General features: G+C 31.1%; 7 protein-coding genes across 7 annotated transcripts in view; 4 read left to right on the forward strand and 3 right to left on the reverse strand.

Moving 5' to 3' along the window:
- The first annotated feature begins 1705 nt into the window (after positions 1-1705).
- Positions 1706-18114, forward strand: Vha100-2 (V-type ATPase subunit a family protein Vha100-2). The gene is made up of 14 exons (XM_088227988.1): positions 1706-1862; positions 4751-4930; positions 6000-6163; positions 6575-6755; positions 7466-7642; positions 8917-9129; positions 9405-9555; positions 10292-10665; positions 11267-11376; positions 11467-11591; positions 11849-12081; positions 13691-13919; positions 14544-14715; positions 17898-18114. The coding sequence occupies exons 1-14, from the start codon at positions 1746-1748 to the stop codon at positions 17995-17997; spliced, it is 2526 nt and encodes an 841-aa protein (XP_088084114.1). The 5' UTR covers positions 1706-1745; the 3' UTR covers positions 17998-18114.
- A 4742-nt stretch (positions 18115-22856) lies between these two features.
- Positions 22857-28157, forward strand: LOC148280682 (uncharacterized). The gene is made up of 2 exons (XM_088227990.1): positions 22857-23042; positions 23230-28157. The coding sequence occupies exons 1-2, from the start codon at positions 22857-22859 to the stop codon at positions 24640-24642; spliced, it is 1599 nt and encodes a 532-aa protein (XP_088084116.1). The 3' UTR covers positions 24643-28157.
- LOC148280683 (uncharacterized) lies at positions 23571-27877 on the reverse strand. The gene is made up of 3 exons (XM_088227991.1): positions 27747-27877; positions 27225-27421; positions 23571-26964 (listed from the first exon to the last, which is right to left on the reverse strand). Exons 1-3 carry the CDS (start codon positions 27875-27877, stop codon positions 26003-26005), a joined length of 1290 nt encoding a protein of 429 aa, XP_088084117.1. The 3' UTR covers positions 23571-26002.
- A 5980-nt stretch (positions 28158-34137) lies between the features above and the next one.
- Positions 34138-78565, forward strand: LOC148280684 (aminopeptidase N-like). Its single transcript, XM_088227993.1, is given in 7 exon segments — positions 34138-34164; positions 34751-35085; positions 70662-71359; positions 75421-75579; positions 76520-76813; positions 78371-78516; positions 78519-78565. Coding segments are annotated over 5 exon segments (1338 nt in total). The 5' UTR covers positions 34138-34164; positions 34751-35085; positions 70662-70667.
- A 1773-nt stretch (positions 78566-80338) lies between these two features.
- Positions 80339-102974, forward strand: LOC148280685 (aminopeptidase N-like). The gene is made up of 9 exons (XM_088227989.1): positions 80339-80495; positions 80574-80839; positions 82065-82284; positions 83460-83737; positions 83956-84155; positions 89221-89388; positions 94322-94465; positions 99457-99538; positions 102433-102974. Exons 1-9 carry the CDS (start codon positions 80360-80362, stop codon positions 102577-102579), a joined length of 1641 nt encoding a protein of 546 aa, XP_088084115.1. The 5' UTR covers positions 80339-80359; the 3' UTR covers positions 102580-102974.
- A 4237-nt stretch (positions 102975-107211) lies between these two features.
- Positions 107212-115764, reverse strand: LOC148280686 (membrane alanyl aminopeptidase-like). Its single transcript, XM_088227992.1, has 5 exons — positions 115586-115764; positions 113605-113772; positions 111159-111308; positions 108920-108989; positions 107212-107829 (listed from the first exon to the last, which is right to left on the reverse strand). The coding sequence occupies exons 1-5, from the start codon at positions 115750-115752 to the stop codon at positions 107635-107637; spliced, it is 750 nt and encodes a 249-aa protein (XP_088084118.1). The 5' UTR covers positions 115753-115764; the 3' UTR covers positions 107212-107634.
- A 1327-nt stretch (positions 115765-117091) lies between these two features.
- LOC148280687 (membrane alanyl aminopeptidase-like) overlaps positions 117092-144179 on the reverse strand; it is a 58989-nt gene continuing 31901 nt past the window's right edge. The window contains exons 14-24 of the mRNA XM_088227994.1: positions 143896-143962; positions 140837-141059; positions 134974-135481; positions 133716-133874; positions 133194-133511; positions 132350-132533; positions 129421-129659; positions 127167-127356; positions 126558-126747; positions 118844-118944; positions 117092-117280 (exon numbers count right to left, since the gene is read on the reverse strand). Coding sequence (XP_088084120.1) covers positions 117092-117280; positions 118844-118944; positions 126558-126747; positions 127167-127356; positions 129421-129659; positions 132350-132533; positions 133194-133511; positions 133716-133874; positions 134974-135481; positions 140837-141059; positions 143896-143962 — 2368 coding nt within the window. The remainder of the gene's footprint in view (positions 117281-118843; positions 118945-126557; positions 126748-127166; positions 127357-129420; positions 129660-132349; positions 132534-133193; positions 133512-133715; positions 133875-134973; positions 135482-140836; positions 141060-143895; positions 143963-144179) is intronic.

A 144179-nucleotide genomic window follows, 5' to 3' on the forward strand; every position in this document is an offset into this window, starting at 1 on the left:
ACATTATTCTTTGTTGGATAATTCCATTAGTGAGTCGTTTAATCATTGTTTGTGAGAAGTAAGACACTACCCGGTCCGTTTAATTTCGGCAAGGCCGAAGGCTTTTTGGGTCAAGGATCGTTTGCAGACTTCGAAGCCAGTTTAGCGCGTCATAACTCCCGCGTTTCTGTTCAAATTACGATACTTAACACCTCGCGATACATTATGATTGGATAATAAATAGTGCGATGTCTAATAACGAAAAAGTATTTAATAATGTTGGCAGCCACCCACTTAAAAAAGTGTTTTAAAAATATTTCTGGTAGTTTACGGACTTATTTATATTTTATAGGATTAATATGCCTCTGGATTCGCAAAAAATCATAGATATTATTATCATATTGGTTTAATAGCTATTCTTATCATAATGATCTAAACAAAAAAATATTAAAATTTTTATCGAAAAATAACAAAATAAATTGCTTAATGTATTTCTCTGGCAATTGATTTTTTGATAATCAATTAACTTTTAATAAACTTAACATTCTGGTTACACAAATCAAGAATGTTTATTATATTTTAATAGTCAATTTGAGTCAAATTATCCTTTATATTTTTCTACAAAATTAAAAGAATCTATGATATATATATTTTTGAGTTTTGCATCTCTTAATTAAAATGCCATAAAATATGTTTCTTTATATTTTTTCCCCATCCTATTGACACATTTTTGATAAGTGTCTGAAAGATTATATATTATAATTTACAAAAAGTCTTTACTAATATTTTTTATTTAGGTATTTATCGATGCTTATGTATTTTTTTGGCAAAGCATTAATGTTTAATTTTTTAATCATTGCATGCAAATAAAGTAAATAAAACTCACACATTTCAATAAAACTCTGTTTAATTAATTTATTCATAATGTACAATATTATCATTATACTATACGAGACTGATTTAAGAATCCTAATTATTAGAATATCCTGTCCTGAGGACGACTGTACCGTGTTCGATTATAGTTACATTTAGGTTTCTTTATTAAAAACTTATTTTATTATCAAAATATCAACTTAATTAGGGAATACGTATTAAACATTTTCGCAAGAAAACACATGAACACATGAATTGGTATGTTAAAAATGTCATTTTAATTTATTTGTTAAAATTAAATAGTCCTGTTGTTGATTATTTTAATTTTAATAATGTGAACTCGTAAATTGACTATCTAAATCACTTAATATTGTTCTGCTTGCAACATCAGCAAGGCTTAGCTTATTATACTTCAACATAATATACTACAGCTTCAATAAACCTTTTAACTTGCATCATTGCCCACATGGGCGCATTACACTGCAATGAACTTTTATTAAGGCAATAAAATATTAAAATTATTGTGCGCATATAATATCCGATGTACAATATTAATATGACATGTTCTTACATATTTTCGTGCCGTTTGTCCCATGATGTACGAAACGTCTCATTTTTAGGTAATTCAAAATGCGTATGTTTTAAACCGCTGTATAATCTTTATCAAATGTCATACGGAAAAAAAAAAATTTTGATAATAAAAAGTAATTTTTTGCTCATTAAAAAAAACACGAAAAGACCCTATTGACCATACTATCATTTACTGCTTTAATTTATTTCCCGTCATTAAATGGGTAATATGTTGTAATCATTATTGTTATTATACTAATAAAGGTTAATCAATTATTTTTTTGTCGCAGGTTTGTAATATCGGAGAATAACAGACTCCAACCATGGGAGGGATGTTTCGCAGTGAGGAGATGGCCCTGTGCCAACTTTTCATCCAACCAGAGGCTGCCTATACCTCCGTCTCTGAACTCGGAGAGAATGGGACTGTGCAGTTCCGAGATGTAAGTCATACGACGTGCAAACTTAACAAACATAGTCTTAATTTATTGTTCATCACAAAGTCCTAAAACTGGACGTAGCATATTTACTACATGTCATAAAATCCTGATACGGAACATAGCATATTTACTGCATATCACAAAATCCTTTAACTAAACTCATTATATTTATTACATACTGCAAAATCCTGAATCTGAAATAGTTGGTAATAAAATATAAGAGGTTCCAGATTCCTGCTTTGTAACTCATTATGAAATTCAAAAATATTTTTTCAACGTTGTACCTTTGTCCCTCTTGTATTTAAAATTATAACAATATTTGGAAAGCTGCTAATTTAAAATATGTATAAAATATTATATAAATCATGGTCTGTGGGCATCACTTGAAAACTGCTTTATTATTAATTTTATGATTAGATCAATAAAACAATTCAATCTTTTGGTGGTATCATTAATTTTAAAGTCGTAATCTATAAGTAATTACAATAATAATAATAATTTATTATGCTCTATAAGTAATGCTCACTCTGCATCATCCACTTAAAAAAAGTTTTAAATAGTAAGTATTTGCATAAATGGGACATCGCTTATATTTTATTAATACATATTTCTGAATATGTGGCTCTATTTTTGTGTTCTTTTTTCACTGATTTCATCCATTTTAGCCCAGCTTTAGCCCAGCTGAAAATCTCTAGACTCTTATTTATTAAACAAATTGTTTCAAAACAACTGTATACTTTTCCGCTAAACACGCTGGCTTGGTGGTTATTTTTACAGATGTAGTATGTCTTTGTAATGATAATTTTGGGAGCTCATTACGAAGTCTTCCTATTAGTTTGTAACCACTTGTCGATACTCAATTAGCATCATAGTATTATTGTAATTTCCTCTCCACGACAGATACTAAATGCCTTAGAAAATTTACTCTCAATAATAATGAATCAAAGTCCAGAAAATACATTTTATTTTATTTTAATCTCGAGTCTAGTATTCTACCTTCATTTTCACTTATCTAACATTGCAACGATTTCATGTATTTGATTGATTGTTATTGAAAAATACTACAAATTAGACTCGTTTACCCAATTCATTATAACATATTAAGCCAATATTTACAGCTTATCCTTATTTAGAAAATAATGATATACAAATTGGCTTATTATCTGTAAAATTAAGTGTTAACACAATCCGCTAAGCCTCATTATCAACATCATATGTCATCTGTAACATTAAATAATTAATTTTGTATTACTTATTTGATTCGAAAATAAAAAGATAATAAAACATATTTTATTTTTTAATTATTTAAATGAACCTAATTACATTTTTATTTTCTCTATTAATTTGTCTTCTTTATTTTAGTTGCCATATCGAAAGAGATAAATTTACGCGTGAAATAATTGATACATTTTGCGTTTTTCTTAACATTTAGTTCAAATTATTATAAAAACAGGATTAAAAAAATACCTAAAGTATGTAATAAAAAAATATCAAATGACATTTTTAAAAATAATTAAAAATTGACTAAAAGAGTAATTAATATACAAAATTATCTTGGCTAAATGTATAAAAAATTGATGAAAGAAAGTTGTTCTAACCTTAGAGTAATAACACGCCTCTGGTTAGTAGAGTCGCCCATACGGAGAAAAACCATTATGTGATTATTAAACACGAAGTTATCTACACATTACAGCAATACAACTGGCCGTAGGTATTCGGGTCGAGAATTACAAGCGCAAACCGAAACCGTCTGTTACACGTTTGTTGTTAAACTAAATAACAAACCAAAAATTTGGAACGCCTGTGTTCTATGCAATAGAGGTAAAAGGCTTCCCTAGTGGATTATTGCTCTGAGATTTAAACAGTCTAACCTCTTTCTACCTGCAAGGATTATTTTTGTCAAAAAATGCATGCTAATTCAATTTTTTTAGTCTCGTTTTATCAGAAATAGGAATAAATGCCCACTTTTACATTGTGTACATATCTTTTATTTACCTTTCAATTATATGGTGTTTTTTTATGTCCACTAGACATTATTATGTAAACACATGTGAAAAATGAAAAAATTGTCTTAAGACACCTCACACATTCACTTTACTCAAATATTATGTGCATAGGTTTCTGTGCAATAAAATTCAACACCATTTATGGATAGATGAGCACATCGGATTTAATTTATCTGACTCACTGTTTGTCACTATATAAGTAAATATATTTTCAAATTAATTATAGCAGACTATTAATCACGATTTCCCCCAAATCCAGAAGCTATTTTTTAATGAATAATTTGAACTTCTGTTTATTTGTATATAATTTTAAATCAAGAGGTATAGTGTTGTAAATTTTGGAAGCAAGGCACGAATAGTTGTCTCTTATTTGATCTTGTTTCATAGATTGTATTATATTTACTCCCACTATTTTTATGTGTATGAACGAGAAGTGCCCTAGCGTACAGTTGCCTGACGTTCAGAACACCTACTTGTTCAAACACCACCGTTGTAGGTGTTCTGATAGGAACCCCGAGTAGAGCCTTGAGTACATACTTTTGCGCTATTTCCAAAGTATGCATAGCACTTTTGCTGGCTCCACCCCATGCAATTATTCGATATTCTATAATGGTTTGAAACACATTATTGAGTATTATACTTGATTTAAAGTTTTTTTTATCAAGAATTATGCAGTATGTTTGTAAAATTTCACTTTAATTAATTATTCGTCTTGAAATTTTAGTTTTTAGTATGTATCACAGGCAAAAGGTACAATACACTCGGACATAAATTATACAATTCAATTGTCACAAGAAAATACAAATCAACTTTTGTTTAAAAATATCTGAAAGGTGCTCTTGGAATTATTACCAAATATATCAAATCATTTCTTTTGTTTTACAGTTGAATCCCGAAGTGAACGCATTCCAACGCAAATTCGTCAATGAAGTGCGCCGTTGTGATGAAATGGAAAGAAAGCTTCGGTACATCGAAGCTGAAGTATTGAAGGATGGAGTTGTCATTCCAGAAGTTAGGGGAGAAACTCCACGTGCTCCTAATCCAAGAGAAATCATCGACTTAGAGGTGAATTTTATTTCTTATACATTAAACAGTAGTCTATATAAATGTAAAATGATCAATTGTAGTTGGACCTCCTGGCCAGTTACAGTGCAAAAATAAAATGTATATATCATTGCCGTTCAGGCAAAAGTCACACAAAAAACGTTATTATGAGAAATTGCAATTTGAAAGTTTGAAGACCAAGGAAAAATCTGATTTTTGTGTGTTCGGAGGTTTTATGTATTAAAATATAATAATTTTTTTAATAAATCCCAGTGGTAATTTTTTTTTTCTGATACATTAAAAATATCTAGAAGGGTTTTAATGAGTCAAGTTGGCTAAAGTCTGGTTATGTGACTTTTACTTGTTTATAATCTGGACAATGCGAGGCATAAGAGTGAAGAAGGAAGGAAATATTCGGAATAATTATTATAATGCTGTGGTTAAAAATCTATTTTTATTTTTTTTACTATGTGAAATAATATTTCAGATTTACGTATTTTTTCGCGCTAAGCCTCTATTTTAAGGAATGTCAGCAGGTGGGGGAGAGGAGATATGGAAGAAGGTTATGAAAAATACACCACAACACCCAGACCAATTGAGAAAAAAATCTTTCCTAATTTTTTTTTCTTGCAACTGGCGGGAATCAAACCCGCGACGCCAGTTTCACAGTTGGCCGTCTAACCAACTGCGCCACGGTGACTTTCTTAGTTCCAACTTAGTTATCTTAATGACATTTGCCTCTTAAAGAACATAATTTTACGCATCAAATGGCATATTTAACTCAAAACGGGTTGATCTTTTGCCCAAACGGCGACGATATATTTTATATAATATGATTATTCTTTTTTGTAAAACATTTGTAATTCGGTCTGTAAGTTTATTATGGTTTAAGTCATTATGTTAATTAGATGTTTAATACCAATTGTCATTTTCATGACTCACCCTGCTCTTAAATATATTAAGTTTTTTTAACCTTTCTGTTAGTACCTTTTTGAGTACATTTATTTCTGTTATTTAAATTCCTGAATTTGAGTGTCGAAAGAATTATTCAATATCAAATATTGAATATAAGATTGGTTTTTATCTCTAGGCTCATTTGGAGAAAACAGAAAATGAAATCTTAGAGTTATCGCACAATGCTGTAAACTTGAAGTCTAACTTTCTGGAGCTGACTGAGTTGAAGCATGTTTTGGAGAAGACTCAGGTGTTTTTCACTGAGCAAGAAGAGGCCAACGGAATGGATTCGTTGACAAGGTTTGTGTTAAACACTATCTGCATAAGGCGCATTCAAAATATTGATTTATTCATTTATTGAATGCTCCTAATTTTAATAAGATGTTAATTATGTAATCAGCCGCCTCTCCTGTGTCAAGGCAGAAATTTTGCAATTGTTATTAACCAGTATGTTTTGTGTTGTTGATTATCAGTTTTGTAGTCCACTCACTCGACAACTTATATATTTTTGTCCAGGATAATAATATTATCTTTTTTATTTAGCTAGCTCATTTGCATGAGTCTCGCTCGCTTTTCCTTACAAAACTTGGGGTTAGCTTAGTTTTCTTAGAATTTAGTTCTTTTATTTAAGCAGTTTTTACTTGGTGAACAGGATGATACGTATGTTTAAACAAATTATAATTCTTTGCCCTATTTCAATTTCAATTTTAGAGCTCTTATTCCCGAAGATGGACAACAGAGTGGTGCTATTCGTGGTCGCTTGGGTTTTGTAGCTGGAGTCATCCAGAGGGAAAGGGTACCCGGGTTCGAGAGAATGTTGTGGCGTATATCTAGAGGAAACGTGTTTCTGCGTCAGGCTGAGCTGGATAAACCACTCGAAGATCCTAATACTGTGAGTTATCACTACAATACATGATAGTAGTTTTATTCTTATTGTAATGGTAATTTATTACGTTAAATGCTGACTTACTATGCTCTTAAAAACTATGCTCTAAATCACATGTAATACTAACAGCAATAATAGGGAAATATTACATACTACGAATACTGATAAAAATATATGAAATGGATTTATAATAATTAATTGTATTTTTAAAATCAATATGAAATATTGTGGAGAAAAGTTTTCATACATAAATGTAAAAAATAAATTTAAGAAAAATATGTTTGTAGAAAAACGCAGCGTGTTTGGCCTTGGTTGTTGTGACGTCAAGATTCGTGATATTGTTCTACACAAATTTCAATGACATGGAACAAATAAACATGAATCGTGACATATTGGGCTGTGGCCAACGGAATCACCGTTTTTGCAGGAATTCAAAATTACAAATTTAAAATGATTTTTTATGAAACTAATAATTAACAAAAAAATGTTGTTTTTACTGGACAGTATTTCATAGACCTTTATTACTTTAAAGATGTAAAAACAAAAAACGTGATATTTCCCTATTCTCAAATCTGTGTCTAATTTGTGGAGTAAGGAGGATATCTCCAAACAAGATGGTCATACAATTTGTACTCCGACGCCTACTATTTTACGCTGTTTATTGATGTCGTATTAATTGAACACTTGATTCTTATATAATAAATCGTCTTCATTAGGGAAACGAGATCTACAAGACAGTATTTGTCGCCTTCTTCCAAGGAGAGCAACTGAAGTCTCGCATCAAGAAAGTGTGCACCGGATTCCACGCCTCGCTGTATCCCTGTCCCAACTCTCACAATGAGCGCCAGGATATGGTTAAGGGAGTCCGCACGAGGTTGGAAGATCTCAATATGGTTTGTGATATTTATTTTACTGTATTGTCGCATCAATATTATGATACTTTGCATATTTAACCCATTAAGATGGTATTTAAAAAAAAAAATATTCATGACTTAAAGGTGCGGCATTGATTTTTTTACCAAAAGGAGTAATGAAAACAAATTTCTCTATTTTTTTCTTAGTATTTATTAGAGATAGAAAAAACTTTTAGTATTTTTGAAACATAGAACAATATAAATATAAAAAAATATATAACAATATAAATATAAAAAAATATATAAATCATATATTTGAATTTTTAACAAATTAATAAAGCCGCTACAAGTGTGACACTACAAGTCAGACTCATTATTCTGTCGCAATGGTTTAAGATATATTTCTTAGATTTTTGCAGTCATTTTCAGATTCAAATTGAGTATTTCCGGGTTATTGTGGTGTGTGTTGCTAGCTCACTTTGGCTAGTTTAAGATATTTCATTTGTAATTTGGGAATAACTTATATTTTCATATATCTTATAAATTCGAATACTCGGTACCCTTCCACTTATTTATTTAATCAATTAGTGCTTTCACACTCTAAGGGGGATCTTCAGACTGGTAAACATTATACGGAATAATGAAAATATGCAAAGGAATCCCATCAAGAATTGTCAATAAATAACATAAATCAAGCATTCCTTTGTGTTTATTAAGTCTACGAATGTCATGACTGGGGCCCCTTAAAACTCAGACTATTGTGTGTGTTTTCTACCTTGTAATGTAATTCCATTAATAACAGTTAGTAGGCTTTGGCACGAAAACTGTTCACCAAAATTGATTTGAACTGCTTTTTATTGTCATTTTTATTTTATCTTTATCTTTATCTTACAAAAGCCCATTAGAATACCCATAGAAGAGGTTTTTGTGAGGTTCAATTTACTATTAATATAAAATATCATCAAACTATATAGAACTCATATGTCGTACAATTACCCATTTAAAAATCTATATGTCTTCTAATATAGAAGTTTGTTAACACTTAGTGCTTACCTTTTATACCTTAAAACCAGGTGTAAGAGATAAATTTTCACAATTATAAACCTCGAATGTTTATTCTGGATTTGAAATGGAAATTCAGCGGAATTTTTTTATTCATCATTAATCTGTTCCTGGAACGCAAAATTTTTTTCAGTTAGATAATGATGATATCTAAGTATTTTTTTATTTTTTTATTTACTTTAAAGAGCTTGCATTCTTCATTTGTTTGATCCAAACAACCATGTAATTCTAGAATGTGTTTGTTCGTGCAGGTTTTGAACCAGACCCAAGACCACCGTCAACGTGTGCTGTCCAGTGTCGCCAAGCAGTTGGCGAGTTGGTCCATCATGGTGCGCAAGATGAAGGCCATCTACCACACCTTGAACCTTTTCAACATGGACGTCACTAAGAAGTGCCTCATCGGGGAGTGCTGGGTACCGGTGGCTGATCTCACCAACGTGCAGAAGGCATTGGCTGATGGCTCCGTATGTAGCATTTATATATATCATCAAACCGATGAGAAAAATTTTCTTACACGGATATTTATGGGGAAAGCTATGGTTTCCCAAGAGAGCGGTGCTTTCATCTAGCGGCCGTCATGTGGCGGTGAATGATGTCATTAAAATGTCTGGGAAACCAAATGGCCCTGGTTTCCTAGAAAGCATTGATTTTGAGCAGAATGTCAAACATTGGTGCCAATTTGAAATGAAAATGAAACTATGAAGTTAGTGTGTTAAGTAATTATTTTTTTTCATTTCAGAATGCATGTGGCAGCTCTATTCCATCATTCCTGAATTGTATTGAAACATCAGAACCGCCCCCGACATTCAACCGTACCAACAAGTTTACAAAAGGTTTCCAGGCTTTGATTGATGCTTATGCCGTGGGCAGTTACCGTGAGGCTAATCCAGGTAAGATTTACCTTATTTTACATTTTATCATTTTAGGTGAAGTTAGCTAAGCTTGAGATATGTTAGCTTTCAGAGGACATAAGATTTATGAGACAATTGACTCGCTGGACTGACTTCTAAAACAATATGAAAGAGGTTCCAGGAATTAACTGACTTGAAGAGTTCCCTTGTGAGAAACTAGCTCAGGTTAGGTTAAAAAAAAAAATTAAAGGGAAAAGAGAAATACCTGAGTTCTTATTATTTACTCAAATATTTCATTTTTCAGACCATTTCCTAAAAGTCAAAAATAACTTGTGCTGGAAAAATGGAAATCGAATTGTGGTAGAGTTGGATTTAAACTTCGGACCTTTGGTCTATGAGTTCACAGTACACCCACGGGACCACAACCCAATATTAAAATAAAATACTCCAGATATTTTGTCATTTACTAAATTTTGCATAAAAAAATATAATATGTATTGTACAAATATCTTAACAAATTACAAAATATACGTAATATTATGTATTATCTTTTTATAAAATATAAAACACGAAGATAGTTTCTGAAGTCCTAAATATAATTGCAATCACATTTTATTACATGCCCGAGCTCCTAGTTATAATCCTCTTATTCTTCTTTCTGTGCATCTTTTTATGATAATTTACCCGTACATAAGTAGTATCTGAATGTTCTAAAATACTTGTTTTTCTTGTCCACTTGATTTCAAAACCAATTTTTTTATTTCTATCTTTTCAGCTCTATACACCATTATTACATTCCCCTTCCTGTTCAGCGTCATGTTTGGCGACACTGGGCACGGCATCATAATGACAGCATTCGCAGCGTACATGTGCATATGTGAAAAGAGCCTCGGTGCTAAGAAAATCTCAAGCGAGATTTGGAACATCTTCTTTGGTGGACGCTATATTATATTACTCATGGGAATCTTCTCAATGTACACCGGCTTTATTTACAACGATTTCTTCTCCAAATCTCTCAATATCTTCGGATCCAGTTGGAAACCTTCCTATAACGAATCCACCGTTATGAGTAACCCTACAATGCAGCTGAATCCTAGGGATGATTACACCCTGGTACCGTATGCTATGGGTTTAGATCCAGCGTGGCAAGTGAGTATTATTCAAACAATTAAATAAAGAAAGCAGAAATTTTAGTTTAATGTTAAGAAAATAAAGCAAACTGGGCGAATTGTGAATATTACGCAATTGTATTAATTGTTAATTCTAACTTGTAAAATGCTTATTTTTTTTATTTCACTATAAAAAAAGTCACTACAATAACCATACGAAAAATTCATGAAATGCATTATCTCAATTATTTAGGTTTATGAACATACTATGTAGACATTACACAAAATATATTTTAATGAGTTAGTTTAACTCTTGTGTGGCTCTGTGTGGAATACAAGACTATTATGTATAGAGATATATCATCTCTCTTATCAAAAGAAATAATGATGTCCTATTATTAAACAATTCATATAATGTTACATTTTTGTACATACCCGTATTTTGCTTCTTGATTACGGTAACATGATGTAACAGCACCATTTGCCCTTGTTGAGAAAATAGCCGGTTAGTTTGTAATTTTTTTGATTTAATAACAATAACAACGCTGCTAGGAAAACAGTTAATATGTAATTAACTTTAAATGAAAAGGGTAATTTAACAATTAATATAGCAATTACTATGATATGTTTTTTAATTTCAGCTTTCTGAGAACAAGATTATCTTCTCTAATTCCTACAAAATGAAACTGTCAATCATCTTCGGTGTTATTCACATGTTGTTTGGAGTTTCCATGAGCGTTGTCAATTTTAAGTAGGTATTTGATTGTTTCAATGTACATGTATTCAAATTTCTGTTGTACTTATTTCTTAATAATTTATTATTACATATATGTATTTGTAGCTTCTTCAAGAGACGATCCTCAATTTTACTTGAGTTTCTGCCGCAGTTCGTTTTCCTGTTTTTACTCTTCTTCTACATGGTGTTCATGATCGTATTGAAATGGTTCCTCTACAGCGCGGAATACGGTAAGTTCACACCTGGAGTTTGAAAATACATACCTACTTAAATATTAGAATTAAAAATTCATCTTTTATTGTTAATGATAATATTTTTCCCATCTTTTGTAAAGGTTGTCCGAGTCTTTTGTTTAGTTTTGTCTAATGACTAATAACTTCTGTCCTAATCCTAACTGTATTCCTTTCTCAAAAAAATCTTTTTGTCGAAATATCCATCAAGTTTTATATATTTTACATACCAATTTAAAAGTAAATAAAATTTCCAGATGGTATAAACGTCAAGCTGGCTCCCGCGTGCGCCCCCTCTGTCCTAATCCTGTTTATCAACATGATGTTACTCTCCGAGACTAAGTCAGTACCTCCCTGTGACGGGTACATGTTCGAGGGACAAGGGGACATGCAGTTTTACTTTGTCATTGTGGCCCTTCTCTGCATTCCCGTCATGTTGCTCGGAAAGCCGATGTTCATCAAGTATACGAGGAAAGCCCCCAAGCACACAGTAAATAATTCATATATTCCTTCTCTGTTGCATGGCAGCCAGTATATTGTATTAAAATACATGGTCCGTATCGTACCTCTATCTCCACCCGGTGGTGTATAAGGCACTGCATTGGTACACCGAATGCAGCGCATCTCTTGTCATCTGAACCCTACAAAAAATGCACATAGGTTAATTCAATAGTAATACAGTAAAACCTCATTTTAACGCCAAAATACATAGAAAATTACTAGTAATATCGTCACGTAATACCAAAAACACAAACATAAGATTTTATGATCTAATTCAAATTTATTTTTAAACGGTACCTAGATGTTAAGGTGGTATTACTATTACTGGTATTATAATAATTATAAACTGGTACTACTGTATATACCTCGCTACAACTTCATTCAGTAGGTACATTCCTAAAGTCTGTTCATTATCACTAAAATGTCCAAATAAACAAACCAGCTGCGTGATACCCGACGGAGAATAGCCTATTTCACACATATCATCTTAATCTAAACGGCACGCTAAAATTATAGTGGACTGACATTTATTAGATTCGTTAGTACCTATTTGAATTTGATAATATTTATATTTTTGGTTTTTTAAATATTTAAAACTCCATAGTTAATGATTTTAATAAAGTCTTCAATAAAAACGCCTCGATTAATATATATGTATATACATTTTTTTTTTATTAAAAAAATAAATATTAGTATTCTTAAAATTTACCCAAATATTTCAATTTTGGTGACCATTTTCAACGAGTTGTAAATAACTCACTAGTAGAAAATGGAAAGTTCGAACTTCTTATTCGTGAGTCCGCAACAATAGCCACGGGACCGCGACCCGATTTAAATAGTCCAGTAAAACTTTATAAAAATCATTATTCAAATTTAGCGAGTACTCTTGGGTAAAAATCCTGCAATAGAAAATCGACTGGAGATTAGTCAGTCTCATGGTGTACTGGTTATTGCGTTAATAGGTAAATAGTTGTAAAACAATAAATATCGATCTGCCGCATTGTATTTTATCATGCTGTGTAGATTTTCGCCGCGGTGTGATATCATGAATCATGCGATATCACGCAGTGGGCTAGCATCCTGAAGCTAACTTTGCATGACACGATTTTAGTTACTAAAGCACCCGCTAGGTACCATAATGTGTATTCCGCACACTGAAGCTAACTTCACACAGTAAAATTTTTGTTATTTAAACACCTGTTAGGTAGCGCTGAACATTACACTTTTGTAGTGCACAATTTTGCACCACAAATGAGGTGCATGGTGATGCGTGGCGTGTGGCGTGCACATAAATTGTGTGATTTACCTTGATAATTTATTGCATAGACGATTCGCCCCTGGAATCAGATTCACGTGCTGGCAAAAGGATTGCGCCAATATGTGTTTGCGGTTTAAATACTACTTGCTAGAATATACAGGACCTACGTAATTGGTTAAAAACTCATTAAAAATACTGAAACCGATTTTTCCATAATTTTGTTTTAAAGCCTTTTTCCTGAACACGGTTGATGTAGATTATTTTTGAGCTGTATAGGATTTGTTTTTTCTTTACCATTTTTCAATAATTTCACATTAAATGACATTCTCAATGTTTTTAGAACACAACAAATGGTGACATTAACCAGGGCCTGGAGATGACTCCCGAGGTTCTGGAGACTCCCACAGCATCGGGGCACGAGGGTGGTGGAGGGCATGGGGGGCACGAAGATGAGCCTTTTTCGGAGATCATGATCCACCAGGCCATCCACACCATCGAGTATGTGCTGAGTACCATCTCCCACACAGCCTCCTATCTGAGATTGTGGGCACTGTCTCTTGCCCATGCGCGTAAGTCTAATTATTTTTAAAGCAAACAGTCTATTAATTTTTTTTTAATGTTTAAAAAGGCTATATATCATTTTTATTTGGCTAAATCAGTTTTGAGATTTTTCTACTACATTGGTAAAACATTTTTGGTACGTGTGTTTTATATTGTTTTTCTAATATATAATTCTACAAAATCCAAAAACTTGATGCAACTGTGACCTGAGGTCGAGTACTTGGTGGAGAGCTGTCGGTGCCTAATTACTATTCTTCTTTAATAATAAGTTGCGTTATAAATAATATTAATCTCGTGTGTGGTATATATATGTAAAGTATTTCATTTATAATATATTTAAAATGTCATTCCACAAAGTGAAGTACGCCAATTGCAGCATATCTTGATCATATTTTTTTGTTACATAAAGATAAGATGATCAGTCTTACGCTTCAGGCACCAGTCCAGGGACTATGAAATATTCTGGTGTGAAAACATCCTTTTGAATAAATATTTCATATCAACCATGTTGGGAATCCAACCCGAGACCTCTTGTCTTGGTAGGCAAAATACGCTGACCATTACACCACGAGGCTGACAGAATCCACCGCATTTTGTAAATATATTTTATGGCGGTATTTATTTTTTTACAGAATTGTCAGAGGTACTATGGCAGATGGTTTTGAAGATAGGGTTCGGTTCTAAGACCTATGTGGGTGCAATAATGCTGTACGTGGTGTTTATAATTTGGGCCGTCCTCACCATATCCATCTTGGTGCTCATGGAAGGCCTCTCTGCATTCCTTCACACTCTTCGCCTTCATTGGTAAGTAGCCACTGTACAGATAAAACACGATTTAAAACATAATTTAACCTCCTTACTTGAAAGAATCATTAAAAATAATTAATTAATTAATTGTTTCGCCTTTATTTATTTATTTAATAAACGTCCAGAGGTCTTGTACAGTATACAGTTAAAAAGTAGTATCATAGAAAATAACATAAAATAAAATCATGATTATTGCATTTAATATGTAATAAATTCTAAAAAAAGAAACACAGAATAAAGTGAATAGAAACAAAAAAAGACATTAAAAAGAGGAGAATTGAGGGGATGGCCATTCAATGGATAGGATATCTGATTTAATTTCAGCAGGAGTGGTGTGGAGCAAGTCGAATAGAATAAAAAATATGTTATCTTGTGCGCGGTTAAAGTTAGAACATATTATTGTCACGTAAAGTTTCTTAAAAAATTTATGAAGTAAATAATAAAAATAAAATACTTTGAACGACGTCACTGGTTCATACAAATTAACCAATGATAAGAGAACTGTGAAAGATATCTGGTTTGCTTACCGTAAACGGACTGATCGGCAGAACTGACAGAATAAGCGAAAGAGAACCTTTGATGTCACACGGGGAGTTATTTCAGAAACACAAAACTTTGAAAAAAATCATAGCCCTGATAATACAAAAAAAAAAAAAAAATTATAATTTGGCTTAGTTTGATAGTCTATTAACAAATGAAAAAATACATAAACCACCGAACTTCCTTATTATTAACAGTTCGGTGGATGCGTGCTAGGGGAGAATGGTGGGTGATGTATTCACATGGAACATGTGTCTGAGTCTGGTGGTCCTTGTGGGTACACGAAATTTTATCAGGGGCAGTAATTTTGGGCAATCTGTTAAGGCGCATATCACTTTGTGCATTAGAGTGAGGTCAGCAATTGTCCTTCTGGTGGAGAGCAATGGTAACAACTCAGACATCAAAGTTTAGTAGCAAATGTCATCTACAGGTTTGCCCTTTTTGAACTGTATGTCGCGTAAAAACTTCCGCTGAACTCTTTCCAAGGTAACAGAGTTGCAGCTGTACAAAGGGCACCAGACTGACGATATGCATATTCCAGCTGTGATTGGACCAGAGAACTGTACAGAAATTTTGTTGAATCTATGCCACTAAAATGTGTTATATTCCTTATAATGAAATCCTGCGTCTGCATAACCTTATTAGCAATTGTTTGCAAACCTTTGTCATAATACTAATCATTTATTGAATTTACTAATTGCTCGCATTCAACTGATAACAAATCAGCACAGTGATGATCTAGATTATTAATCATAATTGCTTATATAATTTCAACTGGTGAACTTATTTAATTAGGTACTCATATTTTAGTATTTGCATAGCATTTATTTGTATGTGCATATTATATTTTATTTGTTTTTTATTTTATTTATTTAAGTTTATTGTTGTGCACCCAGAAATATATTAATATAATGTAGTGATATTATTATTAAAAAAACATAAACCTAACACAGCACCAATTACGTACACAACACAATATATAATACAATTTCTGATCAGGACAGCAAAATGTGTATGTGTAATATTATGTGTAAATATTTATGTAAAAGAACTATGGGCGTTAATAAAAAATAAAAAAGGAATTTTGAATGTACTTAAATGTTAGCTGTCAATATTTGTAAATAACCTCTTTACCAACTTTTTTAATCTCCAACCAATAATCAAATAACTTTTCAATATAGTCCATTATACAATGTTCCATAGTAATGGTAATCATACCTTGTAAATTCATACTACCTTCCTCTCCTTTCCCTTTTTTCAACTATTGCTCTAACAAGATCAAACATTTAAATAATTTAGCAATGAGCAGATAAAAAAATATTACAGTACGAAAAATGATAGAATGTTTTTGAGTTTTTTAAGCAATAATACAATATCTATTGATCCATAAGCAAAAACTCAGTGTAGATATGACACACACAGGTTTTATGCTTTAAAAACAATTGACATGCTGTGTTTTTACTTATGATTATTTACAGTGTTTTTTAAACATGCATAAAGTAAAATAAATATTTAAAAGTGTCATATCTCAAAATCTGACTTTTGCAAGTAACTGCCTTTTTGCTTAAGACTGCAGCATGGTGCCCTGGCAAAGAGATGGGCATGTCTCGAAATTGGTAGACAAAGAAAAGTCGATTATGGGCTATATACAAACATTTAGTAACATTTATTTAAAAAATTCAGCACATAGTTAAAGCTTGGATTTTTTTTTAAATGTTTCAAATAAATTAGTAACATATATGTACCTAATTATTTTGTGTAAAATCACTTAATTAAAATTTGTCTATCCGGTTTCGAAACATGACTTTTTTGTCAAGTCCTCAAGGTTAAATTATTTATATACAAATTGAAGAATATTTCTGTTATAAGTGATTTTACATGTTTCGACTAACTCAATATTATCAATATAATAATATAATCAATATTACCCTACAATGCCCAATGTTGACGATCTGCTACATTTATTTATTAAGGAAATCATACAGTCTTTATATAAATACAAGGTACAAAAGAACAATTTAAAAAAGTAAGACCAATTACAGATAATCGGTGTATAAAAGTGATTTCAAACATGTTTATTACTCGGCGACTGGTTTATTATATTGTAAACATACAAGCCATTATAATTTATTTTAAAAAGTCTCCACCGGGGTAAAATGATAAAATTTGAAACAAAATGTCAGTTGCACGTATTCTGTCTAAAGTGTAATTTAGCTTAAGTTCAAAAGGAGATTCCTTCGTTTTTTTTAAGATTTAAAGTTATAATTATTTCCGCAACTTTCATTATTTAATAAAAAAATGTTATTCCTTGTTTTCCTTACATTCTTGTATTTTTATGTAGCATATTGTCCACATAAACTAAAATATGAAATTAAAACTGAAAAAAAAAACTTTTTTTAAAAAAAATTCATAAAACTATGTTTTTAGTTCGAATTCGAAAAATTGGGCATTGGTGGGTTAATCATTTATCCAGTTGATTTTTGATAATACATTTAATTAATATTTGAAAATTGTTTTATTTATTGAGTAAAGATTCTCTGAAAATATTACCGCTTGAAATATTACCACTTTAATTCAATTTGAAACTTTGTACTACTCAATGTAATTTTTTGTTAATTAAAAATTTCTTGTATCCGCAGGGTGGAGTTTATGAGTAAGTTCTACACAGGTCAGGGTTACGGGTTCCAGCCTTTCTGTTTCAAGACTATTTTGGAGACAGAAGAAACGCCTGAAGAATAAACTTCGATCATGTTACCAAACAATTGAATAGTGATTTTTCAAACAACTTTTAGTCTTAATACTATCTATTTTCTTTTACACATTTTCAAATTCACCCAGTTATGTCAAAATAATAAATTGCCTTTCTTATGTATAAATAATAATTGCATAATTTCAATTGGCCGTGCTCATGTATCTAGAAATCCAAAAAAAAAAAAAAATATTATAATGCAGTTAAGCAATTTTCCCAAAGGCATGTTAATTATGTTTATCTGATATATATTTTTTTTGGCAATTAGAGATTCAAGAATTTCTTTTTTCTGCTGTTTGAAAAAACACTTTTCAATTCGATATATTAGTTTATTTTTCTGATCAAATAATAACACTGTTTGTTAGTTTTAGTTTTAAATGGAGTCTAGTATTATGGAGCATAATAAAAAAAAAATACAATGTGCGAAAATCATATATGACGAAGCTTTAAACTCGGTGTCTTAGTAAAATATGTACATAATATACAAAACTTACAAATCAAAACTTTACTTATGAAAAATGGTGGCCTTAAATACAGAACTGATGTTACATACAAAATATTATAATATATATTGCTGAAAACATATTTTATTTACAACTTACCTGCGCAAATATACGCTGATGTTGTCTTTTGACAGGGAATACATAAGTGGAGAATTTTATAGAAGGGAATATGGAAGTACAGGCATTTACAGGGCCATTTATGATCTGCCAATGGCCGGTTTGAGTGGGCACTTTACACACTGTGTAACATTAATCATTCTGCCTATATTTAAACATCCATATATTTATTTTTTCAAAATCAACAGACGGAGAGGGCGACTTCCATATTCCCTTCTCTAAAATGTTTTCCATGTCTGTTGTGAAATGATCATCTTAATAACTCCCTAGGGGGTGAAATTCAGTCCTTGTCTACAAATGTGTGGACAAACTCATAATATTGTTGATTACATAAGTATTTATCAATGTTATGTTATAATTATCATTGTATTTGTGTCTAATATAAAAATAAATGGACCAAAATAATATATTGAGAATTATATTGTAAAGCCGAGAAATATCTCCAAATAAAACTGATGCATATTTTTTTATTTATCAGATCTGCAAGTTCAATTATACATACATAGTAAAAAAATAATACACCCAGAATGAAATATGTTCTTGTTCAAAAACATTTAAGTTTGTAAGTGGAAATTCTTGATGGAAGTTCATTGTAATTTATTATATAAATAAAACACGAATGATACTTTAATCCACAAATTTGGAATATCCAGTGACCTATCTATCCTAACCTCTGTTTTGTATAAATACATTTAACTTTTTAATAAAGATACCAGTCTCGAAGATGTCGCGAAAGCGATGAAACCGGTCACTGGATATTCCAAATTTGTGGATTAAAGTATCACTCGTGTTTTATTTATATAATAAATGTTCTTGTTTGTTTAAATTTCATCTTTTGTTCTTCTTTCAATTGGTTTTCTCATAATTATTGACAAATTATTCATTCCATAACTTGTGATTTTTTCATTATTGTACCTACATAATACATAATGTACGTTTGTAAATTACGCTTTGTCCATTTTGTTATATTTTGCTTACCAATGCTGAGGAAATTAGTTTCTCTAATTGTTTTATGTTCAAACAACAATAAAGTATTTGTTAATAAATGATATTGTGCTTATTTCGCTGCAACATACATATTTTTATTTATTTATAACGAAGACACAGACTATAACTTACGATGCATTTAGAATCAAATTTTTTACAAAATATTGATTATAATAACATTTTTATTGTAATTTTTTAAAAAGGTTTGCGGGTATGCTGGCCATAATCGCCAAAATTGTGTCTCTCATTTAGGAAATGACGGCTACAGCCATCACTCCGTAAGACATGGTAGTGAATAGACGGCAATAGCCTACGTGAAACTGATGTAATATGGTAGGTGAAAATATTGTGTTCTTATAAAAAACAGTCAGGGACAATACGTCGCATTGGGGAAACTAGTATCTATCTGAAAAAATGTTTTTTACATTTAATTTTTATTATATTTATATTTAAATATCGGTTCTATCTGCATCAAAATTTTAAGGAAAAGGATTATCTTTAATTATTATTTAGTTTATTAAGACAATATAAAATAATATTATATAAAATAATGTCTTCATTTCAAACTTTCATGTCTCAAAAAAAATGTGAATCCACATAGAACCTTGTTTCTCCAACGTGAAGAATAGTGTTCTAGTATGTTAGTTCAATCATCAAATTCAAATCATCAACATTAAAATCGTCAGCAACGATCCAATCGGAAGTAAAATATTCCAAAAAATAAGAAAGTCATGATATGTGTCTATATAAGTCATAGGTGGTCAAAGCGTTGACCGCATATCTGTTCCTAGTCGCTCGCCTGTCTTTTTTATAGAAATTTACTTTGTGAAGAAAAACATCCATGTTTGTGGAAATGTGAGGCGTATTTAACTTTTCTCTTAAAATCTACATTTCCTACAATTAATGCAATCAAAACAACACATCATTCCTATTTGACAGATGACCATTTGGCAGCATATTTACGAATAGCTATAAGTAGCTTTGAACCAAATTATGATAAACTTAGTGAAAACATGCAATGTCATGTTTCCAGCGTGCCCTAATAATTACAAATTGTAAAGATAATAATAAGCATATTGCTTGCATTATTAAAACAGGAATAAAAGATTATCTTGTTTTATTTACGTACTATTTGTATGTTTGTGTGAAGCCATTATGAATTGCAGTTATTAAAACAATTTGATCTTGAATTGATATTGGTATTATTTATGTTTATTTACAATTTAAACAAATTTTTGGCTTTAAATGACTACTTTTACTGTTAGCAGACTGCCACCAAAAATTTCAAAAGCAGGTCGCCCATAGTGGTTGAAACTTTGACCACACAAGTGAATTATATGAGAAAAAAGTGTCCACGAACATGTTCAAACATTTTTTACTCATTTATGATAATTTCAATAATGCATCTTTCAAACTATGCTTAAAATTTATTGAATTTCATCACCATTTTGATTAAATGTTACCATTATTAATTATATATAAAATAAATAAGTGTTGACAATATGTATTTGCATATCGTTTATGAGCATACTAATTCTAAAAGTCATATATTTATATAGTTATGCGTACACAAGTTTTAAGTCTTTTTATTCAATGTTATTCAAAATGTCATAATCATTATTTATTGCTTACAGAAATAAATTACTATTCGCTTTGTTATTTTTTCTCCTTTTTTTATTCCCTATAAAAAAAACTTATAATGAGATATCTTCCTTAAAAATAAATAACGATGATTTTATGCTAATTGTATTTATTTTTTAATTAAAATGAGCTATTTTCACCATTTCTCTATCTGTACCCAGTAATGCATAGGGAGGGTACTACAGCGTATCTAAATCATCTGGGCTGGTATTCCAAACGAAATTATAGCGCGGTATAGCGCGTTTTTACATACTAAATACGCATTATAGCGTACTGTAAACGCGTTCGGAATACAAGCCCTGTTACACGAAGATAATATGATTAATCTTACGTTCAGTTGCCAGTCTTAGGGAGCGATTACAATCGGAAGGTACGGAAGCCACGTCTGCGCTTTGACAGTATAGCTGACAATAAATTCTCCAGAGCGATTATGAAGTTACACTATCGACCCTGCATCTACAAGTTTTGAGGTAAGTACATCGATACGATCGAGGGCATCAATTACCCCATGGTACACATGTCATATCTACGCATTGGAAGTGACAAAAATCATGTTCCACTGAGCGTATTTCTGCTTTAATTGCGATTTATTCTTGTTTTCAATAGTTTTGAGCTAAGGCTACATTTGTCTAGAGAAGTAAGGCGTAAGGCAGTTTTAATTTAAAATTGGGCGCGGAGTAAAGTTTGAGAGTCAAGACAGCAGTGACAGCACTGAAAAAATTTGGGGTAGTTACAGCTCATATACATATCATTTGGCATTTGAAATGACATAATAAGCATGCATCATAAGGTGCAATGGCAAGACTTCGGAAGAAATGTTGCCACTGAGAAAATTAAATATTGCCTTTTAATAATTGTTCTTCAGTGATTAATAATATTATTTTTATTTATTTATTCCACAGTTTTAAAATGCATGGAGGTTCTTTGTTTCAGGTCCTGACTGGCTAGGAAATGCCTGTGTTTAGGCAGGACCTTCTTTTTTATGTGCTTTTTTTTATTGAATGATGCTTCAAATATTCAAATAATAATAATATCAAAAAATGGAAAATAAATATAAATTAGAAAATATACTGACAATTTAAAATTGAAGTAAAAATATAAATTGGAAAGTGTATTATTAATAATTAGAAAATGAGACATAAACGTAAATTAGAAAATACCCATTAATAATCAAAAAATTAAACATAAAAAATATATAAATTAAAAAAATAAAGAGATATTTGACAATTAAAGACAACACAATTTTTAGTCATAGAAATAATTTACTATCATGATTATTTTATCAATGGGCTCCATGCAGATTTTTTTTTTTTTATCTCAAAAAAAAGAGGGGAAAAAAAGAGAAACACGAGTGCGCTTTTTTTTTTTTTTTTTTTACTTTTAAGCAAAGTACTACGGTTTTAAATTTAAAAAATTTGATTTCGCGCTAAAACGGCAACTTTTGCCGATTTTTGTTGTGTGACGTCATTTATCGCGTGTACGAATCTGTATCTGTCAAAACAGAACTAATTGCTTGCGAGTTGTTGAGTTTAGTCGAGTTGTTTTTATTTTAATTGCCGTGATATTAACATTAAAGCTTATTGTGTTGCAATTATCGAACGATGGCTGGGTACAAATACTGTTCAGTTCCTAGATGTGTTAATACGACACATACAACACCGGGAAAGAAGTTTGTCACTATTCCACGAGATGCTAAACTGAGAAAAAAATGGTTTGTGGCGATGAAGAGACAGTTTGACAAAATCAGCTGTAAATCCGGAATTTACTGTTGCGAGGATCATTTCAACGTAAGTTCAAATTTATATTTTACACATTCTATACTTCTATTTATTGATTGATAATACATTATATGTACATATTAAATATTATTTGTCAAATAAATACAATATATTGTAATAAAAGCATAAACTTATTTTGATGGTTAGCCATTTCGTGATGTAAGTATTCTAATTATGTTAAATGTTATTTTCACAGCTTGAAGAAGATGCTGATAATTTTACCAGATTCAAGCTTATGGGAGGAAGGGTGTCCTTAAAAAAAAATGTTGTTCCACACATTTTCGAGTGTCAAAAGAAAAACATCAAATTTTTACGACAAACGGGACACAGAAGAAGCCATTTAGGAACTCTTGAAAGAACAATGACGTCTGAAGTTCCGGAGGAAGAACAACCCTGTACATCTTCATCTATAAATGTTGCAACGGAGGCAGTTGAACTCGAATTCGCTTCTTCATCCCCCACAGTTGAAAAAGCTAGTAAAATGACTCAAGCAAGTTTAAGGTCAAATAAAGTCATTGTTCGCAGCAAGGGAACATCAACTGACGCCACGTTTCTAACGGTGACAAGAGCTACATCTCCTATTATTTTTCCTACACCTAAAGATCTTACCATAAGCTATGATTCAGTTATGCCAGATAATGATGATGAAATACTAGAATGGAAAAGTACTTCCGATGACCAGGACTTTGTACCTCATGACGATACTTCTGACGATAATGCTGATGCTTTTGAAATTCAAAAATATAATGTTATTTTACGACAGGCTACTGTAATGGGTATTGAAAGAAATTATCGACTTTGTCTTGGCATACCAGATGATATGGCATATATTTTAACACTTCTGTGCAAAAAAGTATGTGACTCGCGCCTGAATATTTTAATAACATTTAAAAAAATCAGATTGGATGAATCAAATGCAATTCTTGGAATGCAATTTGGATTGTCAGAACCAACTGTAAGCAGGATCTTCAGGAAGACGGTAAAGCTAGTAGCGATCTGTCTGCAGGAGCTAATATTTTGGCCAGACCAATATACCGTTCGGCTTCATTTGCCTTTGCCCTTTATTGCAAGATACAGTAAAGTCCAAGCTATCATTGATTGTTTGGAAATACAAATCGATAAGCCTTCAAACCCCATTAGACAAGCCACGACATGGTCAGATTACAAAAAATGCAATACCATCAAATACCTTGTCTCTTGTACACCGTGCGGACACATCAATTTTATTTCAAAAGGATATGGTGGACGAACCAGTGACACAAAGATTTTCGAGGTTTGCAGATTTTTAGATAATTTGAAACCTGGTATGGATGTGATGGCAGACCGAGGTTTTAAAAACATTGCTCATTTACTCGAGTTAAAACAATGCAAGTTAATTCGTCCACCAAGTGTGAGCGCGGACATTCCTCTATCTTGTGACAAGGTCAAGGAGGCTAAAAGGGTGGCTGCGTTACGAATCAACGTTGAACGTGCAATCAGTCGGATAAGGGAATTTAAAATGTTGGCAATGCACGCATGCATCGATATTAATTATGTTGGCCTCTTAGATTATATTATTAATATTGCTTGTGGGTTAATAAACCTTCAGGAGCCACTGGTTAAAATTTAATAACTATGAAAATAACAATAATTACTTAATACTGACTTAAGCATTTTTTTATTTACAATTTTTTCGTTTACATTTAGTACATTTTTTATTACATAATATATTTGTAACTTTACAGCTTTACATGAAAACTAAAAAATCCCACATAGGCACAATAAGTGTAGAGGCACAATAAGTGTAGATGCATAATATGTAAATATATTTAAAAGAAAATAAAACATGAGTAATAATTTTATGTTACATTCAAGTTGTTTTTTTTAATTTTTAATTTGAGTAAGAGTAGAGAATCTGAAAACAAGAAATAGAACAAAAAAATATTAAATGAAAGTTGATAATTAAATTAGGAAAAAATACAAGAGAAAATTAAAAGTTTATCGGGAAAAGAAAACATTGACATTTATATTTTTGACCTAATTTATAAAGGAATCATTAGTAGAAGAGAGGCTTAAATTACCATTTTCTCTTGTGTCTAAAAAGTATGATTTATACAGTTTAAGGGCAAGGACATTTGCACGACTCTGTCCTAGTGTTGATTTACAAAACGGTATCTCCAGCACTTGATTCCTTCTGCATTCTCAGTAATCTTTTTAAAAATCATCAATGACTATGCTAAACCGGTTTCTATTTCTTTATTTTTTTTGGCCATCACTATTTTACAATATAAATGTAAAGATTATTTGAACATTAAAAGTTTTGTTAACCTAATATTACCCTCAACTTGTAAATAAATGCTTAACAAAACAAACAAATGTTTTTTATATCTCAACAGAGTTAAAGAAGCATGGAATGGAGTATTTATAGAAGGAAATGTGTGTTCGTGTGCACTTGACGTATTACAACGTGCAAGTGCTGTAAATAAAAACAATATGGCCATTTGTGTGTACAATATATATATTTTTTATTTATTCATAATTATAATACAGTAATGTATTATATTCCCAGGAGTTACAAACAACTCAATTTGGGACTTGAATAATATATAACATTTTTTTGGATAAAAAATATTTACAACCAAGAAACAAAGCAAGTTTAAACTTATAACTAAATATATCAAAACAAAATCTATCACTAAACATATCAACACATAATTGTAACTAAAATATCAACGTGCAATTATTATACTAAATATATCAACAATTATATTTTTTTAAAATCCAAGTAGAAAAAAAAAACAAAGTACTATACAGAATAAAACAAATAAATAAAAAAAACCCTTTCAAGAATAGAGGAAATGGTGAATCTAAGACTAAAGAGGTAAATTAGGTTCGTTAACAAGGCTACGAAGGTAATGCAACTATCAAAATCAACAATATGTATTTATAAAGTATAAAACAGAATAAGTAAGTAATAAAAAAACATGAATTTATTTGAGTTTATTATAAATTGCTAAATTCCAAAACACTGTACACTTTTCAATTAAATCTAAGCAATACTCCTTATTTATATTTATAAACAAATGTGTAACATTCTTAGATTCCTCGAAATCAGGATGTGCTACACAGTACAGAGCTTTTATTTTGTTAGAAAAAAACATTTCTAGCTGGACCTGAGCCATATACTTTTCAGAGGGATTTCCGTCTGTAAAATATGTTTGAAAAGTGGCATCAGATACAGGGCATTTCACCTCAACAATATACTCTTCGTACAGCGCATCTGGAGATGCTCCAAATATGGGGTATTCAGGAGACAAAAAAATGCCACACTTTCTAAACTTTACATTTAGTTTTCTTTGCATTTCTTTTAAAACTAAGGACTCTAAGGACCTGCCGCGTAATAACGCCGCAGTTGCTTTCAACTTGGCTCCCAACAATTTCTCACAGAGAGAACCATCACTTGTCTGGCACCTTGACACAGCATAAGCGTTGGAAGCAGTGATTCGAGCAAAACGCAGTCTATGCCACAAAGGTATATCGTTTTGCTCAACAGTTAAGCGTTCAGCAGCTCTGCAGATAGGCATCTTCATTTGACCCTGACAATATTTTAAAAAATCTTTTGGGAGAAAATTACTTTGTTCTTTTTGAAATTGACACATTAAAACATGCAAAGATAACCTATCTACATCAGTATGTTGGGTAAAAAGACGCATTCGTCTTGAAGTACCATCACCCAACTGGTTGCTGGCATCGACTACAGCTGCCAAAAACGAGCCATCTCCTGATGGCAAATCCTCGTGGTTTCCAAATTCCTTGGCCATAACGAAAGGAATCGTGGTGCCGATACCTGCCATTATCGGACGCTTCCAATAACAGGCTACTGAAGTAGGGCTGGGCTCAATGCTGCGTCGATATAGCCAATATATAAATGCTACTGAGTGTTTGCATCCTCCTGTAATATAAATGTTATTTTACAGTTATTTATAAACATGACATCGTCCTATCTAGCACTTGCTCAATACACACTAATAATTTGACAGATTAAAAAAATATGTGCGACGCGATTAATTTAACAATAAAATTTTTCTTCCTTCTGCAAATTTATACAAAAAGAACATGCAATGCAGTACGTTTTTTTCTTTTTTTTAAATAAATAAGACGCTTCCGATGTCAACTATTCATCGACAATAATGCGTCTACTACCATGCTTACCTTGAGAAGCCGCACAGTCTTCACATTGGCACGATATTATTTTATTATTTGCCTCATCAATGACGCTGATAACTGAGTATGCCTTCTTCCGAATTTTATGCTCTGGTGTAACCCGGCATTTTACAGTGCACACATTTTTATTTCTTTTGATCTGGACATATCCAATAGCGTTGTCCGCATATTCAGCTCTCGAAGACCTGCAAATAAATAGTGTATTTACAATTTTGTCCCTTCTGTGCTTGGTTACAGTTTTTAAGACAATAATTAATCAGACATAAAACAGTCAGTATTTTAATTCTAAAGTGTTTATTAAGAACTAATTAAGTCCATTAAAATACTCATGACAGAACAAAGGAGGTTATGTATGGAAAAAATAGTATCCAAGTATATTTACACCATTTCTGGCGATAAGTTGTATCACTGCTGAATATAAAATACGTCTTTAACATATTAAAAACTCAATATCAAAGAAAGGTGACAGTTTTAAGTAATATATTATAGTTAAACATTTTTGAAACTCACCTGTCAACTTTCACTCCCCTCATTTCGGCGCTGCAAAAGTTTGTATTTTCGGAAAAAAACAACATTAACATGGATTCATTTACATGAGGAATGTTATCCGATTGTCCTTTAATAAAATTATCTTCCGTCATTTCGTTAAAATTGCGAATAAAGCGTTAAACAAACCGTCGCCACCAAAAACACCAGCGGAAATGAATGACAGCGTTGTCGAACAAGATAAATGACGTCACAAACACGACAACCAATCACGATGCGTTCGAAATCCATTCGCCAGAAATCAATATTTAAAACGAAAATTTTAATTAAAAACGGCTAAAAAATAAAATTAGACTTGAAAATAAATAAATAGTTTTTAATTTTCTTCCAGGATCATCAATTACTTTCATCTTTTCTAACATATGCATGGAGCCCATTCTTGCACTGGAATTTTTACATATTTTTGTTGTTTTTCTTAATAGCTTTTTATAATTAGTATTAAAGTTTAAAGCTTTTTTTCTGAACAAACGAGTATTGGAAGATATTTTCAAGTTCTTGTGTGATTATACCTAATGCGTTATTTAACCCTTTCACCCAGGTGTTCATTCAAATAAACACGAAATTGAAGATTTCTTTACTCACATACTTACCGAAATTAAAAATAGCTGTTTATTTTTTTATTACCGGTATCCTTAAGTGCGTCTCTATTTTTCTGTTCGTTTGAATGATGATAAAACATGTTTCATGAACCTTATCAATTTATTATCAGTTTAAGATCCATTGTGGATGAAAAATTAACGTTCATTTTTCTTTAAAGTAGGTTTAAAAGATTTTGAAAAGTTGAATACCAAAAAAATCTCTAATTCCATTAGTTCCTAAATGTAGAATACCAAATATTTTTTCATTTATATTGGAATGAATTCAGGGTTAAAATCAAGGTCGTACGCACGGCCTGCGTTCACTACATTATAATATCTGTGTTGATAATATCCCCGCCACACTATGCTCCTTGCGCTGCTCCTCACTTTGCTCCTCGCGCTGCCGCCCTCTCGCCCGATGTTGCCCTCTCCGCCCACACACTGCTCTACTCGCGCAATTAATCGCACTTGTCATTTGTCTTGCTATACAATGGACAATGAAACTGTGACAGCGTGCGCGCCATGCATTTTTAATATAGCTAATTATATCAATGTCATACAAAGAAATATACATCATTCAAAAATGACGCGTGCGTCTTGTGTGAGCGCTCGATGCGTACTGAGACTGCGCGATTATGTGGCCAGCCACTCGCGCTCATATTGCCGGTCCTTTGACTCGCGCTCAAAAATCGACAAAATAGGGAGCGGCGGGCACGACAAGGAGCATGACGAGTAATGTTGCCACACTAAATCTCTGCCTCCTTCCCTCGCTACTTCCTATGCCACTCGTCGAGTGTGTGGCAGGCCCATAAGGTGAAGGGAGATAAGTCAACGAATATAATATATTATCCCATAGTGTTGATGTCGGTGGGTTAAAAAAATAACAAACCTAAAAATATTTTCAGGCGTTGCCTAGTATAGGAATAATAAGACTCGGAGACCAAGTTTCGAAATCTCTCGAAACTTCGATACTAAAGATTATTCGTATGAAAAAATAGTGCGGGTCCCAATGTGAGAATGTATTAGTAACTGCAGAGTTCTGAAAATATATTATGTTAAAATTATGTGCAGTAAACATAGTGTTGCATAAAAAATAAAGAGCGTTCACGGAGACTGCACCGCTGTGCACGTGGAAACCACGAGCCCACTGCGTGATATCGCATGATTGGCCCATTTCACATCACGGAAAAAATCTACACGGCATGTTAAAATACGCTACGATAGATTGATATTTATGATTTTACAATTATGTACTTATTTAATACCAGGCAAACGCAATAACCAGTACACCATGAAACTGATTAATCTCCAGTCGATTTCCTTTTGCAGGATTTTTACCCGAAATTAGGTACTTGCTAAATTTAAATAATGATTTTAATAAAACTATCATTAAAATCTCTTTTGATATGTTTTACTATATTATTTGAATCGGGTTGTGGTCCTGTGGCGGACTCACGGATCAGAGGTCCAAGATTCAACCCCACTCTAGCATTTTCACTCTGATTTCCATTTTCTTTTAGTGAGTTATTTATAACTTGTTGAAAACGGTAACCAAAATTAAAATATTTGGGTAAATTATAAGAACGCTAATATATATTTTTAATAACAAAAACATAAATATAAATATACGTATATACATACATTAAAAAAAATCATTAAGTATGGAGTTTTATCAATAAAAATAAGAAATATATAAATATTATAAATTTAAATAGGTACCTACAAACGAATATTTTTACTGTTGTTAAACGATTTTTTATATAACTTGAACTAGCCAGGCATTAGAAAGATTACATTCAACATTGCATTTATGTAGATTTACTTTAAAAAGTTATAATATAAGCAAAGGTAAGCGTCCGCGGAACAGAACCTAAATACGAGAAGTATCAAAATGAGATTATCCAGCAATCACCATTTCTTGCCCAATGATAGACTCAACTTAGTGCGATTTTGAACGTTTTTAAGGAAGTAGAAAAAGCGCTGCTAATCAAGCCAAGTAATTTACCTACTAATTACTTGCTAGTAATGCGTTTTCTACCACCTAGACAGCGTTCAGAGTTGCACTGCTGGTCTCGTTATTTCAATACTAGAATAATCTTAATCTTAATCTAGAATCTTATGCGGATTGCGAAGGTTTAAGATCTAGGCATCACTTTTGTGAGTTCCCTAAAATTTCATGATCAGATCGAAACAGTTTGTAGTAGTTCGTTGAAGATGGTAGGTTTTTTGCTTGAATTGGGATTTATTGGAGTTTATGATCGCCTTGAAGTAGGCACTTTTTATCACAGAAGCCCATTTAAAATATAAATGAGAACTATTTAAAATGTTAATGAAGTAAGGAACGCGGACGAAATTTTTGCGGTCATTCATTGGTTGGACTCGATCATATAACGTCGAGATGACAAGTTAGTAGAACATACCGAGGTATACAGAGATAGTACAGAAGTTAAGTATACCGTCTCTATATGTAAAAATAAAGATAGCGTTCATAATCAAGGCCCAAAAGCAGATTTTAAAAAAAGACAAGCTCAGAATAATAAGGCGCTACAGCTGTAGAGCTGTCCATGCGGACATAAATCATTCTAGTATTATCAATCACGAAGTTAGCTAAAGTTTACAGCAAAACAGTGGGCCGTAGGTAATCAGATCTAGAATCGCAAGCCAAAACCGAAACCGTCCATTACACGTTTGTTGTTAAACCAAAAATTTGCAACACTTGTGTTCTATGAAATAGAGCGAAATATTGTTTCTACAGCTGCCGCCTTATTACTCTGAGAAACAAGGCTTATTTATGGAAGCGAATACAAAAAATATACCAAAAAAATGTTCATAACTGTCAAAATTATTAAAATAATGGTTTTAATGTTTATTTTTTACACTCAACAAACACCGATTACACCCTTGTCGAAAGTTTTTAATTTTTTTTAAAAATAAATGTTTGCGTTCTTATGATTTACCCCAATATTTAATTTCGAGCACAACCCGATTCATTTCTTATTACGTAGGGGTGATCAGTTCGTACAATGCGTGTAGTCGATAAGTAGTAACTACCATAGTAAAGTAGATAGATATGTATCTACACACAGGCAGTAGATATACAACTGCTAGAGTTTCCTAGCCCAAGGGGACACCCATTATGCAATTGCTAGAACACTCACGTAATAGTCGAACATAGGATTACATACAGTTTATGAATGTTGAGTAGAAGTTACTCATTGAAGATCTCCTTTGCTTATAAAGTATCGCATTGACACCGAGGGACAATATTTTCGAAGTGCACCTTCAAATTACCTACAAATTACAATTTGCATTTTAAAAAAACTCTTCTTATTAATGTTCGAATGATAAATGTTTTGAAACTAGTTGTAATTATATATATGTAACAAATACAATTTAAAGAAAATGTGCAATACTTAAATTATATATAAAAATTCTCTGGGCGTATATAATAAAAAATTAAAAAATATGTTGTCCGTCCCTTAATAACACACTTGTGATCTTTTTATCTCCCAACCTTCTAAGAAAAAGCATAAAAGTTGAAAATGTAAGCAATTTACCAGTCCTGAAGATGCCTATTTAAGCAAAAGCGCTCGCTAGTCGAATTAAATAAGGAGTATTTTTTGAAAGTTTTATCAAAATATTATATCATGGTGGTAGAGCGTTGAAACTGGGTATGCCTATTCAAATATCAACCTGTCATTACTAATTATGCATTTTACATCATCATTCCCTCTTCCAAACTTATTGGCGCATAGGGTACTGAATTGGTTAACCAAATAAAGCGCATTTTAATCATCTGTCACATGAAGGTAAGGTGATCAGTCCTAAACGTCAGATGCCATTCCATGAACGACAGCATATTGGAGTTAAAACAACCTTTGAAATCAATATCTTACATTCGCCATGCCAGGTATCGGACCCTGGACCTCAAGAATGGTAGGCGAACGCCCCAACCACGACGCAGCGAGGCGGATTTATCTTCACTCAAATTCCTTATTCAGAATTTTTGCCTGGGAGCAGCCACCGTGTCCAAAACACTCGCTCATGATTCTGGTTTTATTTTACACACAAAACTGTATTCTTCATTAGCCTAGATATAGATATATATAAATAAATATATATATATGTTTATATTTATATATATATATATATATGTATATATTTATATATATATATATATGTATATATACTACATAGATATAGAAATAAATGTATAACGAACTCCCTCTACGAGTTTTAACTTTATTAATTATGAATGTACAAACCATTTGTAATATTATACTTATTTTGTCAATAAATAAATAAAAAAATGGAAATCTTCAACATATAGTACAAAAAATCTTTACCCTTTAAAAAAAAAAAAACAGTTTTATAGGTACTTACGTTATTAATTTGGGATGATAAAAAAATGTTCCTAACGCTGAATGAAAAAAAAAACAAAATACGTTTATCGATAAAATTTAAGTTACAGTATAAATACTAATTATTTACACACTAGGAAAATTTGAATATCATATACTGTAGAAGTAATACATATCATAAAGAAAAGGAATTCAGGGGAAATTTGATTATGTACATATTTGTAACGATATCTCCTTACAATATGTATAATTTATGTATTTTATGTTTGTTTTCACCAATGAAAATGATATTAAAGCCTTTTACTGCGTAAAAAGCACGTTTCTATAAAGTGTCTCATCCATTCCTCTGACAGTGTCAGTTCAAGACATTCTACGTCGAAAGGGTGATACCAGATTCGAACGAAATTCCCCACAAATGGGGAAACATTAAACAATTATATAGAAAATTATGGTTTAAGGAATGCAGTGGGAACCATTATTTTTTATAATAACAAATTTTAAAAGTTCAGTTATTTTTTTTTGTAATTACTGGATGTTTTTATGTGATATATTGTTTAAAAGATATATAATAAAAAAACTAAGCCAAAAAATATATTTTGACGTATAGATATAGACGAATTTATGGATAACATTGCAATGCAAATAAAGAGGGTAAATATTATAATTTAAAATTAAAAGTATGTTTCAAATATAAGTTAGGCATTTAAATCGTATTATTTAAAACTTGAATTAGGTAGGCATTTTTTAATATGCTTTAAGACAGTGTGATTTGTAATAAAGGGGTTACGATTTCCCAATAGGCTTTTTGGATTTTCGAAAAATACCGACTTCGGTTTCAACGAGTTGTAGAAAAAAAAAAAATGACAAAGCAAAATTTCTTTTTGTGTGAGTTGCATTAAAAAATATTTAGAATGTTACAATAATTTGAAGGTCAGACGGTAGAGGAGGAATCAGCTTACCATCCACCCGCAGCTGTTAAGAGCTTTGGTGAACTCTGTCAGCTGCGCATAGAGGAAAGTAAAAAAAATATTCCTAAATAATATAAACTCTATGCAGATTAATAAGTGGGGAGAAGGATGTATGGACGTGGGGAGAAGGATGTATTCAAATAAAAAACTGATAGAAAACAAGTAAAGACAAATAATGACTGAAGACAATAAAAAATTAAATGTACAGAAAACAAAAATTAGCATTATATCATATGTACATAAATACTGAGAAAAACTTTCAAAAATATGTTTAAATGATCGGTCGGTAGAATAGTAAGTGTTGATGTTAGATATGATGTAAATATTAGAAGGAAATTTTCGTTCGCGAGATTCTCGTATATCGGGAAAAGTCGACAATGTTCGTGACGCATGGTATCACCGCGCGACAGGACGCTTTTGGCGCGCTTTAGTCCAGTCTGTTCTCAGTACCTAGTCAAGTAACGGCGGGAACGGGGTTAGCAGTTAGGACCATTACTCTATTGTTATTTAGTACTCGCTTCAGTACACTACTAGCACGGGCGGGAAATAGTGCCGAGCAGAACCCAAATCGAACCTGCGATAAAATCCCACTCGGAAATTAGTCCGGAAAGTTGTTAAAATCGTTACACACGTTCTTGTATGATAAATTAGTGAAAATACGGTACCTACACGCAGCCAATTTTCTAACCATTAATGAATACTTCCTTTGGCAAAGCGCGGGAAAGTTGTTCGAACTCAAATCGAACGCAAATAAAAAATGACACCTAACAATATGTGATTATTGAAAAACTTATATTTTTACATTATTTGCCAATTTATTTGTAAAATATTCCGTTTTGAAAATAAATAGGTCAATGTAGTTTTAAATGTTAAGCTCACGATATATAACACTATTGTAAATTTTTGGGTGTGTTGTAAAATAAATTAGAACGCATTTGCTACAATATGTTTTCACAGTAATCCAGCTGTTTTTGTACGAAAATGCCAAATACTTACATATTTTAGATTTTTGTCAGTTAAAGAATAATTATTCAACTTAATAGCTATTTTTATGTTTTCAGTGCGTAATATTACATGTCAAAATAAAGTAACTCGTGCAGATGTCTAGAATCTTTCATCTCTCGGATAAATCTCAAAGATAAATTGCAGTGTTTTAAAACCATAGTTAGGAATGTCTGTAAACAAATCCGAGTACGAAATTTGTGTGATTTATAGCTTTCGTTAAGAAAATCTTTTGCTTTTTGCCGTGCGTAAACAATCTTTGATGTAAGGGATTATTTTTGTTTACACCAAATCTGTGCAAAGTGTGGCGTTATTTACAAACTGATTTATTTTTCGTTTGCTAAATTTCTCAAAGTGATAGATTGAATTGTGTACACCTCATGACGCCTCATTGGTAAGAACAGATTGATGAATTATTTATTAACTTTGTATAAAATGTACACTGGTTATGCTCTTTCGGTCTAGTATTTGTGAATTATTGCCAATAAAATATATTTGTCAGAACCCGAGAAACTAAGATACGAGAAAATACACATTTTAAAGGAATTATTCAGTATAAATTGTTATAAATAAATGTTTATTAATAATTAATAAATTATTGAATAAACTGCTCCACAAATGTAAGGTTTATGATATGTTTTGTTCTTTTATTGTGCATTTTATTTTTAATATTTTTTTTAATACATTAAACGCCCATAGGGCTTTTATAATACAAATTTGCTTATAAAATACATAATTAAGTTTATAAACAATAATAGGTAGCAGTTATACAAAAGTTTAAAAAGTAAGGTCATAAAATAAATAAAAACAACTTTGTTTTTAACCACCACTTTTTTTTCCACCGACCGGTTTAAAAGCAAACAAGCTTCTTCGTCAAGGTTTACGTAACAAAACTAACTAAACCTTGACAAAGAAGCTTGTTTGCTTTGAAACCGGTCGGTGGAAAAAATAAATAAATTAGTTGTTAAGAACGAAGTTGTTTTATTTATTTTGTTATAATGAATAACCATAAAGTTAGTGTTTCAAATATAAAATGCATAATATAAACTTGTTTAAAAAGATACATTAGAAGTTATTTAAAAGTACGCAATTTACGAATTTTATAATATAAATACTATAAGTGTCCATAAATTAAATATAAGCTTATATACTTAGTGTTTCAAACAGTCTAAATATGTTGTTAATTATCTCTGAATATTAAGTCTTCTTTGTTTATTCTCACATGCAAAAATATTAAAAAAAAAAAAGTAAATTGTTAAGTGTCCTCGGCACGGGTAACCCCAGTGAGGTCAAATTTTTATTATTACTAATCTTTGTTTATCAACAATATTTTGAGTTTATCCAAATTTTTGTAGACAAGGACTGGATTCAACTCCCTGGGAGCTGTTTATATTAACATATTACAACAGAGATGAATACATTATAGAGAAGGTAATATTGAAGTCAAGGCATCTACAGGGCTTATGACCTGTCAATGGCTGGTTTAAGTGGCCACTTTACGCACTGTGTAACATTGTTTATGATGAAAAAAAAGAAAAAAGAAAAAATAAAAAAAAAAACCAATAGCAAGAGTATGGAAAACAATTTTGAGAAAAAAATAGGAAGCATTTACAGAACTTATGACCGGTCATTGGCTAGTTTAACCAATTACTTCACACACTGTGTAGCATTTGCCATTCTGCCTATGTTTAAACATACTGATCATAAGCCCTGTAAATGGTTGGACTTCCATATTTCATCTCAAAAATGTTATTTCTCTCTCTTGTAATGAGCAGTGGGTGGAATCCAACCTCGTGTACACACATTTGAACGTTCAAAATATTATTGTTAAATTATGTTTGAAAATGTAACGAAGATGAACGATCTAAGAAAGAAGTTAAATAATTGATGAGCGTATTCTAAATTTTACATGTATTACATGAATATTTATTCTCATTTAAATTTGACACATTTTCAATTGAGAATATTGTATTATTCAATTGCTTTCACAAGAGACATTGTTTGCGCCGATTCGCCGATATTATTTACAATACTTGTCGTGTATATGCCTTGTCGCAAACACTCCTAAAACCAGATCACCTGTAACCGCTTACATTATTATTATTTATGGTAACATATTAATAATAAAAAAGTACCTAATTATGCGTATTTTATTATTGCAAATTAAAAAGTTAATGTTAACCTTTTTTGTTGCCCGAAGCCCCTATCAGAAAAGTTTCGTAAAAATACAATATTATTATGGTCAATCCGAAATTAAAATCACAGAATATCATTTGAATATTTATCGAATCTATTTATTTAAAAGAATAAAAGTTTTTTAGAACAGACTGATTGAAAAAAATCAAAATATTCCTAGGCTATAGAATAGTAGATTTTTTTGTATATTATGTTATACCAAGTACAAATAAAAGTAAAAACAACAAAAATATTTATGTATTGTGAATTTTAGTTACAATATAATTGAAAGGTATCAAAAAAGAATTTAACTGGATTTAATTTCACATTTATTCATTGATCAAACGTATGTTTAGTCTTGTATTAAAAAATACCAGTTTGACTTGGTAAATTTAAAATGTAGAATGCCGTGAAATTGATTAATTATGTTTATTTATTTATTGTACCGTACTTACAGTTTATTACACATTTTTCGAGACATAAGTCCCAACTCTATGGGACCAAAAGTCTTGTTTTGAATCAGGACGGATAATTAGTTAATACAAACATATATCATAATAAAATCATAAAAATTACAATTAACAAAAATTAATAAATATGGCACATCAATATGATAAAAAGCAAACTCAAAAATTTGGTGAAATTTTTTTTTAAAAGAGAAAAGAAAAAAAGGAGGTCATATATTCGAAAATTTATCAAGGAGTTTACCACTCACATCCCTCCCGTTAAGGATAATCCAGTCCTTAACTCCTCACTTAAAAATGGTTTTTGTCCTTGAGAGCGTAATATATATATATATATATATATATATAATTAAAATATTGAGCACTCTCGGAGCGATAAAGGAAATGTGTCTCTAAGGAAGATCGTACGGGTTTTGCTTAACATTTTGCTGAGATTTATCCTTATTGTTCAACCAGGCTCTAAGAGACTTTAAGATGGATGCCGCCCAGCTACCCCAGCCAACTATTTCATTGGTTGCAGTGCATTGAAACATAGCAAAGTACACACTTCTGAGAGTGCCAATGTTATGTGCCGATGTAGTAGCACACAGAGAAGGATCAATCGACGTCCACTAGATCAATTGACAAGACACGAAGATGTTGTATTATTTAAAAACATAACAATCAGCTATTATACTATTATACTTGAAAGCTATCGTATTTATTTAAACTAAGTACTACGTCATAGTGACGTAGTAACAACGTGAGGCTACATATCTAATTGCCTCACAAAGGACTGCGTAAGGATTTACATAACGCAAGTTTTGGTCCTATGGAGGGGTAGGTTAATACAAAAAATAGTTACATTTATTTTTCCCACGCGGCATCCCGAGATTCACGCGAAATCATATTTCTCACGCACTTGAAGCATATGGTTTTTAGGTGAATACAATAAGCAACCCTTTTTAAAATAACAGTTTTTTTTACCACCTCTTCAAAAAATTGGATAGTTAATTTATTGTTATATATAAAGAAAAATATTCACTGAAATATAATTTTAGTTAACTAAAGCAAAACCAAGGTAAAAAACAGTAAGAAATGAATATTTCGAAAACGGTTAACATTTTGATTAACCTAAAGAAGACAAGTCTAATGAAGTTCTATAACCACATTTTCCTTTGTGTTTGGGCATCCTGAATATCTTACCTTATTAAAGTGATCAAATTAATAATTTATAATTTTAAGAATTAATCAACAAAACATAATTAAAATTTATTCAAATAATTCATATTCATTTTCACAGTAAACATACAATAAAAAACTTATTTCTTTATTGAAATCTATTTAACGCGTAGTACCAAAACGTTTTTTTCCTCTCCTGACTAATTTGTTATTTGTCCTTTACTGCATTAAAGTTTCCGTTGACGTTTGAAGGGTAATATAACACTTAATGTGAATCTTTTTATACTGTGACACTTTGTTAAAAACGTTAATATAAAATACTCCCCTATGCATTATTATGTGACAGATTTGTGGTATCATTGTCACAATGAGACCCCCCTGGGGTTGAATAACCCGTTTCAATTTAACCGTAAAAGAACCCCTAAATAACAAAAAATCACTATATTGAAAGTAAAAGCAAATTTATAACTCTATAAATAAAAAGTTTGACGCCTATTCGTATTTTTTTGGTGAATTTAATTTATGGATTTTCACATTTTAATGAGGAAATTCAGTGTTTTTTTTTTATTTGTTAATATTCGTATTATCAGCGCAATGATTTTTTACGAATTTTGCATTTTTAAAATTTAATCGCGTGTGTCGTTTTAAATTCTCTTCCCCTTCTTCTTGATGAGTTCTGCTGATTTGTCAGTTGCCTTACCGTAAACCGGAAATATATTTCAAATCTCTAATCATTGGTTGATTCGGAAGAACTAGTGACGTCGTGCAAAGTAGTTCGTTGTTTTAAAAATATTTTTTATTATTTTTATCACAAACTCGTATTTTCAAGAAACTTCTCGGTACAATAAGTTAATGCTCTAATTTTTACCGCGCGTCAGGACACATTTTTTTATATCCAATTTCCCGCAGGATTTAACTTTTTCATTATTTTAAGTGTTAGGCGCATTTCACACCATGGTAAAAAACCACACGACACGGTTAAGAAATATAGGGTGGATTGATATTTATAGTATCATAATTGTTTTTCATTTTTTTAATGGCAGGCAAACACACTAAAATCACGAGGCTACTAATTTCTTTTCAATTTTCTTTACGGAATTTTTACCCGAGAATAGCTGAATAAATTTCAAATAAATACAAATAAATTTATTAAATAACTCTCCACCCTAATTTTACCGTGTCGTTTGAATTCGGACGATACGTATGAAATGGAAAAGATATTATGAAATGCATTTAAATATTTTACGCATAGCATTACATATAAAGTTTCTCTGTACGCTCTGACATTTGAACCGTTAGCGTTTTGCTCCGAAAACCATTTGGTATGTTATTTAAATTACTGATTATAAATAAGCAATAAAGCTACAAATTGATTGTTTCTAATATTAATGATATGATTTAAGATTGTTCACATTTTTTTATTAAATTTATTAATAGATTTTTCTCGTGGATTAATTATTGTTTAGATATAAAATTAAATTTTTTTCTAGCAGATTATTTTTTTAAGGATTTTTTTATGATTGATGAAAAACGAAAATTCAAGTCATTCACATATTTAAACTATGTTGCATATATTATTACCATATAGATATCTTAACATTTCACAACAGAGATGAAGAACATTTAAGAGAAGGTAATATAGCAGTCTAGGCATCTACAGGGCTTATGACCTGTCAATGGCTGGTTTAAGTGGCCACTTTACACACTGTGTAACATTCACCATTCTGCCTATATTTGAACATCTATATTCCTTCAATTCTTCCATCTGTTGATGTTTGTGAAGTTAAAGAGCTGAAGCCTTTATTTATACTGAGATTCATCTAATTGAATTATTTCTCTGTTGTAATATGTTAATATAAACACCTCCCCAGGTAGTTGAATCCAGTCCTTGTCTACAAAAATTTGGACAAACTCAAAATATTGGTGATAGTTTTTGATACAGTTTCTTTAAAACACTGTGTTTTGCCAAATAAAATATGTTTTATTACTGTTTCGGATTGTATTGATTGGTATTCTGTAGTCTTAAAATATAGTTTTTTTTCATGTACTTACCGTCCAAAATAAGTTCATTTTTTAATCCAGGAAGTTTAATATCATCGTTGTTCAGGCAACAGTCACTAACCCTAATAATGACATTTTCGAGTTAAATATGCCTTTCGAATCGTAACATTATGTATGTTATTTAAGAGGAAAAAGTCACCAAAGTAACTTAGTTTTGAAAAAGTTACGCAATTCGGAATAACTGGTTTTTTACTATGCGACTTTCCATTATTATATATTAAAACATTTTTTTAAACATATTAAATTTATAAAAATAAAAAATCTCCAACCACAACATTAAATTTTTTTTTCTACTATTTCCTTCCTTTCACTTACTCTTTTGGCTTGTTATGTTCAGATTATAAATAAGCAAAAGTTATTTAACCAAATTTTAGCCACCTTGCCTCATTAAAAACCTTCCAGATATTTTTAAATGTAAGAAATAAAAAGATACCGATGGAATGTATTACATATATATCAATGAATTATTTTGTGAACATAAAACCTCTAAAACACAAAAATGTGATTTTTCCTCGGTCTCCAAACTATCACATTGCGATTTCACAAAATGAGGTTTTTTGATTTTGTGACTTTTGTCTAAACGGCGACGATATGTTACTATGGGTATATTGTTATACATTATGCTTTATATGTTAATATACAGGGTGTTCAATAAGCCCTGTCACATCAGAAACCACGACGATCAGTATGAGCAAGAAGACATATTGGCACATTAAAATAATTTTTTGGAACGAATAAAATTTAAAAAAATAAAGGATCAAAAAAAGCAAATGGTTGCTTACTTCTGCAGGGAAGAAACGAGTGGAGGAAGGGGGAGTCTGATACGCCGACAACGTACGGCCGCGCTTCCCTCACTTTTCCTCTGCAGAAGTAAGCAACCATTTGTTTTTTTTATATTTCATTAAAAAAAAAATCTTTCTTCTAAATATTTTTTTTAAATATGTCAATATGTCTTCTTGTCCATACTGATCATCGTGGTTTCGGATGTGACAGGGTTTAAAGAACACCCTGTATACATAAATAAAATAAAATATACTAATTTATTAACAATAAATCACAATTCTGGTCTTGAATAGCTAGGAAATTTATGAATTCAAACCATTTTTACATTAGATTCATATTATACATATTTGGATTATAAGATTATGTTTTTTGATGAGATTACAAGTATATACGAAACGTTGCTCGATTCAGAGACAAATATTTGATCGAAAAAATCTTTAAAACATAAGAGTATTTCAAGGCAACTTTGGTAAATGGTAAACCCAATTCTTGACTAATTTAAATATGCATGATAATAGGAACAGATGCTTTATTTACAAAAAATGATTTTATTACATATTTTTTTATTATCAAAGAGAGCTTATTCGCTATTACAAGCATATTAATTGAGTATTCTATTGTGATCTGAACATGTCGACAGCAATAGATATTAAATTAACATAGATAATTTAATAATGTAGTATAAAAGATTCGGTACTTTTTCCATGTAGGGTAAAATGAATAATGATGACCCGCTTTTGTAACTTTAAGGGGATAGTTTGTGGAGTCACTTGGAATTAAACGTGCTCTTTTATGTCAATGCCCTGCCAGGGAGAATAACGGAATTATAAAGATGTATGACAATATCCGAGTATGTTATCTATTTATTATGACGGCTTACGCCTTTTACAAAGTATAAAATAATATTGAAAAACAAATTTATATTTGAAACAAAACACCTTTACACAATTATAGAATATAAATATACATAAAATAAAACCAGCAGAAAATAAAGAAATAATACAGGAAAAATAAATAAGAAATTACAACATAGCAGTGGGAGCGGTGAGTTTTTAGATTGGTAAGCTGCAAATATTCTGATAAAATGTCCATAGCGGTAGTTTGGCACATAAAAAGGTCTATTTAATATTTAATAAATAATATATAACAAACGGCACTAGCGGCTAATAGTTTCAGAACAAATATTTTTAATTTAACACAAACATTTATTTAACTAAAACACGAATTTAAAAAAAAACATGGACAAAAAACTGGACTATTTTAAAATTGATAAATAATCTATAACAAACGGCACTAGCGACTAATAGTTTAAGTTAAAATATTTTTTTAATTTAACACATACATTTAACAAACAAAAAAATTAATTAAAAAAAAAAACATAATTGTAAAAAAATGGTACCCCGCGAGGACTCGGACCCCAACCTTAATCGTTAGATAGCAACGACATATCCGCACGGCTATTTCATATACAAGATCATTTGTCGAAAAAGTGATTTATAAAATAGTATTATTCATAAACGTACCGATAGACTACCTTTACTTGTCTTGAAGTAAAACACTATTTCTTAGTAAATAATGATAAAATCTAAATTATTTATAAGTATTCCTTACCGAAAACGATAGTTCATTAATAATTGCCTTTTTAGAATCATTCTTCCATCGATTTTTATATCACTTTAATATTCACAAAACAGTGGAAGTTATACATTTTACTATTCTTTATGCATAATTTACTCTTGACACTATTCAATTTTAATTTACTAGTAACGTTTTTATCATAACTCAAATATTATTTTTAAAGTTTAAATGGATTACGAAAAATAACCTTTAACTGTCATTGTCCGTTTAAAACCTTATATATTTCATGTTTATTTTATTCTTGTTTACAAAATCTTTGTTTTTGAAAACTCACTAAAGTATTCATACTGATACTAAGGATTAAAATGTAAATTCGTAATATTATGTATTTTACAACAAATAAACTAATAAACCACAGAACAGGACTTAAGTATTATCCTAATCTAACTTCTATTTTATAATATACTCGTACACATATTCGTTATCTTCTTTCACGTTATAAGGGTGCGTATAATACTATCTTAAGTCAAGCAGTTTATTTTAAAGAATAATTGCTCTTATAAACGAGTGTTGAAATACTAAATTGCATATAGGAAAGCTGCAAGATTTTACTGTAATCGTAAGTAAAATTTTTCTAAGGTAAATCTGCAATTTAGAGACGTAATAATATCAATGTTTTATCTTTGGCTACGCAAGCTTCTATAATCCGGTAGTAATAATTTTGTCCGATAGAGGTGTAGCTTGCTCGCTGCATGAAATATGACGTAAACTGATTAATCCAAGAAATGCAATGTATTATTATGATAACTATATTTGTGATATATATTTTTTCCTTATAAAAATGTCATATAAAACATTACTTTCGATGTCAAAAAAATATGGTGAGCTGCAAATAATCGGTTGTTAAGAGAGCTCGCCTCTGCAACATAGGTATGCAGCAAATTAACAAAATAAAAAGTATTGAAGTAACAGAGGCGATGTATCATAGTATAAACAGTAAAACAAGTATAACACCTAGTACATTTTTATAATTTAGAAAATGAGTTATTAAAAAGTAATGATTTTAATTTGAATAAAGATAAATTAAATAAATTTTAGTTCGCATGTTTGTTTGCTAACATGTGGAGCTGTGGAAAAGGTGATATTTAGCATAGTTTGAACTACGCAAATCAACAGCAGAAGAAGTATTTTCTCTCGTCCCACGCTGTCTCACATAAAAATTTATATAATTTAAAGGTTCGGGACTGTCAAGAACATTATTTAATAACTTAAAAAGCAGCACTTAATTTGAAATTTTCCCTTATTTCCCTAATACACATTAATTTTGACTGCTTCATTAAACATTTATAGTTTAGCTCCTCAATTGGAATGTTTAATTTGAAATTCATGAATCTGAAAAACTTGTGTTGGACCTTCTCTACACTGTTTATATGAGTAACATAATGAGGAGACCAAACTGAGGACCTGTATTCTAACTGACCTCTTACTAGGGTCATGTATAATATTTTTAATACATAAACAGACTTAAACTCTCTTGTTCTTGCCTAGGGTTTTTGTGGCTCTATTAACTATCTTATTCATATGGGTAACAGTATAATAATATAATGTATGATAATAGTATAGTCTGTGTCCAAATGATACAGTTCTGTATGTGAAATGGAACTAGAACCCTGGAAGAGTATTTTTGACTTGATGACTACTTTCGGGTAAAGATCTTGTAAAAGGAAATCGAATGGAGAACAGTTCGCCTTGTAGTGAAGTGATTGGCACGTTCATTAAGAGGAAACACGGTCTTGTTCATACCGACGTATTTCCGTATTTTTTACCTGGATTATGTCGCTAAACTAGAGATTTGTTTAACACTGTAGATATTTACCAACGGCGTGTCTCTATCGTTTTTATTTTTTTATTGTTGTTTCTTTTGGGAGGGGAGCTAGGATCATCCAAAAACCCTTAAAAAAGCCCAATTTTTTCTGCCGTCCTCAGAGGGACGGTGTACAAATATTTGTACACCGCCCCTCATATTATATAATGTATTATAATGTAATATATTATATAATAACCCCACATATTATATAATATATTATTTAGAAAAACATAAAGAATACTGACACAAACATTTTTAACTTGACACTTTTATTTTATTTTTAAAAACAACAAAATCGGTTTAGTTTTGGGAAGCGGAAAACGGGACAGCAAAACGTCGATTTTGTCGATTTTAGTTAGGTATAAACAGTCCGATGTGCAATTGTTTTTTTCACACAGTATCGGGGAGGAATTTGCGAGAGAATGACAGGGAAACAATGTTAAAACACCACCCGCGTATTCTCTTAATACGCAAATTACATGCTAGCAACTCGTTTTCTGCCCCCGCGAGAGCGCTCAGAATACAAGCCCTGGAACAATGAAGCATTGCAGTTTAAGCGACCTTTGAAATCATTATTTCACTTCCACCCTGCAAGGAATCGAACCCAGAACAACGTACCAACCACTGCACAACGAGGCGAAATTATCTTCTCTCGATATGATTCGTCAGGATTTTACCCGAGAGCAAGAGCAGGTCGAAAATACTTATCGAGGGTTCTGGTTCTATTTCACACACATAACCGTATTTTTCGTCCGCCTGGACACATTGAAACATATTTTTTTAAAGATCCAAGTTCGTATACTATGGTGTACCGAATGTAGGCATATGTGAGCATTTTATTTCCCCTAAAATGTAAATCCATATAAAAACAGTAGGTATCTGACTTATGTACAGTAAACGGTCATATTTTTTCAGAAGCTGGATTTCTCCTAGTTAAATAATCAAGTTAGTCTTAAGTTAAATCCTAGATATAATTTTCTTGAGATATTCACTGTATCCGAAAAACTGTCCTAAATTGAAAGCTTTCACGTTTTTGAGGGATGTGACCATCCCGTTCAAACTATTTCCATGAAAGTTTTAGCACTTGTGATAATATTAAAAAAGTTTTTATCAACCTATCCATCTTGAAGTAAAGAGCTATATGTTATGAAGAATAATGCAATGAGTCACCCAAGATAATGAAAACGGTGTTCTTAAAAGATTTGTTTACTGTGACATAAAAAAATTAAATCTATGGTAGCACTCTATTATAACTACAAAAAATAATTTATCGGAGAGCTAAAAAAAGTTTGAAAACATAAACCTTGTGCTCAGTTTTTAAAAATATATTCAAAAAAGTGAATGCACCTTTCATTTTTTTATTTAGTCTTAAAAAAGTACAAACATTATACATGAATGTCCTAATATTAACTTATCTCTAATTATCATTAAAAAATCAACATATCATTAACATTTCTAAATAATATTTTATGTACACTAGAAAGTTATCACGAAAAATATTGCAGAGATCAAAACATTTTAAACAAATTGACCATATTACAAAAAAAATCTACAGGAATAATCCCGAGGAAAAAAATAGATACACAAGGGTAAAGTCGATGCTAAATAAATTAATCAAAGTACTTACTCATTGTAAACAATAAAAACCCCTTCAATACAATGATTTCCTTTCAAAAAATCATTAAATTGAATATAAAAAATATTTTCTTACGTGTGCTAAAACTAGAGCATACAATTAGAAAATTCAGTGTTTTAAAAAAAGACTATTAAACTAAAACTAAATATTTTTTTATATTTTTATGTCTCCTATTATCAGCGCTATAATTTTTATTATGTCTAAGTTTTGTATGTCTGAAATAACTACACTTCATAGCTCTCATATCATTGGTTGGTTCATATGAACCAGTGATGTCGTTCAAAGTAGTGCGTTTTTATTAAAATATTTTTAACGATTTTTTCGTACATTTTCAAGAATCTTTGCCGAACAATTTAACGCTCTAATTTTTACCACGCGTAAGAAAACATTTTTTGTATCCAATTTCCCGTAGGACTGAAGTTCTTCATTGTAAGGCAAAGTTTCTTGAACATGTACAAAAAAAGAACTGTTTTGAACCACGTCATTAGTTCATATGAACTAACCAATGATAAGAGAGTTGTAGCAGATTTCCGGTACACTTATCGTCAACTGACCGAGAAGAAGCGGAAGAGAACTTGAGACGTCACGTAATACAAAACTTCAAAACATCATAGCGCTGATAATACGATACATAAAAATAAGAATTTGGCTTTGTTTAATAGTCCATTTACAAATTTATTTTTTTAAATAACCACTTATCCTCATTGAAGATAACTCTGTTGATTTCCCATTTTAATACAAGCCTTGGTCAGCTTTTTGCAAAATAAGGCAATGCATCGAATATTTTATTTCTCGTAGGCTTATTTGCTAGTCTCGTAAACAAATATTGTGTTGGCTTTCCTAGAACCAAATCTGGAAACTATTAGCCTATATTATGCTAATTGAAGGTATCAACGACGTATAACGAACCACGAAAAGAAAAAAATAATATCATTAATAATAAACAAATAAGGGAATATGGAAGTCAAGGCATTTACAGGGCTTATGACCTGTCATTGGCTGGTTTAAGTGGCCACTTTACACACTGTGTAACATTCACCATTTTGCCTATGTTTGAATATCCATATTTCTTCAATTGTTCCATTTGTTGATTTTAGTGAAGTTAAAGAGCTGAAACCTTTATTGTTGTGAAGAGACTCATCTGACTGAATTATTTCACATACTAGGCAACGCCTGAAAACAAATTTTCAATTTTTACACTTCTTCTTGGACCAGTTGGTTTCATTACAATATTTGAGTTTGTCCAAATGTTCGTAGACAAAAGACTGGATTTCACCCCCTCGGGAGTCATTAAGATTAACAAATTTTGATTTTGATTTAAGATTAACAATTTGTTAATCTTAATGACTCCCGAGGGGGTGAAATCCAGTCTTTTGTCTACGAACATTTGGACAAACTCAAATATTGTAATTAATAATAAATTTATTCAACAATATTTTGAGTATGTTCAAATGTTTGTAGACGGGCTGGATTTCTTCCCTAGGGAGTTCTTTAGATACAATGCAACAGAGAGGGATAACATTTTGAGAATGCAATATGGAAGTACAGGTATTTACATGGCTTATGACCTGTCATTGGCTGGTTTAAGTAGCTACTTTATATTCTGTGTAACGTTCACAATTTTGCCTATGTTTGAACATCCTCATATCCTCAACTCTTCCATCTGTTTACTTTTGTGAAGTGAAAGAGCTGAAACCTTAACATGTGGGTGAGATTCGTCTAAGATTCAGACTTACCTTTATTACAATGTTTTCCCCCTCTGTTGCAACAAATTTAGATGTAAATAATGCCTAAGAAAGGATATTTAGCCTGTCTGCAAATATTTGGACATACTGATTAAACTAACTTCTAAAAGAAGTATAAGAATTGAAAAATGGTTTTAAGGCGTTGTCCAGGTGAATTGGTTCAGCTGTATGAATATCACCCACATGATAAAAGTTTTAGCGCTTTTACTTCACAGAAGTCAACAGATGGAAGAATTTAAGAAAAGTGGATTTTAAAACATAGACAGAATGGTGAATATTACACAATGTGTAAAGCGGCCACTTAAGCCAGCCAATGACAGGTCATAAGCCCTGTACATGTCTGGACTACCATATTATATTCTCAAAATGTTATCCTTCTCTGTTGAAACAAATTTAGATGTAAATAACTCCCTAGGGAGGAAATCCAGCCTGACTAAAAACATTTGGACACACTAAAAACACTGTTGAGCAAATTTATAATTAATGATATTATTCTTCCTCCTCGTGGTTCGTTGTTCGTCGTTGATACTTTAATACTTTGACTAGCGTACTAGGCTAATAGTTTCCAGATTTAGTTCTAGGAAAAAAATATAATTGGAGTAAAGTATCGTTATAACTTCAATTACAATATTTTGAATTAAATCGTTGCTTAAATTTTCTGTTTTAATCACCGTTACGCCCAGAATATGCACCTTACGGTGCATAATGTTGACAAACCAGAGTCTTTATTTTGTCCAGATACAGGAATTTCAAAATAGTATTTTATAATATGGAAAATATGGTATGTGACACGATTGTTGTGTATTTTGATAAGATTATAAAAGTGACCATATATTATTGTGATGACATGTAACTGCATTACAATTGTGAATGATCATATTGGTGATTGATTTTAAATTCACATTACGTTCGAGAGATGAAAAGAAGTCCATATGCAAGGTGGCGCAAAAGTTGTCACCTGGTGTTCTTTGGCTTTGTATTTTTTATTTTTTATATGGGAGTTGCATTATTTTTTACCTTGCTTACAATATACAAGGTTTATATTTCAAAAAAATGATTTTTCTGCTATTATATTACATTTTTTTTATTTGAAAATTTATTTATAAACCCTTACGGATTATAACATTCATTTTACATAAAATAATACATACATTTTTCATTTATACTCTGTTGTTTAAAATAATATTTTTTACATCTTTTGTAAAGTTTGTCTGAGTCTTTTGTTTAGTTTTGTCTGGTAGTTTATTGTATAATTTCAGTCCCTGGTTCATTAGTCTTGATTGTCCTTGTCTTGTTTTAAAAAGTTGTATATGGTATTTGTCTGATATTCTCGTATTATGTCCATGTTGACTACAATTTTTTATTAGTTTTAGTTCTTCGTCTACAATTACATTAGTGGCTAATTTATGGATAAATTTTAATGATTCTAGTTGAAAGAGTTCAGTTATATTTAATTGCTTAGTTTGTTTAAAAAGTTCTCTAGTTGCAGTTAAATAGGGAAGGTCATATACTAACTTTAATATTTTATTTTGTTGTCTTTGTAGTCTGTTTATGTCATTTTGATATCCTGCTCCCCATAATAGTTGCGTATAACATATTTTAGTTTTTACATAGGCTTCATACATTAGAATTTTTTCCGTTTTTGGAACAAAGTTTTTGATTTTAAAAAAAAGACTCGATAATGTCGCCACTTTGCTAATTAAATTGTTGATATGAATTGTCCATGTTAATTGTCTGTCTATTGTTAGTCCTAAGTATTTAACATGTTCAATTTCAGTAAGTCGTTCATTATTTATGTAAGCATCTACTTTATGACATTTTTTTCTAGTTTCAAAATGGATAATATTGCATTTTTTTTCATTAAGTGTAAGTAAGTTTGTGTTTGTCCATTTAGTCAACATAGTTAGGTCTTTGTTTATGTCATTGTTTGTTAATACGTCTGTTTGATTTTTATAGAATAGTCCAATGTCGTCGGCATACATAATAATTTTTCCCTTGAAATTGTACAGTGACAAATCATTAATGTATAAAATATATAATATTGGACCCAAAATGGATCCTTGGGGTACTCCAAAATTTACCGTTTGCAAAAGGCTTTTTTTTTCATTTACATATGTATACTGCTTCCGATTTGCTAAATATGATTTTAATAGTTTACTTTCTTGAAATTTTACTCCTATGTCGTTTAATTTTTTTATCATTGTCTCAACATGAACCGTATCGAAAGCTTTTTTAAAATCTAAGATTACTCCCGTGATTGGGATCCCAGTATCCATGTTGGTTTGAATAAAATTTATTAAATTCACTAGGGCTGTTCCGGTTTTTATTATTTTAGCCAAACTGTTGGAATCAGGAAAGATATTCTAATGTGGTTTAAGTGGGCACTTTACACCCTGTGTAACATTGTTGAAATAATTTTAAATATGAATGACTCCCTAGGGAGGAAATCCAGCCAGTCTGCAAGCATTTGGACATACTCAAACATTGTTGACTTTTATTAAAGTTAATATGTGCAAGCCTTATCTCCCTATTAAAAAACAGCTGTTATTTTGAATAAAATAGATTTTATTTCATCCATGTATTTTTTATATATATATTTTTTTTCAGTACCTATACATTTTTGACCAACTCTTTTTCGTTGGCTGGAAGATATCGCTTTAAAGATTGAAATAAATAAATCAATATTCATCAAAAAAAAATCCGCACCTAATGGTACATTAGGCACTGCATTGATACACTAATTGCAGCGTATCTTGATATTTTTTTGTGACGTGAAGGTAAGATGATCAGTCATACGCTTCATGTACCAGTGAATATGCTAGTGTAAAAACACCCATTTAAATAAATATTTCATATCAACCATGTCAGGAATCGAACTTGATACCTCTCCGAGGCCGACCGAAATAAATATTACTTTTGCAATTAATATTAGTATAATATTTTTAAAAATGCATCATACCTACATTAGTATTCATAAAAAATTAGATATTGCCAAAAAATAAATACATTAGTTTGGTGTGAAATAAATCTTTTAAATTTATTAAATGTATTCTGTTATAATGATGTAATAACTTATATTTACATATAAATTATTAATTTAAAAAATGCTTGGTACACTTCCACTTATTTATTTTGACCAATTAGCGCTTTCATCCTCTAATGGGCATCTTCAGACTGGTGAATATTATACAGTGTAAGGATAATTTATATAAAACTAAATATTATCTTAAGTGTAGGTACATTTAAAAATAAGTTGAAAAAGATACAATACGCAATATTGCAATGGAACAGAGTGAGACAAATTATTGAAACATGTGTTGGCGGTGTACTTTAAGAAAAGAAAAATGTTTATTGTTTTATTACAATGTACAGGGTCTAACTAAGGGGGCTAGTAAGGGTGAGTTTTTTAATTCTATCTGCTGATTTATTAAAATTCTATCGCTATTATTTTTTATAGTATTTATTTCTAAAATTTTAAATGAAATATATTCTGTTATATATGATATTATGCTCATTCGAGTACCAAGATTGGCAAGCATTTCTAAAGACCATTTTTTAAACAATTTTCTTTTTTCATACCGTTTTCCGAATGAGAAATAATGTCGTATTCGTCGAATATAATGTATCGTAGCATAATACACGAGAAGAAGTCCTATAAATGGTTAAATTTGTTTGGGTTCCTTCACATATCTCCCCTTATTTATAAATGTATGTGGTTCAAAAGGAAATAAATAACTTCTCGCAATTTGAAGAATGTAAAATAAACAGAAACTTACGCAGGTGATACTTAAAGTCTATTCATTATTACAAGAATGTTCAAATAAACAAACCAGCTGCGTGATATCCGACAGAGAATAACCTATGTCACATATGTCATCTTTATCTGAGCGGCACGGCAAAATTAGGGTGGATTGACATTTACAAGATTCGTTTGTACCTATTTAAGTTTGATAAAATTTATGGTTTTCGTTTTTTTTTTATTAAACTCCATTGCTAAGGATTTCGATACAAATATCAATAAAATCGCTTTGGTTAATGCATTAAAACAATAAAGTAAAACCAAACAGAAGATATTTTAATTATAATTTTACAAAATCATTATTTCAGTTTAGCGAGTACTCTCTGGTTAAAATCCTGTAAAAGGAAATCGACTGGAGATTAGGCGGTCTCGTCAGTCTTATGGCGTACTGGTTATTGTGTTTGCCAGGAATTGAATTTTTTTTTTTTATAACATTATAAATATCGACCCACCGTATTGTATTATATCAGGCCGTGTAAATTTTTGCCGTGGCGTGAAATAGGCCAATCATTCGATTTCACGCAGTGGGCTCGTGGTTTGCACGTGGGTAGCGATCCAGTCTCCGCGAATGTCCTTTAGATTATTTATGTACATTTTGCAGCCGTATTAAATAGCGCTTTGGTTAAATCTTATAAAATAAGTAGTTTATCAAATTTATATAACAGTTAAAACAAAAGTACATACATGCTGAGTATAACATGGTTTACAAAATAATCAATCAAATTAGTTAATAACTCGTCGCGAGCCCTGTATTTAAAGGGATTTAGGCTCTGTATTTTGAGAAAGAAATAAGTCTAGATAAATGCCTCGAAAAGGTCAAAGTCAAGTCACTTTTGCAAGACCCGAAAAAAAGTAAAATCAAAATTCCATTGGCAAAACCCTTTCTTTTAAAGAGTGCTTATATGTAAGGCTATAAAAGTAGGTATATAATTCAGAGTCACTACAAAAGGTCTTTAGCTCTATTGCATAGAACGAAAGCGTTCCAAGTTTTGGTTTGGTTTTTAGTTTAACAACAAGCATGTAACGGATGGTTTTGGTTTACGCTTGCAATTATCGACATGAGTACCAACGGCCGCGGCTGGTTGTATTGCTGTAATCCGTAGCTAACTTAGCAGTTAATAATCATATTATGATTTTTATAATAACTCTATAACTCTAACCAGTGACGTGTTTTTACTCTAAAGTATGCAATAAGCTACCAAAAACAACAAAAGAAGTACCTAATTAGATCAAAGAGTTCACAATAGTGTCAAGAGTGTTTTTTATTAAAGAAATATTATACTATTAATGAATATTTGGAAGACGTAACTCAGTAATGTAAATGTATTTAAAGTGAATATTGTATAGAGGGGATATAATATAAATAAATATAATATTTTAAAATTTGGTTGACTGTAAGAGATTGCCAGTGGCAACAAGTCAGCTATTTGACCATATATACCCGTATAAATTATTTTGGTAAATTTTTTACTTTTCGTTTTTTTTTAAACCACAACAGTCCAGGAGGCCCAATTACAGTGGTGAATTACAGCACGGGACACCCAGACTTGAGAATGAATTTTTATGTTCTCACTGGGAATTTAATCCGAAACCTTCTGTGCGTAAGTTATGTGTCTTAGTCATTTAACCACGGAGGCCGCCTTGTATCAATATAGATTTTTCTTATTTATTATTATTAGAAAGGTTTTCTAACTCTCTTTAATATTTATCAGTCATAAAACGTTATCTTTTGTTATTCGCAATAAACTTTGTATTCGTAATAAAGTGAGTTCAAAAAAGTAATATTATTATTCATTTATTTAACACTTTGTGTATTTTAATATAAATAATATAGGTATGCATAAATGAAATATAAACATAAATACGTAAAGTTTAAAACTGTCTTAACGTTTTTTTTATTTCTTTATATATTTGGCCCTATTTTTATATTCTAAAATTTGAAAAAAAATAAAAATATTGTTTATTATGTGAAAAAAAAAGAATTAATTAATACATCTAAGGGCAGGCATATTGCCTTAAGGCAATTTCTTCCTACCTACTCAAACCGTTCAGTTTGAGAAAATTACATTACAATATTACCTAATAATTGTCATTGTCAATAACTGAGTCACTTTCCCGACTCGTTTACCCTACGCACGTTGAATTAGCTTTAAGATATAGGATGTTCTCAAAATTGAAATTACATGTTTCAATTTAAAGAGAGTCCTTCTCTTTAGTACCAGAGTAAATTGTTCTCCTAAATAATGAATTCTTAGATTGAATTTCTGTTCTACTGATTGAATCATCTTGCGTGACGAGAATATAGAAACGCTAATATATTTATTTCGTGAAGGAAATTGACAATTTAAAGACAATCGACGGAATTTTAAACTCGGCTCTAGTTTCCCTCATTTTCTGCTTTATCTTATCAACGGCTCAGTTCTATAAAGATATAATTAGAAATTGTTACTTTTGAAAAATAGCTGACTAAAGTGCTGACTCATCTAAATCGATTTGTAACGATTAATTATTTATATTACCTTAACCAAAGTACATATAGATATTTACATTTATGTGAAATATAAACATGTGGTTACTCATTTTAGGAGTAAAGTTGTTTATGCAAATTATGTCGTTTAAATTGGCAAGAGATTGATACGTTTATTTATTTACATATCGTCGTGATCGTACAACGACGAGGAAATTAGATATTGACTTTCTTTTATATTTTTTGATGTTAAAAAGGTTATGCCAATAATAAAAAAATAAAATATATGTAACTAACTCTATACTTAGTATCAAAAAAAAATATTTTGGTGGTACAAATCGTGACATAAGTCTTAAAAAAAAAAAATCCGATCGCTCTCATATAAAATTGAAAAAAATCACATGGGTCGTTGTTCTTTGATCGCGACGATATGAAGGGTACAGGATTTGAAAATGGTTATTTTTGGGGAAAATTTATTTTCTCTGCGGATGCGGGGGCGAAGCCATGCGGCTTCTATAATAATAGCATAAGAGTGAAGTGAACTTTAAAAAAATTGAAAACATATTATACATAATTTCATATAATATTCTTCAGAAGTTTTTGGAGAAACTCATTTGGGGACATGCATATAACAATATTTATTTACGGACGTATTTATATTTAAAACAAAAATATTATTCACAAAAGCAGAATATAAATTAGGATGCATTATAAATTATAATGCATTATAAATTATTATGAAAATAAAACTTTGTTATTCGTGTTACACAATTGTATTATTTTACAAGAACACAACTATAGTTTCGGGAGAGCACTCCTCCCATCGACGGGTGATATAAAACTAATATAGTAAACACGGGTTACACACTATATTAGTTTTATATAACTTGTGTTCTTGTAAAATAATAAAATGATGTTACACGAATCACAAAGTTTTTTTTTCATAATAATTTATAATGAAGTGTTACGAGGTAAATGCAGATTTAAAAAAAAAATTATAATGTATTAAGTTATAATAATAAAAAACTTTTCTTCTATATTCTAAACTATTAAGAGTATGCAAAAGTGCAATGTATATATATAACATATATAATACATGGTAAAAAGCATAAGATATTTAGAATAACAAATATGTAATACAGCTTAAAAGTATGTAATAAAGTATTTTTATTATGTAAATTACATATGACTACATAAGATAAGATAAGATAATATAAGATTCTTCTCATCGTTTCTTTGAATCCCTTAAAATATGAATTTGTTTATTTATGTTTTTCCTTTTTAAAATTGTTATTACTATTTTATTTTATTTTAACATCTGAGCATGTTTTTCATTCTGTATTTTCATTCTTAATCTTTAATTACTTTTACAAATTTTCTTCATTTTGAATATTATTTCCATTTGTAAATACTAACTACAAACTACAAACTACAAACTTTAAAATAACCTTTTTTTACTTAAATTTAAATTTTTAAACAACTTCCATTTAGGTTTTTTTTCTCTTCTTTGTACTTTCATTAATAACCTTATAATTATTTATAATATGGAAACTCCACTGGTCCATTAGAGTTAAGTCTAACTGTGTAAAATATAAAACTTTGTAACTGTACTGTATGTTTCCTAAATAAAGAAAAGAAAATAAAAAAAATAATACAAGTGTGTAAAAGTAATTTTTTTTTTACATACTCGTATAATACAACTGAAAAAGGTAAAGAAAAAAATTCAAAATTATCCATACATAATACCAGTCATTAAAATATTTTTTTAAAAAGGTTTTAAAATTACATGTTTTTACTTATACATGCTAAAAGAGTAAGTGATAAATTCTAAAAAAATATATGCATACACACTTTAATTAAATTTAGTAGCTCAGTAGCGATGCGGTATACGGTGTCATTCGTCGCGTCGTTCACAACATCTTACAAGGAAGATGGATTAGGAAGGGAAGCCACTTACCTGTTCCAGTCGTTTCTCGTTCCTGGGCTGGTATTATAAACGCTCTCGTGGCCGTATTATCTCGTGTATTTACATACAAAATACACGAGAAAAACTGTTTTCTCGTGTCACGTGAGTGGTTCAGAATAGCACTCCTGGAGTGGTTGGGTCCTGACACTTGACACTTGAAGATGTGGCACTGATACGCGTACGCGAAGGGCCTTCTGCCTCGAGCTCCGAGTACCACTCTGGCGCGATTGGATGGACAATACTTTTATAAAAGCGGAGCGGAGATTAATAAATAATCTTGCGGCAGGACAGTAGGTCTAGTTATAGCGGGCAATGAAGGAGTACTGAGGTAGGGTAGGCGAGGTTGTAGGCAGACTTGATGTCAAAATTGTGACAATAACTGAGACTTATGCATACCTAAATAATTCATGTGCAGCCAGATGTCAATTATTTGTGTGTTTCAAACTAATTATGCTATCTGACGGCAGTTCACAGGATCAACATTTATGTTGAATAAAATTTGACATTAAGGCCATACTTTTTAAGATACGAGTACCTGAGCAAGAAAAAGTGCATATTTATTTATATATTTGCCAAATGGGCATTTTTATGGACATATGTATACATAGGAGTATATTATAAAATAAAATAGAAAGACACAATGGTATAAAGTAGACTAAGTGGGAGTGGAAGCGGGGAGAGGTGTTTATAATTTAATTTGATTTAGTGATCGTATGAAAGAAGACCACTGGTTATCCAAGAAATCAAGACTGGTATGTTTGTTGGCAGACCTAAGAATTCTGGGCATACAGAAATGGAAACCATGGTTAGATCAATGGTTATCGGTATGAAAAAGTAAGTTTTGTCTGAGATTTCAAGTTGGGATATTGAATTTAATTGAGCTTAGTAGTTCAAGCGCATCAAAGAGTGAGTTGAGAATTTTACACATGACTAGAAGGTTGATTTTATATCGACGGCCTTAGAGCTATTTTAGCTAGTTTCTAACTTATTATACGTATATGGGGGATAAAGGATGGATGTCAATTAAATACTAAAATATAGATATCATTTTATAGTCATGAAAACCATCTTTGATTATATAAAACAGTAAAGGCTATTTATATTAACAAGGTTCTTTTATATTTACAAGTTTATTAAAATTGTCCAAGAGGTTTGCAAACTTACAAACGTTATATCTCAAAACTTCAATTTTTCCCATATATCATTTATATTCAGCATCCTTCGTATGAAAACATTTGTCTAACCAGAGAAAACCAATGTTTTATTATTTATATAGTTATAATTGAAAAGGAGTGCTTCGTTAATATAATGGATTGCATAACTCAACCCATATTTTTTTGACTTGTTTTATAGAACTGAGTTTTCGTTATAATAAAAGCTACCTAAAAATCCTTAAAAAAGAAATCGAGTAGAGAAAAGTCCACCTCGCAGTAGTAGTTGGCCCGATTGTTTACGATGCTGGAGGTCCGGGGTTCAATTTCTGGGAGGGTCGACATGAAATATTTGTTTACAAGGAGGTTTACTTCTGCAATAACTAGTACCTGTACCTAGACTGGTACCTAAGGCGTCAGATTGGTAACCTTACACCCCTGTAACAGACTATCGAAAAAAAAATCAAAGCAGTTCAAAAATTAGTAGTTCAATAAATGATACATAATGTTTTGACTATACGTTTATTTTTTTTATTAGTTACAAACTCACCAATTATTTTTTCGCGTTGGACGGAATATAAAATACAATTATGGATGTAAAACCAAAACCTGGATTCATTTCATTCATATCACATTCAATTTAAGAAGAAAAACATTGATACATATATACACTAGATGCAGCACTAAGCACCCGTCTTGTGTTCCATTCAACCTAAGTTCCGGAACTTAGCTTGTAGTCAGTAAACGTGAAGCAGCGTAAAAAGGCGCGACATACAGCTTTGAATTCACAGTAAACTAGCATAGACAGTTAATTTTTTTACTCTACTACGCGTTTTGCACAGCAATGTTCATTTTTCGGAATAAAATTTCAATATTTTATTCAAAGAAGCATTATCTCTATTTAATTATACCTCAGTATTTAAAAAATAATGGTTTCAAATATTTTAAGGCATTTTTTTTTCATTTTTAACCCCTGTACAGTAAGTTTTGAGACTAATTTTCTCCTCATTAGTAATTTTATATATTTCAACACAGCAATAGAAATAACTATGATAGATATCTCAATTGAGATTGAGGAATAATTACGAAATATGGATCCATGCATTCACAGAGCTTATGGCTGTTTAAAGTAATCAATTTACACTCTATATAATATTCACCGTTCAGTTTATTGTTTGTGATTTCCACATCTCCACAATTTTTTGAGGTTGTATGTATCTTAGTCAAAGCAGGTGAGCTTTCACATTGTTTGATGCTTACTCATAGGCGACATCAACTGAATTTCGGCAACACATAAAAATACTGTAATTTTTGTTCCTCTTTTTCTTATCCACATTGAACGGTGTTATGTTTGATACTGTCTTTATGTAAAATCCATAATTATTACTGGTCTTATTTGTAATTAATTTGCATGAGTTGTTGTGTTAATCGCGCCTGAGTGATAATAACAGCACAACTAACATATTTACGTATTGGAAGTTTGCAGAAATGTTCATGAAAATATTCAGTTTTTTCTTTTTTTCTTTTTGCGCCACACCGAGTTAAACCCGGACCTTCCGTGCGCGAGTCTGGCGTCTTAACCACTTTGCCAGGGAGATCAATAATTCCCTATCAGCACAATTATTGACGGCATGAATCTTAAAATGATGTAGACTAAAAATTAAAAGAATGTCAATGTTTTATTTTATTTTGTTAATTAAATTAAAGAATGAAAAGAGGCACAGTGTCATTGTTACTTCAGAAAATATTTATGACTGGATGGCACAAGTGAGTACCTAAGTTGATCCTTTGTTTTCGCGAATGAATAGATGAAAAGTTTTTTTGAATTCTGCCACTTTTATTTCCGGGTGCGTTGTGTGAGACGGTATTGGTGCCAATTGAATAAATAAATAATAATTTATACTTGATACCAGCAAAATTTTCGTTCAAATTTTTTTTTCTTTTTATTTTTTTTTAAACTACGAGGATGTTCAGTGTTACGGTAAAATGAAAACAAAAAATATTTTCTTTAAAAGAGTTTAAATCAGAGCATTTAATTGTAAAACAAAGTTTCTCGAAAATGATAAAAATGCACTTCTTTGAACTACGTCACAAGTTCTTCCGAATCAACCAATGATAGATTTTCGGTTCCCGGGAAGCCGACTCGCCACTCAGGACAACTCGTTGACGACAGCTTGTGACGTCACATGCGGAGAAATTTCAAAATTACAAAAAATGAAAACATCATTAATCACGATACATAAAAATATAAAAAGCTTTTTGGATTTGTTTAATAGTTAATTAAAATTTAAAAAAAAACTAAATTTCTGACTGAAATTTGAATGTGCAATTCGCGGATAGTTTTCAAATAATCAGGGATCGTAAATGCGAAACGCCTTAGTAATGTTTGTTTACTTGTTAGACAAATTACTAAGAGATTCGCCTTCTGCTGATATATCTTAAGAGTCATGTCTCAAAATCGGATTTTAACAACAATATTTTCACGGCATCCAAATGTTTGCTGACAAGGACTGGATTTTATGCTCTTGAGCAAGCATGGGCATCTTTCTAGTCTGGTTTGAGATTGCCATTTTTCCTCCGAATTGAGAGCCGGAATGTCAAAATAACCATCACAAAACGTGTGTAGGTTTTAGTAGTCAACGAACACCGTATAAAAATAAATCACAATTATTAAATCAATTTTTTTTAAAAATATGATCGATCTGGATTGAAATAAGTTTTGGTCCAGTAAAATTCTAATCAACGGTATACGAGTACATCCTACTGACGCGCTCTAGATTAAAATTATTTTTTTGTACTTGTGAATTTTATTTTTTCCCTCTAAAACTGGATTTAACGCTTTACATGCTTACGCTTCTTTAGGTTAAAAAACTGATGATTTTTTTTTTACTAGGCTTTAGTTTATTCAAAATGTTATTTCTTTTATAGCCTCTTTATATTTTTTTATCCCAACTACATTGCTAAACATTGTTTTTATTTCTTCATACTGTACTGGAAAAAAATGTTGTTTATTCTCGTGTTTTATGTAACTCTTATGTATGTAAAAGTCTTATGGGTGTGAATATTAAATAAAAAAAATATATTTAGTTAAAAACAAAAATTGTTTTCAGGCGTTGCCTACTATGTGAAATAATTCAGTCAGACGAATCTCTTCACAACAATAAAGGTTTCAGCTTTTTAACTTAACTTAAATCAACAGATGGAAGAATTGAAGAAATATGGATGTTCAAACATAGTCAAAATGGTGAATGTTACACAGTGTGTAAAGTGGCCACTTAAACCAGCCAATGACAGGTCATAAGCCCTGTAAATGCCTAGACTTCCATATTCCCTTATTTAAGGTATTCTCCATCCCTGTTGTAATTTGTTAAAAACACGTACTAAAAAAACTTTATTCGGCGGAATTAAGAGGCGCTGGATTGACATGGGAAGCGAGAGTTCTGGCTGGCGATAGGGTCTCCTGGAGGCAACTAGTGATGTCCACATGCTCCACTTAGAAGCGGATGTGGAAAAGAAGAAGAAGACTAAAGAAAATCTTTTTTTTTTTACTTTTTAAATCATTTTCGTGTTTTGTTTGTGAGTATTCATGTAAATCATTAAAGTTCAACTAGAAAAAATATTTTCAACAAGACACATACTCGTATCTACTAACGCACTCTAGATTGAAAGTATGTAATTGAATACGACACGATATCTTGATGATCATCGGAAAGTATAATTTATTCTTCTTCTTCTTCTTTGAAGAGACCCTAAGATCCGTGTTACAGAAAACTAGTTGTTCTCCTGAGATGATGAGGTCCAACTGCTCGTCTATCCCTCGGGTGGTCCTCCTGGCGGATGTTGTCCAGATGGAGTTTTATTGGCTAATGTGTACACACGTCTATCATTGTTCATGTTCATTCTGCCCACATGGTCCCTCCAGTATCTTCGTTTGGGTCTGCTCCATCGCACAATATTCTTTATTTCACACGTATCTCTAGTTATAGTATTCTGGATTTGGTCACGGAGCGCTTTTCCATGAATATACCTTAAAACCTTCATTTCTGCAGTTTTAAGTAGTCCCTTGGTATGAACAGTGTCAGCTCGCGCTTTCACAGCATACGCCATGATGGGTCTCATACATGTCTTGCATATTCTGACCTTGCTATCGATACGCATATCTATATTTTTCCATATTACATTCCTCAGACACCCCGACACAATTGATGATTCGTTGACCTGTCCTCTGACTTCAGTGTAACAATCCCTAAGACTTGAGATTTCTACTCCCAGGTATTGAAAACTCGTGACCTGTTCCACTGGCTTGTTGTCAATAGTCAGCTTACACCTTCATAGGTTGTTTGGATATTGTAAGACTTTTTGTTTTGTGATATTGACATGTTTAGTCTTTATGATACTAAGTGGAACTTATACAGCATAGATCTGTAGGTAATTCTCAGATTTGGCTATAGTTTATTTATTAAACACTGCATATACTTATCCATTTTATGTAAGGGCGGGCACATTTTCTTAGGGTAATTTCTTCCTACCTTCTCGAACCATTCAGTTTGAGAAAGTAAGAATGTTTATGATTTATTTTATTAATTTATAAAAACAAATAAGTTTGCGGACATATTCTACATATTTATACAGAATCTCATAATTTTATGCAAAATTTGAAACAAAAATGAACTAAAAATCTTTACTTTGTTATGAAGAAAGGAGAGAAGATGGAGGGGAACAAAATGGAGAAAGTGAAAACTCAAATATTTGAATGGCGACATTTCAATCTTGATTTAAATGTAAACAAAAAAAGAGTATCTCTGATACCAGCGGGTAGATTATTCCACAATCCAGCAGCTACTACTGTAAAAAAGGAGGCAAAAAATTAGAGCGTTGAGTGGGTATTTGAAGGGTTATCTCGTCGCAAGAACAAAGAGATAGTCCATGTTGTTATAGAGGTTGCAAGGGAGCTCTCAAATAAACAAGCGAAGTGAGATTATTCAAAATATTGTGAAGAAGTGATATAATGTGTATGTTTCTTCATGATTAATGATTATAGCTGATTACATTTGCGTCATCCGCATAGAATATTAAATTAACTATTTGATTACCCATTTTGTAACCCAGTCCCAAGTTAATTTATGAAGAATCATTTTCTTGAAAAATGACGTCAAGCTCACTGATGATATTATTTATCTTAGCATTATGAAAAAAAAAAACATTCACGTATTCGATGTTTTGAGTTAGTGAAGGAATTTTGGTAGGATCAACACTCAACATTGCCCCCTTGTGGTTTAAAAGATAACTTCATTTACCATTTTAAAAGTTAAAAAAGCTTTGCCTAATAAGTTAATTGAATAAATTACGTTAGTAGCTCAATCACAAATAATTATCGACGCGCTAATGAGCGACGTGATAACAATTTCTCACCATGGTTGTTTTTTCGTATTTGTGATCACAATAGAACACCCGTGAACACCTAATATTAAATGTCAAAATATTTTCGTTTCGCGACGTATAATCCTGCTGCGCAATCACATATTTGAATTTCATCGGTGTAAATATGGAAAATATTCCAAAACTGCTATTTTCATTTAATTATTTATTATTTATCATGATTTTCATTGCATTAGCCGGCGGCAGCGATTGGCAAGCCAAATGTCAAGAAAAGCAGTCGCCATAGTAATTGTAATTTAATTTTCACTTTATTGTATTAGATACTACTTATTATTTTTCAAACGCAATATATTGTATTATTTTTTATAGTTAATGCCGATTTTTCGCCAATAAACTGTATTTATTTACGAAGAAAATAAAAAATAAACCACTCACGCGTTGACTTATGACTGCGATGGCTTAAGAATGTTAATTATTGTTCATTGTGATCGCTCAAATGCTTAGCATGTTTTTAAGCACGTCGATAGTTATTTGTGATTGTGTTACTGATGCATTTTACGTGCATCGATAAAGGTTTGATTCTTGCGACATTTTTTTCCACCAATGATTAACCATTCAAAATCAGTGACAAAGCCATTTTATCTATGATTATGAAAAAGTGCCACTCTCCCCTTAAGGATTACTTATTTAATTTATTACTATAGATTAACACTTCGCCTACTGCAGAAATATGTTAGTGAATACCTCTCAAAACACGAGCAGTTTGTTCACATAGAGAGGTAGTAGCGTGTTAAATTATATGGGAACTTATGTATCGATAATAATTTAGGATTTTTTTGGTATTATTTTGTATTTTATGTTTATTTAAATCAAATAAAAAAAAAAATTAGAATCACCCAAGTAATATAATTTTTTGACTGTATAGTTATTTGGATGGCCAAACAGAGACGAATGCATTCGTTTTAAATAAGGAAATATGGGAGCTGGGTAAATAACAAATTAAACTGAAAGTGCTGCTGGTTTGCAATTTTGGCACTAAAAGTGGGAAAAAGATAAAGTCGTCATTTATCCGAAACAGCTGAAACGGTTTTAAAAAAGCATGATACTGCAAAGAAGAACAATGAAGTTTGGATATTATTAATTCGCAAATGAAACTGCTTCGTGAATTTGGTTCTAAAAAATAACAGTTTACAGCAGCGTGGGTAAAGCCATTTCTTGTTCTTGTTGCTTGAACCAGATTTTTTTCTAACGCTACTTCAAAACAGTTTTATCTGTTAAACGGTAACTGTTACTGATACTGTTTTGAAATAACCTAAACGCTTATCTTTAGGTCACACCGTGAAATACTTAAAAACATTTTTTTTTACACCACAATAGGCCGAATTGAATTCCGGGTGAATTACAGCACCAAACACCCAGGTTTGAGAAATCTTTTTTTTTATTTCAGGAGGAATTGAAACCGGGACCTTTTGCTCTTGTCAAACTTCTTAATAATTGATCATGTAAAAACTTATTTTAACATATCAGTTACTAATCAAAAATACTTTGTAAACTTCCAACTATTTGTACGACCAAGCGCTAATTGGTGGAACAAATAAGTGGAAGTCTACCAATTATTTTTTAATTTATAACTTATTTGTAAATATAAATTATCACATCATTACAATGGAATTCCATCAAGAATTGACAATAAATAATTATAATCAAATTCTTAATAATTTATTGTACCACGGTGGCCGATATTTACATTTACAATTGTCTGTATGCTTGAACACACACGTTGTGAGAATTAAAAAGTATAGTGTGTAAAAACCCCCAAAAAGTTATATATTGTATAATTATTCTCTTTTCTCGCGTACTGGTGCATGGGATACTGTTTTGGTATACAAACCTTAACGTATCTTGTATATTTTTGTTCCATAAAGGTAAGATGATCAGTCTTACGTTTCATGTGCCAGCCCAGGGCCTCGATTATGATGGGAAGATAAAATTTATCTTCAATTTTAATTACAAAGTATAATTAAGTTTTCTGTATGAAAAATATAATATGTTTACAATTTCTTTTTCTAAACATGTTCAATTACCGGTTACCGACGAAGATATTTAGAATTTTTATACAAATATACACACTTTCGTACATAAATATCGATTTTATTTTACACCATCTCAGTATGTACCGATGAAGATAGCCGTTCAAAATCGCAACCAAATATAATGAACAATTTCGGTGCAAAAACACGTTTACAAATAAATAATCCATATCAACCATGGGGTTGAGACCTGAGACCTCTTGGATAGAACACAAACTTGCTGATCATTAATTAAAATAATATTTAAATTTATTTAAATGGGTAGGTATAACGTCGTCATCATCATCATTCTCCTTTCCTCACCCAGTGGTGCATAGGGCAGTGTATGCTAAACCTATTAAGCTTATTTTGATAATCTGCTACATGAAGGTAATGTGATCAGAATTACGCTTTATGCCAGTCTACAAAAAATAAAGTTTTGTAGTTCAAACAGCCTTTAAAATCAATATTTCACGTCCCCCCTACCAGGAATTGAGCCCAGGATGACGAGAATGATAAACAAACGCGCCAACGTGGTTAAGTGTTTACCACACTATATCACAAGGGGGACTTATCTTCACTTGATTTACTCTTTTAGGATTTTAACCTCAGAGCAGCCATAGAGTCAAAAACATCCAGAGTTCTGGTTATAGACTTATTTCACACAGAACTTTATTCATTATTAGCCACAGAGCTTTTTTTTTTTTTTTGACAAAGCAATTATAAAGTTATTAATGTTTTGTACAAACATAGTTAATCAAAACGTTTCTACCTCTCTAATAAAGTGAAAAACTCGTGTTTAAAGAGGGAGTTCGTTTTACATTAATTTTTATATTTATATGTATACATATTTATTTTATTTTCATATTATTTTTACTATATGGAACAGATTACTTAAAATTAGTAATTATATATAAATATACACAATTTCCCACTGTATGGAGTTCAGGATAGGGTGGGTCTCATGTGTTTTTTAAAATTATATTTAAATGTTTTAAAATTTGCCATTGATTAAAAATTTCCGGAATTTTATTAAAGTTTTTTTTCTCAACTCTCTTTTTTATAAAAAATGATTTAAAGCCGCAGTTGTGTTGCATTTGTGTTTATGTTAACGGAGTTTAAATAAATATTTTATAATTTTATTTTAATGGGTATTATGAGGAATAAATATTTATTTAATGGGTTAATAATTGTAATTAAGTGTTAACCTGAATTTCGGAAGCATGAAAATTACTCTGTAATTTTCTACTATCTTCTACTTACTATTACGTACACACCCTTTCATTCACCCTTCCAATCACTCACTCATCCCCCGACTCACAACCTTATCTGAACTGAATTATCGTTTTATCAAAATATTATGTTGAAGTTCAATAAACCTACCACGATAAATGAATAGTCAGACGACAAAACTATTAACCATTTTTATAGTTTTAATTTTAGTTTTAGTTGTGTTTAATAGAGTTTTCGAACTTTTGACTTTTTAATTATGTTATTTATATCTTAAAAACGTTTTTTTTTTTTAAAAGTGTGGTAAAAAATTGTACCGTCAGGGAATTGCAATATAAATATTTTGTATTTTAAAATGATGCTAACTAAAAAAAACCCGCATTATAATCAAACCAATTTTTTTATTTTTTTTTTAAACTTAGTTGCAATCATAATTATAATTTTGGGGTTATAAAAGAGTAGTAATTTTTCACAACCAAACGAGTGACAGCTTTATTACTCCAAAATGGTAAAAACTACTAAAATATGCCAAAATATGTACCAAAAGTGATAAATTGCATAAAATTCATTCTTATATAGGAGATAAATTAGTTATTTTACACCTGGGAAAATTTGTATCGTTATCGTCAGGGAGCCAAAACAATGTGACTAACAAAAACAAATTATATTTTATGTTGAAATTTCAACAGTGACATTGTCCTATGCACCACTGGGTGCGGAAAAAGTAATAATGATGATGATGAATCTGATCCAACCAATATCGTGACGCATAAAGTTTTGTGAAGAGATAAAAAAGTATATTAGTTGTGTAATTTGATACATAATGTTCGCCCTAAATATTACATATAATGTTTGTATGCTGTAGTTAAAAAGCGAAATAAGTTTTTGTTTAAATACTGAAAAAAAGCTCAAAGCTTTCCGGAGTTGCATCCTGAAATTCGATATCCCCCTCTCAAATTACTTGAACACCTGCTAAAGTCCCCGCAGCTTAGAGCCAAGCTTTACTCAAAGCTCTGCTGCAACTTGTTTTCCGTTTTTAGCACGGTTGTTTAAGTAAAAAAATCATAATTTTGCTCGGTAGACAAACGCACTGACCATTACACTACGAAGCCGCCAAAAATATTAGCTGGCTATAACAAAATTTTGAAATATTAAAAAAAAAGTTTAAGATATTTTTGTATCCGTTTTTTATGATTTGTTAAAAATTTTGAAAGATGAATTTTGCCGGGTATGCTAATAGTTCTCTCATAAGCATTCGTATGTGATTTTTAAAATAAATATATTTGTAATAATTTTCACGAATCATTTTGTTGTAAATAAACGCGTTAGAAAATGAGAAACAGGTTGTAACAGAGGGAGGTTCGAACCTCGGACCACTGGAGCCGGAGTCCACGATACTACTACGCGACTACAATTTCAATATATCTTTTACCAAGAGAGCTGAAACCGTCATTGATGCGGGCGAGATTCATTCCACTTAAAAATAAATAAATTATAAACCCTTACGGTAACATTAATTTACCAAATTATTTTTATTGTGGCCTTTATCAACTCTTTGTCTTCACAAAAATCAACAGATATGAGAATTCAAGAAATATTAATTTTCAAGCATAGGCAGAATGGTGAATGTTACACAGTGTGAATTTTTAACTTAAAATAGCCTTTTACACAATTTAAAATTTGTGCCAAAGATAGATTTACACACTTTTAAGACTTATGGTTTTCACATAAGTCGTGTCCTTTTTTTCCGAATTTAAAAATGAGCACCAAAAGTTAACCCAAATTATAAAAGTTACATCCCATTCAAAAGGAAATTTTACGTTCTACAAGATGTTGTATCTGATTTTACATTTTACATATTATTTTATTTGACTACAAGCCTTCAAATCATAATGTCAAACAGTCGGAAGTGAGCATTTTAGACGCCTTTTTCTGTTCGCGTTCAATCGAGGGAATAAAGCTACCAAAGCTGCTCGCGATATTTGCGCAGTGTATGGTGAAGATGCTTTGAATTATTGACTAATTTATTTGAAATATTGTGTTGTGACCTCTTGTTCTCTTTATTTGGAAAAAAGGACACAGCTAACACCCAATACAAAAGACATACTTACTTTTGACAGGCTCAAAAGACTTTAGAACTTTGTCACGCATTTCGCTTGGGTACCAATTTATTAAAGCTCGTAATATATCTCGTAGTTGCAAATTCCATAAAGATGCGAGTTGAATGATTAATGTTGTTATTCTCTTTGTGACAGTCGCTAGAGAAATTAACAAGGATATCCTAATTAGCTTTCTTGAAAGCTTGCGCAGGACATTTCGCATTAAATATTAATGAGCTAACTTAATTTGTTACGTGATGCCCACCTGAAAAAGGGATTCTTCCATTTTGCGTTTAACACCGCAAAGCACATAGAGAAACCAAGAGTCTCTTTCTGCTCCCTAATTCTGTTTTAATATTAATTGACTGCTGAGAACCTTTTGATAATTTCAGTTTACATAATTTAACATTTAACATATGTTTTAAGATAAAATTAACAGAAACGCTGTTAAAGTGTGGCCACAGCGTAAAAAAGGAAGCAGGAATTAAATCAAAAGAAAATAACATTATTTAATCTGATCCTCTACCTACCTCTCTTATCCCTTTTTTGAGAATGTGAAGCCAGGACGAAAACCAGAAAAAATTAAACACATGAACGCATGTGATGTATTTAAGGTATCTCTTTGTAATTTGGTGAGATTAGAAATATTTGCGTTTTAGTTTATGAATTTTTAATCCTTAACAAATGAACATGAGTGATGAACGACTAACTAAAATTGAACATGTTAAATATTTAGGACTAACAAAAGATAAATAATTGACATGGGAAATTCATATCAGCAATTTAATTAGCAAAGTGGCGACATTATCGAACCTTTTTTAAATATCAAAAATTTTGTTCCAAAAACGGAAAAAAATAAAATGTATGAAGCCTATGTAAAAACTAAAATGTGTTATATGCAACTACTATGGGGAACAGGATATCAAAATGACATAAACAGACTACAAAGACAACAAGATAAAATATTTAATTCAGTATATGACCTTTCCTATCTAACAGCAATTAGAGAACTCTTTAAACAAACTAAGCAATTAAATATAACGGAACTCTTTCAACTAGAATCGTTAAAATTTATCCATAAATTAGCCACTAATGTAATTGTAGACGAAGAACTAAAGCTTGTCAAAAATGTAGTAAACATGGACATAATACGAGAATATCAGAAAAATATCATAAACAACTTTCTAAAACAAGACAAGGACAGTCGAGATAAACAAACCGGGGACTGAAATTATGCAATAAACACTAGACAAAACTAAACAAAAAATTCAGACAAACTTTTCAAAAGATGTAAAAAATATTATTTTGAACAACAGAGTATAAATAAAAAAGGTAATTATTATTTTTGAAAAATGAATGTAATAATCCGTAAGAGTTCATCAATAAATTTTCAAATAAAAAAACAGTCATGTTCTGAAACTGTTTTTTGAATTAATTTAAATGATTTTACACAATCTACGATACTTAGTGCTTCAAATTTTAATTTTAAACAATAAATTAGTTATCCTAACTTATAAATCGTATTACAGTTTTTTTTATATTTATAAATTTATTTAAAAAAAACGAAAATTTGCCTTTTTATAATTCACCATAATATTTTATTTTTTTAAAGTTGGAGAAAATTAGAGAAAAGGAATCAAGTTGGGATAACGTGGGGTAGAGTGGGGTTCGAATGATTTGTCCCACTGAAAATTCTTTAGGCTTTGTGGGTAACAAATTGTAAAATGTATTTAAAAAAATCAAATAAACGCTGTACTGCAGCACTGAAACTGAACCGCGGTCCCGAAACTGAACCACGGGACCATAATCCGTTCGAATAAAAAAGATTATCTCTTAACTAAATTTCTCAAAGTGCACAACACCCATTATCAATATGATTTTTAGATTGGAAATATGTGATCAATGACTAAAGAGGCCTTCTCATTGTTTTCAGAGTTATTATTAGATTCTCCCAGTTGAAAAAAAAAAAAAAAAAAACTATTCAGGAAACATACAGTACTATTGTTTTTTTAGTATACAAAATCAGACTTAACTCTAATGGACCAGTGAAGTTAAATAAAGCGTTAAGATGAAAAATTCATTGTTCTTTTGAAACTATTTATTTTTGTTAGGAAACGATCAAATCTGAATTCAATATTTATATCTAACGGTTACTTAATATTTCACTTGGAAAAGTCAAAATATGTAAATTATGCTAGAACATTAATTATTTACTTTTGAAAGTAAATCACAGTTTAAACCAATTAGATTACAACTTTACTGTTATAATTACTAATTTATTTTTCCTATTTCACTTAGCAAAAAACATTAAGTTTCTAATTTCTTAACGTTTTGTTACAGATTGTGATGACACAGGCTCGAGAGCCACTCAACATAATGGACGGTGTCCCTCCATCAATCTCCTTCCCAACAAAGACCAAAAAAGGACACCACGTATCTAAAAGTCTAGCCTTTACTATTATCATAATTTACATAATTTCAATAGTGGCCACAGGGTTTATAGTGTACAACTTCGTGGCTTGTCCACAGATAGACATTAAAAACAAAATACACTTCTTATGTAACAAAACTTCGGATGAAGCCACGACTAGTACAAATCTTCCACAAAAAGACTTGTTCAGAAAAGCTTTCGAGCAAGATAAAAATAAAGTAAATGTGCGGCTCCCGAAATCAATCAATCCAATCAAATACCATATAGAACTGACTCCTTACATCTACGAAGGAAACTTCACGTTTCATGGTGAAGTTAGAATCGTTGTTCAAGTATTAGAAAATACGAAGAACGTAACTTTACACGCAGCTGAACTGGTATTTATTTCTGCTGAAGTAAAGGCTCTAAATGGAAGTAAATCTGATCAAAAAAATGTTGAAGTTGTCAGTGAAACAACAGATACCGATAAAGAATTTTATATTCTTCATCTTAACGACTCTTTGAAGAAAGGATATTTCTACCAAGTTTATCTTACGTACACTGGGATTCTTAATGACGATCTGCACGGGTTCTATAGAAGTTCATATAAAGTTGGAAACAATAGAAGGTAATTAATATTTTATTACTTATAGTAAATATATAATTGCTAAATATTTTATAAATATTATCCTTTTTTTATTTATTTTTATTTATTAATAACAAATAAAAATACATTTTTTTTACATTTGTCAAATATATATTTACATTAACGTTTCTCATTACGTAAAAGAAATAAACAATTCTTGTGTACATTATGGGGAGTGATGTCTTACAATAGTTTATTTTAATTAAATTATAAAAAAGATATAAACGATGTTTTCAATTAGTGTTACATAAAGAAGAATTATAGATGTAATTTTTCAATTCTTTCTTAAATGTATTGTATTCTTTATTATATTTGTTCATTTCATAAAAGAAAAATTTTCCTTTGTAAGTATAATGATGTTGTGCAGTAGTTGTTTTTAATTTAGGAATCAAGATATTACCACCTGTTCTAGGTCGCGTACTTTTGAGACCTAGAAATACTACTATTTATTTTATCTTTATGTATTTGAAGCAGACAATTATTTTTATATCTATAACCATATTTTTTAAAAATAATTGAACAGTGGGAAAAGAAGACGTTTTTTTCAAAATAACTTTCATAGATAATTTTCCTATTTTTCAACCGGTAAAATATTTGTTTTAAAACCACCACCCCATCTGATTATTCCGTACTGTAATACGGATTGGGCGAATGCAAAGTAAATTGATTTTAATTTTTCGATGGTTAATATATTCCTTAATCTATACATATATAAGTTTTCTCATTTCATTTTCTCATTCGTTGTAAATTTATTTCTTAAAAAATAAAAGGTCAAGGGATCCATCACCTCAATACAAGTTAAACGATATTTCGTTGCTACTAATGAAAACAAAATATAATAATGAACAATAAAATATCTTTCTTTAATTTGTTAACCATAATGTTGAAAGAGTGCTTTTTAGTTTACTTTTTAGTATGAACACTTGACACATTATCTGCTCTGCTCAATGTTTATTTTTTGTAAATTTATTCACACGAATTCCACTCGTCCATGCACTTTGTAGCTGCAAGACGATTGGTAATCTTGCTTTAATATGTTAATGTTATTTAAATTTAAATTTTGTAAATGGGGCACATAATTTTAACAGTCCATGCGTTCAGTGCCTGCAAGACTTGTTATAATCTAACTCCCATTTCTAAAAATTAGTTCTTTTTTAAAAAATATTTTAATGTCATTCAAACAATAAACTTCATCGTCAAATTAAAACACAATGTAAATGGGGGTTAGATTACTTACCATGGTTAGGTCCATGCGCTCTGAAGCTGTAAGACGTGCTGTAATCTAGCTCCTAAATGTTGTAATTGAATTAGATCATAACTGGAAACAAGGAGCTAGAATCTCAATCGTCCATGCGCTCTGTAGCTGCAAGACGCGCTGGGATATTTTTTTTATTGCACAGCGACCTTGGGATGTTTTTCAAAAAAATAAAGCTAGTTTAATTATCCAACTATAAAAATACAAAAAGGAAAAATTGAAAAAAGTTCGTGGTTTATTCCATTTATAACCGATTTTTCAGATAAAATACTGTCGTTTTGTATCATTATTAAAATTAACATATTACAACTGAGATGAAAAACATTTTGGATAAGTATGTATATAAATCTAGACGTTTACAGGGCTTACGATCTGTCATTAGCTGATTTAAGAGGATAAACGATGCCAGACAATTTTGATAAATAGATATTTGATCATTGTTTTTCTGTCAATCCGAAAATTCCTCAAAAGACATTAATAGACAAAATCGACGTTTGGTTGTCCCGTTTTCTGCACCACAAAACTAAACCAATTTGGTTATTTTTTTAAAGAAAGACTATCAGAAAGAAAAATTTTCCATTTTTAAAAGTATTTATCATATTATTAAAAACTTATGATAAAAACAATAAAACTAAATAAATAAAACTTGGCGTTTTTTTGGGTTTATAAATGGTCTTAGCTCCCATAAGAAACAATTTATCAAAAAAGGCAAAACAGTAGAGCTATTTCAATAGTACACATTTATTTTTATTTATTTATTTAACTTTTTGTGTCGTCTTGTAATGTTATTTGCACAGTGGCGGGCTTATTGTCAAATGGCAATTTCTTCCAACCAACCAATAAAATAAAAGTTTAATTTTTATAATTCAAGTTACAGAACATATTCAATGGAAGAAAAAAAAGACTTAAAAGTTTAAAATATATAAAAATAGAAATAAACGTATTTGTTAATAAATTACCTTAAATCAAAACTATTACTCAATGAGAAAAAGGAAAAAAGAGGAAAGAGGAAAGAGGAAAAAGGAAAGGAAGAGAGATTAAGGAAGAGAAAGGAGATGTTTCATGGGACGTGATTTAAACAGAGATAATGTAGTAACATCTTTGATGGTGGATGGGAAATGATTCCACAGTCGAGCCGCATGGACACTATATGAGTTGGAGAAGAAAGAGGAATTGTGGATGGGTATTAAGAAAGTGCCTTGAGAATTAGAACGAAGAGGTAAACCATGAACTGATAAGTGTTGAAATTTTTCACGCAGGTATAAAGGAGCCTTAGGACTATGAAGTGCATTGAACAGAAGTGAGAGAGAAACATCCATAGCGTGTAAAAAAACCTATTGCTCTAGTGCCATAATATTGGGAGAAAATACGGGAATACGTTTGTATGAAGAAAAATTAGACCATATTTCCTCTTGAAAGGCCAATTTACACACTTTGTACTAATCACTATTCTACCTAATGGTTCAAATATAGGCAAAATGGCGAATGTTAAACAGTGAGTAAAATGGTCACTTAAACCAGCCATTGACAGGTGATAAAGCGCGTAAATGCCAAAAGTTCCATATATCATTTTTTTTAATGTTCTCCATCACTGTTGTAATAAATTGATCTTAATAAATCCCTAGGGGGTGAAATTTATCATTTGTCTAAAAAAGTTTGGAAAAACTAAAATATTTATCATTGAAATGTACAAAGGTATGCTGTTATCAGATTGTGCCACCAATTGAACGTAGTTATGCAGAAAGCAGCTAGTCCACAATTTTGAAAAAAAAAACAGATATTGGTGTTTTTGGGTGCTGTAAGGTCAATTATATGTTCTGCTTAAAGCAGTCAGGCATAGAAAAAAAAGTAATAATTACCTCATACAAAATCACCTTTTGAAAATATTTTAATATCAAAAAAAACATTTCTCAGTTTTCAGAAAATACCCACAGTATTAGAAAAATTAAAATGCTGATGGGAAGATACTCGTAAATGCCTCCAAAAATCCTTTTCTGTTAAATAAATTACAATGGAAAAATACACATGTGTTTTAATTTAATAAATTCGTGAATTTAAAAGTACCTTTATTTTTTAAAACATTTACTTTGTGGTCAAACATTTAACTAAATGACATGAAATATTTGTAGTTGTATTTGTATAATAAGAAAAGGTCTTTGAGATGGTTTGGTCACGTAGAACGAATGGACGATGAAAGAATGGTAAAACAAGTATTCATGGCGAAATTGAACGGTAACGTGAGACGAAGACGACCAAAGAAGACGTGGCATGATCAGATGAACCAAAATCTTAAGTCCGGTCATGTCAAAAGCAGACAGAACCGAAGGGCATGTATGACAAGATGTATGAATGTGGAAGAAGCTAAGGAATGTATGCCAGGATAGACGTGTGCGGCGGTCCATTCTCTCTGCCTACTCCTACGGGGAAATGGCATGATGGCAGTAGTAGTAGTAGAAGTAATAATTATGTTCGCGATCTGGCAATATTATGCGGCGATTTTGAAAGTGGGGCAAAGTAGGAGGTTTTTTGGACTTAGTCTGATGTACAAATATGATTCTACGTTGCTTCTGTATATCACAATTCTATGTAAAAAAATATTTCAACTTCTGGGTAGAATTAATTGTTTACTTTTCACAAAAGTGCTATTATCTCAGGTTTACTTTTCTATGGCTGGCTGCGTTCTGATGTTATTGTCAATTTTTATGTTCACTAATGTTCGAAGGCCGCAGGTTTTTTGAACGTGCTGATCTCAAGCTTTTTTCTCCAGTAAAAGTGTTTATGTTCTTAGATGGCTAGCGACTACTCAGTTCCAGCCAACAGATGCGCGCAGAGCTTTTCCTTGCTTTGATGAGCCCGCTTTGAAGGCGAAGTTCTCGATATCAATAGCTCACCCTAAAAACATGACGGCTATCTCCAACATGAATAAGATAAACGAGATCAACCATGTGTAAGTATATTACTATTGTTAATATGTCAAAATACGTAGAAAAAAAACAGTTTTATTTGCAGAACCACAGGCCAGGATGCCGAATTGCAGTGGTGAGTTAAAGCATAGATCACCCAGGATAGATCACCCAGGCTTGAAAAACATCAGATGGGTTTTTTATTGTGTTCTCAGAGGCCACCAAAACAATAATAATTTCATCGTTTATTACAACCAGCAATGTATTCAACTCTTGTGTGGCTGTGATGTCACACTAGTCTACATACGATACAAGACTTGATATATTTCTCTTATTTTTTTAAACGATGAAGTTGTATTTTTTGTGATCTTCAAATGGTCATTTTCACACCGGATTTGGAAAGTAAATTTGTAAGCTTTGCTGGATTGTTTATTTATTTAACCTTGCTACCCAAATAATGATGTCCGCAAATACAGCAATACATCTGTATTAGAGAGAGCACGAAGATGTAACACATAACAAGGAAGACAGAGACGCTTTTCTGTAGCCGGTGTTGTGTGAAACAAATTCAGTCGATTGTTGACAGCGATAGGGGACACATGCGTGAATTATGAGCGGCGTATTTATAATATTATTCTGTTGCAATAACATGTGTATATTTTTATAAATTATAAAAACGGAATTATTGAACTGTATATCTGCATGTTTTTTATCCAAATGTCTGAGTTTTAGAATATTCCGTATTTTGCTTGTGGTAACCCGATGTTACATCACCGCGCGCAAAGGGATTATTTAACACAGTCTTTTAAGAGTTAAATCAATTTTGTTAACTTTTAAAAGACTGTGGCTGGATTATGTTGGAGAAAAAAAAACTAAAGCGAAGATTAGTTATCCCAGTTGGAGATTTCTTTTACCTTTTAATGTTTTGACAACAATATTCAGAAAACTGCGTATTTTAAATTAAATTTGAAAGTTTATTTTCAGAAAAGGGTTACCTGACTATATGTGGTCACATTTTGCTGAATCTCTTCCGATGTCTACATATCTCGTCGCGTTCGTCGTGTCAGATTTTGTCAACCAAACTGTAGGAAACTTCTCAGTGTGGACCAGAGAGGCAGCTATTGAAACAGCAAACTACACCTTGGACAAAGGCCCAAAAATACTTAAGTTCTTCGAGGAGTTTTACCGAATAAAATATCCTTTACCGAAGATGGATATGGTTGCCTTGCCAGACTTTAGCGCCGGGGCTATGGAAAACTGGGGTCTTGTGACATTTAGGTAACAATTTTTTTAACTCTTGATATAACTATATCTCTCATTTATTTAAATGATGAAGTTTTATTTTTTGTAATCTCCAAATAGGCATTTTCACACCAGATTTGGAAAGCAAAATTTGAAAAAATTTGAAGAATTTTAATACAAAAAATATTTATCATTGCAATGCAATGAATAAAAATACGAAAAAAAATAATGTAAATGCCACAATTAGACAGGTTTACTGTATAATAAAAAGTACGAGAATAGAATTTATAACAACGAAGACAGAGGCGCTGTTTTATGACCGGTGTATGTATGAAAGAGACAAAAAAAATAAATTCGTTCAATCAGTCGGTAATTGACAATGGACAGGAGTGCACGCTAGTTAAACGACCAGCGTATTTTTGATTGTTAGTTTATTTTGCTGTAACAGGCTAAAATTATGCTACAATTTTTTTAAATTATGGAAACGAAATTTAACTTTTTTTATTTCTGTTTTTTTTCAAATTCAGAATATTTTGTCTTTTGCATGAGGTAACACGACGTAACATCAAGATTAAGGATTTTTTTGGCACAGTCTATTAACAGTCAATTTTTTATATTTTTTATTTGAAACAAAAAAAATATTTTATAAATATACAAGTACAATAAATAATTTAAAAAAAATCTTTCATTGGCACAACCAGTGCGTGGTTATAATGATTTAATTAGTTTTACGTGAGAGCACGATTGAATTATCAAATTTACATATACATACATATACATATATACACAAAACATAGATACACACATTTTAATTGTTTTATTTTTTATTAATAAATTTTCATAAAGAGTGCATGTTTTGTAAAATTCTAAACATATCTACTTTTACGCATCTAGTAAATGTTATCACTGTAACTCTCCAAAAAAGAGACTAACTCTTGTGCTTGGAGAGTGACTTACACTGTTTTAGTTGTTTATTTATAAGAGTTTATATAATTTTAAATACGAGTACATGAAAAGAAAAATAAAAACATTGGACATGTAAAAAAAAAACATTAAACAATTCATACCATTAAAATTTAATGATGTTTTTAAAGGTGTTCAAAAAATTTCTTTGGACTAACTTTAAATTTATTTATTGAAATATTATTTTTAATAGTTTTTAGTTCATCGGGAAGATTATTATAACTTTTTTCACCTTAAAGACAAAGCTATTTTAACCTGACTTGTATGGAATTTAAGAATTTTAATATTATGTTGGTATCTGAGTGACTTATTCATCTTAAATTCTTTTATTTTTTCTTCTTATAAATTTGAATAATATAATTTATTTTAAAAAGAGTGTCTACTGTATGAACCTTATATATTTAAATAGACTTTCCGCATTAAATGTTGACGTTTACGTATACAACAAATAAATATTTAAGTGAAAAAAAGAAAAAATAAATTCTTTACTAACAATTTAGCTTAAGTAACCAAGCACATTTTTTTCCATGACCCACTTTTCGCATGTGTTTTAAAGGTGTGATGACAATAGAAATTGAAAATAATCAATATGATAGTGAATATAATTGTATGTATCTTGTTACATTTTAGAGAAACAGCAATGCTTTATGATGAACAAGTATCGGCAAAGAACAATAAACCAAGAGTGGCCACTGTAGTTGCTCACGAACTTGCTCACCAATGGTTCGGTAACTTAGTCACACCATCATGGTGGTCGGATCTTTGGCTGAATGAAGGATTTGCAGCTATATGGAGTACGTTGGAATAGATGCGGTAGGATTTTAAAAACTAATGATACTTGTATTAAAATAAATCTAAACAACCTTGTTAATAACAAAACATTTAAGTTTGTAAGTGAAATTCTTGATGAAGTTCATTGTAATTTATTACATAAATAAAAGACGAGTGATACTTTAATCCACAAATTTGGAATATCCAGTGACCGGTTTGATCGCTTTCGCGATTTCGAGACTGGTACCTTTATTATAGAGTTCAATGTATTTATACAAAACAGAGGTAAGGATAGATAATTTAAAGTTATGTAAGAGTAAATTAAATAAAGTTATTTTTATCTTAAGGATAATTATCAATTTTTTTCGGGTTAACTAATGAGTTGATATAATGCTATTTTAATGATAATAATTTAAGTATTTTATTTTATTTTTAGTGTCCCATCATTCGTGAGTGTGATTTTTGTAAATTAAGATTAAAGTATCACTTGTCTTTTATTTATATAATCAATTTGTTATTAACCACTATTTTTCTTTTTTCTATCCACCGATTTTAAAGCCACACAAGCTTCTTTATCAAAGTATACTTAACTAATGAATTCTATCGCATTTTATTTTTACAGTAAGTAAATATAACATCGATATATATGGAGCTAATAAGTCTTTTTTTCACGCTGTTCTTTTAAATATGAGAATTGTGACACTTCACTAGATGGATACGATCTTTCCGAATTCGTAAAGCATCTGATAAAAACTAATCATAATTTTAATAAAGACACTGAATTAAAAGTCCTTCAGGTTGAAAAGAAAATAACATTTAACAACTGAGATGTAAAACATTTTGGAGAAGGTAATACAGAAGTCTAGGCATCTACGGGGCTTATGACCTGTCAATGGCTGGTTTAAGTGGCCACTTTACTCACTGTGTAACATTTACCATTTTGTCCATATTTAAACACCTATATTCCTTAAATTCTTTCATCTGTTGATGTTTGTGAAGTTAATGTTAAGTTCAGCTCTTGCAGTTCGTTCTTCACCTCTGTTGTAATATGTTAATATTAACAGCTCCCCAGGGAGTTGAATCCAGTCCTTGTCTACAAAAATTTGGACGAATTCAAAATATTGTTGATAACACAAGTATTTATCAATGTTTGAATCTTACTATGTTATAATTTTCATTGTATTTGTAGATACAATGAATTACAATGAATTAGATAATATAAAGAAATAAAATAAAAAAAACAATTCCTAAGAAGAAAAAAATAATCATAATCGTTCCCTTTCCGCACCTAATGGCACCAGGGCACTGCATTGGTACACTGATCGCAGCGTATCTTGATCATTTTTGTTACATGAAGATAAGATGATCAGTCTTACGCTTCAGGTACCAGTCCAGGGACTGAAATATTCTAGTGTGAAAACACCCTTTCAAATAAATATTTCATTACAACCATGTCGGGAACTGAACCCGAGACCTCTTGCATGGCAGATTAATGCGCTAACCAACACACCACGAGGCCGACTGATGAGAAAATAAAAAAAACCTTTTTTTTTTAGTCCACTCGTTTCTTTTTACAATTAAATCATTATAAAAATAAAATAAGATTTAATTTATTAGTTTAGTTAACCTTGATGAAGAAGCTTGTGTAGCTTTGAAACCGGTCGGTGGAAAAACTAAAAAAATACTTTTTAAAAACAAGTTTTTTTAAATTTATTTTAATATACTGAATAACAACAAAAATAGTCTTTCAAATATATATTTATTACAAGTATTTAATATTTATCAAAGCTACATTTATTTACATTAGAAAATTAATTCTTATTGCAGATTGAAAATTCTTGGAAAGCTATGGATCAATTTGTACTTCACGAAGTACAAAACGTGTTTGGTTTGGATGCCTTGACTTCTTCACATCAAATATCCGTAGAGGTTGGGAATCCTGATGAGATTAATGAAATTTTTGATAGGATATCTTATGGAAAAGGTACAGGTCTAAGAAGAAAATATCGAAATGTTATTTTACTTAGCGGAAAAGATGATGATAAATTTATGATTTTTAAAGGTGCTGCAATAATAAGGATGATGGATCATTTTTTGACAAGCCATGTATTCACCAAAGGAATCACCAATTATCTGAAATCCAAGATCTATCAAAGCGCCGAACAAAATGATCTCTGGGAAGCCTTGACAGAGCAGGCCAGAAAAGACGGTATTTTTGACGGAACAATGTCAGTGAGAGAGATAATGGATACATGGACATTACAGACCGGATTTCCAGTTATCAATGTACTGCGGAATTACGATACTGGGTTTATAGTCTTACAGCAGGTAAAATGGTTTCAAAGCAGATTTTTGGTTTTAGGAAATATAAACACATTTCTGATTATCGCAAGCAACGGAGCGGAGAGGCTATCATTCCTCTCACTTCTGTTCACTGTACTTCATAGTCCTAACGCTCTGATATACTTCAGTAAAAAATTTAATCGTTTTTCAGTTCATGGTTTACTTCCTTGTTCTAATTCTCAAAGGACCACCCATCTACAATTCCTCTTTCTTCTCTGATTCATTTAGCGTCCATGCGGGTCGACCGTGGAATTATTTCCCATCCACTATAAAAGATAGTACTACAGTATCTCTGTTTAAATCATGTCTGAAGAAACATCTTCCTTCTCTTCCTAAATCTCTCCTCCTTTCCTCTTTCCTATTGATTCCTTTTTGATTTAAGGTAATTTTGTACAAATACAGTTATTTCTATTTTTGTATATCTTTAGCTTTTTTTTTATGTATTTCTTTTTAAAAAAAAAATATTTTTAAATATGTTTTTTATTCATTTTTTTGTTTTTTTTTACAATAAACATAATAATAAAACAAAGTACTAAAATAATAAAGCATAATTACATATTAACGAAATACATATTAATAGAAAAACAGTAAACAAAAAAAATCTTACAAAGGCATGGCCTGTTCGTGGGTATACAAGAAAATGTTAATGAATTTTTGCTCCTATAATAAATAATGGACAGTTTTAATATTTTTGTATGACATAAGTAAGAAAAAATAAAATATTCTGTAAAAGATAATATGGTATTTTTTTTATAGTAATTAAAAAAGGAAATAAAAAATATTTTAAAAAAACACAAAAATATTCCTTTTTATTAAAGGGTAACAAAATAAATCATAGAAAAAAAGACTTCATATCTTTAGTTTGAATCCAAGATAGTGCATGTTTTTTAAAATAAGGAAAATTTTATTATCAGTAAAAAAATAATTAAAAATTTTGGGCCTATAAAATATGCATGTCTCTGTGCGAGCCTCGTTTTACAATGTGGTATTTCTAACACACGATTTACTATTGAATGTGTTTTGTAACTTGAATTATATAGTCTAAGCTTTTATTTTATTGGTTTGCTGAAAGAAGTTTCCATTTGACAATAAGCCCGCCAATGTCAAGTTTATATTATGTACAAAAATAAAAATGAGAAGAAGATTTTCTACCTTTGAAATTTTTTTAACTAACTTCTTTCGTATCTACTTAATTTATTTATCTTTATAGGAAAGGTTCATGCTTGTGAAAAATATGAGTGTTGATGTTAAAGCGGTAGGAAACCAACAACTTTGGTGGGTGCCAATAACATTCACCACCAAAAAGAATCCGGATTTTGTCAGTACTAAACCTGTAGAATGGATGAAAGCAAAACGAGAATTGTATCTCGGCACAGATAAGGTTTCAGTGGACAAAGATGATTGGGTTATATTCAACATACAACAAACTGGTAAGATTATAATCAACATCAGAACCAGGTTATAATAATATACACTGTTTTTCAAGGCCACACAGAAAAACTTCACAGGAACATTTTTTATGATTTAGCCAAAAAAGTATCCAAATAAAATTTTTGGAAAATCGTATTTTTAAACTAAAAAAAATAATCGATCAGAAACGTATTTGACCAATGAAACGATACACACAGAAAGCGTAGTAAGAGAGAAATTTGTGGATGGGATGCTAGCTGGACACAAAAAGTTGTCTTTATTTTCAAATTAAAATATTGTTTTTTTCGTGAAAAAAATGGGTTTACGTAAAAAAAGTTAATTGGATTTTTTGAAAAGTTTACCACCAGGAATGTTTCTCTAAAGTTTCACGGTCTGGCCCTGAAACACCGTGTATACAATAAAACAAAAATCTTTCTAAATTTATTGAACCATTTTTGAGAAGGGAATAAGAAAGTCTGGGCATTTATAGGCTAATGATCTGCCGTTGGTTGGTTTAAGTGGCCATTTTACACACCGTGTAACAGTTACCGCTCTACCTGTAGTTAAACATTCACATTTCTTCAACTCTACCACCCGTTAATTTTTGTGAATAAAAAGAGCTGAAATGATTTGTTTACTTCACTTGCGATACTGGTTTCGATTCCTAGGAAGGTCGAAATAAAATCAATGTTTTTGAAGATGATTTTACACTAAGTATTTCACTGTCTCTAAAGCGAAAGACTAAGCATCTTACCGTCCTGTAATAGATGATTGAGATAAACTGATTTTTGTTTTTTAAATGCAGTTACCTACGCACCGTCGGTTGGGGATAATAATGAAACCTTCATTGATGTGGGTGCTCTATAAACATTTGGCAATGTTCGGGATTGCATATTTTTGATTTGGATTAAAATTCATTTTCCGTTTGAAACAATGTAAACTGACATAGCACAACGTATATCACTGTGTTGTACAGTGTCTAAATATTTTTTTTTCTTAATTAGGTATAATTTATGTAAAATCAAAAAAGGGAGTTTTTATCTCGCGTATTTACTTACAAAATACGTGAGATAAAAGCTTTTTCTACGGCCGCGAGAGCATTTGGGATATCACTCCAGATTGTCACGCCAATAGTTCCAATGATTTGACTGTTTCAGATTATTTCTGTTTTACACCTGAATCCTTCAACTTCTAGGTTTCTACAGGGTAAACTACGATGAACGCAACTGGAGACTGATAATTTCTCACCTGAACAATGAAGACTTCCAGCTGATATCACCAGCTAACAGAGCCCAAATCCTAGACGATGCATTGAACCTTGCTCTTGGAGGGAGATTGGATTACACAACAGCTCTGGATATTACCAAATATTTGGTTCGGGAAAAGGAATACGTTCCATGGAAAGCTGGACTTGTTGGTCTGGGATATATCGATGGCATGTTAGCCAAGGGACCTCATTATCTTGAATACAAGGTAAGCAAAACATATCTTGAATATGTACTACAAGACTAAAAGAAATTCTTAATCAGTGGAGACAAAATTTGATTGTTAACATAATTATTTTTTCCAAACTGCCATATCTTGCGGATTTTTCGGAAAAATAATTTCGCTTTACCTCATCTTGCAATAATATTCACCTGCTCGGATCTGATCAAATCATTTTATTTGATGTTGCTGGTTTTTCGTTGCAGAAATACCTCCTGAGTTTGATGAACGACGTGTACAAAGAAACAGGTTTTACAGATGACGTGGACGACACAATGTTGACGACTTACATGAGGATCGACCTCATCCAGATAGCCTGTCTGCTGGAACATGATGACTGTGTGATGCAGGCTGTCACACACTTCCGTAACTGGATGATGACTCCCAACCCTGACGTCCACAATCCGTAAGTCCTGATTTTGGTAATAACAAATACAATTCATCTCGCCAATAAGCTTAAGCAACAACTGGGAAGAAAATTAGATTTACTTATTTAAATTTAGATTTACTTAGCAGTATTACACTTTAATTGTTAAATAATAAAAATAAAATTTAATTAATCTTTAATTCTTCACAATACACAAATTAATTACCTCTTTCCCCAATACCTATATAAATAACATTTGTTTGAATTGTGAATGTGTTACCACGTCCTGTGGTCCTTTTTTTCTTCTGTTCTGGACGTCTTTTTAGTAGGCATGAAGTTCATGCATTCCAGAACGTTGCACTAGGTTAAATATCTGATTTCATTTAACGTCCTGTGTGTAATAATATTTCACAATATAATGTATTGTGTTAAAAAGAAAATGCTAGTCTTTGACCGACGCTCGGGATTTCGGGTATTTTAATTTGGCGTGTGTGTGTGTTATCGATATATATGATAAGCATTGTACCCACATATTAAAAGGAAATTGTTGAACACAGAAAGTTTCAAACAATATTATTGTTTTGATTTATTGTACATAAGTACAATTTTATAATTATTATTTTTATATTAATTTTAAGCGAGCCGCTTAAAGCTGATATTCTTAAATTTATTTTAACGAAAGTTAGCTGTTGGCGCACTTTAACTTTTCTGAAACAAACTAGTCCATTTTTGAACCCATTGAGACTACGCATTGAAATCAGTTCTTGTGGCAGCTTATTCCAACCATCAACAACCCCATTGCTCAGGAAATGCTTCCGTGGATTTAGATTGAATCTCGTTTTCTCCAGTCTGAGATTGTTGCCTCGAAGACAAGCATCTTGTTTAAGCTTGAACATGGGATCCAAATTTGTGTAGCTATAGTGACTTGTATCTAAAGACTGTTAAATAAATATGTTAAATATTCTCGCCGTTCCTGCAGCGTTGTGATTCATTCATGACACATTCTATGTATAGTTTTTTCTGTACTCTCGTAATAAAAAAATATTTAAAACATATATTAAGTATCGTATGTACAATTTTATTTCAACAGTTCTAAATTAGTTAATGACTCCTATTAAACCTTTCCCGCATAAACCTTCTTTTGAAATACGTGGCGCGTTAATAATAATAATTATTAATTGAAGTTTAAATTTCAGATCCTATCTGATAGGGGTAGAAAGTTCATAATGTATTGCGCCCCTATTCCGAATATTTTCCCTATTGCTTTCCGAACAAATATTTGCTTATTAAACCCGTAAAATTTTATTTTTATTTCAGATTTGTCGGTTTATAATTGATTAGATTTAGATACAATCATAGTTTGGCGATAAGTCTTTTTTAAAAGGCATGCTAATGGAAATTAAGCCAACCAAAATTAATAAAAACGATATCGAAATTTAAGAAGTGGCATTGAATATTTAATTTTCCAATACTTTGATTAAAATACAGAACTATTTATGTACAGGCACTAAAAAAATCGATAAAACTGAATGTATCCACAAGTTGTAAATCACTAACTTGTGTTGTGGTAGAGCAGGGTTCGAACCTCGGACCTCTGATCCGTGAGTTCGCGACAGTACCAAGGGACTAAATTTTAACAGGCGTAGTCTGAACGTGCAGTACAGACCCAATATTTATACAAACATTCAGTATATCACAGAAAAAGACTTAAATGGTGTCTTCCTGATATGATAAAATTAGAAGATGTATTTTGTGCTTTTTTTTTATAAGTCATACGTTTGCTCTTTTTTTAAATGAATTATTTATAAGTTCACAATCTCGTTGTTGCACAGTTATTTATTTCTTTGTCCCAACTTGCTAGAAAGTTCTGTAATAAGGGGAACTCTTATATGCAAAATCAAAACATACATCAATACACACATCAACATACAAAATACACAATCAAAATTAATAAATACATTGCAAATATAATACAAATAAATTATTTAATATTACAGAGATGTAGCAAAATTAAGACCATATGTCTTAAACTTGTGAATGACTAATTGTATAATTCAATTTAATAAATCATTTTCACGATAAACTTGGTTTTAATTTTTGAAAATTGTATTTAATTTACGAGTATATAATACAGTATTTAATTTTATAATGTCATTAAAACATTGATAAATAATAAAAAAAAAAATAATGAATATTTTAATGACATATCTACAAATTACGTAGCATCATTATTAAGTTTATTCAGAAATATAAATACACATACAATGGTAATACTGAAGATATCATCGATACAATAAATTTATTCTCGCAGCAATCTAATGTAGTGGTCTTTTCCCATCCAAAAAATCCAGTTCAGGATGTTCGTCTAAAACATGGACATTGTTTTTGGAGAACTTAATATGTTCATCAAAGACGTTGAACACTCTTGGAACTACGAGTACATATATCCGAAAAGTGTCTCCGAACAAACGTCGATCGGGTCCTCGGTATCGAGTCATTTAGGTTACGCAAAAATCTCGTGCGAATATTCTGTTGGGACCTACTTACTCAGTCGCCGGACCAGAAATTCGTTAATATTTCTTTGATATTTTTTAATTTGTTTGATATCAAGTACCTTTCAAAATTGAAATAGGAGCTCAGACAGGAAACATAACTTTAAAAAATAGTTTTTTCTCGTGATTATGGGGTTTATGATAAATGTTCAACAACGTCCCCATCCAATTATGTCGTAGGCAGCCACTGATTGGAAAAGTGCAAAGTAAACATTTCTGAGAGTGTCAACGTCCAGGATGTTCCTAAGTGAGCTAGACATGGCATAGTTTTCTTAATCTAGATACTAGAGACTTTTATTCATTATTTCCTTTCTTATCTAATGATGCAGAGAGCATTGCATTGGTTCACCAACTGCAGCCTATCTCAATCATTTTTGATACGTGAAGGAAATATGATAAGGCTTCCGCTTCAGGTACCAGTCCTGGATCTATTGATTTTTTTAGAGTGAAAGCGCGTTTAAAAATAAATACTGTTTGTCAATCATGATAGGAATTAAACCCGAAACCTCTTGAATGTTAGACAAACGTGCTAACCATTAGACCACAAGGACAATTTAAATTAATTTTTACTATTAAACGAAGGTCTGGTTATGAAATAAATGCTTGCAAATATTACTGATAACCAAATCTACATTTCGCAAGGTACGAGAAAACATGAAGATAGATAAAATCTTGATTATTTTAACAATGTTTTGATTATGCCAAAATGTTTGTAGGCTAGCTGGATTTCCTCTCTAGGGAGTTATTTAGATCTTAATTTGTTGCAACAGAGAAGGAAACCATTTTGAGGATGGAATATGGAAGTCTAGGAATTTACATGGCTTAAGACCTGTCATTGGCTGGTTTATTTATTTTATTTATTTTATTTATTTATTCACACTCTTTATCAAAATACAATTCCATATTCACTTTGCCCAGCTAACAAGGGTACATACCCCGTTCCAAGCTAGGCAATTACATTTTAATATATTATAATACTTAACAAATTGATATAGAGCACAGACAAACAAAATATAAACTTATTCGGATACACATTTTGATTCATATACATACAGACATACACATATATACACACATGTATATATAAATATACACATATATACACATGTACATACACACACACGTACATACACCCATGCGCATACACATACATACATTCATAAAAACATAGACAATTTATTTATGCGAAACTTCATGGTTGTCATCTATAAATATATATTTTTTAAATTATTCCTTTTTTTTAATATTTTATTTTTGACATCCAGTAAGGTTCTCCAATCCGTGGCATGCATCAACTTTTCTGACTCCCTACGACCAATATCATGAAAGAGCGAGGTCAACACCTTCCGTAACTTGACAACACTCCGTCTTTCCACGATTCTGGCAAAAGGTTATGGACCTTTTTGCCTACGTTATAGTGTTGTCTCGATGCCAGAACGATGCCATGTCTTGGTTTAAGTTGCAACTTTATACACAGTGTAACATTCACCATTCTGCCAATGTTTAAATATCTACATTTCCTCAACTCTTCCATCTGTTGACTTTTGTAAAGTAAAAGAGCTGAAGATCATGTGGCCAAGATTAATGCGGCAGAACCAATTCACCAGCTAGGCAACGCTTGAAAACAATTTTCCAATTTATATATTTCTTCTCGTACCAGTTAGATTTAATCAGCAATGTTTTGAGTACGCCCAAATGTTTGTAGACAGACTGGATTTCCTCCCTAGGGAGCTATCAAGATCGAATTTTTTTGCAACAGAGGGGGAAAAGATTTTGAGAAGGGAATATGGAAATCTCGGCATTTACAGGGTCTATGACCAGTCGTTGGCTGGTTTTAGAATCTGTGCGCACGCTGTGTGCATAACGCGTATTTATTTCGTGTTATTTAATGTTCATGCGTAAAGATAATTTTAAAACAACAAAATTATGAACAATATTTTGAGGTTTTCAAAATGTTTATTGACCAACTAGTCAAAGAAGAGTCAGATGAGTCTTACCCACATAAATAAGGTTTCGGCTCTTTAACTTCACAAAAATCAATAGAATTTTTTTTTTTTAATTGCCCACTTAAACCAGCTAATGACGGGTCACAAGCCCTGTTAATGCCTTGACTTCAATATAACCTTCTTTGAAATAATCTACATCTCTGTAGAAATATTAAAAAAAAATGTTTTATGAAGAAATTAGTGATTTCTCGTTCAGTTTTCCGATTTTTACTTTTAATCAATAATAATTGGTAAACAAATGTAGTGCCTGATGTTTCATAAGGAAGTAAATAAAGTTATTTATTTATTCATTTTTATTATTACAAAACATTTATTTTTGACATAGTAAGACCAAATTATAATTGATATAATATACATATTATATATTAATGAAACAAAATGGTACCAAAACACTGACGTAATTTGTTTGTTTTAAGAACATGCCCAATATACAAAGGATTTGGCTAAGCTCGAACGATTATTATGACTAAAGTTGCAATCGGTTCCTTTCTGGCAAATGCGTGTTCTAAGCAATTTTTTGAGCGATGTTTAATTTTTGTGTTTCAGAATATCTCCCAACCTGCGCAACACGGTGTACTGTACGGCAGTGAGAGTTGGTGGCGTTGCGCAGTGGAACTTTGTCCGCGAGAGATTCTCTCACTCTCAAACTGGCTCAGAGAGAGAGCTCCTGCTAACCGCTCTCGGGTGTACGAGACTTCCCTGGCTTCTCTATAGGTAAAACTCAGAACAAGATTCTTAACGGTACGTTTTTATGGACATAAGTGTTTTTGCAGGTAGGTTTGACACTGGTTATAGCAGAAGAGGAACACGGGAGGGCTATTATTCGACGTTAAAGTGTTGCGGAATTTTCACTAGTCACGAGTCCGTGGACAGAAGCCCATCGGGCTTTTGTGGTTAAGGTTTATTTTGAGCACAAGAATTCGACTAATGTGGCAAGGCGACGTTTATGTTTTCAGTCCAACATTCGTGATGGCCGTCGAACAAGTTGAATTGGACGTGAGTGCAGAAGTTTAACAAAACATGATCAATCGGAAATGAGCCTCGACTCGGACTTTTAACTTCTGATTTGAGTCTGGAAAACGTAAACCGTGTGAGACAAAATCTGACGATAAGGTTGCAGCATTTAAAAGATTAAGATACACAACATTTTGAAAAAGTTTGGAAATTCCATCCCTAAAAGCTTCAGTATTGTGCAAAGTAATGGAATAAGAGTATTTTTTGTCATTTTTTACGTATAGCAACACTCATATATCAATTAGAAAGTTGTTTGATACCAAAAATTATGACTTACAGATCATTAATCCTTTGGGAGCTCATATTGGTATTTGTTGGTCTACCATCTGTTGTTTTTTTTACATTTTCTCAATTAAAGACTAATTTAATAAATTGCTTGCATATTTAAGTATTTTTGAGTTGGTTAAAATAATAGATATCACGCCGAGGAAAAGGGAAAATAATGTGAATAATAATTAAGTGAACATGCACATCAATGACTCAGAAGAAGATTGTAAATGTATATTTTGTGAGTAAGGGAGTAGTCAGCAAGATTATTAAGCAGACAAGAGAAACAGGGTTAATTGAAGCGAAGAGAATGGGGAAATGTGGAAGAAACCAGAAAGTTTATGTCCGAGATGAAATATCTTCAATCAGAAATAGTAAGTTAAACCCCAGAAAAACAAGTTACGAACTTTAACGAGATTTGGCAGCCACTGGGGTGATGATACATGACTCAGAAGTACGAAGAAGATTCATTGAATCTGGAAGAAAAGCAATTAGACCACAGAAGAATCAACTCCTGACGGCACGTATCATGAAGCAAAGGCTCAGTTGGGCTAGAAAATATACCAAATGGACTGTAGAATACTAGAGAAAGGTGCTGTTTTCAAATGCAACCCACTTTCTCATGCAGGAATATCGCAAATTCGAAAATCTAAAATTATGATTTTACGTCACCTGTAACTCAATATGAGTAAGAACGTATTTTATGTTTACAAGTAATTTTATTCCATTAATTTGCACAATACTGTATAAATCATCCAGCAGTTGAAATATTTATTTAATTTTACATAAACGGCATAAATTGCCTTTAACATACATTAAACGTTAATATGAGGAAAAAAAACATATGTAAACACATAACAAAAAAATTTAAAATTGCATAACTATAACAATAGTAACAAGTAGGTAAATACACATAAGCATCCAAAAAAAATAACGAAATAAATACATAAATATAAAAATAATAAAAAAGGAAAACATTTTTAAAAAGTTTAAGAATAATATTGCGAGAGAAAAAAAGAAATCAGACTCGTTTTATAACTATGAAGTCCAGAACCAAATATATCAGCCTTGTCCTCATACTGGTTGCAATATCTATGGAGCCAGGGGTAGGCGAGTGCATGTGATAGTTGGTCCTAGAACTTGCAGCACAAAAAGGAGAGATTTCATACGGAGGAAAAACTATGCCAGATTAATTTTTTATTTTCTACCCCGACACCTTCAAACAGCATTTTTTTTAGCAACGATGCGTATTTTCACGTTACAAAGTTCATCAATAAATATAATATAACTACTGGAGCGAGAGCAATCCGCAAGAAATGCATTATAAACCACTTCATAGCTTGACGACCGCTGTTTGGTGCGCCATTTCCGGCCGACATGACGAGTAATTGTGCCATTTTTTTTCGTAATCATAAAACAGCGACTTCAGAACGATATTGCGCCATAGTGTTTTATTTTACTGGAACTGCAGCATGATGACTACAATAATATAACCCATCATTGAGATAAAATTATAAATAAATTATCAATAAAACTTCTTGATTTAGTTTTACCATTATTTAATTTTGACCAACGAGCGCTTTCGCCTACGAAGGCATCTTCAGGACTGGTAAATTAGATCCAATATTTTGAACTTTAAAATATTTGTAAGGGACGGACATCAATATTATTACAACTGATTTGCAATAACTGATCGTTTTTCGGAAAGTTTTAGACCGAAACTGGGTCCATGAGATGTTTCATTGATAATTTAAGTCATAATTTTATCTTAATCATTAACCATGTTGTTTTATCGAGAAACATCTACAAAAAATATTAATATAATATAACCCATTTCTAACGTACATACACCGGTAGAGCATCAATGACTAAAGCAAGCAGTCTACTTCGCAGGAAAGTAATTAAGTCGCTTTGACAACATAAACTGGCTTCCAAGATCACCCGATCTTACCCCGTGTAGTTTGAAATCTGGGCTTTTATTATACGCACCACAACCAACCATTCAAAACAACCGCATCCCTCAAAATCTTGTACATATAATGCATACGTTCGCAGCCATCTTGAGTTTGCATCTGTTGTTTGGAATCCTCGATAAACAATTTATATATCACAACTAGATAGAATACAGAATAGATTCCTTAAACTTCTCGATCGTAAATCTCTTACATATTTGGACTCGTACGAAGACTCTTCTTCCTTTCATAGTTTAACTTTCCTTACTAAACGTAGAAGCATTTCTGATCTGTCATTCTTCTTCCAAATTTTAAACAATTTTATCGATAGTCCATATCTCTTGGAGCGTATTTCAATCAATTGTCCCGTAAAGTCAACACGACAAGTTCATTTTTTTAATAATTTATTGCCCAAAAAAAATTTTATTCAAAACTCGTTTATTTATCGTAGCTTCTCCAAATTTAATTTACTTTGTCCCTATTTAGATATTTTTATTACAAAATTTTGTGACTTCAAAAAAAACACTTTTTGAAACACTGTAAAATTAAACATTTGTCAGTGTGTAATAAGTTTATGTTCCTTTAATTATGTTTATTTTATTATAATATAAAAATTTTGAATTGATCAACTATATTATGAAAATCCCTCTCCTCCACTCCTCCACTCTATTTCCTCACCCCTAACCTTCTTAAGAGCTTTTTTTTTTCCTCATGTCTTATATAATTTATTATTTTTCTCTTTACTGTGTTCTCTCATTGTATTTGTGAAAAACTTTAACTGGATGTATGTACTATTTTTTATATTTTGTATTCTCATATAACAACTGTTGTTTTTCCTTAATGAATAAAAATAAAAAAAATATTTAAAAAATAAGGGAATATGGAAGTGTAGGCATTTACAGGGCTTATGACCTGTAATTGGGTGGTTTATGTGGCCACTTTACGCACTGTGCAACATTCACCATTTTGCCTATATTTTAATTATTTTTTTAAGGGTCAAATCTGGCGGCGCTCAACTGTAGTACGCGCATTTTGTTTATCCGTAAAGATTTCACTTTGGACGTGTTTTAATATCGTATATTTAGTCTTTGATCGTTATTATTTGTTTGTGCCTATTTTGATATTAGCTTGTAAATTTGAGATTTTTATTTTTTAAATAAAAAAAAGCATAATCTAAGGATTGGGGACGACGCGTCGCGACGTGTTGACCTCTGTCCATACATCCTCTTCCCCGTCATTAATGTGCATAGAGTTAGTAATCTTCAATAATCATCCCAGCTAATGTTGAGTTGGCACAGGGAGACTAATGGGCATTTGGGTTTCCTTAATGTTTTTATAACACACTCAGGTAAAATAATATACCAGAGTATATTTATCAGTTTTTATTTTTAAACATTGAAAAATTGAGTGCTACATATATTTTTCTCCTAATGTATAACATGAAATCACGTTACTTTTACTTTTATGATTTTTGGTAATTTTAGTCAGGTATTGGTTTTGCTACGTGCCTCACAACTCACAAGATATAACTACCTTTATCAAGGCAAATTTAAAATATAAAAGATACAGTATTTGCATGTGAGTATTCAATATATTACGTGAGAGTTTTCTATGTACTGATAAATAATTGGTCCGGGAGGCTGGCAATCCATTTCTTTATTTATTATTTTTATACATCTTCATTCAGTTTTTGCGGCATATAGTTAAACGCTTGTCTAATAGGATTACGGTGACAATAACCTGTTGTGAAAAGTTAATTTAAAATTAAAAAGTTCTTCATTTTTATGACCCTTTGTTTTATTCTACGTAGTTATGAAGAATAAATTTATTATTTTTTCTTTGCCTCTCAAATAAGATAGCTATCATTATTTTTGTTAGAAAATTGGGCATCTAAATCCTTTTCTGTCGGTGTTCTAAAAGGTTCTTGTAAGAAAACCTTTAAAATTGTAACTGGTGTGATATTCAAGACTTGGTTAAATTATATTGATAAGATTCGTCGAAATTTGTGGATCAACGTAATTTCTCAAAAAAGAGTTTTATAAATTTTACATTTGAATCACTTACTTTGTGGTTATTCATTGCAATACACATATAAATAGAAACACTTAGTTTTTAACAGGATATTGAAAAAAAAAATAACAACCGGTTTCAATTAGTGATATTATCCTTTTTTATCAATTTAACAGCGTGCACTAAATACTTCACCTAATACATCATATAGAAGAAATAAGCCAAGTAATTATGTCTATTGAGAAGTATTTTGTGTTTGTGCAGGAATCGAGTGAGTTGTGACTGGGGTTGAAATGCGATCTAGTTATAAAATAGGATAAGATTCATTATTAAAGTGTACCTTCATAATAAAGCTTTTGTAGCTTCGATACCACCTGTCTACCTAATTATTTCTGATATTTCAGATATTTGGACCAAGCGTGTCGTAACGACTCGGGAATCCGCAAACAAGATGTCTACCGCGTGTTCGGAGCAGTTTCCAACTCCGTTATTGGTCAGCCAATCGCCTTTTCCTGGATCAGAGAAAATTGGGTCAAGATGAAAAATTAGTAAGTGGTTTATAACACTGTGTAAGGTTATATTATTGATTAAATCGGCATTAACTTTGTGGAATGACACAATTATAGTTAATGTTTATATCAACACCTGTAGATGGAAGGTACTGAGTCTTTCGAAACTAGAAGCGCTTCAAAGTAAGCTCAAGTGGTCTAAAAACATAGTTTTTTACTAATTATATATTTTGTATCGAGTTAATAACTGTAACGCTATCTTTAAAATGTAATAAAACGTATCTGGTAGTTGAAATTGCCATGCTATTCTTTTTATTGTAAAGCATATTCAAATACAAAACGTTTTTAAAAACATTTCAGCCAAATGTCCGCCGGGGTCTCGTTTTGTGTCTTGAATTCTGGAGATTTAATTTTGGACCGTATTGCATAAAAGTGGATGAATTTTACCAATGACCCACCCGGGGTTGGCTCGTAGGTCTATGGTTTGTCGGCATAGACTCGAGATCTAACTTAGCCCCACAAAAAAAACATCGTCATCAAATGACACGATCGCGGTGGCCAGCTGACGTCGTCCCCTCGTGATATAACAGAGTTAGCAATATCAAATTAAACTATATTTTATAATTTATTGGTGACCGGTTTCATCGCTTTCGCGACATCTTCGAGACTGGTATCTTTATTAAGGAGTTCAATGTATTAATACAAAACAGAGGTAAGGATAGTTAATTCAAAATCATATGAAAGTGAATTAAATAAGTTATTTTTATCTTAAGGACCATTATCAATTTTTGATGTTGATATTACGCAATTTTACTATGATAGTCACTGGATATTCCGAATTTGTGGATTAAAGTATCACTCGTCTTATATTTATATAATAAATTACAATGAACTTCCATCAAGAATTTTCACTTACAAACTTAAATATTTTAACAATTTTTAACAATTTCCACGCATTGTTCAGCGTTTAGTGGCGAAATGTAGAGAATATTCTAATTTTTTGAAGTGGCGGTCTGTGCTTTATAAGCCCTTGACGTCACTGCTACCCGTGAAGATCTATTTTGATACCTTTCAAAGATTACACTTGTCAGACTCTCGAGTTCATCATGAGTTGATGTCAAACATCAAGCGTCGCTATTGAAAAAAACGTATGCAAAATTATTAGGTTTATGTATAAATCATTAGAAATAGTTTATCAAAAAAGCAAAACAGTAAAGACACGCCAATGGTTAATATATATAATGGGTAAAAATATCATTGCTCTTGTGCTATAAATCCAGTGGGAAAAAAAGGGAATACAAGGCAATACGTTTGTATGAAGAAAAAAGATACCGCGTTGACTTTTAAGTATACTCGTATGCATAATGTAAAAATATAATTCGTTTGTAAAACTTTTCCGATTAAATAAAATATGTTATTTGCTCTGTAAGTCACGAGACTTACATATTTCCTTCTCGAAAATATAGTTCAGTCGCTGTTGACATACGAGTATTTTCTTTTTGTTCAGAGATGTAATTATTGTTTATAAACTCAAACAAAAATAAATCGCCAGCTATTTAGCGGCTTTGTGTTTTAACCCAAAAGGGGCCATTATTCGAGTCCTTTTGGGGATATTTAACCTACATCGAAATGTTCTTTAGCACTTAAGCAGCATTAGGCTTTTTTATTTACACTCGTTAGGTAGGTACATTAAAGCGAAAACACGACTCACGCTGCGTGGATAAATGATCTTTTGCTTCTATTTATATGACAAAAAGTCGTAAGGTCACATTCATAAAATGCCTAGGGTTAGAATTAGATCTTGCCTCTAATCTGTTTTATTTTGTTTTGTTGCTACTAGATACTTATGCTTGTTCCTAGTTTAAAAGAATGCATTAACTTATCTGCGCAATCTGTAAGTGTAAAAAAACTTCAATTAATGCTATGGATCATAAAAGTCAGGTCAGGTGGGGTAAAAGTGTCATATTTTTTTGTAAATTCAAATTTAACGCTCCTTGTATCCAGAATACCATTTTTTTTTATTTACTACAGAATGAAAACAAATTTATTATTATTTTATACATAATTCTAATTAAAATTTTCTTTTTTTTTTAATAAATTTCATAAATGGTTAAATTTCATGAAAGTTTTTTTTTATTCCATACAAATATTTTTTTATACATCCAGAAAATGTTAAAACTGTAACTTTCCAAAAAAAGAAATTAACTCCTGTGCTTGGAAAGTAACTTTCACTGTTTTAGTTATTTATTTATTAGAATTGATATAATTTTGAATATACGTGTAATAATAAAAATAGAAGCATAAATATAAATTATACAATAAAGCATTAGTAATTAAGAAATGAAATATAAATATAAATTGGATAACATACCGATAATACTAAAAATTGAAGCAAAAATATAAATTTGAAAATATACAGATAATAATAAAAATTGAAGAACAAATATAAATTAGAAAATGTACCATTTATAATTTTAAAATTTAACAAAGGTCTTAATACCAGTAATAATAACTAACTAACTAACTAACCATCACGCCATTTCCCCAGAGGGGTAGGCAGAGAGAATAGAACGCCACACCACTCTGTCCTGGCACACTTCCTTTGCTTCCTTCACATTCATACATCTTCTCATGCACGCACGTCGATTATTCCGACTTTTCACATAACCACTTTCAAGAATTTGTTGTACTTGATCATGCCATGTCTTTCTCGGCCTTCCTCGACTTCTACAACCAGACACATTCGCATCATAAATCTTTTTAGCCGTTCTTTCATCATTCATTCGCTCCACATGACCGAACCATCGCAAAAGACCTTTCTTAATTTTGTCGATAATGCTTAACTCAGCCTTGCATTCTGCTCTAATTTCGACATTAGGGCACCTATCATACATTGTTTTTCCGCACATTCGCCTGAGGGATCGCATTTCAACAGCATTCAGTCTACTTTCGTCCCTTTTTTTCCAACTCCATGCTTCGCTTCCATACATTAGGGTTGGTACCAGAACTCCATTATGAACTGCTAATTTAGCCTCTTGCGATAGACACTTATTTGCTACGACAGACTTTAAGGCACCATTAACTCTGTTACCGGCACTAACCCTCCTTTCAATATCCTTGTCCATATTTCCATCTCTAGTAAACATACTACCCAGATATACAAATTCTTCGACCTGTTTCAAACTATCTCCATTTACTACAATCTTACATTCAGTCATAGTTACATTTCTTTTAAAGACCATGACGTTCGACTTTTGCACATTCATTAGCAAATCACTCTCCTTGCACACTTCGTAAACCTTTGTAACCAAGGATTGCAGTTCCTCTTCGCTGTCAGCTAGGAGGACTGCGTCATTGGCGTACAGAAGGCAACTGACAGTTAGATTACTCATTTTCGCTCCCACATCCATACTTTTCAATTCTTTCATACATTTATCCATGTATATGTTGAATAATAAGAACAATAATTAAAACAAATGCAAACGACTAAACATAAAAAGTAAAATAACATATAAATAAAAACAAAAGTGAGATATTTGGCAATTAAAAGATGGGAAGCAAAATAAGCATCGCACTTTTTATCCCGAAAAAGTTCACTAAAAAATTGATGAAATATAGTAACAATGAGCGACATTTTTTGAAAATTAGTAGGCGTGAAGGTAGATGTCAAAAATAATTCATTTGAAATTAATACTTACAATTTATAAAATCCATTTTTTTAATCTATGGTTAGTTTGCTTGTAACTTGTTTTCAGACGATGTTATCATGCTTTAACAAAAGTGTTTTATTGAATAAACTTTGCTACGTCACTATAGGCTATCGGATCATTGTATTTTTTTCATAGCGATAGTTGGAAGACCAAGCTCTTTTCAATCCTGATAAAATACTATATTCCATCCAGAAAATTCTGTTTGATAAACGACACAAGTAAATAATTACTTTAATAATTTTTCCGAGCGACGCCGACGCCGCGGGTAAAAACTAGTTATAAATAAATCAATAAAAGTATTTTGTTTGTTACGTGTTCTGGGTATTTTTTTATTCTTCAAATACAAACAAATAATTTGACCTACTATCATGCCAAAGCCTAGTAGGGTATGCATATTAAAATACAACGTGTGATGGATACCACCTGCTCGAGGCGTACAACTGAACTCCCCCCTAAAGTTGTGCGACTTGGAGTATGCGGCGATGCTGTTTTTTTTTTAAAGTCTGTTGGTGATTTTTAGGAAATTGTTGACACATTGCAGGAAAACTCAACTCGTCTAAGTCTTAATATTAATACAATAGAGACTCAGATTATGTGCAACAAATCCTGTCCGGACCCTGATCAGCCTCTCTATAATAATGGACCGAAGATTGAGAAAGTTGACAGCTTCAAATACTTGGGAGTTCACATAACTGAGGATGGAGCTCGCAACCCGCCTAGGAATTGCTGGAGCAACTTTTAACATGATGCGTGTTGTCTGGAACTCTAATCTATACTAGGTCAAAACAAAATACCGATTATTCAACTCTTGTATAATGCCAACGGGTGCGAATCTTGGCACCTTACTAAAGCTCAAAACACACAACTTCTGAGTTTTGAGAGTAAGCACTTGAGAAGAATATTTGGTATAAGGTGGTTCGATTTTATAACTAACATTGAAGTCCAAAAACGGACACAGCAGCCTCCCATAACGAGCATCTTGAGGATGCGGCGGTGGACGTGGCTTGGACACGTGCTGCGCATGCCCCAGGAGAACCTAAACCCAAGTTGCCTCTTTTTTAAACCTGCGGGCTCACGATGACGATCTTTCGACTTTATTTGGCGGAATTAACAGGAGCGCTGAATTGACGTGTGAAAAGGCGAAAATACTGGTTGGCGATAGGGTCTCCTGGAGGCAACTGGTGATGTCCACATGCTCCACTCAGGAGCGGATGTTAAAAGGAAAAGAAAAGAAAGACTCATCTGTATTGACATTTAATCCTTTTGTTGACCAATCACAATTTCACTTCAGTTTTCATAGTTGTTTTTAATTTCTTTCAGTTTGGGGCCAACTGCATCCAACTTAAATACGATCGTCAAATATTCTACAAGGAAATTGAATACTAAACATGAACTAGAAGAGGTAATATAAACATATTTTAAATAATTTAGACTAAGGCAATGCAAAACTTTTAAAAGCGTTTACAATAATATTTTTTTATGTTTTGATGTAAGAGACCCATGTACTTATTTAATATTAAAAAAATCATAGTTAATGCTGTAGTTTCATAAAAAGAAAGAAAATCCCAAGATTATGCCACTTATAAACAAAAATGTGTTTAATAACAACAATTATTTTCTTGGGAATTTTTTTATATTTTTTTTTTTATTTGTGTATTTTTCCATACACATATTATTTACTTGGAAATATAATTACTAAAATACACTTTAGAAAAATACATCCTAAAGTTAAGCTATAACATGAATTGGGAAAAATGCCCACAAAGACTACAGCGTCTGAGCGTGGGTCATTCCTTTTTTAATTATTAAAAAGTTTATAGCACATAATATAGAATTGTATAAATAAAACACTTTGTTTTAAGTCCACTGAGTTTATATATTTAACACGACATGTTTCGGACACGCAGTACTGTCCATCTACAGGTGTATTTAAAAACTAATGTTTTTAGAAAGTGATTTTACTTAAAACAAAGTGTTTTATTTATACAATTCAATATGTTATACCACAATGTTAACGCCGAGTCAATAAATAAATCACATAATATGGTATGACATGACTATGAAAAGAAAAGAAAAGAAAAGAAAAGAAAAGAAAAGAAAAGAAAAGAAAAGAAAAGAAAAGAAAAGAAAAGAAAAGAAAAGAAAAGAAAAGAAAAGAAAAGAAAAGAAAAGAAAAGAAAAGAAAAGAAAAATAAAAGAAAAGAAATGAAAAGAAAATTAAAAGAAAAACCACATTAAAATATGATGAAATTACGAAAATGTGATTTATTTGCAGTGTGCATTTTTTTTCTTTAAAGAATGTGTCTATCTGCTCCTTTCATGCTAATCCAAGTATTTAATTGAAATTTATTCAAGTGATTTGAAACTTAACAGTCAACAAGAAAGTCATTTAAAATAAAACTTTAATTTTGAATTTTTAAATAAAATTCATATATTTTTAATCACACAAAATATGCGGTATTTTTTTTAAACTTTAGATTAAATTATGTTTTTAACAATCGTTTAAAAAAAAACAGAACAGTTCAAACTGCTTTCCTTGGAATATATATTTTCAATTTTTTCATAATTAATATTTTTGTTGTAAATGTTCAACAGGTAAATATCATGTTTTTTATTACACTTTTAAAGTAATAAAGGTTTATGAAATACTTTCCAGTTAAAAAAAACTGTTTTGGCTGAATATTAGTAGCATAAAAAATATTTTTTAATTTGTAATTTTGAATTCCCACATAAACAGTTATTCTATTGAACACACCCCTAACACGTCATGATTCATGTTTATTTGTTCCTGGCCATTGAAATTCGTTCAGAACATTATCACGAATCTTGGCGTCACAACAACCAAGGCCAAACACGTCGCGTTTTTCTAGCAAATTATTTCGATTAAATTTATTTTCTACATTTATGTATGAAAACATCATTCTTTTTGTGTCCGGGGCAATTGAAGAATACTGTATGTGAAATAGAACCAGAACCCTGAACCCATTTTAATTTGTGTGGATATAAGTCCGCCTTGTTATGTAACTATTGGCACATTTGCCCACCATGCTTAAGGTCCTAAAATCAATTCCTGGCTGGCAATATTGGTTTATAAGTAGCACATGTAGCGTAGCGTAAGGCTGATCACCTTACCTTCATCGCAAAAGTAGTTTAGAATTCTGATTGATGTTTAAATATTTATGTTTATTTGTAAAAAGGTTAACATAACTGTATAAATAAATACCCATTGAATACATATTTATTTGTATGACTAAGTTTTTGATTTTAACAAATTTTGAGAAAAAATCATTTATGCTTAATTTTTTCTTTGACAATCTGACAGATGGAAAAATAATTACTATTTAAGTAATGCATTTGCTTCTTACACATGCATTTGCTACTTACACATAAAATGTGATCCCATCCTGTTTCTTTAAGATCCCAGCAGTATTTTTACACTTTAAAACGACACAACACGCCATAGTTAAAATAAAATAAAACAGATACACTGCGATTGGAATTCTAGTGCAGTGCCATATGCAATACGAGTTGTGGTTAGGGAAAACGCTGATGATTCGGGTAAAAAACTCTTAAAGAAGGTTACATAGTTTAGACATTCACAGGACTAACAATTAGTTAATTTTGCTTCATGTAATTACTTTGTTTACTGTGTATCATTCCCTATTCTACCTTTGTATATTTGAACCACCGTTTTTAAAAATTCTTCTCTGTTAACCTTCCCTCCCCGGTGATGTGTAGCTAGTACACATTATGTCTAATAACTATAATATATTTATAAATATAATAAATATTGGGTTTAGATTTTTAGTATTTCTCCATTGCACATTTACATATCGACTGAAATAATTTGTTATTAAATAATAAGTACTTATTAGGCACAAAAAAGGCATTTTTCGGAAATCGGTGATAAATTATACTGACAGTATATCAATGTTTGAAGAAAAGAGTAAAGAATTTACGCCCGGTGCAGTGAGTTACGTAGTCCAATCGGGGAAGTTGGCGCGGGTGCACGTTTTGCCCGAGTCGTTAGCGATACCCAATTTTTTTTACATGTTTTCAGCAGTTAGATTTGAAATATTATCATCTTATTAAAGTATGGTTAATTAAAGCCATTCCCTATAAATATTACATTTTTCCCTTTTAAATATCTTAATTTTTTAATGTGTAGTGACTACACATCACCGTACTGCGAGGGTGTTTTTAGGACAGTAGGGAAAAGGTTAAATTCGTTAATCTAAACACAACTTCAAAACTATTCAAATTTTAAAAATATTTTTCTTTTCTTTATTTTTTCAGTTGAAGAAGTTCGCAATGGAGCACAGAGGAGAATTAGGAAGAACTATTGATCAAGCAATTGAAAGAACTGAGGCAAATGTTGTATGGATGAACAAAAATTACGAAAAAATAGTGGATTGGTTAAAAAACGTTACTATTACAAGTTGATAATAAAATTAAAAGAGTCAACATTTAAAAAAACATCACTGTTAACTATCAAACAAAAAAAATATTTTTGCAAAATATTGTCAAGCATGGTGACAGAAAAGTTTCGTCTGCCTATCAGAGGCACAGTTTCACTCATGCTTCTATTATTTTTTCTGAATTTTGATTTTAGTTCGAACTGCGGTTTAAATTTAACTGTTTTTATTATTAATATTTAAAGCATCAACTTTGCGGCAAAATATTTTACTAAATGTTTTGAAGTATTTGTATATAACCACTTACCGACTTTTCTATGCCCACCGGTTTGGAGACGTACCCGTCTCTTCATCAGGACACCAATTAAACTAACATTGAAAACCCACTATACACCTTCACCATAGTTGCACAAAAATAAAAAACCAACACGTCGTGTACTTTAAGAAGTAACCCTTCCACGCACTGATTAGGTTATGGAAAATGTTTGAAAATATTTTCAATTATAATATATATATTTTTTTAATTCTAACTGTTTTCTATTTTCGTAACCTAATCGGTGTATGTAAGGGTTGCTTATTAAAACGCATGTCTTGTTGGTTTTATATTTTGTGCAAAAACTATGGTGAAGGTGTATAGTGGGTTAAGCATGTTGGTTTAATTGGTGTCCCGACGAAGAGACGGGCACGCCCCAAAACCGGTAGACATAAAATATATATATATATATATATATATTTGGATAATTTATATAGCGCCGTTTTGTGAAAATCTCCTCAAGGGCGCTGTACAATAAATAAATATCCCACCACGTCTTGCAGCTACAGAGTGCATGGACGGCTGGGATTCTTGTTCCTCGTCTCCAATTATGATATACAGGAGCTTGATTACAGCACGTCTTGCAGCTACAGAGCGCATAGACAATAAGAAATCTAGCCCCTATTTACATTTTTTATTTTTTTATTTGACAATAAAGTTAAGAGATTTGGTGATATTTCAAAAAAATATATAATAAACAAATTTATAAAAATGGAAGTTAGATAACAACAAGTCTTGCAGCTACTGAGCGCATGGACGGTGGGAATTCTAGACCTCATTTACCAAATGTGTATATTTGATAGTTGATAACATTTACCTATTGAAGCTAGATTACTAATCGTCTGGTAGCTACAAAGTGCATGGACGAGTGAAATTCTGGCAACTTAAAATTATCAATAAATTTACAAAAACAAACATTGAGCATAATAGTAAGTTTGTAAGGTGTTCGTGCTAAAAAGTAAACAAAAAACTAAACAGATAAAGCACTTCACCACTATGGATTGACATAACAGATAAAAATATCCGAAGGGTAGTCCTCGTAGATGTTCGGTAGTTTAGTCACTATTGCAGTATCGCACATGTGCAAACACATGTTTCTGCTAAATTCCTAGAAGATGGTCCGGTCCACGTGTAGTTGCCGAAGGGGGGAAAGAAGTTTATTGTTCCAACGACTTTGTATCCATTTTAGTCTGTATTATTTCGTTTTATAGTATAATGAGAATGAAATTCCCGCTCAATTTTATTTATTTTTTACATTATTATCAGACAAACGGGTGTATGAGAGTGGTTTGAGGATTGACGATCATTTGTATGTACGAGCATATTAGAAAAAATATATTTTAAATCTATTGAGTATTTATCAATAAGTTCACTTTTTGTAGCACTGTTGTAATTTATCATGGGATGTAGTATTCTAGATAGTTAAATCTACATTCGCATCACAAATTCTTAAACGATTTTAATGGGTTCATGTACCTTTTTATGATTTTAAAGTAGGCGCACAGTTGTTTAAAAGTTTCCGTTATTCACTACTTGTCACATATTTTAGTAAGAAAAAAGCGCAAAATAATGCTTTAAAATGAATAGTCTTCTTTTTCCACTTTTTGTCTACACACCGACCACTTATAAACACTAACACAATGTTTGTTTAACAGTTTACAATTTAATTTCGAATTTTAAGCTACGATTGGAGAGAGAAACTATAATTCACGCCCAGCCGGTACGGAGGCTGAGCCCGAAAGAAGCATAGTCAGTGAGTGATTATATACAAATATTTACTAATGTTTTTTTAAAGATAAAGATTTTCGAAAAATTTGACTGCACCTGTTCGACGAAACCTAAGGATGTTTTGAAACGGGCTGGCGTTTAGGTTTGGCGAATTATTTGCGAATGATGACGACATAATAGGTATGATTTTTTTAACAAGTAAAGAAGTTGCATCGTCCAAGAACTATTTGAGAAATGTCATTTTTGATATTGTTACTAAACATCGCCATTTACGCACTGTATAATATAATATTTTAGGTATAAGATTCACGAATAGTTCAAGTTGCATTTATGATTATTTAAAAAATAAATAGGAAATATACTTCATAGGTTTTAACTAAAAAAACATAAAAATGAAATAGGCAAAGAATATCGAATAGCTAATGTAGTTTAAACTTGCTTAATTATGTATAAATATTTTTTTATTATAAAACTACATAGTTAGTGAACCACATAATAATTCAAAACTGAAATATTTATATCAAAGTTGGAAAACAATACTTATGTATAATGTGTAATATTACTGTGAGCATCATTTTTATTTATAACAAAGTCTTGAAATTTATAATCAATCTTGAATTGGCTAAAAACATTGTAAAAAACTAACGATTTTTAAAAACGTGTTCATATTTCTCATTAAACATTTTAGATATTAAATTGAAATTCGTGCACTATCGTAGAAATAGATAATTTATATGTGTATTGAAAAAAATATTTGTCTTTTTGATAAATTACAGAAAGTGGAATTCAACAACATTTTGAGTTTGTCGAAATTATTGTAGACAAGCATTGGAGTCAACCCCCTAGGGAGTCGCAAATATAAACACATTACAACAGAGATAAATAACATTTAAGTGAAGAGAATATAGAAATCTAGGCATCTTTAAGGGTTATAATCTGTCAATGGCGGGTTTCAGTGGCCATTTTTCACACTGTGTGACACTCATCATTTTGCCTATTTTTAAACATCTAAATTACTTCGATTCTTCTTTCCGTTGATGTTTGTAAAGTTAAAGAAGAGAAACCTTTATTGATGCGGGTGATATTCATCTGATTGAACCTACATACTAGGCAAAGCGTCTGAAAATAATATTTTTATAATCTTGGAAAATGTGGATTTATCAACAATGTTTTGAGTGAGTCCAAATTCAAAAACAGCCAATCAACCCTGTAGTTGCTAAGAGTTCTATATTCCTTTCTTTAAAATTTTCTTCATCTCGGTTGTAATATGGTAAAGTATGATTGTAAAGTAAATACAAAACTGTTTATAGTGTTGGTGGTTAATTGGAAGATTCCATTTTTATTATGACGCGTTTCGTCATATTAAGGCATTATCCAACTTATGACGTGTGCGCCCTTACATACAAAACATGATTATTATTTTTTTGAAGTTTTTCATTTTACATCTTAAGAAACAAATACTTAGAGAGAAATCACACAGGAAAATGTAATAGTGTTAGATAAAAGTCAATTTTGGTAAACATTTTATTAATAAAATATTGGGAAGGCCTTACATAAGGGTAACACTTTTAATGATACCCCTTTTAAAGGGGAAAATACGTGATTTTTCCATACAAGGAATAAATTCATTGAATTTTTTTATATTTTTAATGTCCTAAAATATAATTCTAGTTGAATCGCATTGGAGGAAATTTAAGGCAAAATTGAGTAAAAATGGTTATAAATTAATGTTTGAATATTTAAACTTAAGGACTTTTAGCGTTTCTAATCTTACAACTAAGTTTAAGTAAATACTTTTTAATATTTTAAGCCGTAGAATAAACTTTATGTACTTAATAGTTGTGAAATAAAAAATAAAAAACTTCAAATTAATTTGTTTTATTATTGTTCAAATAACCAGTGAAATTCTGTGGTTTATTTATCAATGTCGATTAATAATTTTAAGTATTAAAACTTAAAAATAAGAGAATTTTTTCAAAATTTTGTTAAAAAAAAACAAACATAAATAATTATGAATTGATGAATTGATGAACTTGATGAATTTTGTAATAGCACATTTTTTATTTTTTTTATTTATAAATTTATAGCAAAAAAATAATCTACATACCTAATAACAAGGAATCCATATAAAATCAATTAATGTAAAATGAAAACGGAGTTTTCTCTGTTTATGATAGTCTCCATCTAACATGGCACAACCTGTTCAAATTTTATCCTTTTACCTATTCAAAAAGGCAGATTTAATAAGCTACAATGCATTTAATAATGATAACACATATTAGATTACATATAAACAAATATGTACATACTCGTTTATGATTATGCTTACATATACCTTTAATACTGCAACTGAATTGTCATTTTAGGTTAATTACAAACATTTGCAAACATTTGGACATACTCAAAACATTGTTATCTTAGTATTTAGTATTTAAATGCTTTATATGAAATATGCGCAAAATCTGCGTCGTTGACTCAAATGTAAAATTGTTCAATTCTTAAAATGTATTGGTTATGTAAATTGTACTCGTATACTATATCAATATATTAGGAGACACATTAAGTTGACAGAAGCAAACCGTATGCTGATCTCAAATACATGATGAATTCTTGAGCTAGTAATGGAAGAAAACAGATTCTTTTTAGTGAACTGAGCTAAGTTTTTATTGTGGTATCTTAGAAGCTGTTGTCGAAAGTTGAAATTATTTTTAGGTTTAAAAAATACAGATTCAATTAAACAATGACAAAAGTTTAATCATAGCAATTCAGTAATAATAACAAAGTGTGACATAAATAATAACTTGATAAAGAAAACGGAAAAGTATAACGCGTTTTTGATATTGGTGATACAAACATTAAGTGCCCGTAATGAACTGAATGGGAATCCAGGGGTAGTGGCGTAGATATATATAATCAATAACAATTATTAGATCCACACGTACACGTAAGTATACCACAGCACCGTAACCGAACTTAAAGTAAGGTCTTCATTTTGCTTGATAAAAAAACATCACCAAAACGTGAAGTTATTAAAAACATCAGTTATTGTTGTCTTGATGAGGCCAAAGATGAAGTTATTCCAGAAGACCCGCTGTATTTAGAGTCAAGCCAAGACTCAACCGTGTTCCTATGCATTATTGCCCACTCGAGCTTTACTCCTGCATGCGCAATAGCAGCCATGCCAGAATCGTATTCACTGGTTGAAAGATCAGATGAACTTTTCAAGAATGCCATAACCTAAAATCAAAAAAAATGATAGAAAATCAAAGCTTATGACATAAGCCAACAGAATCGTTATATGCCCAATCTCCAATTATAGCGTTAAGGAATGATTGACTGGTCAAAAGTTAGAAGAACTTTTCAGAAATGCTAAAGTCAAAAAACAAATAAAAATGTATGGGCATAAACAAGGGACTTAAGCCTTTATTATAATTTAATAATGTATGCGCATATTTTAACCATTAAAACATTTATTTTTAAAAATGTTAATGAAACATAAATATAAAATATGAATAAAATAGAACTGGCAGAGGAAGGATGAAAGCCGAGTGAACGCGGTTAAAATGCGATATTTTTAGACTAATTTGTGGGAAATCAATATATGGCAGGGTTACGAATGATGAAATCAGGCTAAAGTGTAAATCTGAGTCAAGTATAATTGATAAGATTAAGAAAGAGTCTCTGAGATGGTTTGGTCATGTAGAACGAATGAACGACAAAATAATGGTAAAACAAGTACATATGGTGAAAATGAACGTTAACGTGAGACAAAGACGACCAAGGAAGACGTGGCATGTTAGGATAAACCAAAATCTTAAGTCTGGCCATGTCAAAAGTAGACAGAACCGAAGAACATGTATGACAAGATGTGTGAATGTGGAAAAAGCTAGGAATATATGCCAGGATAGACGTGTGTGGCGGTCCGTTCTCTCTGTCTATCCCTACGGGGAAATTGCGTGATGGTAGTAGTAGTAGTTGTAGTATTATTGAAATATTATTTCGTGAAGTTGAATATTTAAAAAATATATGCAAGCGTAATTTATTTTTTTTTGAGCAAGGAACATGAAAGGCAATTACAGAGCTCATAATTTAAAAATTGAATGGATTATTCGCTTTAAAAACGTGCTTAGCAAAAATCAACATATTTTACGAATTTGATAAGTGAGGATGCTCACACAAATGACAAATGGAGAATATTACTCTGTGAAAAAGGTGATTATAACCAGTTACAACTGAACACAAATCTTTTGATAACTATTTCTTTCATTTTCCCTTTTCAAAAAGGTTCTTCATCTCTTTTAAAACATTGGCAGATGGAGCTATTTACCCTTTGAAGTTGCGTCCCTTTCATAGAACCAATCATAGAAGATAAAGCAGATTGTAGTTTTTCACCGTACCTAAAAATAAGTCATTTTTAATTAAAAGCTATTGTACTAACTTCTCTGTATTTTTTTCTCAAATAAACTATCAAATATTTTAACTCTTGTGTGGCTGTAATATCACTCTAGCCTATATACAATACGAGACTGGATATATCTCTCTTATTCTTTTAAATTGTGAAGTTGTAGTTTTGGCAATCTTCAAATGGACATTTTCACACCGGATTTGGAAAGCAAAATTTGCTTAACTCTGCTGGATTTTAATACTTAAAATATTTTATCCTTGCTACGCGAATAATGAACGTGACTCCAGTACAGCAATAAATCAATGTAAAAGAGAGCATGAAGATAAAATTCATAAGAAAGACGACAGAGACGCTGTTCTGTGGCCGATGTTCGTATGAAAAACATTCAGTCGGTTATTGATGGGGGACGCACCCATCTAAAATGAGCGGCATATTTATGATTTTTAATTTATTTTGCTGTAACAAAAATAAATTATGTATTTATAAATTAATATTAAACAGTAGGTCCACATGTTTTTTTTTTCAAATGTCTGAACTTTAGAATATTCCTTCTTTTGCTTGTGGTAATACGATGTTGCAACACCGCGCGCAAGGGAATAATTTTTACAGTATTTTAAGAGTTAATAAAGAGATCGTGGATATAAATTAAAAAAGATTTTAACATAGACTTTAAATAATTGTCAACAAATATTATTTTCCGTTAGTAACATATTTGTTAACAGAATTACAAAAAAAATGTAGATTTTAGTTCTGTATGTGAAAAAAAAACCATAATCCAAGGCGAGTGTTTTCGACTTGATGGCTGTTCTCGGGTAAAAATGCTTTAAAAAGAAATGGACTACGGATGATTCCGCCTCGTAATGTAGTGTTAGGCAAATTTGCCAACCATGCCTGAGGTCCAGGTTCGATTTCTGGTATGGTCGACATGAAATATTTAATGCAAATGTTGAAATACGCTGCATTTGGTTTACAAACGCGTTGGACTGTTCAACACTGATTTTAGGGAGGTGATGATGAGGAAAAATTCCGTGTGTTTGGAAATCTGATAAACCAACAGTATTGAAAAAGAGAATTACGATTTGGTTGACAGACATTGGAAGTAAGGAATCTAAAAATTTATTGAAGATGCTATTCCATTGAATCATTTATAAATCAAATATATATTTTATAAGTAAATGTGAATATAATATTAATGTTTTCTGTTGATATTTCTTGATTAAACTCCAAACTTAATGATTATGATAAAATTATAAAGAAACTTATCAATGAAACTTGAAACTTTAAATAATAAAAGCTTAATCCCAATTTCAGTCCAAAAACTCTCAAAAATAAACTGTTTAGCAAACTAGTTGTAAATACTTATTTGATATTATCTCTAAAATATGTTAATACTAGTATAAAAACTGTAAATGTTGTAAACAATTCACCAGTTTTGAAGATGCCTACTTAGGCGCAAGCGCTCGTTGGTCAAAATAACGAAAAGTAAAACTAAACCAAGAAGTTTAATTGATAAGATTATTTATAATTTTATCATAATCATTAAATGTATATATGTATATTTTTAAATATATTTTCATTGACTGAACACTTTTTTTTTGGGCTTTAACTGTTTTTCTATCTCATAAATATTGTTTTTATTTATGGGAGACATACTTGAAAACCATATTTGCCGCGACAAATTGGTTTCTTGGAGCAGGCATTTGCTTATATAGGAACCGATTGCAACATTAGGCATACCTACTAATATTTCTGGCTTGCCGACCCTTCAAATACTGACCCTACTTCTAGTACAAGCAAAATTTGTCATCGTGTTTTTGTGCCATTTTGTAAATTATGAAATGTATGTATAAAAAAATTAATAAATAAAATTGTAAATAAGAGAAGACTGAATTTTGGGAAAAAATTAAGATCAACCTGAAAATTGTCATGATATCAGAGAAAAGTTTATGATAAAAAAATCTCACATAGCACAATTTCGTACTGTTTTTTACGAAACAGGAACAAATATTCCTGTGAAGGATACTTACAATTTTACAACTAAAATAAAGCATATGTCATCAATAATATAAAAATAAATCATTTTAAAAGAAATTATTTTAATGTGTAGGTACCAACTTTAAGATTCAAAATAAAAATAAAATAGTGTCTTGGACAAACTCACGTTTTTTTAATGACTGCTACATTTTTTCTGAAAAACTCAAACACTACATCAACATTTTCGTCATTTCCCAAGAGAGCTGAATTGAAAGCGCTCATCAAATCTTGATTTCTTATTGAAGGATTGGATTCCTCTATGGTTTGTTCCAAGAAGCTGAAAGTGAATCATTATCAATATTTATTTATACACTCCGCGTCCGAGGGAATAAAGAATACAGCTCTGAGTGAGAAAAAGAATCACAACCTAACAGACTTGTTTTTTTTCTTCTGGTTTCCACTAATTACACTAGCTTCAATCGCGTGGAGTAAAACTTGTTAAAGAATTAATTTTGGTGCTTAAGAATAAGAATTTTCCCGATGCAACCATTTATTAAAAAGTAGCTCGTATCAATTGCCGGTCTTACAAATATCGCTTTGCAAAAAAAAATGGCGATCCGTTGGTCCATGGCGACGTAGCATCGTTATTCTATTTAAATATAAAATATTTTTTCCACTAATAATTCATTTTTCCTTTAAGAAATATCCCGAGAAAGCGATTTTTTTTAAGAAGCCTGTTTTTTTTTTAGCTCTCCAGCTATCCCTTAAAAAATTAAGTCGATCAGTCACTCCGTTGCGACGTGAAAAAAACACAAACAAACAAGAACGCACTTGCGTTTATAATATTAGTGAAGATATATGAATATAGATTATATTTACAGACTAAACCAATTAACTACAACGCTCACATGTAGAAACACATATTGTTAAGGAAACTTAACATATAGAACATAAATACATGTAGGAATGACAAACGAGGACGATAATATAATGAAATACAATACATTAAAAAATTACTATCCAAATTATGCTAAAATATTTGTTTTGTGTATTTTTAACATATGTGTATGCATGCATGTGTGTATGTTGGGTATGGATATGTGTATGTGCATGTATGTATCAATATGTATGTTTAATTTTGTTCATAAATTTGTGCTGTCATTTTTAACTGTTTAACTGTTTAAACCAGCATACCCACGCACAGGCTATGCCCATGTGGGCATAGTTATCATGTCATTCTATTATTATTCAGGTTTATGCAATAAGAAAAATGCAATATGAAAAAAAATCAATAAAAGTAAAAGCTAAACTATGCTAATCTTTCTTCATCTCTCAATTTATCTATTTACATCTCATAATTTATTTTTGTAAATATTTATTTATTAATAAATTTTATCATATTATATACATTTTTAGCCCAGCTAACAAAGGTGCATAACCCGTTCCAAGTCAGGCAATTACTTTTTAATACAAATTAATAATTTACAAGTTAAAAGAAAGAACGGACAAATAAAATATGAACTTACTTAGTATACACATAATGACAGAAGAACATATACATGCATACATTATATATGCATATATACATACATACACATACAAACAGATATATACTCACGCGCATACCAGGGGCGAATCGTCAAAGTAAGCTATTATGCACAGCTTACCATTATATTTGACTTTTAATAATAATAATTTATAGTAACCATGTTTATGGTAAAATAAATAAAGTAATTGGTATTTATTATAAATCACGGTTTATATCTTTCTACAAAAAAATATATATGAAGTGCGCCCAGCGCCAGCGCCCAGCCCATTCTTACTGAACGATGAAACTAGCCGATTACCTCAGCTTATTCTTCCATACAAAAAAGTACACTGTATTTTTCGTCTTTAACCCAAGTCGGCTTTTTTAGTACTAAAACAAACTTGCAGATTACAAATATTTTTAGAAGATTCTCTATTTGAAAACTAGTATTTCGAACATTATTTCCGAAGGACTATTTTTCTTTGATGGAATACCGTCGACATATTATGTATCACATAGACAGGTGGCGTTCGCAGTGGCCGTTTTAGGCATTATTCATTTTAAAAGAAATCGGCCAGTGCTCAAGTCTCGACAGTACTGTCAATGACAGATCATAATGAAAATATCTGCGAAATGTCACTCTGGTATTTGTTAATAAACTTTTGTACACGTATTGTATTAAAATATTGTAGAATAAAGCTACGTTTATCGCGTGGTTAATAATAATTGTTGTTTGAGTTGATTTTCACAGAACCACAAAAAAATTATCATTTATAATTACATTACTTACATGTCATGTAAGTACTTATATGTAGTACAAATTAATTAACATTTTTAATAGATTACCTATAAAATAAATCACGGCTCGCCACTGGCGCATACACATACATACAATCATAAAAGATATAAAATTTAATTAATATATGTGAAATTGATTGCCTTTTTATATTTTATTTTCTACATCTAATAAGAATCTCCAATCCGCGACATGCATCAACCTCTCTGACTCCCTACGACCAATGTCATCAAAGAGCGAGGTCAACTCTTTCTTCAACTTTTATTCCAAAAATTTACTGAGTAATTAACAGTAATGAAAAAGACTCACGTGTTCAGTGATTTTTTATCTTTTGTACATCCCATGGCACTGAGTAGCACCAATTTGGCATTGACAACGTCCTCAGACAAATATTTCTTCCACAAGAAGTTGAAATGTGATTCATTACCATGTCGAAGGCCGTTGCAATAAACGTGTTCTCTTAGATTAGCCTTTACCCTAAAAATAAATAATTATATTTTAACGGCCAGAGCCAATTTGACATATGTACATATTTGGGAAATAATTTGAGGCGCGTTTAAACAAAAACGGCAATCGTCACCATTGGTCTGAAATGAGAATAAAAATATTTTTTTTACCAAATAACTACAATAATAATCAAATGTTTTTAAATTTAAAAAAAAGACAATATTAGAAACAGATTTTTATAACTGTAAGTAAAACAAGTAACCTAAGTTTTTTCTTGAATTTACAATTTTGAATAAATTTAAAAGGTCTAAAACTTTTCTCCCATCGTTAAGTTTAAATAAATTGAATGTTAATAATTAAAAATCGTAATTTAAAAGTTCGCTACTAATTCCAAGTTAAAAATTAATGTACCTTAAGAGATTGTTTTTACGATTCCGGAGAATTTTGGTGACAATTGTAGTAAGCAGTCCATATTGTAGAGTTGTACCCTAATTGGCTTCTCAAAGTATCTGTGTTTTTTAATAACTTGGTCACGTGTAGGATGAAGTTGTTGAGGATTGGAGCTGCTATCCCAGTTAGAGATTGACCAAAGTCACAAATTTGCTGTTTTATGCGTATTTATTACATGGGGAATAAATAATGAAATCTGTCGCGCGAATGTTACGACGATGAGGTGTTGAAGTAACTACATTTGAATTTCATGCTGGAATTGAGTGACTGCGTTGAGCTGAGTCTTGACTGAGCTAAGGCTGACTGGTGCTGACTGACTAGGCGTTACCACGCCCTGTAGTCTCTTTATGGGCCACGTTCCTTTGTTCTTCACGTGACCATGATAGGAATGATATTAATGTACTGCTGGACCGTGCTCTCATCGTCATGTGCAATACTGGAAGACTTGCATAATATGTTGTATTAGATTCAATAGAAAACGCTGACTTGCTTCATCGGTTGTCGCATTATATTTTAGGTGAAATGATTTATTACATGTGTGTGTGTGTCATTGATCTTGGATTAAACCCCCACACACGTAACACGAGGCCTTACATTGTCAGTAATTTCATCAGATGATGGATATTTTCTGAGGGAAAACGACACACTTACGTCGCGCACCTCAGAAGTTGAGACTAATTGTATATTACCCATCAAATAATATGGGATGTTATATTTTTAAAAAATATCATCATCTGGCATTTTTAAATGTAAAATTATAGCTGATTAGTGGAGCACTACTAGAGTATTTTATCTTAATTACTTTCCAGAGTCACACAATAATTTACAGTATAAATAACTTTAAAAATCTTAATGTTATCGGCAAATAGTAATATATCCACATTATGAAATATATCCATTACATAAATAACAAAGATGATTAACAGTATTGGGCCCAAATCGATACCCTGTGAAACACCAGCAGTTATGATATGCATAGTAAGCATACAAGGAAAACTGGCCAAGTCAGAATTCTGATTTGTTGGCAAATCAAGATTAAAGTTTTAACACGGTAACAAACTAAAAGTTTTGCCATTTATTTTACTTTTGATTTTATGTTTCTTTTGCTTTGCAACAAAAGATTGAAAATGTATTGTGTTAGTCCATACTTCTTCCATAAGTGTTTTGATTTTGACAACATTTTCTGCAACAGATGTTCATTAACTAAATTGATCAATACTCAATTAACAATTATGTAAATTAACTTTGAAAAATAAGTACACTTGGTTTTTTTTCCAGTAAAATATTATATCCATCACTAAAACTTCTCAAATAAGAATTGCAAAAAAAAATACTTAGTTTTTCTTGTATGCTCGAGATATATTATAACAAATAAAAAAATTAAAAATCTTACATAATGCCATTAAAAGCCAAGTCTTCAAATCTTTTGATAGAGTCCTCAATACAACCAGAATGCCCTATTTTGCAGGCGAAGTTAAGTACAGTACCACGGAATAGTTTAGTCAAATGTAGATCGGATATTTTTTCTTCAAGACCAAGTGTAGTTATTAAGTTTTTCATCAAAACCAGTATATGTTTCTGAAATAATTGACCTTATTATTATCATTTTAAACATATTTTGCCAATAATTGCCATAAAAAACCACTCGAATAAATATATGCTGTTAAGCAAAAACCATTGCCGGTTTTAATAATTTGAATTGCATTGCCTAGTTTGTGGGTGAATCAGATAAATCTAGCCCACATTATAAAGGTTTTAGCTCTTTAACTCCACTAACATTTTTACATTTACATTTTACATTTTTTTTTTTTGCAACACAACAGGCCAGGAGGCCTAATTACAGTGGTGAATTACATCACAGAGCACCCAGGCTTGAGAAAAATCACATTTTAATTTTTGTGTTCTCACCGGGAATCGAACCCGGAACCTTCCGTGTGTGAGTCAAGCGTCTTGACCACTACACCACGGAGGCCGCCGAACATAACATAAACAGATGGAAGAATTGAAGGAATATAGATGTTCAAATATAGGCAGAACGGTGGACGTAACAGTGTAAGGTGGCCACTTAAACCAGCCAATGACAGGTCATACGCCCTGTAGTTGCCTAGACTTCTATATTCCCTTCTCTAAAATGTTCTCCGTCTCTGTTGTAATATGTTAATCTTAACAGCTTCCTAAAGAGTTTAATCCAGTTTTTGTCAACAAAAATTTGGACAAACTCAAAACATTGTTCAGTAAGTATCAGTCGTAACAAAAATAATTCATTTGGCAATGACGCAATATGCCTAATATTATTTGTGATATTTTAATATATTTATATTAATAATTTAAAAATACAAAATAACTTTTCTTCGTCAAAAAAACCTGTAAAATGTATTCCTCGGTACGGAATTTTCTAGTGAAAGATTCTTATTCATATTCTTAGAAGTAGAGGTCAGTGCTATTCAAGCTCCTGACGTCACTGTGATCTGTGAAGATCTATTGTGACATGTCCTCGTGAAGAGTTCTCACCCTCTTATCCCGGGTCTATAAAGAGCCTGCGTACTGTGTGGAAGGCGAGAGTTCTCATTTTGCATAAATCATATACTAGATCCGTAATGTATCGGGCTATTCGGTAGGGAGCGGGCTCTTTAAGGTTTAACCAGTTATTCCCCGAGAATAAGGCTTTTTCTAATGAAGAATACATTGTAACCAAATCATAAACATTCAACTGAAATTTCAAAAGAAGGCTAAAAAGGTTATCTTTAAGATAAGAATCGGTTTTTTTACCAGGCACTGAACAGAGACCAGACAAAATTATTCAGTGACTTCTAAAAAAAATATCAAAAACCTTAAACGTTCATTTTTGGGGTTTCGCTTGCTGTGATTATGGATGTCGCCATAAAGATTTTTTTTTTAATTAGCTTACATCTAGCTTTTGAAGAGTATCAGGAAAGGCGGCAAAATTTTTGCGAAGTACTTCAAAATCGTTTATGGCAGCGGTCCATGGGGCATAGTCGGTTTCCATTTCCAAGAACTGAATAACGCTAAAGGCTGTAGCGTAATCAGTCACATTTTCTTTGGCGAAATTCAATATGTCATCTACAACCTATAATCATATAATCAAATATAAGCTAACAAAGAACGATCCGATAAGTTTATTATCTGTTACATATCTAATATCATTATTTTTTAGCTATTCGTTTTCCATTCAAGGTGCTAGACTTTGAAATGAGCGACCTCTTATAAAAAATGCACCTTCTCTAGCCACATTTAAGAAACGAATGAAATATTACTAGAATCCTTAGAATTCTGAACTTCATGTCACTTTTTAAAACCAGTTGAGCACATTAAATATCAAGGAATAGTTATTGACGGAAATCTACGATGAAAGGTTCAGGTCTAAACACTGGTTTCCAGATCACAAAAGCTGTGTCATGTATTCTACTCAATTAGGAATATCGTGGACATTAGCACTATAAGAACTGTGTATTTTGCTATGGTATAGTGAACTGGGGCAAGGTGTCTATCATGAACCCCCTAATAAATGAAGAAATATAATACTTGGAGTAATGATTCGATGTCCCCCTTTTTTTACATCTGAGACATTGTTCCAATTCACGAAGGTACTGGACACAAGACATTTTTTTTAAAAGAATGTTCGACATATTTTTGGTCTTGCGGTTACAAGAGGAGATCCCAGCAGAATGCTCGTACGAGGTTTTCCCGTAATTTAAATAATTTAATACCAAAAACACGCACGGTTTTTGCTCAGAAGAATTTCGCTTTTGTCGCCTTAAGAGTGTTCAATATCTTGGATGGACATATTAAGTTCTCCAAAACAAAAACCATTTTCAGAAAGAGTGTGCAAGTTTAGATTTAGTCTAAGGGAAGATATTTATATTCCATTAAGCGTGTTATCAAGTTTTTTTATTAAAATTTTTGCTATTATTTAATAATGCACATGCTTCCACTTTCCATAATGTTGTATCTCAACTCAACCCAAGGCTTTTGGCCTCATAAAGTTTGGGATACGTTATTTTTTTTTTGTATTAGATAAATATGTATTTGTATGAATAAATAATAAATCAATAAATTTAAAAAAATACTAAGTGAATGTCGATCCAACCAAGTTCAGTAACACATTTTGTTTACTTGTATAATCCCATAAAAAATATAATTTCAAGACTGGTATTTGATATAAGATTTTCATCATTAGATGAAAATGGAAGTCGAATTTCAACCTGAATTTGCATTTGTAAAAATACCCAAATAGGGAAATATCACAGAATAAATATATATTAAATGGATTTAGAAAAATCAATTGTATTTTCAAAATTAATATGGAATTATAAAAAAAATATTTCATGTCCCTAGAAAAATGCAACATGTTTAGCATTGATAAATGTGGCGTCAAGATTAGTGACGATGTTCTGTGTTCTATAAAAAATTATACCGTTTCAAACAAAGCTAAAAATTAACATGAATTGTGACTTATTAAGGGCGTGGTCAATACAATGACCGTTTTTGCGGTAATTCGAAATTCAAAATATTTTTAATGCAACTAATAAGTACTAAAAAAAAAAAAAATTACCCAACAGAATTTCATAAAACCTTATTACTTTAAAAATGTTAAAAAAACGTGTTATTTCCCTATGATTCTAAATTTCACCTGAGCTCTATTAAGAGTATGAATATCCGTTCTTGAATCTTCTTTAAGTTCGCTAGCCAATATTCTCCACGAATGGTCATCATAGTTTACCCTATAGAATCCTAGAAATAAAATTAAGTTCCAATAATATTTTAGGTTTATATGTTGTTTTATGTTTTGTACATTAAAGACCCAACGGGTTTTTAGAATAAATAATTACATATAAAGTATATAATAAAGTTGATAAACAATTGTAGATTTCAACAACGTTTTGATTATGTCCAAATGTTTGTTTATAGGCGGATTTCTTCCCTAGGACGTTATATTGATTAATCCCATTTATTGCAACAGAGAAGGACAAAATTTTCATTTAGAGTAGGGCGTATGGAAGTTTAGGCATTTAGTGTAGTTGCAAATTGAGGAAACATAATAATACATACATATACCGAGACTGCATAGGTTAGGTAACACTTATGGAACGGCTGCAGACATTCTGTCCAATTCTTTACCATCTTATAAGTCCACAATATCAAGTTTATTTGTAGCTGCTCGTCAAACTATTATTGACAATTCAATTTCATAAATTAAAAAAAAAATACTTGTTTATTTTTACTACCTTATACTTGTTTTTTATTTTTTACTATTATATCAAATTGCATTGTAGTATTGGCAAATACGCATTTCATAGATACATATTTTTATTTTTATTTTTTTGTGATAATACATGCTTGCTTGTTTATTAAATTAACTTAAAAATGTCTTTCTTGCTTACCGTAACACTTTATATAAATAATGTTTGCTTTACAGAATTTATTTCATAAGCTTATATCTTTGCATTTTTTGTTTATATGCTTACTGTTACTGTTTTTTCTTGCATACCTTTGTTATCATTGTTTTTTTTTTTACTTTGTAAAACTTTGTATCATATCCTTTTTAACTAATTTCACTTTTTTTTCTGTATATTCTGTTTATTATTTAGTATGTTAGCATGTATTTCATTTTTATTTTTTGTAAATGCCTTTTGGGCGTTAATGAACAAAATAAATAAATAAATTTACTGCAGTAAGGAACAGGAGTACATTTTTTCGTAGAGTTTGTATTTAAATAATCTCAAACTTAGAAGAAGTTAGAAAAATACTTATTTAGAATACTACATATACAAGTCAATAAACGGTAAGCAATTAAAATCTACATAGTATTATTTAGGTGCAACAATTTGAAGATAGTAAATCGATATACTGCCTTTGCAAATTCAAAAGAGTTATATTAAATATATCTACGTTATTTGCGTATTCATTTGCAAATGTATGAATTCTCTTTATTGGCGAGTGTGCACTGTGGTTTGTCGTAGATACATTTACTTAGGATATATATTTTATTTTTTATTTTTTATTTTATTTTCTTTTATTCAGGAAACATACAGTACAGTTACAAAGTTTAATATTTTACACAATTGGGCTTAATTCTAATGGACCAGTGAAGTTTCCATATTAAAAAGCAATTAAATCTAATGTTAATTATGAAAGTATAAAAAAGAGAAGGAAAAAGAAAACATAAATGAAAGTTATTTGAAAATTTAAATTTAAGTGAAAAATATATATTTTAAGGTTTGTAGTTTGTAGTGAGTATTTACAAATGGAAATAATATTAAAAATGAAGAAAATTTGTAAGAGTAATTAAGAATTAAGAATGGAAATAAAGAATGAAAAACATACTCAGATGTAAAAATAAAATAAAATAGTAATAACATTTTTTTTAAAAAAGGAAAAACATAAACACATATTTATTTTAAGGGATTCAAAGAAACGATGAGAAGAATCTTTAAGTGAAATATAAGACGGTAAATTTAAATTTAGGTCAATTTAAAAAACATCTTCAAAATTAATGACACATTATAGTAAGAGCAGCAATATATTGATTTTATTAACATATATAATATAAGTAATTAAAAGTAGTTTAAAAAGTATAACAAGTATAAAAACATGCCAATGGCAGCAGAGAAAAAAGAAAAAATAAAGAAGGAATAACAAGTATGGCAAGTAATCATTTAAAATTTGAAAAAGCAATATAAGGAGAAGATTTTAAACCAAGAGAAGTCGATAAAATTTCATTAAAGCGATTTTAGTAGTAATACAAAATTTCAAAAGAGAAATTTAATTTATAATAATAATATTAATGTATGTAATTTGAGTGATATAAGAGAAAAAGGGACCAACCGGAGTTTTATTCAAAAGTTTTCAATACACTATTTTTAAATAATTGTAATCCTGTATGATATATATCTATATGGTTAAAAAAGCTGTTAAAAGTGGAACACGATCTGTGTAAAAACGAATTCTGGCAATAGTTCGTATTGACACTAGGTATTCTAAAGGTTGGGTGATTTCGTAGGGCACGTGATGGACAGTTAATTTGAATTTTATTTAGGAGCTGGGACGAATCAGCTAGACTGTTAATAATTTTATAGAGGAATGTGAGGTCTATTAATGTTCTCCTTTTTTCGAGGTTAATCAGTTTGTGAAAACGTCCAGATAAATCATGATTTGGAAATATACGAGAGCATCGGAAATTAAAATGTTTTAAAAATTTGTTTTGTACTTTCTCCAGCCTGTCAATATAAGTAATGTATTGTGGATTCCAAACGATAGACGCAAATTCAAGATGGGTTCTTACATAACTATAATAAAGATTTTTTATTGTTAGATCATTTTTAAAAGGCTTAGATACTCGTATAATAAAACCTAACATTTTATATGCTTTTTCAATAATTTTATCAATATGTGATTGAAATGTCATTTTTGAGTCCAGAACTAAACCTAGATCTCGTATTTCTTGGACACGGTGCAAGACTGTACCCGATAGAGAATACGAATAATCTATCGGATTTTTTATTCTCGTAAAGGTAATTGTTTTGCATTTAAGCGGATTTAATATGAGCTGATTATTTACACAATAAGTAGAGAAGTTTTCAAGATCTTCTTGCATATCAAGACAATCTTGTAGGGAAGTAACTTTCTTGTATATTTTTGTGTCATCGGCAAATATTTTGTATTCGGAAAATTTAAAGACGTTACCCATATCATTAATATAAAGAATAAACAATAATGGACCCAAGTGGGATCCCTGGGGTACACCGGAATAGCATTGTTTAAATGAAGACTGATAGTTTAATAGTGCAACTGATTGGAGGCGATACTTTAAATAAGACTCAATCCAACGTAGTAGATTACCATGAAAGCCATAACATTTTAATTTGTGAAGAAGGATTTTGTGACTGATTTTATCAAAAGCCTTGCTAAAATCTGTATACTGAGCGTCGACCTGATGTCGGCTGCCCATTACGTTTAGAATCCTATCTGTAAATTCAGCAAGATTAGTAGAAACATTTCGCATTTTAAAGAAACCGTGTTGGTTTGGATCAATGAAGTGCTTCACCGCTGGAGAAATTTGTTCAGTGATGATTTTTTCCATTAATTTGCTAAAAATTGAAATTTTAGATATGGGTCTATAATTTTCAATATTGTGTAGATCACCAGTTTTATGGACAGGAGTAACGTGAGATTTCTTCCAGCATATTGGAAATTTACCTTCTTTTAATGATAGGTTATAAAGATATGACAACGGACATGCCAATTGCGTTGCACATCTTTTTATGAAAAACGTAGGAAATCCGTCAGGTCCTGCTCCTTTTGAAGGATCTAGATCATTTAAATATTTAAGAACTAATTTAGAATTAAATGTTACAGTTTGAATGTCAATGACATTTCTAGAGTCCACAATAGGTAAATCAATGTCGTTATTAATAAAAACAGACTGAAAGAAGGTAGAAAATAACTCGCAACTGGTTTGCACGTTATCACTCTTTGTATCATGAAGAAACATTTCAGTTGGATAATAACTTAGAGATTTTTTCGATTTAACGAATGACCAAAATTGTTTAGGATTTTTCTGAATAGCTAGTTCAGTTTGATCAATGTATTGGTCATAACAATTTTTGGCTTCTTGTTTCTGGCGTGAACGGAGAAGAGAAAATGTTTTATAGTCTGCAAGGTTTTTATAAGTTTTCCATTTTTTATGGTATTTAAGTTTTTCATTTATTGTTTTTATTAGTGATGCGGAATACCAATTTGGAAATTTTTCACAAGATTTCACCGTCTTAGTTGGTACAAATAAATTCACTGCATCATTAAGTATGGAGTAAAATACTGATGTCGCTTTTTCTATATCTAGTCCCTCAAATTTATCGTTCCTATTTACTTCCGAGAGTAGTTCATTTATTGCTATATAATTTGCCGAATGATATGAAAATTTAAGTCTAGAACCACTTTTTGCGTCATTTGATTCTATTCTTGCAGTGATATCAATACAAAGTGATTTGTGATGAGCATCTTCTGTAACGAGAGGATCGTCGCAGGTTATTACATTGCACAGGTCACTGTTACTTAAAATGAGATCAAGTATGCGATTATTACTATTATTTTGGGAATTAAATTGCTTGAGATTCAAAAAGTTTATTTTATCAATTAAATTAGTGCTAAGTGAATCGTTAAATTCACACGGAGAAAGGTAATTAACCTCAGAATTAGATTTCCAATTTATATTAGGTACATTATAGTCTCCTAGTAGAATGAATAAATCATCAGGATATTTGTACATAATACTAGAAACGTTCTCAAAGTGGCGTTTTATATCTTCAAGATGATAACGACAGTGGGGTAAGTATGTAGAACATATGAATATATTATGTTTGGAATAAGTTGGAATTGAAACCCATAAATCTTCATTTAAAGTTGACCAATTTAAATGACTGTCTGGTAAAATAATCTTTCGGACAGCTATAATCACGCCACCACCAAATTTTTGACCTGTTTCTGCATAATTTCTATCTCTCCTAAAAACGGTATACCTATCATCAAATATTTCTCGGTTGCTGATGCTACTGCATAGCCATGTTTCTGTCAGTACTATTACATCATATTCATTATTTAAAATGGAGTTGAAAAGAAGATTAGTTTTAGTTCGTAGTCCACGAACATTTTGGTAATATAATTTTAGAGTCGTGCCCTTTGAGATACAAAATAATAGTGTAAAACAAAAAATTGAAAAGAAATCAAGATGACCTTTTCAGTTAGGAATAGTAATATTATACAAAGTATGAGAATCAATAAAAATAATAAGGTTGTAATCACTTCGTTACGAGGAATAATTCGAAATAGTGGTTTTTTCTTAAGAGTTCGACATATATGTTCCGGAATTGGCAAAAAACAACTTTATTGAAATTATTTATCAATATTTATTTTATCCCATCGAAAGTTATCACCATTAGAAGCAATACACATAGGCCAACATTGCTTCCAATCTTCATAGCACTTCTCGTACGCCAATTTCAGATTCTACGAATTTTCTTTTATATCCTCAATCTAGTCGAAATTCCATTAATCTGATCACATATTAACAGTTCGTGATCAGATAAACTAAATACTGAAGTCTGATGTTGTTAAAAGTAGACACAATCGAAGGGAACGTTTGACAAGATGTATTTAATGGAAAATTTAGGAATGCATGTTAATATACGTATATATGCACGTTGCATTCCGTTCTCTTTGCCTACATATATGGAGAAATGGTTGTAGTAAAAATGAAAATGTAAAAAAAATAGAGAACGGAGATGAACCTTGTATTCATGTTCAAAATACCCAAACGCTATAATGTCCCATCTCCGTTGCAATAAATCTCTTTTTGAGTTTCCCACCATGTCACCAGAGAAGCCAAAATTTGTTGTCCTCTCAAATCTTCTAAGATCAACATTGATTAATGCCCCAATGTCCTGAATGTACAAATTTGAGTTATTTGGGATCCGACTTTCCGCTTCGCGTAGATCTCTTCATCACTAATGCATTATGGGATGAAGATGAATTGGCATAGCAAATAAGTTTAAAAACATGGAAGAGGATGCATGGACCAAATATTTGCTCTGCAAAATGTGACAGAAAAGATTCTGGCTAAACACCAGAAACTTTTCTGCGCATTTGTCGATCTGCAAAAGGCATTTGATAGAGTTGACAGAGAGAAATTGTGGAAGGTTTTATCGGAGTTTGGAGTGAATGGTAACCTCATTGCGTCACTGTATAAGGACAGCACCGCATGTACGAAGGTGAATGGGTCATTCACATCGTGGTTTAATATTCCGAAAGGACTCAAACATGGATGTCTAATGTCACCATGGTTGTTCAACATATACATCGATAACTGTATGAAAGAACTGAAAGATTTAAGAATGGGAGCAAAAATGAGTGGTATAACTGTTAACTGTCTTCTGTATGCGGATGATTCCGTGCCTCTTGCGAGCAGCAAAGCAGACCTTCAATTCTTGGTAACAAAAGTCTACGATGTATGCAAGAAAAGCGATTTGCTTATGAATTTTGATAAATCGATAGTGATGGTTTTTAAAAGGGATGAAAATATAACTAAATATGAGATCAGCGTGAACGGGGATATTCTGAATCAGGTAGAAGAAATTCGTGTACCTGGGAAGTATGTTTACTAGGGACGGAAAGGCCGAGAAAAATATTGAAAGGAGGGTGAGTGCCAGGAACAGGGTGAACGGTGCACTAAAATCTACTTTGGCAAACAAATGTTTATCTCAGGAGGCTAAACTACCAGTTCACAACGGAGTTCTAGTGTCAACTCTAATGTATGAGAGCGAAGTATGGAATTGGAAAAATGATGATGAAAGTAGGTTGAATGCTGTCGAAATGCGATCCCTCAGGCAAATGTGTGGTAAAACGATGTATAAACAATTTATATCATTTCGTCATTTGAATTTTAACAAAAAGGTTTCTAACTTTTTACTAAGCTCTTTATTGTACCATTTTTAATACAATTTACAAGTTTTAAGCAAATATATTATTTTCATACTTACGCACCCATACACACGCACCCTCTCCCTCTTTCATTCCCACGCGCACATGTATCCTCTCCCTCATTCATTCACGCATACACAAATTCACATACACATGAATACAAACGTCACACAAATACAATTACTAAACTTCTTTTCTTATATATTATGTGTCATTATATTTACAGTGGATTTTTTTAATTGGCTTTAGTATTGTTAAGATTTTTCTAATTATTTTGTTTATGTAATAGCTGTAAAAATCCCAAATAAAATGAAATAAAAATAAAAATAAAATAAAATAATAGGCGCACAAATGTCGAGATCCGTAAAGTGTGTTAGGCTGAGACATGCATTATTGACAGAATCAAGAAAGGGGTGCTGCGTAAGGTTTGGACATGTAGAGCGAATGGACAGCGAAAGAACGGCTAAAATGATCTACAATGCAAATGTTGATGGATGCAGAAAACGAGGAAGAACGAGAAAGACATGGCACGATCAAGTCCATCAAATACTTGAAGATGGACATGTTAAAAGTAGGAATAATCTGTATGCATGCATGAGAAGATGTATGAATGTAGAGGAAGCGAGGTCTGTATGCCAAGTTAGAGTGTTATGGCGTTCCATTCTCTCTGCCTACCCCTACGGAACAGCGTGATGATTTGTTGTTGTTGTCATTATTTTGCTGTCCCTGTTTGTTTTTGCAAAATGTATTTAATGTTCTGTTTGTTCAGTTTTAATGAGTTGTGATTGGTTTAGGTCATAAATTTGATAAATAAATAAAAATAAATACATTCAATTCAACAAATCATTGCGTATATAGAAAGGGGTAAATACCTGTCATTTTTTTATTGAACACAACCCATTCATGTCCCTTTATTCCCTTATTGAGGATAATATTTTTAGTCTTCATTATGACGGAGGGTTTTGTATCTTCAAAATCTGATTGATTATTTGTGGCAAAAGTAATCGGTATCTGATAAAGCACATTAGTTAGAGATTGTTCTCCGAATGTAACCATCCGCTCCTGTGGGAAAAACAATGATAAAAACTTGGGTCAATAAAATTACATGCGTTAGTAAAACAAATCTGGCGTATTTCAATTACCTATGACATAAATGTAAGGTGATTAGTCGTACGTTTCAGGTGCCAGTCCAGAAACAATGAAATATTGCAAGTCAAACAACTTTCAAAATTAATATTACATGTCTACTCTGCCAGAAATCGAACTCAGGACCACAAGAATGGTAGACTGGCAATTATTTTCTAGTTAGTTCGCTGTTTAAAACAATAATTTTTTTCATAATTTTAAATTTTTCGCATGTGTTATCCATTATTATTATTTTTTTTTAAACAAAATTTTCTACTCTATATTTTTATTAATGTAAAGGGCAATTCATGTGGTTTATGTAAAATAAAAAAAATATGTCATTATTTTCCACAAACCTGAGTTATATTCATGTTTCCAGTATCATAGTCAATGTTAACGTAAAGAACTGGGTATCCCGATTGCGTAGTCCAAGAAGACATCACTACACCCACGTTCGATCCAGGGTAGGCGATTAAACTTCCATCAGTAATGGCTTGTTTTTGGAGAGCTTCAAAGAGATCTGAAGGCTTGGCACTTTTAAACTTCCTAAAAACATGTTCCAAGTAATACAATGAGCTTAATTTTTAATATATAATAATAATAATCTCTGAATACTGAAAAAAAAATCATATCACTTTTACATTGAAAGAACAAGTTATACCTTTTATAAATATTTGTATCCACACTACAAAATGCAATGAAGGATATCAGTTTCACTACGATAATTGATAAAAATATAAAATGGAAGGAGCAAATAAATAATATTGTAAATAGAATGAAAAAAAATATGTACGTATTTATTAGATTTAGAAATATATTCACAATCAAAAAATCCAAATCAATTTACTTAACATAAGCCCAATCCATATTACTGTACGGAATAATCGGATGGGGTGGTGCTTTTAAAACAAATATTGTACCGGTCGAAAAAATACAAAAACTGAATTTAAAAGTTATTTTTAAAAAACCGTCTACATTTCTCACTGTTCAATTATGTTTTTTAAAATAAGGTTTTGAATATTAAATTGTTATATAAAAAGAATTGTTTGCTTCAAATACATAAGGACAAAATAAATAGTATTGTTTCTACGTCACAAAACATAAATACGCGACCTAAAACAGGTGGTAATATCTTAATTCCCAAATAAAAAAAAAACTACAGCATAACATCATTATACTTACGTAGGAATATTTTTCTTTAATAAAATGAACAAAGAAAATTAAAAGTGCAGTCAAGAATACAACATATTGAAGAAAGAAGTGAAAAGTTACATTTATAATTATTTTTTGTAATTTATAGGTTATCCTAAAAATATAAATAATTAAAAATAAAATAAACAAACTAATGTAAGACGTTACTTCCCATTATGTACAAAAGAATTGTTTTTATTTTACGTAATAGGAAACATTAGTAGTAATATATGTTTTTAATTCATATAAAAATTGCCTTAATATTGTATACTCATATTTGTTATCGAAATAATAATAAAAATAATTAAATAATTAACACCTCTTTTGATACTGGGAACTTAACCGTAATATGAAGACAAAAAAAATCAAAACTACTTTAACAATTTTAAAATTAATACATAAATAAGACTTGTCAAGGATAACGCACAAGGATACAGTAAATAGACAAATGTAGCTGATGTACATTCGGCTCAGAAGATGAGGGTGCTTCGGCAGCAAGATTACTACGCGGACAGAACGATGGTCAGTGTGATTCCAAAACAATGAAATTTGGCACAAAAAAAACATAAGAATAAAAAAAATATTAAAACTCTCTTTTGTCCTTGTGCACGTTAGCAATTATTGTTTCATTGTTTATGGGTTTATCATTGAAAAATATAGTAAGTACGTGTACCTACCTATGCATAAACGAATTGGACCTGATTATATTAAATAAAAACAAACCAAAGATATATCAAATGTAACACGCTGACAAACCTCGGCTTTGCGGAAACAAAAAAAAAGTAATTAAAAAAAAAATGGCCAATAGTAACACATGGCCAGTTCCTTTTTTTGTTCATATGCAAAAAGAAAAACGAAAATTAGACAATTCTGAAATTAAAACAACGCAAATTAAAAAAATATATATTGACTTACCGGGCAAAATGAAAACGAGTAAACAGAAATAAAAAAAACTGAAATATAAAATTTATTGTAACTGTAATACTGGAATAAAGATGCGAAATAAAAAAAATATACTAAGTTTCACAATTAAACGTAGATGGGTATGAAGAATAGAACTAAAAATGATCAAATAAGTGGTTTTACAATGTTTTGAGCATGTCCAAATATTTGCAGACTGGCTGGTTTTCCTTTCTTGGGAATTATTTAGATCAAAATTTGTTGAAACAAAGAGGGAAAACATTTTAGAGAAGGGAATACACAGTGTGTAAAGTGGCCACTTAAACCAGCCAATGACAGGTTACAAGCCCTGTAAATGCCTAGACTCCCATATTTCCTTCTCAAAAGTGTTTGCCGTCTCTGTTGCAACAAATATAAATAAGTGGTTTGTCAAAAATTCTTTTTAACGCACAGCGAAATAATCTAGATAAACCAAATCAGCTTCTGAACGGCGTTAATTTTTAACAATTTCCAACTTACATTAAATTGAGATAGTAATTTAAGCCATTTCTTAAAGTTTCTTCTCCAATCCAGTGCTCCATCATTCTGATTATCGCTCCACCTTTGCTGTAGGTTATTGTTCCAAAATGCCTGCTTATTTCCGCTGGAGTATTGACATTTTCAAATGTAAGAGGAGATGAAATTACAGAGGTGTCTTCCAAAAATACCTTTTGGGATGCCTTTATTGCAAATTGTGTATTCATGTCTAAATCTTCCACCTGTAAAAAAAAACATATCTGTGACTGCAGTATAAATAGGCAAAGAATCATCCGGCGAAAACGAACATGTATAATTTCAATAAGCGTTGTTTTAACCAACGCCAATAATGATTTATTTCCACATGGGGGTGTCTGGCTGCCATCTGTTGTAAAAGGTAATTGGATAGGCTAAGACGGATTGGGTTCGGAACTTGGATTTTAATTCCCTCCGTGAAGGTTAGGAACCTTCGTCCATAGGAGTTCAAGTATGTCGCATTCAATATGTAAAAATAATGATCGCACTTTGCAACTACAGAAGCGCCATGTGTAAGAGATTTTATGCCCATTAAGATGATGGGCGGTAGTTTTGAATTTCGATGAATAGATATTCCAGATACTGTACAAAAAAGACAACTGCAAATCGGACTTATTTTGCCTTACTAAAATCGACGAAATCGAGGTTTTCCGCATCTCAAAACAGAACCAATTTGGTTCTTTTTTTTGTGAAAACGTAAACGTAGAATTTTCTATGTCGGTATTTTTTTCGTTTTTCAAGACGTCAAATAAAAGTAGGCGCCTTTAGAAGTTTTTTAATGGTTCTAACTCCCAATAAAAAAACATTTAATCCAAATTGCAAAACAATAGAGACACGTCAATTGTAAATGTCTATGGTGTGCAAAAAAATCACTGCTCTGGTGTCGTAATCCAGGGAGAAAATATGAGAATACGTTTGTATGAAGAAAAGTCAGATCGGGTTTCCGCTTAAAACCATTAGAAGGAATTACATTGCAAGAACCACAGATTTACATAGAATAACAAAAATGCTCAATTTAGAGGAATTGATCTACACAGAAAAAATTAAAATGGTGTTTAAGATGAAAAAGAATAAAATAAAGACATACTTAAATTTAATTTTAACTAAAACATACATAAAATAAATACAAGAGCATCAAATAATTTAACTTGCGAACAACCTAGGACCAACAGAAAAAGAAACAGTTTTTTGTATACAGCAATAAATTTTTACAATTCACTTTCTAATGATCTAAAAAATATACGAAACATGTACGTACTTAAAAAACACCTAAATAAAACAGTTCTTACAGCCCGTGTGATGAGTGATATGTGATGTTATTTAATTGAACTTTTATTTAAACTATTGTGTTATATAATATCTCCTCATATCGGCACTTTTGCTGATTGGAAATATTTCGTCCTGATAAAATATGTAATAAAATGTAATATGTAAAGCTTAAAAACCTTGTATTTTGTCATAAATAAATAAATAAAATAAAAGATGGTATTAATACATTGTCCCCGCATCTCAGGTAGTCCTCTAAAAAAATTGGCTAAAGATATTTATTATTAAGGTTACCTCTTCAGTCATATGTATCATTCGTCCGTCGTCACATCACGTCTAGTAAAATCGCCTTAAGGAATTTTATAATTTCAGTTTATTTTAGAATGTGCCACCGTAATGAAACAGCTTGTAACTACCAAATAAATGTTCTAATAATTACCATTATTTTGTTAAATGTATCTACATTTCCCTTTGTATGAACTTGTGAAACAATTTTGGATCGACAGCCCCAGAAAGATCCCACCCCAGTAGTTCAATCACAAATACATATCGACGTGCTAAAAAGCAACGTGATGACAATTTCTCTCCATGGTTGTTTATCGTATTGGAGCATCCGTGAGCACCTAAGATTAAACGTCAAAATATTTACGTTTCTCTTTCGTATTATTTATCATGCTGTTTATTGCATTCAGCTGGCGGTTGGCAAGCCAAATGTCAAGAAAAGCAGTCGCCATAGTAGTTGTAATTTAATTTTCACTTTTTTGTAATAGATACCCCTTACTATTTAACAAATGCAATATATTGTATTATTTTTTTAAAATAAACGCCGATTTTTCGGCAATGCACTGTATTTATTCACGAGGAAAACAAAAAAACAAACCGACACGAGCGTTGTCTTAGAGATTACACGCGCGTTGACTTTTGACTGCGATAACTTAAGCATGTTCATTATTGTTCATTGTGATCGCTCAAATGCGCAGCATGTTTTTAAGCTGGTCGATAGTTTTTTGTGATTGAGCTACTGATTGAAAGAGTTATCGTGCCAGCAGTTTTTAGGGTAGTATAGTGGTTTATGAAAGCATCAACTACCCCCCCTCCCATCTAATACTTCACAAATTTTAAAACGTTTTTTAGAAGCTTAACATGATGTTACATCACCGAGTGTAAAGGAATTTTGCAGAACAGTCTGTTAAAATGAGTTTTTTTTAAACTCCTAGAAGCTATATTTGTATTTTAATAAGTATACGACCTTATCTCCCTTATAAAATTCACCATATTTTTCATTCTTAAAAGCGTTTTTGAATATATATTTATTCTGTTTATGTAAGAAAAGGTTTTTGGCGTATATTTTGTTGTGCTAAATTTAGTTACAAAAGTGCTAAACTTGCTTTGTTTCTTTGTTGTTCTCAATATGTGGTTTTTTATGTTAATATTATTTATGTCCCGAATTAAGTTGTAACTCCTGGGAATGTAATTTAATGTATTAAAGTGGTAAAATACTTTAAGTTGTATGATTTATAAATAAAAAAAATATATAAAAAAATCCTACACCTACAATATAATACTCTCATTCACGTAAAGTGTTCTATTTATAAAGTCAAAATATTGTTGATGTTCAAAAATGTCTTACCATGTCAGATAGTTTATACTCAAAGAATGTAGCGAATCCTTCATTAAGCCACGTGTTACTCCACCAATTACAGGTAACTAAGTCTCCGAACCATTGATGCGCTATTTCGTGAGCTAAAATGGAGTTTACTTCTTGACGATAAAATACAGAAGACTCATGTTCATCATACATCAAATAGGATTCTCTGAAAAATCATAAAAAAATATTTGTACATATACTTTAGATAAAAAACAAAATTTCGAAGAAAAATAGAAAATATCTCAGATTTATTTTTTTAATGAGGAACTTCAGCCCGACAGAAAATTATGTATAATAAATGTTTTCTTGCGCGCGATAAAAATTAGGGCATTAAATTGTACTGCAACGTTTACTGAAAATGTACAAAAAATATTTTTTATAAAAACTAATTACTTTGAACAACGTCACTAGTTCAAATGAATCAACCAATGATAACGTTATTACCACTTGTTACGGGAGTAAAAAAATATTATCACATCTTATTTTTAACTTCGGCCTTGACCTCGTGGTGTGATGGTCAGCGCGTTTGTCTACCATTCAAGAGGTCTCGGGTTCGATTCTCGACATGGTTGAAAGGAAATATTTATTTAAAGGGGTGTTTTCACTCTAGAATAATTCATAATCCCTTAACTGGTCCCCCTCCCCCTGAATTGAATTTAAATCGGCAGTTGCGTACCTACTAATCGACGTCTACAGAGTAACTAATGGCAAAAACGTAAAGCTACTCATTTTTAAGTAGTTTAGTCGGCTTTAGTTTGATGTGCGTACGCGATTTCTGGACTGTTATTATTCCACAAAATTTAAAAAATCTTTCGAAAAACTTTACTTGTATGTGAGAAGTCCCCAGTTTTCCATGGCTCCAGCTGAAAAGTCGGGAACTGCCACTTGATCCATTTTCATATTACTCATCATTTTGTAGTAGTCAATCGAAGTGTAATTGCTCATTGCTTCCACTAATTTTGTTCCAGTTTCGAAGGCGTATTTTCCCATGTCGCTAGCTTCAGGTCTCGCCCATACTCCAAACTGATTTTCTTCTGTTTCTGGAGTTTTGGCGGCGGCCTTAAGCTCCGATACTATGAAGGCCAGGAGATATGTTGACATTATGGGAGAGGTGTAAAATGTTTCACTTACTTCAGTGTCGGATCTGGAAAATAATAAATATGACTGGGTTACGAGCTCAGAAATCAGACGAGAATGCAAATCGAAGACCTTAATTAATTTATGATTTATCAACAAAATTTTTTAGTTATTAAAAAAAAAAGCATTTGACTTTACCGGATTGTTTGAAAAGTTGTACTTATTTATTTTTTGACACTAAAAATACGTATATTTATTTAAACACACTTACACTTCAGTGCGTGTCTTGATACGCATATTGGAGAGTGTAGGACTATAGCTTTTGGGGCGAATAACAGTAAGGGTAAAAGTCGCTTTGTACTGTGGCTCATCTAAGCATGGTAAAACTTTTCTCGCTGAAACTGGTTCCATTTGAGTCGATCCGAGCCATCTAAAAAAAACAAATTTAGCGTTATGTTTTTCAAGTGCTTAAAATAGAATCATAACCCTAGATTATTATTTTTAAATCAATGGCCACTCTCAGTTAAAAATTCTGAAAAAGGAAATTTACGATGTCTCAGCCTTATACGAGTACATAGCCTTGGTTGGCTCGTTAGCCTGCTGTGTTTGAGGTCCCAAGTTTAAATCCTGGAAAGGCCGGTATCAAATAATATTTTTAATGTTGTTTTATCCGTATCATTTTATAGTTTCTGGGCTGGTATTCCGAACGCATTTACAGCGCGCTGTAACGCGTATTTAGTACGTAAAAACGCGCTATCCCGCGCTATAATTGCATTCGGAATACCAGTTATGAACTCTTTATTCTACGTACTTATCAGGCACGCGTGGAGACTATAATTGGTATTCGTAATTAGTGTATACTATCAGTAGGGGTTCTGACAAGAAACCAAAAATCAAATGATGAAAATATATATGTAATTGAAGAATGTATAAATATACATTTAAAAAAGTTATCTTAATAAATTTAAAAAAAAAATTTTTTTTCGTCAGTGATACTGCAATACCACGTAACTAACAATTGACTATTTTGGCAGAAGATCTTAAAAAGCGTTCTGTTAATATATTACTTACAATTTTAATCAACGAAAAATATCGCTGGAATATCGTAGGAGTAAAAATGGCAATAAATATAAACTAACGGCTTTTAGTCCTTATAAAAAAAAATATTTTAGTAAAACATTTTCGTAAAAAAAACAGGTATTGTAGTATTACCGTCGTTTTCTTGGTTCTAAGTAAGTAGGTGAGTGGAGGCGTATAAAAAAAAAAAAGTAAGTAGGTATTAGTATGATACAGGTGGTGCATTGAAAAACTTGTGTAATACAATTATTTGCACTTTCAATCCGTTGTATTCTTCATATTGATATTGAGGCTCAGAGGGCCTTATTAAATTAGGCCCAAAGTTCCAAATTATTCAGCTTGTACGTAGTCGTAGTAAAGTTATGTAGTCGGTAACAGTCGTTTATATGTTTGCCGGATTAAGATTTTAAATAAATAAAAAATAAGAAAAAAGAATCACAATTTTTACTTACTTGGTGATTCCGTTTTCTACGTATGAGCTTCTATAAAATCCTTTCATATCTGTCCTCAAAGTTCCTGTATACTTTATGTTTACTTCGTAAAACTTTTTATTATCTAAAGGGCTGCCAAGATTGATGATCAGAAAGTCGTAAGTATCTCGAGTTTCATGGCTGGTGACTGAAACGCCAACAGCTTCTCCGACTGGATTAACTGTGATGGTTTCAATTGTTAATCCATTGGCATGCAAGATGATTCTTGTAAGTCCAGATTTTTTAGGTCTTAAGTTGACTTGTACATATCCATCGAATGTAAAGGCTTTGCTCGAATTTTCAGGCTTTTCGAAGAACGGTTTAATGGTGAGAATATATTCAATAGCGTCGAAGTCTTCAGGTAATCTGTATTCTGTTTGAGGAGCAGCATTGGTTAAAATACGGTTTTCTTCGTTGGTTTCTGTAGGAATGGAGTAAGAAAGAACTGGCAGGCATTGGGTGGCAAATGCCGCAAAAAGCAGTACAAAATCTAAAATAAAAAAATATATTAACATCGATTTGAAGGGTACACAGCTAAAACGGGCCAACGAGAAAGTTCTGTGTTTTTTATTTTTTTTTATTGTTAATAAACTATTTGTGCCGGCCTCGCGGTGTAATGGTTAGCGCGTTAGCCTACCATGCTAGTCAGGGTTAGATTTCTGGAATGTTTAATTTGAAATACATGTTTAAACAAAAATTTATTTTTTTTAAAAAGTGGCATGGTTACTCGGTTTACAAAGGGGTAATTATTCCTATTTTAAAATAGAGCAATCTCTTAATCTGTCTTGATTGGAGAGACGTAGAACTGAGATGGACCTTATATGCATTTTCAAAATACTTAATGCTATAAGTGATGTCCCATCTCTGTTGCAGTCAATTTCTTTTCATGTTCCTAATCATATCACCAGAAGTCAAAATCTGCTATTTATGAAATCTTCTAAGAGCAACTTTTGTTTTTATGCCCCAATGTCCAGAATGTGTAGTTTAGTCAATTTAACGCACAACTTGAAATTCTTTGGGATAGATCTTCCGGCTTTTCGTAGACCTTTTCACAAATAAACAGTGTGGGATGAAGTTGGATTTGCATGGTTTAGCTCGAAGTCTTATGTCTTTCGTTTTTATGAATATATTGTATACCATTATAGTTATGCCCTTGTTTGTCTTTGCTACATAGTTTTATGTTCTTTTTGTTCAGTTTCTTGCATTTATGGTTTTTCATGTAACTGCTGTAATTGGCTTAGGCCGTATTTATAATAAATAAATACATATTTGAGTATTTTTTTACTTATTTTATTTGGGGTTCTAAAACGGTTTTTTTTAAATAAAATATCTGTATCAAGAGATCACCTTATATATACGTAAAAACTATTGAGATGTATCAATGCAGTGACCTATTATGCGGACTGTTTCATATGATGATGATTTAAAAAATAAATAAATAAGAACTGAAATATGTACGTTTCGATTTTGAAATATTTATAAAATTCCGACACTTACTGTTTTTCATGATGCTACTCCCTTTAAACTGATTGTTTTATTCTTCCAATAAACTCAATCTATCAAGGATAAAGCAAAGCCAACTACTGTCACTATAGCATGAATTTTATCTTAGGTCACGTGATTATAAACAACTTAAAAGGTAAACGATTCCAATACCGTGCTAATTTTACTCTTAAAAGACTGGTAAATAATCTCTTTGCGCGCGGTGATGTAACATTGTGTTACCACTAATAAAAGACGGAATATTCTAAAGTTAAGACATTTGAAAAAAAAACACGGAGACATATTCTTTAATAGTTTCTTTTCCATAATTTATTCAAATAAACATATAATTTAGCCCTGTTATAGCAAAATAAATTTAAAATCATAAATACGCAGCTCATATTACGAGCGTGCGTCCTCCATCACTATCATCAACCGACTAAATACTGAATATGTTTTACACAACACCCACCTCAGAGCAGCGTCTCTGTCTTTCTTGTAATGAGTTCTATCTTCGTGCTCTCTCTTATACATAATGTGTGTTGCTGAATTCATCATCATCATTCCCTTTCCGAACCTAATGGTGCATAGGGCACTACATTGGTACACCAATTGGTATCTTGATATTTTTTTATTACGTGAAGTTAAGATGATCAGTCTTACGCTTCAGATACCAGTCAGGGACTATGAAATTGAAAGTGTAAAAAAACCCCCTTATAAATAAATATTTGAAAAATGTCCATTTGACGATTACAAAAAGTACGAGTTCATCATTTAAAAAAAATTAGATGAATCAAGTCTTGTATTCTTTGTTGACTAGTGTGACATCACAGCCACACAAGAGTTAAGAAAATTAAAAATAAAATCGAAATACCGCGGGGCTCTGGATTTGGGACACAATTTTCTTAATAATTTATATTTTTTTGAAAAGTGTTGATTTTTTAAGAAACTTGCATATGATTATAACAAAATTGTAATTATCAATATAATATCCCTATTTGTTCACAATAGTGTCTATGGCACTGCATTAGAAAATCAATTGTAGCGTATCTGTAAACATTTAAAAACAATCGACTAATGAACTACTAAACCAAAATGTAGTGTACATAAAATTACCATGACAGCTGTGGGTAAATGGTCAGCCTCTGGATCCTCTATATTCAGTATTAAATGCCCCTCGACTGGCAAATAAAGCGTAAGGGCTGATCACCCCATCGTCATGATGATTGAGATATTCTTCATTTGTTGTAAGAACCAATGTAGTGTCCTAAGCACTACCCGATGCGGATAGAAATAGGTATGATAATGATTTTTTACTGTGTAGTAAATCTTGTGTAGTGGTTGATGCGCTTGCCTACTTTTTTTGAGGTCCTGGACTCGATTCCTGGCAGAGTGGATGTGAAATATCGATTTTTAAGGTTGTTTAAACTGAACTTTGAAGATGAATATGTTAAAAATATTGGTAACCTCCGTGGAGTAGTGGTTAAGACATTTAACTCACAATTAAATATTATTTTTGTCAAGCCTGGGTGTTTTGTGCTATAATTCATCGCTGTAATTGGACCTACAGGCCTGTTGTGGTGCAAAAAATATATATATATATATAACTAAAAAAATAATCGGCTTGCGTGCATGAGAATGCATTATACATTCATGATGTATAAATGAAGAGGAATTAAAGTCAGGCGTCGGAGTTGGGAAATTAAAAAAAATTATAACAATAATCTTTTTCTTCTTTTCTATCGTTCCTCAGTTCTGAAGGTCGGGATCATTGGTACTCTCATCAGCTATTCCATTGACAAAGCGTCTCCACTCTTCACGGTTCTGCGCCCTCTCCACTCCATATAGGGTCACCCGTGAGTTTGTTTTCACCTGGTCGATCCATCGAGCTGCATATATATATATGTGTGTATGTATATGTAAACTAATATATAATATATATGTATTAAAATGTACTGGACTAGCTTGGAACGGGGTATGTGTACTAAAGATGGGCATTTCGGTTTTTTATAAAAATGGCAACAACAATTACCGTTTCACAAATTTATCTGTTTCGCAAAGACGTTTAAAAAATAACAGTTTAGTGCAGTTGACGACCTCCTCCCCTCCCCATAATCTTAATTTGTAAATAAGTATGTAAATTTTTTTTTGCTTCCCATTTATCTAATCGCAAAAAAATGTTATGAATAAAAAAAAATATGAAAGTTTTTTCCGTTGCTCAAAATTTTGAAAATGAAAAAAATAAATAGTAATATTCTTAAACTTTTTTCATTTGTTAAATAATTAATGAATGTATTTTAAAGGAACCATATTTAATGGAATGACATTAATATTTTTTTGCTTATAACTTTTATTATCCCTTCTAGCCTCCCTGAAAATAGGCCTCAAAATGAATGCTTTAAAAACTAAAGTAATGAGTGATGCAAACCAATCATGTAACATCTTAGTAAATGGAGAAATAATTGAAAAGATTGATAGTTATATATACTTAGGACATGAAATAAAGCTTGGCAAAGATAATCAAGAGGTAGAAATAGAAAGAAGGCGAGGTTTAGCATAAGCCGCATTTGGTAAGCTCTCATTTTTCCTAAAATCTCCGAAGTATTCACATTACTTAAATAAGAAACTTTTTGATGCTTGTGTTCTCCCTGTACTGACATATGGCTGTGAAACTTTTGTGTTCACGAAAAAAATTTACACAAATTATTAGTGACACAGAGAGCCATGGAAAGGAGAATGCTGGGTATTTCGTTGAGAGACAGAAAAACCAATACATGGATTAGAGCGAGAACAATGATCACCTATGTGGTCCATAGGGCTGCCAACCAGAAATGGAGCTGGGCTGGTCATATAGCCAGACTCACAGTTTTAATAATAACGGTTTTGTGCATAAAATTATAAATGCTTGTTAAAAGTTGTTGATAAAAAAGCACAAGATAATTCTAGGGCAAGTTATTAACAAAATTTGTTTGAATTCTTCTTAAGAGCCCACAAATGTCCCCTCGAAATATCGAGGATAATTAGACCTGAAGTCTATTTTGTTTGAATTAAAAAATATTGAAATATTATATGTGCATAAATGGCCAAGTTACCGATGATGGACCCTCGCTACTCGCTACACTCACGATTTTAGCCAGTTTTTATTTCACGTTATTATAGACACATTTTATCAAAACTGTGTTTTTTTTCTTGAGATAATTATGTGGGGAATTGGGTTTTTGTTTTCTTCCCATTTGGGTAATTTGATCTAGATTTTTGGGGAATTTGCAAAATTAGCATTGGCAACGCTGACAAGGTCACAGGACTGCGCGGGTGAGGGGCGGAGGGAAGATGAGCCGGGGAGATTTCTCGCGTAAATGCATATGTACTTCTTCCTTGGGAAATAATAATTCGAATAGGTAGGTTTTATGGATAAAGATTTGAAGTTAGGGCGAAGCGCGGTACGGAATGCGGCTGGGCGGTGAATTATTGTTCGCGCTAAGCGAAATGTATTTTTGTATTTACTTCTGCGCTTGGTGATTTAGTTTTGTTTTTTTTAACGATTTAATTTATTTTCGCGAAACTGTTTTAAGTGTTTCGGAAGGGTAACTGTTTTAAAACAGCAGCTTCAATTTTTTTACTACCTCTATTATGTACCCTAGTTAGCTGGGCAAAGGAACATAAAATTGTATTTATGATAAAGTGTATAAATATATATATTTTTAAAAATGGATAAAATTACTTGTGATGATGTTAGGCACTCGTATTTAATAAAAAACCGTAAATTAAACCAATCACATTAATCATTTTCGGATCGGAGCCGTCATATCCCGTACAATCTACATCAAATATTTTTATTATCTTTCGGCTTATCATAAGCGCAAATGTTTGTAAAACTAGTATCTCCAATTGACATCGTCTGTTTTTTGTAACCGTATTTGATTTGAGCCAGAACTTCTTTTTTTTCGTTGCGTGTCGTGTCAGGTCAGCGCGTTGCGACGCAACATTGGCGATCGCAATGCCAAAAGCTTCCCAGTCCTGCGCTGCCCAGATCCCCAACTCGTCTTATCCCAGTCCATTTCCTGATGTTACGCAGCCAGGACACCTGCTTTTGGCCTATTCTAGATAAAACCAGGCGCCGAGGGTTTTTGAATGGCCCCAGTTACCATAATAAACAACTTCTCAAAAATAGAAAACCATAGAGACACACCAATGATTAATATCTATAGTGCGTAGAAAAAACACAGTTATAGTGCCATAATCCAGGGAGAAAATTGTATTTCTTCTTAAGACGTATACCACATTTACAGTTTTATTTTTTAATTGAAACGAAAAATAAAATGAACCGAAAATAGTAAAAATCCATGATTTTTTATTATGTCTTATTGATTATTACTAAAAAGTATGGATAGCATAGCAGCTAACAGCGCTGCAGAAGATAAAATAGCTGAGGCCCCACTGTTGTATTTTTCGTGAATCCAAGTCTCCACAATATCTTTGTGAAAATGTGCCCATTCATAGCTTAATGCGACATTAGCCATAGCAGATGTAGCTGAAGCCTTTTCGCCTGAAGTTAGATCTACAGAGGCTTTAATGAATGCTGACATCTGGAATTAAAAAAAATAATTAAATCTTAACTTTAATGCCTTTCATAGAGACTTTATTCAAAAAAATATACACTTAATTACAATATTAATACATAATAAAGAAAACAAATTATTAAAATATATTTTGTCCCGATAAACTATTCAATAATAGTTTGTCATCGGGTGCTTAGACATTAGTTTTAATTAATAATCAAATAAAAAGATAACAGATATACTTACAAAATAATGAAAAGATAAAAATAGTTTACAGATTATTATTTTTTTAAATAAGAAAATAGAGTAAAATAATACAATTAAAATTAAAGAATAGCAATATACTAGAATATATTTTAATTATAAGAAAAAGATTAAAGACATGTATAAATAGTGTGTGCTCATAAATGTAATCAAAACAAGATAAAAAATAAAACAAAGTAAATCGAAAATTTTAGTTCATATCTACAGAAAAAAAACAAGAAGAAAATTAAAAGTACCTATTAAAATTAAGATCTAAAAAATGTTAATAAAATAAGAAAGAAATAAAAGAAAACTTCAACCTAAAAAAAAAACAAAAATGTATCCAATGAGAGATAAAAAAGGTGGTTTACATAAATAATAAATCAATATAGGAACGTTCTGTCTACTAACCACTTATGTAATAAACCCATAATTTTATTTTTACCATGACATGTTTTCATGTCAAGTGGCAACAAATAAAATATTTTTGGAACAATATAATCCAACGTACGTTGTCTATATTTATTTTTAAATTTTGGTACAACTAGGCCATCAATAGATATAAATCTTGTTAGATGGTTGTGTTCTAATTTATTTTCAATATATGGCTGAATTTATTATTTCGTAATAGAACTATCGACATTTATTTGACTTAATTTATGAAGTGTCATGATAATACATCTTACCGTGATATTAAGCCTAATTGTATTCCTTTTGAAGGTAAAAACATAAAATATCGTCTAATAATTGTAATAATAACAACACGATTTTTAAGCTCTCTTACAGCCAAGTGACAGAGAAGAAATTAAGTTTTAATGCGTCTAATATGCGCGTTTTGTTTAGTGGCTATTTTTAGAATACTTAAATCAACTCATTACCACAGGGATGGACAAAATTTAAGAGAAGGGCTTATGACCACTTTACATACTGTGTAATTTGTTAATCTTAATGACTCCCTAGGGGGTAAAAACTAATATATTGTTAACAAACTTTTGGAGTAACTCGATATATCGTAATACTAAAATTGTATATTTTCCAAAAATATACAACAAATCGAGCGTAGTTATGCAGAAAGCAGCCAGTCCAAAATTAAAAAAACTGAGCTATTGGTGTTATCAGGAGCAGCAAGGTCAATTCTATGTTCTGCTAAAAACAGCCAGGCTGCTTTTATACAAAAAACTGAAATAATCGCCTTCTGAAAATAGTTTTGACCACTAAAACGACATTTCTCAATTTGCAGAAAACTCACACAGCACTAGAAAAATCTTACGGATGCTGATGGGATGAATTATGCCTCCAAAACTCTAGTTCTTTTAAATTAATGAAATAGGATTAAAACATTTGTATTTAATGCATTTATTTAAAAATACGTGTTTTAATACAGAATTTCACCTCATACATTCAAAATTTTAATAAGTATCATTCAATTTTAGATCTAGTTATTTTCTCCAAAATGTATACTTTAGATTGTGTGGTCAGTCAGTTAAAAAAAAAAACCAGCGAAATTCCAACTTATATTATTTTTTGTTTTGTACACCATTTTGTCAAAATGCTCTAAATTATGTTGTTATGGTATTTGCAACAATCAAGTTAGAGTAAAGTTTTCGCAAACCAAGTTTTGTAAAATTTCCATTGAAAATAAACGTAAAAATGGCATTTTTCAATAAAAAATGATAAAAGCACCATCTATAAATAATTTGTTCCATATTTTTGTTTAGAATATCTTTATTTCTAGAGTTCTTGAATATTTATTATATTTACCACTGTAAACACAGTGAGAAAAAAAATGGAAGTAATCTTTATCGCGTACCTTTGATATAATAAGCATGAACTAAATCATTCTAAATAACTGTTATTAACTTTACTAATATCAAATCAAAATAATCTTCAAACGGATTTCGTCTAAACGTGGTGACCCACTTCTTTCAAATACGCATCAGTGATCATTTATATTATGCACTTATTTCAGTTCAATAAATAAATAAACAGTGTCGCGCCATTTAATTTAATTCATCTATAGATATCCAACAAGTCAAGATATTATTTAAAAGAGAAATATTAGATATTTTTGTTTTTTTTTTCAATACACATAAGAAGTAAAACAGAGTACTCAAAAAATTAAGAATACATTTATGGCGAGAAAATACATGTTAACAGTAAACAAAAATCCCACAAAGGCATGGCCTATTTGTGGGTATATAAAAAATGATTATTGCTCCTATTATAAATAGATACGTATAATATTTTTGTGTTATATAAGAAAGAGAAAAGAAAAATATTTTGAAAAAGATTAGAAGGTACTTTTTTATTTTCTAGTAATTAAAAAATGAAATAAAAAACATAAAAATATTCCTTATTATTAAAATGCAACAAAACATATTATGGAAAAAAAAGTTAATATCTTTAGTTTGAATTCTGGATAGTGCGTGTTTTTTGAAAGAAGGAAAATGCTAAAAGTTTGGAATTAACGAAATATTATTAGTAGAAAAAGAATTAAAAAATTTTGGACCTATAAAATATGCATGATATACAAGCATCCATTTATTCGTATTCAGTCATGTATTTACTGTAAGTAATCGAAAAAAATTGTATTTCAATAGTTAAAAAAAACACAACTTACTCTGTGTAATTGGGTTCCTTTCATTCGGCCAATAATGTTTAACATAGGTGCTGTAACTGAACCATAACTGAAAAATAAAAATGAATACATCGTTTTCAACTAATTCAAATAATTTTATTCAATAGTTATTTTAACAATTTAATGCTTTGTTTGTTTTAAGCTCATTATGTTTGATCTATCTTAATTTTTTTAAATTTAATTTGTCTTCGAAATAGTTTTTTTTATACATCTAACTAAAAAGGTCCTGCCTTAAAACAAAAAATAACAAGCAAGAAATAAGTCTG

The sequence above is a fragment of the Micrasema longulum genome, unplaced genomic scaffold (genome assembly GCF_059751315.1).
Source record: "Micrasema longulum isolate JH-2025_06_02 unplaced genomic scaffold, ASM5975131v1 h1tg000551l, whole genome shotgun sequence".
In the NCBI taxonomy this organism is placed as follows: domain Eukaryota; kingdom Metazoa; phylum Arthropoda; class Insecta; order Trichoptera; family Brachycentridae; genus Micrasema; species Micrasema longulum.

Excerpts from the sequence above, each read along its gene's own strand:
- Vha100-2 (XM_088227988.1), top strand. The coding sequence starts at position 1,746 with ATGGGAGGGATGTTTCGCAGTGAGGAGATGGCCCTGTGCCAACTTTTC. Across the intron at positions 6,164-6,574 it reads GGAATGGATTCGTTGACAAG|AGCTCTTATTCCCGAAGATG; the intron begins GTTTGTGTTAAA and ends TTTCAATTTTAG. Across the intron at positions 6,756-7,465 it reads CACTCGAAGATCCTAATACT|GGAAACGAGATCTACAAGAC; the intron begins GTGAGTTATCAC and ends CGTCTTCATTAG.
- LOC148280682 (XM_088227990.1), top strand. The coding sequence starts at position 22,857 with ATGGCTGGGTACAAATACTGTTCAGTTCCTAGATGTGTTAATACGACA. Across the intron at positions 23,043-23,229 it reads GTTGCGAGGATCATTTCAAC|CTTGAAGAAGATGCTGATAA; the intron begins GTAAGTTCAAAT and ends TTATTTTCACAG.
- LOC148280683 (XM_088227991.1), bottom strand. The coding sequence starts at position 27,877 with ATGACGGAAGATAATTTTATTAAAGGACAATCGGATAACATTCCTCAT. Across the intron at positions 27,422-27,746 it reads AGGGGAGTGAAAGTTGACAG|GTCTTCGAGAGCTGAATATG; the intron begins GTGAGTTTCAAA and ends ATTTATTTGCAG. Across the intron at positions 26,965-27,224 it reads AGACTGTGCGGCTTCTCAAG|GAGGATGCAAACACTCAGTA; the intron begins GTAAGCATGGTA and ends TTTATATTACAG.
- LOC148280685 (XM_088227989.1), top strand. The coding sequence starts at position 80,360 with ATGGATCAATTTGTACTTCACGAAGTACAAAACGTGTTTGGTTTGGAT. Across the intron at positions 80,496-80,573 it reads TAGGATATCTTATGGAAAAG|GTGCTGCAATAATAAGGATG; the intron begins GTACAGGTCTAA and ends TGATTTTTAAAG. Across the intron at positions 83,738-83,955 it reads CTCATTATCTTGAATACAAG|AAATACCTCCTGAGTTTGAT; the intron begins GTAAGCAAAACA and ends TTTTCGTTGCAG.
- LOC148280686 (XM_088227992.1), bottom strand. The coding sequence starts at position 115,752 with ATGAAAAACTTAATAACTACACTTGGTCTTGAAGAAAAAATATCCGAT. Across the intron at positions 108,990-111,158 it reads GTAGCAGTCATTAAAAAAAC|GTACGGTGAAAAACTACAAT; the intron begins GTGAGTTTGTCC and ends ACTTATTTTTAG. Across the intron at positions 107,830-108,919 it reads AAGGGACGCAACTTCAAAGG|GTTATGGCATTCTTGAAAAG; the intron begins GTAAATAGCTCC and ends TTTTGATTTTAG.